This window comes from Panicum virgatum, chromosome 5K (genome assembly GCF_016808335.1).
Source record: "Panicum virgatum strain AP13 chromosome 5K, P.virgatum_v5, whole genome shotgun sequence".
NCBI classification, from domain to species: domain Eukaryota; kingdom Viridiplantae; phylum Streptophyta; class Magnoliopsida; order Poales; family Poaceae; genus Panicum; species Panicum virgatum.
In genome coordinates, this window is record NC_053140.1 from 11,964,158 (window position 1) to 12,083,004 (window position 118,847).

Consider the following 118,847-nt stretch of genomic DNA (forward strand, 5'->3'; position numbering starts at 1 on the left):
CGTGATGCTGGAACCCCACGGCGGGGTCATCGGCACCATCCCCGCCGGGGCGACTCCGTACCCGCACCGGAGCGGTGTGTTGTACATCATCCAGTACATCGCTCCCTGGCCGGCCGGCGACGATGGCTCGACTGCGAGAAACTGGGTCAGAGACTTCTACAACTTCATGGGGCAGTACGTGACCAAGAGCCCCAGAGAGGCGTACATTAACTTCCGGGACCTAGATATCGGCGAGAACAAAGTGGTGAATGACGTCAGCGTGTTCGGTAGCAGTAAGGTGTGGGGTAAAAAGTACTTTGGTGGCAACTTCAAAAGGCTCGCGAAGGTGAAGGGGATGGTGGATCCAACTGATTACTTCAGGAATGAGCAGAGCATCCCGCCACTGCTCCAAGGCTATTGAATCTAGTGAAGTTGTGTTTCCCGTGTGCGTTGTACTATTAGTGGCGCGAGTGCTTACCTTGGTATTTCTGTCTTGTGATTGTTTTCAATGAATCCGCACCAAACACGGCCTGAAGCTCAAGCTGTTCAAGATATTGACATAGTACATTCAAGATTGAATACACTTTCATACATTTAATATCCATCTACCAATGCTCTGCTCAAAGGAATTTCACAATACACTATCACAAGTGCAGGCGACGGTTCTGCAGAATAGACAAGTGTTTCACACAAGATTACTGGAGCAAAGCAATTTGATATAGAACAACAATAGACCATATTGTTGTATTTACATGCCCATTTACATAAATGGCTACCTAGTGGCAGGCAACCATTTTGTCAAGCAGGAACAACTTCACATTGATAAGTCAAGAAAATATATTCTCGTAAAAAAAGAATACAGATTAGTAGTATATCACATTTTCTGAAGTTTACCTTGGGTACCCTATAAAACAACCAGCTTTAAGCCTTGAAGTGTCTTTTATGGATGGAGGCCAATGCTGATTTTTGAAGGCCCTGATACACCACTCCACACTCTGGACTGCATGCTACTTGACACGCCTTTCCCCAACTTGGTACATCAACTCCTCCTGTTTGACTGGATGCTACTTGACACACCTTTCCCCAACTTGGGCACAACAACACATCCAGAAATCCGGCTTGCATAACCAATGACATCCCTGACCAAACCTCTGACAATAGTCATCGTGTAATACCTTGCCGATTCAAGGGTCATATTGCTCGGAAAACCTATTATGACGAACAAGGCAGTTAGGCAAATATGTTATCAAGTACTAGTATATTTCAGTTCATAAACCAAAGCGTCAATTACAGCAAGAGTTGAGGGCATGAGAACAGAGCACCGCTTTGGTCGTTGCTCCTAACGAGGACGTGCTGCGGCAGGCCGATGCCGACGCCGGCGAGCGTGAAACCGACGCTGAACCCCACGCCGCAGCCGGCGCCGACGTACCCAATCACCTCGGGGCCGAACCCGGGGCCCCAGTCGACTCCGCAACCGAGGCCGAGCCCCATGCCCCAGAACGCGCCGGCCGTCGGGTGGACGGGGTCCCACCGCTCGTACCGCCCAAAAACCACTAATGATCAGCGAAGTGTTACGGTGTGGGAGGAACCTCCCTCTAAAATAATCTAAGCCGTTGATCTTTAGAATCTATCTTTTTGTCTAATGAGGGGTACTTTAGTAACATACTCCCTCCTTCCCTGTTTATAAGGCATACACGTATATCAAGATTCAAACCTTGTCATCTTTGACCAATAATTTGACTATTAAATTTTTATTTTTATAATGCAAATTTCATATGATTGGATTCATAATCAAATATATTTTACAATGATTATAAGTTTATAATCAAAAGTGATATAATATATGATAAATAAATAGTCAAAGTGTTGTTTAGAAGACCGTGTCATGTTCCACCATGCCTTATAAACGGGGAAGGAGGGAGTATTAACAGCAAATAAATCGGCTTGCCCCTTCCTTTTCCCCAGACGCCGGCGCACCCGTGCCGGCTCTTCTGCACGGCTGCACCTCGATCCCGAGCAAATATGGCTCACATTTTTTTTTGAAACGCTAAGTGTGGCTCACATATTAAGCTCAGTATTGTTGCAATTGCTTCAGTCGTGACTAAGCTCACATATTGAGCTTTCTTCTTATTTCACCAATGAGTCAATTAAGGAATCAGGTAAAGAACGGAAGCAAGCAAACTTTGGTAACCAACAAACGTGATGGATTATTAACACGTCAGTGAGGCAATTTTCGTAGTTTTCGTATACAGAGCTCCTTGACGGCGGCATCTGACCTTGCCTCCGAACTCCGAAGAACCATGATGCTTGGGATATTAATAGGGAGGAATACATGATCTTGTGTCTGATCCTACTGCATCCCAACTCTGTCCATGAGCTCGTATCTGTTTCCAACCAGCTGCGACCCACCATTGGAATTGAAACAGCAGTGGACGCGGCGTCGAAGTCCGGTGCAGACTCGAGGGCGGCACGATGGAGGCTGTGTACGGTGCGGCGGACACGGCGGCAAATTCCAGTGCGGACTCGGGGACCACGTGGTGGAGGTTGTGGACGGCGCGTCGAACTTGGAGAGGCTGCGTGGAGGCGGAATCGAAATCAGATTGAAGGAGGCGAGGGACACTGATAAAATCATGGTACTTTGCTCATCGCTAATTGGGTCCATCTGTCAATCACTAACGACGTACCAAAAGTCAAATCAGATTGAAGGAGGCGAGGGACACTGATAAAATCATGGTACTTTGCTCATCGCTAACTGATAAAATCATGGTACTTTGCTCATCGCTAATTGGGTCCATCTGTCAATCACTAACGACGTACCAAAAGTCAAAGTACCGCAAAATCGGTCTGCTCTTTAGAAATAAGTAAAGATAATGATAGCACTCCGGCAGCTGACTGGAATTGGCAAACTGGGCCATACGGACCAGCACGCACAAGAGGTGTAAACCCCGATTACGTAAACAAACGTGGTAACAATGCCTAATAACTACTACTGAAGTGTCAGTGTCACTCCGCCTGGTCCGCTCCTTGTCCTGAATAGCCACCAAAGTTCTAAATAGATGGCTATAGCATGCTATAGCCGTTGGGAGAGAATAAAGCTAAGATATCCATTTCTTAGCTCTGAAAGGCTAAATCCGCTAATAGCCAGCTACATCCCACTATAGCCGCTAAATTAAGAATTATTTAGCCTGCTAAACTATATAATTAGTCCTTTATTTATTTTTAGTTTAGTATTAAACTTCATCATCTATAAAATTTGGTATTTTTTTATTGATGTAACAAGGAATGAAACCCAAGGCGTACTTCAGTACATGATATTTTCTTGATTTTATTTTATGCAACATTGCTCATAGATTTATGCATGGTGTTCAAGTAGAAATGCATAATTATGAGAATGTTTTAGAAGATTAGAGAGTATGCATAAACCATGGTTACTATGCTTTATGGTGAAATATAGAATACTCTAAAAATTAGATATTTGTATGGTTAGATAAGTACTAGAAAAATTATGGAGTTAGATATTTTGTAAAGAAGTATGTAGAAGATGGACATATGACAAAATTATATGAGCAATGGATTACTATAAATAGGGGTGCTCCTCTCCCCTTTTGTCATACTATGGCATAAGAGGTCTTAAGGAGATGACAAGGTTGCCATATAGTATTAGATATTTGTATGGTTAAATAAGTACGAGAAAAATTATGGAGTTAGATATTTTGTAAAGAAGTATGTAGAAGATGGACATATGACAAAATCGTATGAGCAATGGATTACTATAAATAGGGGTGCTCCTCTCCTCTTTTGTCATACCATGGCATAAGAGGTCTTAAGGAGATGACAAGGTTGCCATGTAGTATAGTAGTGTCGTGGTAGGGTAGCCACATAAAAAGTGCAAGATTATTGTAATAAGTTACGGTGAATAAAGAGTTGAGTTTCCATATAGAGTTGGTCTCTCATATTATTATTTAGGTAAAGGTCTTCTTGTTGTACTATGGATATAGTTTTCACAGAAGAAGTTGGTGCCAAGGTTAGGGGGTCGACGCAGGTATTTATAAAATCGCTTAATAAGTTAGCTAGGTTGTAGTCTGCTATAGCCTTTTTCTAAGCCTCTATAAACACCAATTGCTAAATGTCTAGGCCGTTATTTTAAATACTGATATCCTCACGATCCGCTGCTGGATGACTGATGGGGCACCCGTCCAACCCTCCTGCGTCCTGCTCTCAAACCCACGGCCGCGGTGCTTGCGGATCATGAAAACTTAAAACAAGAGATCATGAAAATTGAATTTACGATGAGTCCAACAGTACTAATTTGATCTTCTAAAATTTTGTGTATTTTCTTGTAAACTTAATCAAATTTGAGGTAGATTGACTTTGACTGAACCTGTAACACCCCGGGTGTTTACGCAGTATTTTAAGTAGGTGCCTGCACAGTAATGGTGTAGGTTTGCTATGCATCTTGTGCTTGATTTACTTAAAAAGGATCTTTTTGTAATTATGAAAGGTTATATGTGTAATTATGATTTTATGCAAGGTCCTTTATATAGTTAATTGTGTTTATAGCTTTTATGGAGGGTGTTTGTGCAAAATTTCAGTGCATTTATTGCATGGCAACCAATTTTGCTTGTAAGTCTATGTTTGTAGTGAATTTACGTTGAAAAAGACAAATTTCCTAGATTTCAAAATCCCTTCAATGATTTTAATTTTAGCTCTTGAATCTTTGGTCAAATAAATTTTTGCACAACATCAAAGTTGTAGATCTTGAAATTTTGAACAACTTTCATGTTGGGCACTTTTCCATTTGAGCTTTGGTTTAAAAGTTATCACTGGTTTACAATTTAGTCCCTGGAACTTTTGGAAATTGCAAAATCACCCTTATCCCCTTCTTCCCCACCCCTGCTCTGTTTCGCCGCCGCCCACCGACGGCGCCGACGCCGGCGCCGTGGAGAGGCTTCCCGGCCGCCTTTTTCTGTCGCGCTGGCGCCCACGCGTCGCCCCGGAGCCGCTCCACCGCCCTTGCCATCGCGCTGTGCCTCTCCCGGCCGTGCCACGCGCGCTGCCGCGTCCAGAAGCACCCGCGCCGGCCGCCACCGCGACGCCGCCGTGGCGAGCTCGCCGCAGAGCCCCAGGACCCCTTCCAGCGCGCGCATGAGCACCTCAAAGACCCCAGCGACCTATTCCTCCCTTTCTTTTGCTCTCTCCGCGCCCCCAGACCCAGGAACACCACCGCCGCCATCCGCCGAACGCCGGTGAGCCCAGGCCGCCGTTGAACTCACCCCTCCGCCCTTCCCCGCCCCAAATTAACCCCTCCAGTAGCTCCTACGTGGTCCCGCGCGGCTCACCCACCCTTTTTTCCTCGCCAATCCTTCACCGGAGCGTCGCCTCCGCTGACGCCGACCGCCGCCGACCGCCTGGTTACGCGGAGCCGTCGCCACAAGCCGCCATAAGCCGCCCCGAAGCCACCTAGAGGTGCTCCTGGACCCCCTATTTCTTTCCCACCCCGATCCCCTCGCCGCCGGTGCTCGCCGTCGCCGGTAAAGGCCGGTCAAACGCCGCCTCCCCTCTCTGACCCGGCCGAGGACCTCGGGTTGGAATTCAAAGAAGCCCAGGGGGCTGTCTGCAAACCCCAAGACTCATTTGAATAGTGCCACTAAGGACTGCTTTGTAATATTTTTCAGTGAACTTTGAAATTCTAGATCAATTCGTAGAAAATTCGTAAAATAGCAAATCTTGATGTTTTGGAATCCTCTTGAAGAGCTCTATGCAGTAGAACCAGAATATGTTAGGCCTTAGTTGCAAGTTTTTGCTGTAAATGTTGTTTTGTGTTACTAGGTGTATAACTACTTGTTCTTTAATCTTTTTCTTATCTGATGCTTGAAAGCTTGTATTGCTCTAAAATTTTGGTGGTAGTTTACCCTTGTTACACTAGCTTTACTATAAAAATTTCATGATCAGTTCTTTGTTGTAGCTATTTATTTGATTTAATCTTTGTTTAATAGACTTTATTCATGGTAAATAGTTTCTATTCTTAATAAATCATGAAAATATTCCTGAGTGTTCTTCTGGAGTATGTTAGCTTGTCCAGGAAGTTTGAGCCTTAGTTCATGGCTAGATCAGGGGCTAAAATATAAATCTTGCTAATCTGTTGTCTGTTTTATTTATTTTCTCAGATTTATTTCGGTGTAGATAAAATCATGAAAAATTCACAGTAGATAGATCTTACCTGTGTAGATCTCCTGTTAATTTTTGAGCTTCTACTTTGCTATATTTTAGTCTGTATAATTCAAGCTTGTGCTAGGTATTGCCTGCATAAATGATTTATTGTGGTTAAATGGTTACATATCTTCATATGATTTTTTAGGGTAGATTACTTTGTTCATGTTCTGTTTAGTGTAATTTTGGTAGATTTTATTACTATTTGTACTTTGAGTTGTTGATTTATTTACAAACCATGACTTAATTGTATAGGAAATCACCACCACTCATTTTATGAAGTTAGTTAACTTCTTTTGTGCTGTTGATCATGATGCCTTGTGTAGTTAAATTTGTTATTTAACTACTCTATAAATGATTGCCCATGTTTGTTTATAATGTTGTTCCTGCATTACATATAGATACGACTACTTTGTCAGACGGGACGTACGAGTTGATTCCGGAGTCTGACGGAGGTGATCTCGAAGCTCAAGTGAACACTGCGGAACTAACTGAAGCCCCGAACCAAAGTTCGGAAGAGCCTAGCGCTGAAATAGTTAGCAATTACCGAGAAGGCAAGCCCCGGACATAACCTATATTTCAAATTATTATCATTTACTGTTGTTACTTACTTGTGCATTTACAGTTCTTAGGTTTTGAATTGAAACCCTAGATGCATGATCCTAGGAACCTATGTACTGAACACTAGACCTGAGTTCGACTATCTGCTACGCTAATAGGAACGGTAAAAGTCGAGTGATTGCCTGTCACTCGCGAGCTTTATAGGAATTGCTTGTTTACTTCTGTTATCAATATAAGGACGACGGACGGGGTTGTGTTCGATATTATGTCCTATGTGAGACCCCGTCTGTGTTGATGAACTTGCTAAGGTCGCGGTGTGTGGTAGTGCTGGTTAAGTTTTTGAAAGTACTAGTCACATGCCGTAAATATGGTACGCGGCAAGCCTAGTAGCCGATTGGACCGGGGAGTGGATATACCTCCCACTCTCTCAGTAGGGATAGGTTTTATTTTATGTTGCGCAATACTACGACTTCTAGGGACAAGGTTCGGCCTTGGAGCCCTGTAGTCGGGGAGAGTGGCACTATCCACAAGCCGGAAAGAAAGGTTAACGGTTGTTTGGGAATGACCCGACGGTATTCCAGACGTGTGTGCTAGGTTACCCTTGCAAGGTTGAATTTCGATTCAGAATCGTCCGCCTCTCACGATGAAATGAGACTGCTTGATCTCTTTGCCACACAGAGTAATAAGAGCAACAATATTCTTATTAATCTTGATGCTTGCTTAGAAGTTCCACCATGTTTGATTAGTAGATGCTTACATAGAATGGTTAATCAACTAGAATCTTGCAGCTAAAATTTGAAAGTAAGGACCTACTCTTTATTGCTTTTCAGCAAAGGAAAACCAGAGACTTACAAAGCCTTGCATAGTCTAGCTAAGGTGGGCTACTTATACCCGTTGTCGGTTAAGTCTTGCTGAGTATTAGAATACTCAGCCTTGCTGTTGAAACCCTTTTTCAGGTATGAGTTTTGAGGATCAGATCGCTAGCTTAACCTATCCTTGCTCGTTGCCTCCTGGCTGGTCCGTAGAATGGGATACGTCTTCGGCCGGCAATGACTATGACGAGTGATACCATGCCTGGGCTAGCCTGGTATCCTTCTTGCGACGTGTTGTAGCCGTCGTGTTTTATCTTCCGCTGTTTTAAACTCTGATTCTACACTTATGTTTTGTATAACTGTTTTACTTAAGTTGGTTTTGTAATAATCTTTTGAACTGGTTTGTAATCTTTAATATGCCTGTGTTGTAAAATTGTGGTTGTAATATCTCTGGACTCGCCTTCGTGCGAGGTATGCTTGTTCGATCCGAGAATCGGTGGTTGTATCGGGACGTTACCCGACAGACCAAAAATTGTTCCGTTTGAAGTGCGTTTAAGCTAATGTTGCCTTTATGGTGATGGTTTACGCACTTGAGCCGGGATAATTTAGGCGGTTCTGCCACAGCTGGCATCAGAGCTGCAAGCATACATCGGAGGTGTTGGAACCTTAAAAATCGCTTTCCATATAAAATTGGAACCATAAAGAATTTCGGAAAACTACGTTGGATTCGTTAAGAGTTGTGTTTAGAACGTAAAGTCCTAGGGAATTTATGGGAATTACTAGGTGGTTATTTTTGTATGGTTTATGTTATCTGACTTCCAGCACTTTATATTTTGTCAAACCATACTCACAAGCAACTCTTAATTCTTGTAACGACGCACCTACGTGAGGTAAGATGGTAAGGATCCTCAGTCAGCTGAGGGAGTCTGACCTTCCCGTCGGTGATGCGAGCCGAACGCTGCCCTCAAGCAGTGGCTTACTTGAGGTGCTTCCAATATACCGACTAATAGTTGACTATATTGGGAGTAAAGTGTACTCAGTCAGCTGAGGGAGTCTGACCTTCCCGTCGGCGATGCGAACCGAACGCTGCGCTCAAGCAGTGACTTACTTGAGCTGCTGCCAATATACCGATCTCGGTCGACTATATTGGGAGTAAAGGGACTCGTGAATACGCCACTAAGTAGCGTATGTTAACGTTGGCCATACGGCGGAAATTGTATGGCTGCCGCTTCTATAGTGAGCGGTAATGTTTGAGAACGCTTTCATGAGTGCTGGCATGAAAGGTTCATTGGATATATATATGTTTTGTCAATTTTCTGCAGGTACGCTAACCACGATTCGATAAGATAAGAACGGTTAGAATGTATCGACTAGCTATATAGGGAGAGCCGTATTTATGTATGCCACCATGCTAACCATGTAAGCCCAACGATAGTTGGCAATTGTTTATCTTGTGAGGAACGAACAGGACGTGCATGCATATCTAGTTGATGTTTGATTTGTTCCTAGTACTTGAAGTTGCTACATGAGCTTGTTAAGGAATTTCTAGTATGAATCCTTATAAGATAAGTGTTAGTGTGCTTAAAACATGAGTGAGTGAAACTCTGATGTTAGTAGCATATTAGTAAAATGCTTAGGTTTCCTTAGATGAAAAATATGGTTTCGAGTCATGCCTTCCTCCTAAGCCCCATCTTGTTGTTATAAGGATCTTTTCATTCCTTAGAATCTCAAATGATGAACCAGTACCAATTGTGGTTTATTATTCTGTGAGTTGGAATCATATCATCTTGTGAATTAGAATCACATTTGTTTTACCGCAGTCTTCTTAAAGCTTTATTTGAGAAGTCTTGAGATAATTATATTACTCACATTTGAATCCTTTTTGATTCAGATGGCGACTTGTTCCCAGATCTTTTGGGATGAGGAGGGAAATGCTCATACCGATTGTCTGTACTGGGAGGGTTTTCCGAGGATTCTTTGGGATTCACTTCGTATCTTCCACTACCCAGATCCACCCCAGTACACGGGACGCCAGTTTTCGGAGGATGGAATTAAGAAGAACAGAGTTAAGATGACCATTCCTCAGCACCCCACCTTGGAGTGGCCATCGATTGAGATCGAGGTGATTGGGTATCGTCTTGTGGATGCGTTTGAGAAAGCAGCTCTCAATGCTATCACCACTTTTTGTGAGCACCATCCCGAGGAGGTAGCAGCATATCCTATTGGTTTGTTTCCAGCAGTCAGTGCGGGCAATGCAGAGTGGCTGTTCAGGGTCACACACTTTGGGCACTTGATTGGTGATGTAGCGGATGAGACTATCGAGGCAGTAGTCAGATATATGAATGCCCAGTCTCACTACCAGATACTTCAGCAGCGACACATGGACCAGGTGATAGACTTGGCCCAGAGTTTTCGGCGAGGCCTTCGTCTGAAGGATATTCAGATTGGGGGACTTCAGGATGCCGTTGCTGGGAGGGACACTGCTATTGCACAGTTTGAGCATCAGGCTATGGAGTATGGTGCTGAGATAGAGCAGCGTAACACAGTTATCGGTTTTCTTCAGGCGCAGGTGAATGAGCTGCAAGCAGATTGGGCTGATGCTTTAGCACATGTTGGTATGCTCCAGGAGCAACTAGATGCCCCAGCTGAGCCGGCAGCAGCAGAGGAGGACCCAGAGGAGATTGAGGGAGTATCTGACTTAGATTCAGAGCACGCACTTGCTGAGCCTAACCCTCAGCCGGACGACTCTTCTTCCGGCAGCGCCTCTTCTGTGGGCAACCTCGACGACTTCTAGGCGACTTAGACTTGTCCTAGCTAGTTGTGTTCTCTTGTTGTAGCATATGTATATAGGGAAGATGTTATTGTAAAATAGCCTTAGGGAGGAGTACCACTTGTTGTATTATACGTGGTAAGGTTAAGCGATGTTAGGTTGTAAGAACAAGGCTGCTTTGGATGTAATATAAGTAGCGACTACCAGTTTAGAAATCATAATCTTTCTACTTAGCAAATCTCTTTATTTGTGCATCTTCACGCCGTTTGATGAATACAAGAGGTTGCAAATTTTTGTGGCATATGTGCTCATCAAATGTTAGCATGTTGAATCTATGAGACTAAATTTTAGTCCAACCCCTTCTATGATCTCTGTTGTTTAGCAACATAGCACATGGCGCTGAAGAGTGAATTGCTAGATTATTTTCTTTACCCTTGCTCTTAGCATTGAGTATCAATACGATGGAGCATGAAGCTATCTAACAGCTGGCCTGTTCTGAGTTTGGTGGGTTGCGCAGTTATGTATTGTGCATATTGTGCTACACCGCATCTAGTTACATTTTTGCTGATTTTGTTTTATCCAAATGTATGATCATTGCATGTACCATTGATTTTGGAAGCGAGAAATATGTATCTAATGGATGTCTTCCATGATTACAGATGGTTGGTCATATACGCGGAACGCCTGATGGCTTTGGTTGTGAAACTGGCAGTGGGTCTCAGCAACCACCGCCACCCCCGTCAAATCTGGCCGAGTTAATGGCCATGCAAACAGAGCTGCTTCGCCAGCTAGTCCATGGGCAACAAAATCAGCCACGCCAACAGTATGGAGGAAGGGAGGCGCAACCAGCGGGTTACCAGGAATTCTTTGGTACCCAACCTCCACTTTTCAGCAAAGCTGATGACCCATTGGATGCCGATGCTTGGCTTCGTACAATCAATTCCAAGTTTGCTTTGTTAGCGGTACCATGTATTGATGCAAACAAGGCCCCCTTTGCCGCCCAACAGCTTCGCGGTCCTGCACGTATATGGTGGGATAATTATTGTGAAATGCAGCCTGCTGAACATATCATATCTTGGGAGGAATTCAGAACTGCATTCAGATCACATCATATTCCGGATGGACTGATGGAGAGAAAGTTGAATGAATTCTTGGCTCTAGATCAGGGAACCCGCACTGTTCTTCAATATGCACAGACCTTCAATCATCTGTGCCAATATGCGGGCCATCATGCTGATACTGATGCCAAGAAACGTGATCGTTTCCGTCGTGGCCTCAATACTAAGCTCAAGGAACGTTTAAACTTGGTTCAGCCCCATACCTATAATGAGCTGGTGAATATGGCCATTACACAGGAAGATTGTATTGCTGCACATCGTGCTGAGAAAAAGCGGAAGGCACCAACGGGACCCTCGAGTGCCCAGCCACCAAGGTATCGCCTGGTGCAAAATACTCCACCTAGGCCTCCACAAAGAAATGCCCCAGTGGGTAGGTTTGTCTTTAGGCCGCCTCAGCAACAAGGAGGATTCAGACCTCCAGTACCTCAGCAACAGCAACAGTAGCAGTTTAGCCCAAGGTCGAATGCCCCACAGTTCAATAGTGGGAATAGTAATAATCGATGTTTCAACTGTGGCAGTGCTTCTCATTTTGCCAAGAATTGTCCACAACCCAGAAGAAACAATCCAGGGCAAAACTCTAATCAGAACAACAACAACAACAACAACAACAACAAGGGCAAGGGCAAGAGGCAAATGGTGCAAGTCCGGCAAGGGCGAGTTAATTTCACTACTCTTGCAGACCTTCCAGCAGGAGCACCAGTAATGACGGGTACTTTCTCTATCCACAATAAACCCGCAGTCATATTATTTGATTCTGGTGCAACGCATAGTTTTATAAGTGCCAAATTTGGAGCAAGATTAGGATTGGATTTTTGTCATACTAAGGGATCGTTTATGATAACAACCCCTGGTGGGAAGATAGCTTCCAATCAAATCACTAGATGTGTGCCAATTAAGCTGGGTAGCAAATTGATAAAGACAGACTTGATCTTGCTAAATTTAGAAGGCATGGATGTTATTCTAGGTGTGAATTGGATGACTACACATAAAGTACTACTAGATATCTCTTCCCGAGCTATCGAGATAGATTCACCACATCAAGGAGCCACCATACTCTATCTACCACAACGAGAGTACATTAACTCTTGTGCCTATGTCGCAAAAGAAATTAAACTTGAAGATATCCCTATTGTGTGGGAGTATGCGGATGTGTTTCCAAATGATTTACCTGGAATGCCTCCTGATAGGGACATCGAGTTTGTTATCGAACTTCAACCCGGTACCGCCCCTATTTCTAAGAGGTCGTACCGAATGCCTCCAAATGAATTAGCAGAATTGAAAGTCCAACTCCAAGACCTTCTTGACAAAGGTTTTATACGTCCAAGTTCTTCACCCTGGGGATGTCCAGCCCTGTTTGTGAAGAAGAAAGACGATAGTTTGAGGCTATGTGTTGATTATCGACCACTCAATGCGGTCACTATTAAAAACAAGTATCCTCTTCCCCGCATTGATATTCTGTTTGATCAGTTAGCTGGAGCTAAGGTTTTCTCTAAGATTGATCTTCGTTCTGGCTACCATCAAATAAAGATCAAGCCTTGTGATATTCCAAAGACTGCTTTCTCTACCAGATATGGACTATATGAATATTTGGTTATGTCTTTTGGTCTTACCAACGCCCCAGCATATTTTATGTACTTGATGAATTCAGTCTTCATGCCGGAGCTGGATAAATTCGTCGTGGTTTTCATTGACGATATCTTAATCTACTCCAAGAATGAAGAAGATCATGCTGAACATTTGCGTATCGTTCTCCAACGATTACGAGATCATCATCTTTATGCCAAATTCTCCAAGTGTGAATTTTGGTTGGACAGTGTGAAATTCTTAGGTCACACTATCTCCAGTGACGGTATATCTGTTGATCCAACTAAAGTACAAGAAGTGATGGATTGGGAATCTCCTATTTCAGTTCATCAAATTCGCAGTTTTCTTGGTTTAGCTGGATATTATCGTCGATTCATTACTGATTTCTCCAGAATAGCCAAGCCTATGACGGAGTTATTGAAGAAGGGAGTGAAGTTTGTTTGGAATGATAAGTGTGAAGAAGCTTTCCAAACTCTCAAAGCAAGATTAACTACCGCTCCAGTATTGTCTACACCGGACAGTACTAAACCTTTTGATGTCTATTGTGATGCGTCGGGTACGGGACTTGGTTGTGTGCTTATGCAGGACAACCGGGTTATCTCTTATGCATCAAGAGCTCTCCGGGATCATGAGAAGAATTATCCAACCCATGATCTGGAGTTAGCAGCTGTCATTCACGCTCTTAAGATGTGGAGACATCATCTTATGGGAACTCACTGTAATATTTACACTGACCATAAGAGTCTCAAATATATCTTCACTCAAGCGGATCTCAACATGAGACAGAGACGCTGGCTGGAGTTGATAAAGGATTATGATCTAGAAGTGCATTATCATCCAGGAAAGGCTAATGTGGTTGCGGATGCACTCAGCCGCAAGTCACAATGCCATTGTCTATCTGTAGAACCATTCAATGAAACTCTATGCCAGGAAATGATGAAGTTAAACCTAGAAATGGTACCTCAAGGAAGTTTGAACCATATATCCCTTGAGCCTACACTTCATGATAGCATCATCATGGGACAATTACATGATGAGGGTATCAAGGTTATCAAGGAAAAGTTATCACAGGGAGAAGCAAAGTATAAATGTTTCAGAGTGGATCATAGGGGAGTTCTATGGTTCGAATCCCAACTGGTGGTACCTAAGGATCATCAGCTTAGAAAGCAAATCCTTGATGAAGCACATCTATCGAAGTTTTCGATTCATCCCGGTGGTACCAAGATGTACCATGATCTCAAACAAAATTTCTGGTGGACTCGAATGAAAAGAGAGATCGCCAGATATGTTTCTGAGTGTGATGTCTGTCAAAGAGTTAAAGCTAGTCATTTGAAAGTAGCTGGTACTCTCCAACCTTTATCTATTCCATCCTGGAAATGGGAGGACATCAGTATGGATTTTATCGTTGGTTTACCCACTACTCCTCATAAGCATGATTCTGTTTGGGTAATAGTTGATAGACTCACCAAGACCGCTCATTTTATTCCAGTACACACCACTTACTCTGCCAAGAAGTACGCAGAGATTTATCTCGATCAGATTGTTCGTTTACATGGTATTCCAAAGACGATTATTTCTGATCGTGGGCCTCAGTTTATAGCACGTTTCTGGGAGCAAATGCAGGAATCCCTTGGAACAAAATTGATTCGTAGTTCAGCTTATCATCCACAAACAGATGGGCAAACTGAACGAATCAATCAAATCCTTGAAGACATGTTGAGGGCATGTGTTATTCAATATGGCAAGAATTGGGTTAAGTGCCTAGCACTGGCAGAGTTTTCTTACAATAACAGTTATCAATCCAGCTTGCAAATGGCACCATTTGAAGCATTATATGGTCGAAGGTGTCGAACTCCTTTGAATTGGTCCCAAGCTGGAGAACGCAAAATTTTTGGGCCAGATTTAGTCTCTGAGGCAGAGGAGCAAGTCAGAATTATTCAGGTTAATCTTAAAGCAGCTCAATCAAGACAGAAAAGTTATGCAGACAAAAGAAGAGATCCTTTGCAATTCGAGGTAGGAGACTTTGTATATTTGCGAGTATCTCCTACTAAAGGTGTTCAACGCTTTGGCTTAAAAGGGAAATTAGCACCCCGATATATCGGACCATTTGAAATTATCGAAACTTGTGGACCCGTTGCCTACCGACTTCGTCTTTCATCTCAGTTGGCCGCCGTTCATGATGTCTTCCATGTATCACAACTTCGGAAGTGCACCAGGGTACCTACCGAAATCCTTGAACCACAAGATATCGAAATTGAATCCGATCTATCTTATACGGAGTATCCAATCAAGATTCTTGACACAAAAGAAAGAAGTACTAGAAGGGAGAAAGTTAAAATGTACAAAATCCAGTGGAATCAGCATACTGTAGAAGAAGCTACTTGGGAGACTGAAAATTTTCTCCAACGGAACTTTCCCGACTTTCTTAGAACCAATCCAGGTACCAAGTCGTTGCACCCTTTTCTTTCTGTAATCTCGGGACGAGATTCCTTTTAGGGGGGAAGGCTGTAACACCCCGGGTGTTTACGCAGTATTTTAAGTAGGTGCCTGCACAGTAATGGTGTAGGTTTGCTATGCATCTTGTGCTTGATTTACTTAAAAAGGATCTTTTTGTAATTATGAAAGGTTATATGTGTAATTATGATTTTATGCAAGGTCCTTTATATAGTTAATTGTGTTTATAGCTTTTATGGAGGGTGTTTGTGCAAAATTTCAGTGCATTTATTGCATGGCAACCAATTTTGCTTGTAAGTCTATGTTTGTAGTGAATTTACGTTGAAAAAGACAAATTTCCTAGATTTCAAAATCCCTTCAATGATTTTAATTTTAGCTCTTGAATCTTTGGTCAAATAAATTTTTGCACAACATCAAAGTTGTAGATCTTGAAAATTTGAACAACTTTCATGTTGGGCACTTTTCCATTTGAGCTTTGGTTTAAAAGTTATCACTGGTTTACAATTTAGTCCCTGGAACTTTTGGAAATTGCAAAATCGCCCTTATCCCCTTCTTCCCCACCCCTGCTCTGTTTCGCCGCCGCCCACCGACGGCGCCGACGCCGGCGCCGTGGAGAGGCTTCCCGGCCGCCTTTTTCTGTCGCGCTGGCGCCCACGCGTCGCCCCGGAGCCGCTCCACCGCCCTTGCCATCGCGCTGTGCCTCTCCCGGCCGTGCCACGCGCGCTGCCGCGTCCAGAAGCACCCGCGCCGGCCGCCACCGCGACGCCGCCGTGGCGAGCTCGCCGCAGAGCCCCAGGACCCCTTCCAGCGCGCGCATGAGCACCTCAAAGACCCCAGCGACCTATTCCTCCCTTTCTTTTGCTCTCTCCGCGCCCCCAGACCCAGGAACACCACCGCCGCCATCCGCCGAACGCCGGTGAGCCCAGGCCGCCATTGAACTCACCCCTCCGCCCTTCCCCGCCCCAAATTAACCCCTCCAGTAGCTCCTACGTGGTCCCGCGCGGCTCACCCACCCTTTTTTCCTCGCCAATCCTTCACCGGAGCGTCGCCTCCGCTGACGCCGACCGCCGCCGACCGCCTGGTTACGCGGAGCCGTCGCCACAAGCCGCCATAAGCCGCCCCGAAGCCACCTAGAGGTGCTCCTGGACCCCCTATTTCTTTCCCACCCCGAACCCCTCGCCGCCGGTGCTCGCCGTCGCCAGTAAAGGCCGGTCAAACGCCGCCTCCCCTCTCTGACCCGGCCGAGGACCTCGGGTTGGAATTCAAAGAAGCCCAGGGGGCTGTCTGCAAACCCCAAGACTCATTTGAATAGTGCCACTAAGGACTGCTTTGTAATATTTTTCAGTGAACTTTGAAATTCTAGATCAATTCGTAGAAAATTCGTAAAATAGCAAATCTTGATGTTTTGGAATCCTCTTGAAGAGCTCTATGCAGTAGAATCAGAATATGTTAGGCCTTAGTTGCAAGTTTTTGCTGTAAATGTTGTTTTGTGTTACTAGGTGTATAACTACTTGTTCTTTAATCTTTTTCTTATCTGATGCTTGAAAGCTTGTATTGCTCTGAAATTTTGGTGGTAGTTTACCATTGTTACACTAGATTTACTATAAAAATTTCATGATCAGTTCTTTGTTGTAGCTATTTATTTGATTTAATCTTTGTTTAATAGACTTTATTCATGGTAAATAGTTTCTGTTCTTAATAAATCATGAAAATATTCCTGAGTGTTCTTCTGGAGTATGTTAGCTTGTCCAGGAAGTTTGAGCCTTAGTTCATGGCTAGATCAGGGGCTAAAATATAAATCTTGCTAATCTGTTGTCTGTTTTATTTATTTTCTCAGATTTATTTCGGTGTAGATAAAATCATGAAAAATTCACAGTAGATAGATCTTACATGTGTAGATCTCCTGTTAATTTTTGAGCTTCTACTTTGCTATATTTTAGTCTGTATAATTCAAGCTTGTGCTAGGTATTGCCTGCATAAATGATTTATTGTGGTTAAATGGTTACATATCTTCATATGATTTTTGTAGGGTAGATTAATTTGTTCATGTTCTGTTTAGTGTAATTTTGGTAGATTTTATTACTATTTGTACTTTGAGTTGTTGATTTATTTACAAACCATGACTTAATTGTATAGGAAATCACCACCACTCATTTTATGAAGTTAGTTAACTTCTTTTGTGCTGTTGATCATGATGCCTTGTGTAGTTAAATTTGTTATTTAACTACTCTATAAACGATTGCCCATGTTTGTTTATAATGTTGTTCCTGCATTACATATAGATACGACTACTTTGTCAGACGGGACGTACGAGTTGATTCCGGAGTCTGACGGAGGTGATCTCGAAGCTCAAGTGAACACTGCGGAACTAACTGAAGCCCCGAACCAAAGTTCGGAAGAGCCTAGCGCTGAAATAGTTAGCAATTACCGAGAAGGCAAGCCCCGGACATAACCTATATTTCAAATTATTATCATTTACTGTTGTTACTTACTTGTGCATTTACAGTTCTTAGGTTTTGAATTGAAACCCTAGATGCATGATCCTAGGAACCTATGTACTGAACACTAGACCTGAGTTCGACTATCTGCTACGCTAATAGGAACGGTAAAAGTCGAGTGATTGCCTGTCACTCGCGAGCTTTATAGGAATTGTTTGTTTACTTCTGTTATCAATATAAGGACGATGGACGGGGTTGTGTTCGATATTATGTCCTATGTGAGACCCCGTCTGTGTTGATGAACTTGCTAAGGTCGCGGTGTGTGGTAGTGCTGGTTAAGTTTTTGAAAGTACTAGTCACATGCCGTAAATATGGTACGCGGCAAGCCTAGTAGCCGATTGGACCGGGGAGTGGATATACCTCCCACTCTCTCAGTAGGGATAGGTTTTATTTTATGTTGCGCAACACTACGACTTCTAGGGACAAGGTTCGGCCTTGGAGCCCTGTAGTCGGGGAGAGTGGCACTATCCACAAGCCGGAAAGAAAGGTTAACGGTTGTTTGGGAATGACCCGACGGTATTCCAGACGTGTGTGCTAGGTTACCCTTGCAAGGTTGAATTTCGATTCAGAATCGTCCGCCTCTCACGATGAAATGAGACTGCTTGATCTCTTTGCCACACAGAGTAATAAGAGCAACAATATTCTTATTAATCTTGATGCTTGCTTAGAAGTTCCACCATGTTTGATTAGTAGATGCTTACATAGAATGGTTAATCAACTAGAATCTTGCAGCTAAAATTTGAAAGTAAGGACCTACTCTTTATTGCTTTTCAGCAAAGGAAAACCAGAGACTTACAAAGCCTTGCATAGTCTAGCTAAGGTGGGCTACTTATACCCGTTGTCGGTTAAGTCTTGCTGAGTATTAGAATACTCAGCCTTGCTGTTGAAACCCTTTTTCAGGTATGAGTTTTGAGGATCAGATCGCTAGCTTAACCTATCCTTGCTCGTTGCCTCCTGGCTGGTCCGTAGAATGGGATACGTCTTCGGCCGGCAATGACTATGACGAGTGATACCATGCCTGGGCTAGCCTGGTATCCTTCTTGCGACGTGTTGTAGCCGTCGTGTTTTATCTTCCGCTGTTTTAAACTCTGATTCTACACTTATGTTTTGTATAACTGTTTTACTTAAGTTGGTTTTGTAATAATCTTTTGAACTGGTTTGTAATCTTTAATATGCCTGTGTTGTAAAATTGTGGTTGTAATATCTCTGGACTCGCCTTCGTGCGAGGTATGCTTGTTCGATCCGAGAATCGGTGGTTGTATCGGGACGTTACCCGACAGACCAAAAATTGTTCCGTTTGAAGTGTGTTTAAGCTAATGTTGCCTTTATGGTGATGGTTTACGCACTTGAGCCGGGATAATTTAGGCGGTTCTGCCACAGAACCTAAAGCGACACTTATTCTGGGACGAAGTGAGTAATAATAAAGACATCATTCCTTGATAAATAAGCTATTTCTCTTGCTCAATAAATAAATAAATGATAAGCTATTTCTGAAAAATATTTTACTATATATAAAAAAGAAAATCTATAAGGAAGCATCTAAAGAAAATGGGATATCCTGATACAACCGCTATCCCGCTACAAACAGCCCTACAGCGTAAGGATATGATGATGATGAAGTGGCAGTTGTGCGCGTGCCATTCCAGCCCCTCCCCTGTTGCGGAATGGCTTCCTCTGCCCTGGCACCTTCTAGAATCTTTCACCTCCATTCGCTGCCCTCGTATGCTCTGCTCCACCGTTCCAGAGAGACCTGCGCCCAATGCTGCCTCCCCAGAGCCGTCTCCCGGTGACGGGCGGCGGCACAGTTCCTTTTCGCCGGCTTCCTGACCGCTGCCGCCGCTTTTGCTCGCCGCGCGGAGGGGACGCACGGTAGTACCTTCGGAGGATTACGTCTCTGGACATAAGTCAGTGTTTCTCCTTGCTTGAGCCGATGGTTTCGTGATATTTGCATATGAGATTTAGATTATTGCTAAAGTTGCCTCCTTTGGACTTAGTTGCTGCTAATTACAGTTGTTTGTTGTACAATCACACGATTTTATAATGCAAATGCAGTTTCCAAAAGTTGAATGTGCTTATTATGCTTTGCTGAATTGTTCACTTAATTAATTAAATGTGACTCCATTCGAGTAATCTGATCTGAAACCTTTTGGAAGCAGATGATGGACTGAGGTACTATGATATTGTTGAAGGCAAGGGCCCAACTGCTGAAAAGGGCTCCACTGTTCTGGTGAAATGATCTCATCCAAACACCACCCTTCCTTCTTTACTGAGACTAATGGCTATCTTCTCAACTCTTGACGGTTCATTTTGACTGCATATACTGTGGCATCACTGCAGTGTCGAGCTGTGAATCCAAGCTCCTAGCAGGGAACCGAAGTATCGCACAGGTTAAGTAAAGACCTGCTCCTAATCCTTGTCACTGATATTAATATTATATTCTTGCTCTAGGATAAAGTGGATTAAGATATTTGCATATCTTCTTCTAGTAGCGTTATGAGTTCGCTGTCGGGTCACTGCCTGGTAAAGAACGAAAGCGGGACTTTGCAGACAATGTCAATGGACTATACTCAGCACAACAAGCCGCACCAAAGCCTCCGGCTGCCATGTACACGATAACTGAAGGGATGAAAGTAGGGGGAAAGGTACAACAAGCACTACTCAATAAAAACAATTCGGTCTTCCAGCGTACTCCCTCCGTTCTTAAATTGTTGTCATCAGGACGACAACTTTAGTTCACTTTTGAACTAGTCCTAACGACAACAATTTAAAGACGGAGAGGGTATGTTGTTTTATTGACTTGATCTTTGTCATGCTGAAGAGACTCATTGTACCTCCGGAGCTTGGATATGGGAAAAGGGGGATGAGTGAGATACCTGTGAGTGTTTGTTAAATTGTTCTTCATGCTGGTTAGTTTAGCTAACTCGTGTCTTAGGTTATCTCATGGCTTGGATATGGGAAAAAGGGGTAGGACTTTATGTACCAAATGTAAAATACCCCTACTCCCTACATTCTTAATTTGTTGTCACCGTTGACCTTTTTGTTTATGTTTGATCGCTCGTTTTATTCAAATTATTTGCTCAAATATGTATAAGTTATGTTAAAATTTATTTTAATGATGAAACAAATGATAATAAAATAGGGGACATATCATGTGCAAACCAACCTCTCCGTACAAACTATGGAAACTCCAATCTTGGCCATCAGATCAACATCCAAGAAGAGGTGCGCAGAGAGGTGGGTGGGGGATTTGCAAAAGTGTGATTACCCAATCCAAGGGCGCGTCCAGATTGTAAAATTACCCAATCTCACATACCCCTTGGATGTTGATCCAACGACTCAGATTGAAGTTTTCATAGTTTGCATGAGAGGTTAGTTTGCACCTGATACATTCCCAACAAAATATATAATAACTTTTTTAATAAGACGAATGGTCAAACATAACAAAAGAAAAGTCAATGGCTACAACAATTTAAGAATGGGGAAGTATCTTAGACAAGAAGCTGAACTGAAATATAAAAATTACATTTAATTAAATGTTTTGTTGATTATATTGAAACAAAATTGGGCAGTGAATATTCTCCTCAACATTATGGAGCATGTTTGCATCTACAAGAAAATTTAAAAAAATGTTCTGCCACCAAGTAAGCAGAGTGCTCTGACGCTCATTTAGGGGTCTCCGTCCTCAGGGCTGTTGATACCCTCAATCAAATAAAAGAAAATAGCTTTGCTCCAATACTCATTCTTGTTGATATACCAAAATTTTACATTTTAAATGACACACTTCTCAAAGAGAAAAATTCAATTTCAGCTTAGAGAAAATAATGGACTTCCCTCTGAAATAAAAATCCGGGAATGCTTCGTCCCTGTGGATTTCGTAGTACTGGATATGGATGTCGACAAGGAGACACCCCTCATTCTTGGGCACCCATTTCTAAGCACCGCTGATAATCTACTTCCATATCAATGGAAACGAAGAGAAGTTTCACTAATATTGAAACGGTACACCACCAGAAATGTTGAACTGGTACATTGAAATATTGGAATCATAAAATAAAAATAAATAATAATATATTGCATCTTATTTTGTTGCATTAATTGAAACGAAGCGTGGTTCATGTGCATCTAAAATTGGATGCCTCGTTTAAAAGAAAAGATCGGTTGAAGTTTTAATCTGAATTAAGCTTTCCTTCCCGCTTCTTGCACTCATGTTCTGACACGTGTTCACCATAAGCTGTTGTCCGCCCGCGCTGCATGCTCGGCATTGCACACCTCTTAGGGCAGCCGCAATAATATCGACGGTGTGCTCTCTATATATTACTGCACACGTAGGATATAGTCAGTATGTGTAGAGTACCTATTCAATGGTTAATAAATTGTATAAATTTTTTAATTTATATGGAGCCCACGTGACAACATTTATTTAATACTCCATCTCTTCCTTTGGACGCCGGATGCTCTCACGTTGTGGGGCCACCAGCTTCGAACGGCGCGCTGTAGAGCGTCGCCAGATGCAGCGACACTTTCTTCCTCTCCCGCCCTTCTCTCTCCGACGTGGACTGCTATAGAGCCCTTCTCTCTCCAACGTGGACTGCTATAGAGAGTTGTTATCGGCCCGTTGGTCATGGTCTTATTATGATTATGGTGGGCTAAAAACAGTCTGAATGATAAGGTAGAGGAGAGAGAAGAGCAGAGAGTGGGAGTGAGAATAGATAAGTGAGCCATACATCAATGGTGGGGAGCTAAGCCACTATATAAGTGGGCTGAGAGATGAACTGCAAAGAGTCTTGCAGCCAACAATGGGCTAAATTATTAGCCTTGTGTGATAGCCCAGGTAATTAAAATGCTAATCAAGAGAAATTAAATCTGTCATCGTGCATCATTAACCAAAAATAATTAAAGATAGTTGCATGTATGTATGTATGTGCATGTAAAATGCATCTTTTATATGTTGCTAAGCATGCTTTTCACACTCACCATGAGATGACAAATAAAATGCATCAAAATGCATCCTATCTGATGTTGGAAATTTTGCCACAAGAATTGGATTTCAAATTAATAGCAGTCACACGAAATGACGATTTTATTCAAAAACTCGTAAATAGGTGTTGAAAATAACTTTTAAAATATTGCTCGAATGAACTTTTGCCTAAAATCAAAGTTGTAGGTTTTCAAGTGTCGAACAACTTTCATGTTCCAAGTTTTTTAAGTTGCCACACAAAAATAGAATTAAAATTTGAATCACGAAGCGTATAGGACATTTTCAAACACATGCGAGTTTCAAATTTTAACTTTCAAACGAAGCTTAAACTGAAAAGTGTCTGAAACTAAAGTCGTAGGATTTTGAATTTCTAATAACTTTTGTGTTCAAACTTTTTCGAATTCCAATGCAAATTTTTGGAAAAAATTCAAGTCAAACACAGTTTGACTTCTCTCTTTTCGTTCTTCCTTCTCTCTCCCTCCTCTCCCCTGCTTCTGCCGACGGCTCTGCTCGCGCGACACGCGGCTGGCGATTCCTACCGGCGAGCCGCGCCAAGGACGACACCCCGACCAGCTGCGCCATCACCCGCCCTGTCCCGTCGCCGCGGCCACGCGGACGCCATGCGCACGCGCCTCCGGCGCGCCGCGCGCGCGGTGGTCCCACCACGGCCGAGCAGCGCCCTCACCCCGCGCCCTACCCTGCGAATCCCCGTTGCAGCGCCTCCTCCTCCTCATTTGCTTCCCAGTAGCGCCCTCTCCTCACCCTCTCCACTCCACGCTCCCAGAGCCCCAAGCCGAGCTCGCCTATGCCCAGGAACGGCGCCGCCGCCCACCATGGCCGCCGCCGCCTCTTAGGCCGCCGCCGAGCTCCCTCCTCCGACCTCCCTCAGCCCAAATAGACCCCGAGAATAGGTTTCCCATGGACCGCTGAAGCTCCTCGGCCTCTCCTCCGCCGCCACGGCCACCGGAGTTCACCGGAATGCCACCAACAGCCGCCGCTGGAGCTCCTGCTCCGTGGAGGAGCCGCCTCCGGTCATCCCGAGCCTAGAAAAGCCCACCACAAGGTAGCTCTCGATCTCCTGAAGCCACTCCCCCCTTCCTCGCCGCACGCGAGCCTCGCCCTCACCGGATTTCGGCCGGGACGGCCGCCCCATCTTCAACCTCCGACCAGGGACCTTATTGTTTTGATTGCAAAAGTTCCAAGGGCCTAGATGCAAGATCTTGTATTCTTTTCTTTTCGTTTTCCAAAAGCAGCGAATTTGTAAAATCGATATAAATTAGCAAAAAAATCGAAAAAATGAAAACTCAACTGTTCTGATTTCCTTGTGACTATATCTACAATGTTTGTTATATTCACTTTTTCTTTTGCTCAATAGTTTGAATACAAAATAAAGATAGCATTTATTGTCTCTCAAGTTGTATCCACGGAATATCTACCATTTTTGATTAGTATGTTTAATGCTGTGGGAGTAGACTTGTGTGAAAATTTGGTGGCCAGTTGACACTTCTAGCTATAGGTTTTATTTAGGTCTTGATGTATGCCTAGGATAAATAATTTTATTTATCCAAGTTGTTCTGATATGATTCATGAGCTCAAACTTTTAAAGTTGCTCTATGGTGATGCATGTATTCTTCAGAAAAATTTTGGCAATTTTTAGTTAAGTCAAACTGGTCCAAATAATTTATGCTAGGACGAAATGTACTAAATAAATAAAAATAGTTTATCTATATATAAAAATCTCATATTTTTACTAGAGCTTATATTAGAGTACCAAGTCAGTCTGGTAAAGTTTGAGTCTCTAGACCTTGGTGTAACAGTCAGTAGAAATTAGTTTTGATCCATACAGCTATATGTTTCTTTATTGTTCATGCCTGGTATATTGGTCTTTTAAATATGAAACTTTTACAGTAGCTTCATAGTCGTATGATAAACACTCAGTTAAATTTTAAGTACTAGTACTTGCATACTTTGACAGGTACAAATTACTTTTTTTTTCGAGCAGTGGTTGCTTACTCTATTTTTCATTATTAATCTGCTTCATAAAATGAGCTGGAATTTTTACAGTAGATCACTGATTAAGTATTACGTCTTGTGTAAAAATTTCATGACCAGAGAAGCTGAGAAACATTACTTTGTTATATAATGTTAACTAATACATGTTATATGGCGATGAGTGAATTAGTAAAGTGTGAAAAACCACTCCTAGTTTATTTATGACTAAATCAGGTTGAATGATACTCTATAAACGATTGCCCATTATTTTGTAGATGAGTTGCTTCACAACTTAACTTGAGTTATGTTGGGCTACAACTCTATAGTGAATTAATACAAGTTTTGTACCAGGGCAACAACTCATACATATGCATTCATGTAGATTCGACTACTCTCGCTGACGGTACGTACGAGCTGGTGCCGGAGTTCGAGAGTGAGCAGCGTGAAGCTCAAGTTAATTTAACTGAAGCTGCACAAGATTCGAACCAAAGTTCGGAAGAGGCCAAGGCTAACTACGCTCAGGAAGACAAGCCCCGGAGCATGACTTATCTATTTACAATTTATGCAATTTATTATTCCTATCTACTTATGCATTTAAGTTGAAAGGAGTTGTTTGGAACTTTAGTTGCATGATCCTAGGTACCTATGTTTGAACACTAGTATGTGTGGGTCGCTATACAGCTATGCTAATGAATCGGTAGAAGTCGAGTGATTTCCTATCACTCGGGAGTTTATAGGAGTTGAATGTTTACTACACGCTGCAACCATAAGGTCCATGGGCGGGGCTATGGTACTTGTTGATGCCCCGTCTGTTTAGTGAAAAATGTTAAGGCCGCAGTGTGTGGTAGTAGTGGTTAAACGTTTGAACGTACTAACTGTAACACCCCAGGTGTTAATCACCTGTAGTTAAGGTTAATCACATGCTTGACATGATAATTAGCACTAATTCATTCTTGTATAAAGATACTAAATAATTTTGGTTAGTTTTTTTTTCATTTTTGTAATGTTGATTTACTTTAAATAATTTTGAATTCTTCTCTCTTTAGAATTTCAAATTTTATAAGGTTTCAACTTTCAAATCTAGGTGGAATGGGTTCCCGGAGCTATTCTCTACTTCTGTACAAAATATCAAGATTTTTGCATCTCTCCAACAACTTCGTTTGAGTGAGTAAAGAGAGAGGAAAGAAAATTTTATGAAAATATCAGCTTTTACTGTAGCGCCGAGAGCTTCTCCTTCGTAAATTCGCTGTTGTTCGTCAACATGCCATGCCACCTCACCTCCACGCGTTTGCAGTCGAGAGGCCTCTGGTGCTTTCCCCTTCTTCTATACGCTTCTGCTGCAGCTCGACCACTGCCCCTCTCTCTCTCCATCGTCTCTCTCTCACGCGCGAGCGCCGCTCGCATGCGCTACTGCTGCTGCCTGTGCTGCTGCTGCGGCGCCGAGCCGCGCGCGCGGCCACCTGCCCGCGTACCCTGCGCCGTCGCCCGCTATGGCCGCGCGGCCACGAGCCGAGCCGACGTGTGCCACTTTGCCCCGCTCGCCGCCCGCTTGCGCGCCGCGGGCCTAGCCCGCGTGGCACCGGGCCATGCCTCCGCGAGCCACGGCGTGCCGCAGACGCGCCCAGCTCCACCTGGCCTCGTGCCATCTCGCCTCGCCGCCGCGCCGTTTCGCGGCGCCACCACTCGCCATAGTCGCCGCCGCCTCAACTCACCGCGGAGTCCCCTCATCCGTGCCCCCACTGCCCAAATCGAGCACGCCATCACCCTCCACTCCATCTCCTGAAGCTCATGCACCCCACCATCGCCGCCCTCGCCTGCCGGAGCGCCGCCGCCGCCTCCATGAACGCCGGCGAGCCCCTGCTCGCCGTGGCGCCGCCCGTCCACTCTCCCTTGGCTCAAATCGAGTACTCCACCACCTTCCTAGCCTCTCCGTGAAGCTCATAGACCCGGCCATCACCTTCTAGCGCTGCCGGACTGCCGGCGGCGGCGAGCAGAGCCGCCGCCGACCGCCTGCCGCTGCGGCCCCGCCTCTCCGACCGCCCCCAATCCCGTCCAAGGATACCCCAAGGTAGAGCGCGATCTCCTCTAGCCCCTCCCCCTACTCTCCCTCGCCGCCGGTGACAGCCGTCGCCGGAAACATGGCCGCCGCCGCCTCCTCTGTTACCAAATCCGGCCAAGGGCCTAGGTGCAAAGAAATAAAAGATTCCAGGGACCCCAGTGTAAAAACCAGGGTCATAATTGCAATAATTGGTTTTGATTTTACCTTTTTGTAGTGAACTTTAAAAATTTATAGTAATTAGTAGAAAAATCCTAAAATAGTAAATAAATACTTTCTAGAATCCTTGTCTAAATTTCTATCTTTTGGAACAAAGTTATGACATGTTTTAGTTAAACATTTTTGCTACAAAAATAGAATTATGTTTATTAGTATTTTTAAAACTAGTGGTTCTTATCTTTTAAATAAATAATGTTTGGAGCCATGTCATGCTATGAAAATTTTATGGTAGCAAGTACATATGATGCTAGTAGTAAGGTAAAAATTTTAGCCCCATTACTTGACTTTTGCTTGTTATTTCATGTGCTTTGCTAAAAATGTTAAGAAATGCATATTTTATTTATATCTCATGCTTCAATGATGTGTTGCTCGTGATTTTGAGCCAAATGTTGTTCCTGTTATGAGTAGCCCTATGTAAATTTTGGTAGGACCAATACTAGTCTTTAGCTTGAGTTCTCAAATATTTTGATATTTAATGCTTGATCCATGTTTACTTTGTAAAGTATTATAACTACTCAATTAATGTTTGTTAAAATTTAAGTTAGTCCTATATAAGTTATGTTAACCTCTTGAGAACTAGTTTGTGAGTTGCTTTTGTTTACTTTACTTTTATGCCTTGCTGGTTATATATTTTTGTCCTAATTGTTCTTTCTTGCTTTGTATCATTGCTTAGCCTTTTCTAAGCAAGCTAGTAATGCTTCTTAGTAGGAAACACTTCAGGCTAAAAATACTTGAATAAGCTCCCGTGTTGTAGCACCAACCCAGTTTACCTTTTGAGTGTGTATGCGGTGCTTGCTCGATAAATGATTGCCCAGTCATATCTTTGTTCCTAATCGTATCGCATTGCATTGCATCGTGTTTGTGCCCATCCAAGCGTGGCTTTGTATCTGCCCTACTTGTTTTTTTTGCGGTATCGTCTATTGTACTTCCATGCATTCAAACATCTGCCTTGGTGCATCTCATTTAGGTACGCTAAATGTACCACGTGTGGACGTGGAGCACGTGCTGACGGAACTGAACCACAAGACGGTGTTGGGTGGACGCGTCCTGAAGAGTGAAAGACCCACTAGAGCAATCGAAGATCCGACTCAAAGTCGGAAGGGCCCAAGGCCTTGTTAATACTAACACTAGCTTAGTGTTACTCCCAGGCAAGCCCCGGAGCATAATCCTTAACTTCAGTATTCAATGTTTATTTATATAATTATTGTGCATTTACGTTCTAGGAGTTGATTGGAACCGTAGATGCATGATCCCTAGGTTTCCTCAGTTACTCCACTAGTGTGCAGGTCGTTAGTATTGCAATGCTTAATTAGGGCTTGGTAGAAGTCGAGTGATTCCTGTCACTCGCGAGCTATAGGTCCTGGTTACTTATGGAAAAGTGGTTTGAGAATGAATCTGTGAGGAAAGAAAAATGGAGACCGGGCGGAGAGGAATTGGATTATAGATATGGAATGTTTGGAAAGTGGACCTCCGCCTGTGTCGATTGAGGACCGTTCCGTTGTTGGCAGTGCTGATCGAGGATTGAACAGTACTAACCACATACCGGAAGTAGGAGGTAGTCGAAACCGGTAAGCTGTGTACCACCTTACAGCGGTGATTTGAATTCCGCCATGCTACGCTGGGCGTGGGAGTTGGCGGGTGTTGGATAGGATGCCGCCTCCGGGTTCTCCGGGAGTTCACTGCGAGGGGCCCATCACCTGGGTTTTAGCAGGCGTAGTTTAGATGCCGTGGTAATGTGGAAACAGTTGACGCGCGTGGCCCGACAGGGCTTGCATGTGTCGTGTGAGTTAGGTCCACCTTGCAAGGTTAAATCGGATCGATTCGCCGTGACTCGCGGTTATGAGAGCCTTGATCTCTTTGTCACATCGTAGTAAGAAAGTGGAATGAAAGAGGAATGGAAAAGATTGGTTTGTGAGTTACTGAAGAATAATCTGCTCCACCATGTGTGCTCTAGATGTTTAGGCGAAGTTAGTTAATACTCGCTGTACTAAATGGAGCTAAAATATTGAAAGTAAGGATTCATTCCTAGCAGCATTTCAGCAAAAGAACTCCAGAGCCAAAAAGCTTGGCATGTCTAGATAATGGGCTAAGTATACCCAAAGTCGGGTAAGCCTTGCTGAGTATTAGTATACTCAGGGTTTGTTGTCACCCTGTTTTCAGGTAACTGCTGCTGGTTGGAGCTAACCAGGATTCACATCGGTGGGCTCGATGTGACGTCCTCACGTCATCGTAGTAATCGTTGTTTTTCTAAACTCAACTTCTAATTAGTTTCCGCTGCATTTTGAACTCTGATATTTTACGTAAACTTGTGTGTAAAACTCCACTTTGTAAATTAACTTTGAGAAATTTTGTCTGCTTGTAATCATCTGTGCTCGTCTTCGTGCGAGACTTCCAGTGTTTTTCGATCCTTAAACCGACAGACGTCCGGATTACACCATTTTAAGTGCACAGTAACTTGATTAAACATTAAGATGATAGTTAGCGCACTTAAGCCGGTTTAATTTGGGCGGTCCTGTTACACTAACCACATGCTGAGGAATATAGTAATCGGTAAGCTTAAGTACCTAATCGGACCGGGGATTGGACTTTTCCCTCACCCTCTTTGAACTTGTTCTCATGCGTGCACATGCGGGTGCAGAGTCTGCGTACTCTGTAGTCGAGGATGGTGACCCTGATCCACGAGCCGGAAAGAAAGGGGAAATGTTGTATGTGTGACTCCGGTAGTAATCACGTGACGTGTGTGTTAAGTTTGCCTTGCAAGATTAAGAAACTCGATTCGAATCGTCCGCTTCTCGCGGTCAATGAGACTGCTTGACCCTTTTACCACATAGAGTAAGAAGTGAAATATGATGATGATCAATATTGTTGGATGATGATGAAAAATAATTATTCTACCTTGTTAGTTATTGGATAGTTGCTCACTTAGAATGGTTAATTGTATTTGAATTCTGAGGCGAAAATATGAAAATAAGGACCTACTCATAGTTGCTTTTCGGCAAAACAAACCCCTCAAGCCAAAAGCCTTGCATGTCTAGATAGTGGGCTAAGTATACCCATAGTCGGGTAAGTCTTGCTGAGTATTAGTATACTCAGCCTTGCTTGTGTCTCAACTTTGTTTCATGTGAAACTTTTAAGGACATGATTGCTAGTTTGACTTGGCCACGCACTCTTCCTCCTGGTTGGTTGGTGGAGTGGGATCCGACTCCGGCCAATGATGATAATGCCGAGTGATGTCATGTACGGACTTCATCATGACATCTTGTATTATCATTTAGAACTCATTTTATTTCCGCTGTATTTTGAACTCTGAACCAGTTTACTGTTTTTGAACTTGAAGTACTTTTATGATTTCGAACTTGGTATGTAATAATTTGAGTCAAGACTCTGTGATGTAAGAAATTGTGAATTGTTGTAATCTCTGGTCCCGCCTTCGTGTGGGCTATGTTTGCTTTGCTGATCCCAGAAGTTAAGTGGTGTTTTTTGGACTTTACCCGAGAGACTGCCGTGTTTTTCCGGTTGAGGTGCGAGTTATACCTAATTGCCTTTGTAATGATGGTTAGCACACTTAAGTCGGATTTCTTTGGGCGGTTCTGCCACACCTTGCTCTTAGTAGGATGCAATCTCAGCCATCCAATGATGCTGCACGGATCTCAATGGAAGGTTAATTGACTCAAATCTTGTGGAAAATGGATAGAAATGGCCAGCTTGCTCGCTCGGTCTAGTTGCGGGCCGGCCCACTAAGAAAAATCACACGAGGTGCTTTCGGCCAACAGAAAACGGAGAGCGGTTCATTTCATGGGCCCAGCTCCAACTTCACTTCACCCGTTCAAAATCATTTTGAAGCTTCTTTCTGACCATGACAAAGCTCCAGAAATCAGAATGGCGCAGGCGCGCTTCCTTGAGAAGCCCAAACATTTGCATGCCTCCTTCATTTTTAGTTTATTCTTTTTTGGTTGACTATAAGGTGACTCAAAATGTACACGCTATCACATGAACACATGCACATCAAAAAAACAACCCAAAGTAGTACCCACCTCTGTACTGCCACTCTCACAGTTGATTTCCTTTATTGCGTCGCACGTCTCCGTAGCCAAGCTTCACGAGTCGCGTATTAAATCGTTGAAAATTCTAGTATTACCGGAACATGCAGAGAAACCCACCGAGTACCCATCTAACGTTTTACTCCAAATACTCTTACTTCTATCCGCCGTGGGGAGGAAGGGCTGTGAGCAGCTGGCTGCTCCACGAGCGTTCCTGCGGTGACATGTGTCCCAGAGAGAATAGCTTGACGCAGACCGTCCGATCAGTCGCGGGAGGTTGATCCATGCCGTTCTTTGATCTTTTTGCAAATAGGCCCTTCAATTTTTTTATTCAAACCCGCCGTCCACATTTTTTTGCAAACACCCCCCTGCCGTGTCACCCTGCTAGCTTCCTCATCCCCTACCCCCTCCCCCGCGACCCTCCCCTGTTGTCCCCCGCCCCTCCCCTAACCCCAACCCTAGCATGCCTCGACGCCGCCCCGCTACCCTCCGCTCCTGCCGGTGGTCGCCGTCCTCTACCCCTCGCCCTTCTCCCCCGCCACCGGTCGCTGCCCTTGGCCATCGCCCCTTCCCGGGCTCCCACCTCTCGACCCCCGCCGTTTGCTCCGCCCCGCCGCTCCCACCGCTGGTCGCCGTCTGTTGGCGCTCCTTAAGTACCTATTTTATCCCTTATTTATCCTTGATAATGGCATGAATTTAATATCAAAATCACTAACCGTTCTAACCCCGGCCTAATTATTGGTCATTTTCATATTTGCACATATATTTTGGAGAAACTTCGTTTCTGCAGGTTTTTGGCCTATTTTGGAGCATGAAATGACGAGGCCCATGATCGAGCGCTAACACGAAGAAAGACGAAGGCCAAAGCCCAAATGAAGGACCAAAGCCCATGTTGATTCGAAGACCATTCATGCACATCCATCCTCCAAGAGAGCCCAAAGGACCAAGCCTACGAAGATGAGATCAAGATACTTCGGGATTAAGCAAAGCAAATGAAGATTTAAGGAAGGATTTCCTATCCTATCCTTTCCTCAAAGATATCTCCAAGATAACGACGTCCAAACGGGTGCAATCGTGAAGGACATAAACTCTAGAAGATGCGAGGAGTCTACACGCGAAAGATGAGACCGAGGCGGGCCAGAAAGAGGTTAGGCCGGCCGGCCTAGGCCCATGAGCCGGCCGGCCTAGCCCGTTTCCGAGGCGGTTCGGCCTCCCCTTCGACCGGTGGTTTCCTCGGCTCATAAATAGCTCGCACCTTATTCAACTCGCGGCATCCATGCACCCAGAACTCGACGAAAACCTAGGGCCAAGACCGGAGGGAGACGACAGCCGCCGCAAGTCTTTGAAGTTGTCTAGGAGACGGCTTAGGCCGCCCCTAGCCGCCATGGCCTCCCTGCGTGGTTGTGCCATGGCGGAGTTCATGAGCTAGTTGAATTCATCGATGGTGTGCACACGGCGGTGATGATCCAAACACATCTATTATGTGAGTAATGATAATCATGTCTTCCAAATCTATTAGCGATCATGTCTCTCCTTTTTGATTTTGTTCTTGCCTTGGGTGTGCTTATTCCTAGATCTATTCTCGAGATAGATTGCATGGGGTGTTCTTGTAGCTATGGTGGCTAGAAGTTCATACCGGATCTACCCAAGGGAGTTCGACACGTCTAGCGTGCTTCGGGGTGCTTTTGTCCAAAGGGAGCGTTGTGACAGGGCGTGGCCTGAGTAGGGGGGGGGGTTCCCGAGGGGTTGGATTGGAGGTTTTGATTTAAGGATGCTATTGATTGAGATGCATGATTTGTTTTCTCGTTAGCTTGAACTACAACTAAATGACGATAGGTCTAGTCATGTCTTTGGTTTTGCTATGGTTACGCCTATGTTCATGGATGAGATCAATATTTACACAACACTCATATCTATTAAAGGTTTACTCTATATGTGCAATTCATGCTTCATGTTAGGATAGATCCGTTAGATTAGATGGAAAACCTTATGTAGTTCTTTGTCGATCCACGGATTGATAAACTTTGGGGAATACTCTAAGAGAAAATCTACCACAATTCGTACGCTTGCGGTAAATAAATTGGGGCGCTAAGGAGTGTCAACACCGTCCTCTGCCCCTCACCCTCCTCCCCCGCCACCAGTCGCTGCGCTCGGCCGCCGCCCTGAAGCGTCCCCTCATGAGAGAAGACTTAAATGTGATACAAACATCAGTCCCAGGAGGCTGATGACACATTTATTACATCAGATGGTTCATCACTGTACAACTCTTCGCGGTAATGGGCAGAGGAGCGCCACTATCACGAGGATTACAACCCATACCCACACAACGATATTAATTATAAAAAGAGGGTCATCAGAGTCTTGCGCCATACGGTATCTCCTGCGGGTGACCCTAATCCACAGGCAAGGCTAGGTGTAGGACGGTACCCTACTCGACGTCTTCTGGAACAAAGGCTGGATCTTCCTCTGAAAAATTAAGAAATAGAGTGAGTACAAACGTACCCAGCAAGTCCAACCACACCCACGGAGGGGGTATAAACAGAATATAATGCACAGGGTAAATCAAGGATAAGGCTAGGGTTTGTTTTACGGAAAGCAATATTTTATGCAGGGGTTCATTTGAAAGAAAGTATTTTCCAAAACCCATTTTCTTGTACCGAGTAACACGAGGGGTTGATCCACACAGGATCCAAGTTTTAAACTGCTACCGGACTCCTCATCCGCCGTAGCACACGGCACAGCTGCCGGACACATACCCAAAACAACTCACGCCAACCCATCCCACAATAAACACTAGTTATATGACCACACCGTAACTCGCCCAGTACCGTGGGCACGGCTATTCGAATAGATTCTTAACTCTGCAGAGGTGTGCAACTTTACCCACAAGCGGGGTACCGCAACTCGATCACCTTAGTGTCAGTGCAGATCCCAACAAAGCCATTACCCACCTTAGCTAGACCTGACTAGCCATCACAGGATGCACCAAGGGGTCATCAACCTTTCACCTAGGTTTAACCGGGGCATAAGCATAAGTCACAAAGAGCTTATCCCTTCTCCTTAGTCAACCGTTGCTCTCAGCTCTCCTGATGGCTATCAGACTAACTAGTGGGATTTATGCTAAGTTGTTGCCCATACAACGGTCGAGTGGTTTGCACGATAGTGGAGTTAGGTGAGATGTCACACCAACTCGGTCCTTAGTTGTGACAAGATGGATATCTCCCCTTCCTTACCCTGCCACACAGGCACGAGCACACCAAACGGCAATTCACACAGAAATGCCAACTCATCTTTCGAAAATCCACTTTTATCCCTTCCCACACACGCACACCTTTTTTTTAATAAAAACAAGGTGTATTGTGTATAAGATCATAAGCGTTCTAACAGCGATTAACGTCCAAACAAAATCAGACGTTAATCTAGGTGGTCAATGAATGGTTATAACAAATCAAGGGGTGGCTATCCAACCGTGTTTTCAGCAAGCAAAACATATGCAATTTTGTAAAACAGACCAATAGGTTGTGTTTATAAAAACTAGGACAAAAGCATGCATCAAAGGATGGGATTGAACTTGCCGTCTTCAAAGCCTTCCAGGAAGTCCTGATCGAGGTGCTGTCCTTCGGGCTCGGGGTCGCGGAACTGGTCCTCATTCACCTGGTCGCAATACTGCTCGTCGACGGGTTCTCCCTCGTTCGCACCGTGATCTACGACGCGTACAAACATGCACACAATCAAGAAATAGAAATAAAAGTTTTATCGTTGAGCTCGAATCGGAAATAATTAGGATATGGAGTTTGAAGTAATTATTTTTGGGTGGTTTCCTAATGGCATGGTCAAAACTATGTTATGAGAGGCGTGGTAAAGTTTCAGATCGATCTGAGATTATTTGACGCATGAAATGATAGGTTATATAGAGGTTTAGGGGTTAAATAAAGAGTTAGGTACCTATTTGTAATTAATCTCGAGAAGGCAGGGGCCTGTTTATAATTTTTGGAAACATCTAGATCATTCTGGAAAGGTCAGGGGTCTATTTAGAATTAAGTTTATATGAGGGAAGGGTCTATTTTGAAATAGAATTGTTGAAAGGGTTTCTTTTGGAAAAATGCCAATAGGGTGGAGGGGCTCTTTAACAAATAGCAGAAAGGGGAGGGGGCTATGGGCAAATATGCCCCTTTCTTCCTCCTCCCTCCACGGGAAATAGAGGAGGGAGGCGCAGGGCGCCGGCGGCCTTGGGCCGGCGGCCCTGGGGCTTGCGGCGGCCGGAAACAAGGGGAAAAGGGGGAGGGCTCCACGGGGAGTTGATCCCCCCTCCTTGATTTGAGGGATGGTGATCCGTAGAGGCGGCTCCACGGCGGCGGGAGGCGGCCGGCCCTGGTCGGTGCGGCAACGGCGCTACAGGGCTCGACGGCGGCCCGGACTTGGAGGAAAAGGGAGGAGGGGACCTCGGGATTCTAATGCCTACCTTGGCTCGGGCTGGGGCGCAGCGAGGAAGGGGCTCCGCGGGAGCTGGCGGCGGTGAGCAGAGCAGCTGGCGGCGGCACTGGAAGCTTTGGGGAGGAGCTAGGGGCGGCGGTGGAGCTGGTGGGGGCAAAGGGTGACGCGGCGGGGCCTCTTTATAGCCCGAGTAAGGCAGTGAGGATGGGTGCGAGGGGGTGACGGGTCGGTGCCGACCGGCGAGCATCGCGGAGCGCCATTAATGGTGCTCCGGCCGCTTGCTCGTGTCATGGCGCGGCGGCGCTGGGTGATGGGATGTCTCGGGCAGGCGGTGGCGTGGTTGAGCGGCGCGGCGCGCGGCACACGTGGGTGCAGTGCGAGGGCGCTGTGCGACCGGCGGTGATGGCAGCCGCGTGGAGCGCGTGGGCGTGCGCGCACGGGGCAGGCTCGGGGCGTGCGCGGGGCGAGCAGGTGCGGCGTGCGTGGCTCGAGCGCGAGCAGAGGGAGGCCACAGCGTCGCGGCGTGCGCGTGCACGCGAGCGGAGGGGCAGTGGTGGTGCGCGGCGCGTGTCGGTGTGCGTGGACCGAGCGTGGGGACAGCGGCGGGGCAGGGCGCCAGCGGCGTGCGCGTGGGCAGGCGACGAGCCGAGGCTATGCGCGTGGCTGCCGCGCAAGCAGGGAAGGCGGTGGCCGGGCTGGGCGGAGACGGCCGGGGGTGAGCGCGCGGGCGTGTGCGTGGGCTCTGCTCGCGGGGCTGGGTGAGCGAGACCGGGGCGGCCGGTGAGCGGCGCGCGGGAGAGGGGAGGGTGAGCCAGGCCGTGCGTGCGCGGGGGCCGAGCGCGGCACTCGGAGGCGTGCCAGAGCGGGGCAGAGGAGGGAGAAAGAGAAGGGAGGAGGGGGAGAAAAGAAAAAGAAAGAAAAAGGAAAAAAAATAGAAAAAGGAAAAGGAAAGAAAATTGGAAAAAGGGAAAAGGAGGGAAAAAGAAAAAGAGGAGGAGAGCAAGAGAGAGAGAGAGAGAGAGAGAGAGAGAGGGAGCGAGTGCGCCGGCGAAATCCGCGGCGGTGACCGCGGGCTGGTCGGCCACGCGTGCGTTGTCGGGCGACACGCAGCGAGTCGCGCGGAGAGGAAAAAAATGATGGGACATTGGGTGATCGAGACACGGAAAAGTTTCTGGAATCTAGGGTTTAGGCTTTAGGAGGATCTCGAGCTCAACGATGAAAAACTTTTGAAAAAGAATTTTAGCGCGTGATTTATTTCTGTGGATTTTGGGATGTTACACGCCCCTCCCGGGCTCCCCACCTCTCGACCCCCACTGTTTGCTCCGCCCCGTCACCCGCGGGGGATCCGACCGGCTCCGCCCTTCGGTGCCGTCATCCGCCGAGGTCCTGGGCCCCTTCCCCCTCCTGCTCCATCCCAATTGCCGCCAGCCTCCGCCCTGGCAGATCGCGGCGTGCAGGCGGGGGATGCGATCGGTGGCGGATCTGGCCGCTGGCTTGGAGGAGGAGGCGCGCGGGTGACGGATCCGGCCGTTAGCAATGGTGTCCGGTGTACCTGTGCTGGTTTTTTTCTTCTTTTTTTTGTCCCTGGAGTTGGTGGATTCTTATGGCGGCGGCGAGGTGGAGCACGGGGCGCCGTCGCGGAGGAGGAGGTGTGTTGGCGGTCATTTTCAGTGATTTCTACCACCAACATTCCTTCGGATTTCAGGCTCTCAGGACCAATAATACATCAAATTTCACTAACATTAATGAGTTCCACGAGTTTTGGTGATTTTTGATTTTAGGAACACAACATATGAATTTGAGCCAAAATGGGAGAAAACCTAGGCCGGCCGGCCTAGGTCAGGCCGGCCGGGCTACACCTGTGCCATTTCATCGTGCAACTCCTCAGAAGTGGTCCTGAGCACATTATCAAGCAAAGCTCAAGTGCTTGACACAAGTACAATCAATCAAGATCGAAAGGCATGTACCAAGTCCATTCGGGTCCACAATCAGTGACAAATCATTCAACCAAGGCTCGAGCCGACTTGAGGAGCACCACAAGACCATGGATCAATGTGACATGGCAACGAAGGGCCGAGACGTGCCAGAGCCAGGCCGACCAGCCTAGGTGAGGTCGGCCGGCCTAGGAAGCATGTGAAAAATGCCAAGCAGCTCACAACCGACTCTAGGATACGATCTAAGCCATCCAGAAAAGGTCGGCGCCAGATGGCGCAATCCCCAGGCCGGCCGGCCTAGGGGAGGCTGGCCGGCCCCACCTGTCAACCTCTAGAGCCCCCCCTTGGTGTGGAAGTTAAGCTCAACCGCCTTACCATCTTACAACCGATGACAACCTCTGAACTGACCCTAAAGCACGATAAATAGAGCTCACTCTCTCACTTGTAACACACACCATCCATTAGATAGAAGTGTTCACTCTTGAGCTCTCTTTGTATTAGAATAGGGAGAGAGTGAGGTGAGAAGTTTTGGTGCAAACCAAGCTTAAAGGAGCGGGCTCGAGTTCTCTCGGGTCTTACTCCATCTTTTGTACCCACCTCGGAGGAATATATCGTTGAGTAAGTTCCTCGTCTCAACTTTAATTTCTCGCTAGCTTTACTTTCTGCATTAGTTACTTGTTTAATTATTTTTTTTGATCTGCGGGATCCTGAGTCTGCGTAAGTAGCAAGTTCTACTTATCTGAGGTTGCTTTTTATCGAAGTACACGGTAGGAGCAAGTAGTTCGATAGTTGTGAGCGTGGTGCCCAGGCTTGGTTAGCTATCTCAGGTTGTGTTCCACCCCACGGTACCTTTGTGGTAGACGGCAGGTGGTGACAGACCTGTCCGTCCCTCGTAGTCCACCACGTTTGGGTGTTTTCATAGCAGTAGTGCCGACTGCCGTTTAACTCCCTTCTCACCCTAGTCTGAGTCCTTCCCTAAGGCCGCCGAAGCAGATCGAGTCAGTAGTTAGCCTGTCACTAGGTAGAGTAGTAAGTTATCTGGAGTTAGGCCCTTTTCCGTCTTCCCTTTTCTCTTTTGATGTGTCCGGTTGAGTAGTTCTAGATTTGGTCAAAGCTTTACCGTTCCTTGGATTCGATATACCAGGTATACTCTCTGGTGAAGACTACATCGGTCTCTGTACGCTTGCAGAGTAATTCGTTTAGACTAAGGAGTGCCAACAAGGTGCTGGGCGGTGGGTTTGGACTGCGGACTCCTCTGTGCCCGATGGAGCAGCAGCATGGGGGCGAGCAGTGCAGTGGAGAAGAAGATGGTTTCTATGGGGATTGAGCTAGGGGCAATTTTTTCTTTTTTATTTTCTCTTTTCATTTTTTTCTTTTGTTCTATCTTTATTTCAACTAGTCTATCAACTCATGCTCCTGCATGAGCTAGTTAGAGATATCTAATAATTATCTATCTGAGGCTCTTTTTAACCAATTAAATATTCTAACTCAAGATACATATTTATCATTATGTCATTGTAAAAAATGTAATATGTTTAGCTTTTTTTTTGCGGATAGTGATAGGTTTAGTTACTAACGATTGTTTCACTTTGCATCACACCTCCATATATGTTTGATATATATTTAATTGAACACTTTGTTTGAGCTATGTGAGCAACATGAAAATTGGTATTCTTATCTCTTCTCTTATAAATAAATATATAGTGACATACACGTTACAGTTAGTGTTTATATAAAGAATATATTAATAATGATAGAAATAGTAATCTAAAATTTATATTGATGCACTTTAAGATGTTATTATAATAATATAATTTTGATTCATATTTGGGGTTTATTTTAAGTTTTATTATGACATAATTGGATAATGTATATGAAATTTAGGGGGTTATTTGATATTATTTTATAATGGCATAAGTGGGTAATTTATATGAAGATTAGAGGGTTACTTTAGATTATTTTTTTTAATCACAAAGGTGGGTAATTTAGACACATATTTAGGAGGTTACTTTAGTCTATTTTTATAATGGCAAATGTGAGTAATTTATTAAAAAAACATAACATATCCAATGGCTATTATAATTAGATTTGACGAATTGATGGCTGGATGTTTCTGATTTTTGTGAGAATTTATAGGATTTCTCTATTTTTTTAGATTATCCACCTAGAATCCTAAGTAGCTTCATCTGGAGGCTTTAAAAAAGTCTCTAATTAGTAATAGTAAGATGCGATGGAACCCACGCAGCGTAGCACGTGTATTGTCCCAGTCTTAACTGAGCACTGCTCTCCGTGCTCTGCATTCCTTCATTCTGATGTGAGACTGACCCTCTGTCTGAGTTCTGTTTCGATATTTTTAAGGATTGATAGCGATGAGCTTGAGTTGGTTGCGACGAGCAGCTATTTTATCCTCTGAGCTTCTATTTTTTTTCTTTGCGAATGTTTGTCCTCTCTGAACTATATATAGCCCACACCAATCGATTGATTAGCTTGGGGAGGACGTGTGCATCACTATACCAGCAGTTGCCCGTAGACTCCTGGATGTGAGAGGCTGAGAGCAGGTCGCAACCAAATCTAATAACCCTGACCTCCAACAACCACCTTATCATAATCATGCACATTCAGCGTTCACATAGTTTTATTCGTTCCGTTATTCTTCTTTACATAAAAAATATATGGCTCTACTTTTATATTTTACAAAAATCTCTTTCATATAAAAAATGTTCTACTTTACAATAAAGATTCTTTCTCAAGAACACGCAGGAACTGCGGCGTTTAGGATTATATACATAAACTGAAAAGTCAAGGAGAAAGATGAAGAAGAATAAAACGAGAACAATCACCAGGAAATAGCAAAGGAAACACGGAACCATAAACTGGTGAGCTAATTAGCAGTGGTTTGGATTCCCTGCTCGGAGATTAGGGGACGATTTGTATATGCTTGATCAGCAGGCGGCCGCTAAACAAGCCGACAGGGCCCGAGATCATCGAGCTAGCCACCGTCGTCTCCTGTCGTGCAAATCTAAACGGGCTTTGTTCGTGGATTCGTAATCCGTTTTCTTTTCTTGAAGCGAAACCCGACGAGGCATGGCATGCAGGAGCCTTTTTTCGGACTTGCAATCCAAGGAGTGTTTTGTGTACTTTTGGCACAGATATAATTATAGAATTCCAAATGGGCGGCACGGCACTAGCCCGGCCCGAGCACGAGAAAGCACGGCACGATGAGGCACGGCCCTATCAGGCCCGATGTCTTTCTCGTGCCGTGCCGTGCCGTCGTGCCTGCCCCGCGGCCCAAGCACGGCACTAAGGGGCATATTTGGTGCCGTGCCTGCACGAAGCACTATCCAGGCACGCCGGGCTGCCGCCGGGCTAGTGCCGTGCCAGGCACTATGAGCATATCACAAGTCATTCTCATCACCAAGTCACATGCAAGAATTATATGATAACAGAAATAAGAAAAGAGACACAAACATTTTCAAAAGTTTGAGCTGGTGCAATGGCTGCCTCATTAAAAACCTATCTAGGTAAAATTCACACCTCGTGAGAAACTCTAGATAGGAAAAAAAGAGTACAACCCAGCTCAATCAATTCAAATATAGTTCAAAGTTATTACAGACCATGTTCAGTTACAAGAATTAGGTTCAGCAGGCCCATCTAGATACAACTCAGAGTAACATTCTTCTTCAAGGGACTTGTCCTCTACCTGTTGCTGAAGCCTTGCATCTGCAGCCTCCCAATCCTTGGTGCAGGTAAGGATCTCCACCATCTCCGGGCTTAATCGTCGCCTCCGCTCCTCAATGATCCTGCCAGTAGTACTAAAAATAGATTCTGAAGATATGGTTGAAACAGGGACAGTCAAAACATCTCTAGCTAAAATTGAAAGGACAGGATAAGTAAGTTTGTGTTCATGCCACCAGTTGATGATGCTGAAGCTATCATCAAACTGAGAGACAGTGTCACTATCCAAGTAGTTAGTGAGTTCATTACCAACACCCAAGGAAGCTCCAGCTGATGCACTAGTGCTTGCTGCTTGCAGCAAGGCAGAAGCACTAGTTCTTCTAGACATAGAGAGAGAGGAGGGGTACAATAAGAGTTACCATGTCCAGGAGTTGAAAAAATATCAGATGGATTATCATCATCATCATCTACATAAATGTCATCCCAGGCACTCTTTTTCTTACCAGCAGTGGGGGGTTGTGTAGGTGTTTTCCTCTTAGCTGCACCAAACTTGTCATCATATCGCTTATAGATGATATTAAGTTGAGCTCTTACCTCAGTTAAGTAAGAAGAATAATCAACACTAAGAAACTTACCTAACAACCTGAGAAGCTTATTAAAACCCTTCAATTTAGCTCTAGGATCCAAGACGAAAGCAAAAGAGTAAAGCATAGGAATGTCCTTCCAGTACTTAATGTAGACATCTTTCATGCGAGTAACCACAGGCCTAAGCAATGCATCATTCTCATAGCAGTTGAAGTGCTTGCATATCAAAACCATATGATGCAACATAAGTGGAGAAGTAGGATAATAAACACCAGAAAGTGCAATAGTAGCATCATAAAACAGTTCAAGGAATTCAAATATTCTCGCAGCAACAGTCCAATGATCATCGGTTAAAAGTCAAGGCTCATCCTCACCTCTAGGATAGTTGCTGTTAATGAAGACAGAAAAATTATTCTTGTAAGGGAGCAAATGCTTAAGCATGAAATATGTAGAGTTCCATCTCACATCCATATCCAAACCAAACTTTCTTGGACGAACATCAACAGCAATGCAATATCTCCTAAAGTTTGCAATGCGCTGGTTAGAAGAATTCAAAAAATAAACAGCAGAGCGAATGTCCTCAAGGTAGTGCTTGATCACATCCAAAGCACTTTTAACCATAAGGCTGATTATGTGACAAGCGCAACGCTGATGCAAGAAAAGAGTCCCAACATAACCAGAAAGTCTAGGAGTTAGAGATTCAATGGTCCCAACATAAGATGAAAGTTCAGGAGCTAATGTTGCAATGGCTTTAGTATTAGAAGAAGCATTGGCTAAAGTGATAGAAAAAACCTTAGCCGTTAAACCATAATCATCTAAGACAGCAGAAACACGATCAGCAATGTTATCACCAGAATGAGATTCATCAATTAGCCTAAACCCAATGATTCTCTTTACCAATTGCCAGTCAAATGACATAGCTGAGTACGAGCATTCTCAGCACTGTACTCCCAGTGACGAACACTACCATCAGAACTGAACGAAAGCAAAGACTGAGACGAGTGCATGTTTGCCTTTCTCTTATCGCAAGCCTTAATATGCCGCCAATGATGGCCAGTGCCGATAGTAGAACGACCAGCATAAACATGGCCACAATGCATGCACTTGGCACTGGTTCTTACCCTCTTACCATTGATGGTCTCGTAGATCCTCTCGAAGTTGAGCTAGGCGTCAGATGTAAGCTTTCGCTTCTTCTGGCCGCCGGCATCAGCAGAGGCGGCTCCATCACCAGCAGCAGCGGCGTCATCACCATCACCAGCAGCAGCATCATCGCCATCAGCGACCTCGATAGGTTCAGCAGCACTACCAAAAAACTCTTCCCGATCGGCATCGAGGTCACTCTCATCATCCCCATGCATGCCGGCCATACGAAGGTCCTCGTTGATGGAGTTACCCAGGTCCTCATCGTCGCTGGCCATCGCCGGAGCTCTGGTCCCTCAACGGCTTTGCGGTGGCCAGAGACCTGCAAGAGACAGAGGTGAAGGTGAGCGTGTGAGACAGGCCAAAGAGGTGAAGCCGTGAAGGTGAGAGAGCAGAAATCGAGCTGAGAGAGACTTACCTCCTGCGAATCCAGAGCACCAGAGGTTCCTCGACGGCTTCGCGGTGGCCGGCGACTTACCTGCGAATCCGGAGCACCAGAGTGGACGGCGAGGTCAACAAGCAACAGAGGAGACTAGAGCGGCCGGCGACGACCACGAACAGAGGCCGAGGCTGGAGGGCAGAGGCCCCGGCCCCCCAAGTCCAGCGTGGAGGAGGAAGGGACAAACGAGGAGGACGAGCCGTGGCGGGCAATCCAACGGTCGGGGGAGGAGCGGATCCGCGGAGGGCCGCTCATCGCCGCCGTCGCGGCGTCACCGGAGAGAGGCGATGCGAGGATGAGGAGAGCAAAGACGAGCGGCCGACGCGGGTGAGAGAGAAGGGGGAGGGGCGCTAGGGTTGCGAGAGGGGGAGGGCGTGCCGGCCGCTTTATATACACCCCGCCCCCAACGGGCGAATCCAACGGTCGGGAGGCGGGGGCATCCAACGGTCAGGGAGCGGGGTGAGGGGGGCAGGCGGGTGGGGGGGTGGGTGTTAGGATGATGGGCCGGGACTGGCAGGCCGGGCCGCTATCGGGCTGGGCCGGCACTATGGGCCGGGGTAGCGGCCCAAGCACTATTCCTCTACCGGGCCGGGCCGGGCCGGGCCGAGGCACTATGGATTGGGCCTAGGGTTGGGCTCGTGCCGTGTTTTTTAGGGCCGTGCCTTGGGCCGCCCATTGGGCCCGGCCCATTTGGAAATCTATAGATATAATTGGGGTTTCAAGGTCTCCCGGAAAGCTGAAAGAGGCTAACAACAACTTTTATCTTGCCGACAAACAACGAATGGACAGGCCGGTGTAGAAAGAAGCGCGCCGGGAAAAAAAATTACAAAATGGAACAAGACTTTAACGGTCGGCATCATTAACGAAGGCTAGTACCATCAGGCAGTGCATACAGTAGTAGGCAGGAGAGATAATTGTTTATTACCCCTCCATTCCAAATTATAATTTGTTTGATCTCGGATACCATGATTAGGGGCACCCTAATCAGGGGACTAAAATCGCCCTAAAAACACAAACGCATGCTGGGCAACCGGGCCCGCGAAGGCCTGCAGCCTCCTTCCAATCTGGAAGAAAGGAAAGGACTCAAAGAAGCCCAACACACGGCCCACGTACTCAGTGCGGCCCGTCCGCACCCCCCTCGAACCCGCGGGGTGATCTCAGCCTCGCTCGAGGGCTCCCCGCCGAAGCCCTCGACCGTGCCCTGCGCCTCCGCCTCGCTCGAGGGTAGCGAGCCTGCCCTCGAGAAAGCGGATCGTCTACGCCCTAAGGAGCTGAGCAGCCGGACCCTTGGGGTCCGATTCCATCTCACCGGACCAACGGTCCCGGACCCGCTTTCCGCTCGGGGAAATGCTCAGCACCTATGGCCACGAACCCGGACCCCCGCAGATGGGTCCGGGACCTCCACATGCCACCCGGACCCCCGTAGATGGGTCCGGGACCTCCACGTGCCTATCCGGACCCCCATGAGCTCTCGACTCAGCTAGCTGCTCGGGAGGGGTCTGGAACCGCCATGTGTCCGCTGGGCAAGGCCACCCCTCGACAGAAAGGACAAATCGTCCTTCCTCCCACCGCCCACCGTACGAAGACATTAAATGCCAACCACTCCTCCACAACGCCCGGGTCAGACGATGTCAGGCCGCCATTCCCCACAGTGGCTGTGACCGGAGTCCCGTCCGCCAACTTCGGTCACTGCTCCCCGGCGCTGTGGCGACACAGTGGGAACCTGCGACGCAGTGCAAGACTCCAGCTACTATACTGCCAACTCCCCATACCTCCTTCGTACTTTCCCTTCCGCGGAGCCCCCGAACGGCATGGGCACGACCCTCGGAAGTGGCTCCGGCCTTGACCAGGACAAGACCCTGGCCTGCAGGACCTTCGGAACGCCGCCACGCCACGCTTGGAGGACGGTACCACCCACAGCAACGACCACGCCGCCCGCTGGAGCCGCCAGGACGCCGGCGCGATCCCCGCAAGACCAAGAACGATTGCCACGCCCGGCGCCATACCCCACATTGTACTTCCCACAGTGCTCGACCACTGCACCCCCGTGATTCGGGGGAAGACGACGACTTCCACGCTCGCCTGTGCATGTACGCCGTCCCTACTTGTGTCTATAAAAGGAGGAGGCGGGCGTCCCTTAAAGGGGTCGGCCCATTCGGTAGAACACAACGCTCAGCATTACTAGCAGAGCACATACACTCATCTGAACCCTAATATTGGCACTCACCTCAATCAACTTCTCCTCTAGTGGAGACTTGGGAGCTTCCCTCCGTGTCTCGCCTCGCTTGTACCCCCTACTACAGGCACCCCCGGTGTAAGATAGTACAGTGCTCTCGCACACCACTTTGCTGGACGTACGGCCCCACGGCCGGAACCAGGATAAACCCGTGCGTTACTGTGTTACCTCTTGCATCAACATCTGGGATGAGGAATACGCAGCATCATTACTGGTTGGGTCCGGACCGCCAGGTCAGGACACCGACATTTGACTTTTTAAAATCTAAGTTTGATCACTTATTTTATTTAAAAAATTTATACAAATATAGTCAAATTTAAGTTACTGTTCAAGAATTTTTATTAATAGAACAAGCCACAACCAAAGAAGTGATATTTTGTATAAATCTTTTAATAAGACGAGAGCAGTAATCTTGCAGGAAATCAAAAACATGCCGAATAAATTTGACGTGAGAATCCTCCGTTCCAAACAATCCTTAATATAAAATAGATCAAATTATGTTAGCTCCGTTGCTCATAACAAGAAGAAAATTGAAAAGCCTCCCAATGAGTTTAAGTTACTGCAGAGGCCGTGCTGATCAGTCACCTTTCTTGCAGTCTTGCTAGTCTCGTCCCCGCTCCCCAGTGCTCTCTCCAACCAGACGAGCCATCCGCGCGCGCGTGCTGGTGCTCCTCACGTCCGCCATCCGAAGCCGAACGGCCCGACGAACAAACAATTAAGATCCTGTTTGATTTCTCTTAAGTCACCTATTTATAAGTTTATAAGCTGAAAAGTGAAATAAGTGACTTATTTTACTAAACAACATTAGCTTATTAAGTCATGGGACTTATAAGCCATAAGTTGGCACACTCTTACTTAAGACTAATTAGTCACCAACTTTCCCTCCTTTTTGCGTGGGACCCACACTTAAAGCCATAAGGGAAGGAGGAGATTCTCATACCCTTTCACACACACAAAAAAGAAAAGTCAACAGTGCTCCCGCAAGCTCCAGCTAGCCGCGGTCGGGGCTCGCGGCCCCCCGCCGCCAGAGCTCGCCACCCTCGCAGTCACCCGAGCTCGCCGTCGTTCCTTGCTCCCGCCGCCGGGGCTCGCCCCCACCCCCCGACCCCCGCGCCGCCCAAGCTCGCCGCCGTGCCGTGGTCCTGCCACCTGCTGCCGGGGCTCACAGCCCCCTGCTGCCTGGGCTCGCGGCGCCCCCACCGCGTGGGATTTGCGGCCCCCAGCCGCCGCGTCTCGCCCCCCAGCGGGATCTGCGGCCCCCAGTCGTCGGGTCTCGCGGCCCCTGCCGCCGCCGGGGCTCGCGGCGCCCAACCGCATGGGGTCCGTGGCTCCCGGGCTCGCAGCCGCCCGCCCCGGGGCTCGCCAGCGCGTGGAGCATGGGAGAGATGAAGGTAGAAGACAACCTAACAAGCGGGGTCCATGTTCTCGGTGGAAACGTGAAAACCCATTCAAAAATAAATTATAGCTGCAAGTATCTAAAAAGTTTCAAATGATGCACATCCATAGTGCATCATTAGATGTATTTTATATCAAAATTTGAGATGCAAACTCATTTTAAAAAAAAATTCAAACGAAAATGACAAATTCCATATGCAAGTGCACTACAAGACAAAATTGTCTTCTAGTGCTCTATGCACTTTGAGTTTAGTCATTTTTGTTTGAATTTTTTTAGATTGAGTTTGGGTCTGAAATTTTGACACAAAGTACATCTAATGATGCACTATGAATGTGGGTCGTTTGAATTTTTTTGGATACGTGCAACTATAACTTTAAAAGGGTTTTCATGTTTCCACCGAGAAAGTGGTTTGTAGTAGATATTTTCCCTACTTTTTTCGTGCAGCGCCCGTGCTTGTTGCGGCGCCCTGTGCACAATGTCCCACGGTGGTTTCCCGTGCTCGTTGCGATTGCTCATCCCACCACGTCAATCAGCGAGCGTGGCCTATTGATTTCGTCTATCTCCACCACGCTATGCTATTGCTTGCCATGGTGGCTTTACATCGGCTGATTTTGGGGAAAAATAAAAAATTTAAAAATTAGTATCTCAAAAGTGTTTATTTTTATTTTGAAAAATGTTCAATCCGTTATACCCGTATGCGGCATATAAAATGTATTCATTATACTACTTACTATAAAGTATTAGTATATATTTTTAATGTTGATTATGTTATTTTTGAATGTTAGTATGATTTTCTAAGTTGTTGAATTTATTATATTATTAAAATAATAATTTATTTTAGATTACAGAGTCTCTCTGTTTTGTAACGTCCCACGATCCTACGAAATCGGTCGAATCGGCCCGTGTGACGATCCATCTCGCTCTTCCACTCCCGCTATCTCTCAGCCGCTCGTTCTCTCCTCTCTCTCTCCACGCCGTGTGCTCGCCCTCCCCTCTCTTCTTCCTCCGACGTCCTCCCTGCGCTCCCTCGCCGGCCACGGCAAGCTCCCTGCCTCTTTCTCCATGCTGCGCGCTTGCCCTTCCCTCTCTCCTCTTCCTCCGCCGCCCTCCCAACTTCATCGTCAGCCATGGCGTCGATGAGCCTCGGGGTGGCCGGATCCGAGCCGCCGCCGCCTTCCTCCCCGGCCATGGCGGCCACCGGCCCGGGGCGGCCGGATCCGGGCCACCACGGTGAGGCGGCGCTGCCACGGCGGCCACCGGCCCGGGGCAGTCAGATCCGGGGCGCCGCCATGCTTTCCTCCCCAGCCATGGCCGCCGGCGGCCTCGGGGCGGCCAGATCCGGGCCACCACCACCTTCCTCGCCGGCCATGGCGGCCATCGGCTTCAGGGCGACCGGATCCGGGCCACCGCGGTCCTTGGTGGTGGCGGTGCAAGCCATGGCGGCCGGATCTGGCCGCCGCCGCCGGCGCGCTCCTCCTGGGCGCGTGCTACCTCGCTGGCCTCGACGAGCCTCCTCTCCCCCTCCCCTCCATCACCTATTAGGCAAATTTATAGTTTTCATTAGGCAAAAATGTTGGTCTTCGTCAGGCAAAAAAAACTATTTCATTAGACAAAAATACTATTACATTCTTGCCTAAGATACTAGTATTTTTGCCTATTGATACTAACATTTTTGCCTAACGAATTCACTATTTTTGCCTGATGAAGTAGTTTTATTTTTGCCTATTCGAGATTCTGTTTTGTGTAAATAATATACATTCTTGCCTAATGATACTAGTTTTTTTGCCTATTGACACAAGCATTTTTGTTTAACGAAATAACCGTTTTGGCTGATGATGTAGTTTTATTTTTGCCTATTCGGATTCTGATTTGTGTATCTTTTATCCCTCCTTTTTCTTTTTGGATGATGGATCTGTTAAAATAGGAAAAAAAATGAGTAGTAGACGAATTCATTTTTTTCCATAAATGGAACGGCCGTACCAAACCTCAAATTACGGCCGTCCGTAGGTTAGTCGCTCCCATTAATTTAAGCCGTATCATTAAACCTCTCAATACATATTTGGATAGGTTACCCAAATATGTATTCTTATCGGATACGGAAAAAATTCAAAGGTTTCTATGCAGTAACCAACCTATGGACCCCACCGGCCTCAGGCCCACGTGATGCAACATAGGAGTAGGTTTTTCTTCCTCCCCGAGATTCCATCTCCTCCCTTTGCTATCTCCTCCCTTTGCTACCCCAGCCGCCGCTCTCGACGCTGTCGGCCCGTGCGGCGCCCTCCAGTCCTCCACGCTCCCCTGCCCAACTGCAGCTCGAGTCCAGCTGGTGGGGCAGCACCCTCCCTTCCCACGACTTCTCTGTTCGTTCTCTCGGCCTCGGTCTTCCTTTCCTAGCGGCGATGACAGGGCGAGTTGCGCTGCCCGTTGTTCATCGAGCGATGGGGGCTTCGCCGGCGACGAACATCCGACAAGGGTATGCCTGCCTATTCCCTTCCCTTCCCATCCCGCTGCACGAAACCAAACACCCAAATCCCTAACGTAAGGTATTTGTTTTCGGATCTGACCATGATTTTACCTACTAAATTCGATCTTTTTGCAACAGTGGTGTTTGTTTTCGGATCTGACCATGATTTTACATGCTAAATTCGATCTTTTTGCAACAGTTAGGGATCTGCCTAATACTGGGTCCGCCCCTGGCCTGGATCTGCCGGCATCCATAAACCATTTGTCCATTTTATTTATGATGAACCTGATCTTCTTTTTTCATCACATAATCCTGTAGTCTGTGTTCGAATCCATCAATTTCTTTTTCCTGTTACCGACTCTAGCTAGATCCGTAGTGTATTTCGGTCGGTTCTCTTATCTACTTACTGTTTGTACGTATCGGTTTCGAGTACCAGATCCGAGTCTGCTTACTGAGCTTCTGACTATTTCTATATATTCATCAGACAGAATACGCAGGAGAGGAGCATCGGCAGGCAAGACTCCAGGCAACCGGCGCCAATGTTGGGCCCTTCTGAACGCCAGCTCCCGAAGCGACGCCGACGGATGGCTTCCGTTGGCAGTGGGCTTCCTGAGGATATACTCTCCTTCGAAATTCTGGTACTACTTCCGGTAAAGTGCCTTGTGCGCCTCCAATTGGTGTGCAAGCTGTGGCGTGCAACCATAACCAGCACTCATTTTGCCCACCGTCACCTCGAGCGTTCGAGATCCAAATTCTCTTTTCTCCTGATGCCCCGGAGGGATAACGAGGACTACAGCTATGGCATTAAGGGTGTGTCTATCTTCAGCTTTGAGCCGGAGCAGCTCCCTACCAAGATCGCCCCGTTCCTAATGCACAAGGGATTGAGGATGCCGATGTTCACCTTGCCTTTGCACTGCGACGGGCTCATTCTGATCCCTTGCTTGTTCGGAAGGATATTTGTGTGCAATCCTGCAACAAGGGAGTTTGTCCAGCTTCCACCGGGAAGCGGCCATATATCACTCCAGTGTAGGGTCGCCTTTGGGTTCGACCCCTCAAGTGGCAAGTATAAGGTGGCCAGGCATTTCTTTCGCTCATGTAGCGAAACCATTGACGCCGCTGGAAAGAGCACAGTTGTGGAGCACGACGCCGGGCATGAGGTCTTAACCCTAGGTGGTGATGATCAAGAGAGTTTGAGTTGGAGGGCCACTGTGGACCCACCTTACCCCATCATTGCTAGGACTCCTGCTTGTCTACCAGGGTTCTTCTACTGGAGTGCTCTTCACTCCTTGACCGGCCATGGTGATGACAAGGTCAGGTCACATGTTATCCTCAGATTTAATTTGCGCGATGAAACCTTCACCGTGCACCCCAATCCACCATGCAGGGGCTTTCGAAGCACATATGACATGCTATGCGAGATTGGTGGAAAGTTAGGCTATATCTACTCAAACTCACAGCGGGATGCAGAAATTTGGTTGGCGGAGGATGATGGAAAAGATCTCGCATGGTCACTGCGCTGTCGCATCTGCTTGCCCGTGCCAAGGCAGATTAGGCTTCATTGTTGCCCTTCGGCTGACCAGGACAAGGTATTCCTCTCGGTTGATACATCTCATCTTTTCAAGTGCAACTTGCGTGATGGAACTCTAGAAGAAATTGTTGATATGGCACGCAAGATGAAGTATGCGGACCATGAAGGAAAGCTATTTACTAGCGGTGAGCTCCTTGTTTCTCACTATATGCTCCGGTGTGTAGAATCGCTGTTGCGTATCAGCCCGTCAGAAAATGAACAATTAGCATGTACTTCGTAAACGAGCAGTTTGGTTGTGTGTGATCAAATGTACTATATTCCCCAACTTAGGGTTGCTGTCTCAGTTGAACACTACTATCAGTTGTGCTTTATTTATGTTATCAAATCTTTTACTGTTATTGTACTTTTCTACTGCATTATACGTAAGATTATGTTTCGTGGATTTGCTGCACTCGGCATTGAAAATATCGAAAATGTTATAATCTACAAAAAAAAGTTAGTAAAACGTGACCTCGGAAAAAGTCATCTTGCTGACTGCCGCTACCGTGGTCAATTGGAAATATGACAGCAGTGTTGAAGCCATTTCAGCTTAACAAACACATCACCATAACTTCATTTCTCTCTTTGTATTTGGGCGGTACCCGTAGTGCACTGGTTGGGTTTCTACCCGAGTACGGTGAAAAATCGGTAGCATGTAGGGCGCCCTTAGAATTCCACTCCACAATTTGCTTGCTCTGCCAACTGTCACCCTCGCATAAAACGTAGTATTGTGCGTGAATTGAACGCAGGAGGTCGAGACCACCAATTAGGGCTCCTTTGGATGGCTGGGGAGCAAAATCATAAGGGATTAGACCTCTAAGGCCTTGTTCGGTTGGGCTGGAAATGGGCAAGATTGGCCCAATTCCTGCGGGAATCCCGCCCCCCGGAGTGAATTCTGGAGTGGGTCGGAATCGGCGTTCGGTTAGGCTGACGCTGAATTGCCGCCTGGCCCATTCCGGCGGGGTTCCTCGACCCCAACCCCAACCCCCGTGCGAGTGGTGGCGCGAGGTTTTTTTTTTACATATTTACCATTATAACGGATGATACTTATTTATTTAGTATTCTTAAAATGACATCTATATATTTAAAATGACGTCTACATATTTATCACTCTTGTTTCGCGACTCTTATATTTTTACCACATTTGCCTACAAAGCAGGCCACGCGGTGTAACATGCTGGCGCACAATTAGCAAGGGCATGCGAAATATCCATCCTGCCCCTGATATCCTCCTCTCTTCCCCTTCTCCGACAGCTGGGTCCCGCAGCTCCTCTCACCGCTAGGCGGGACCCACTCGTCAACTTCGTCTTCTACCTTCGGTGCTTTGCCCATGAACACAGCTAGCTCTGCTTCCTCGCGGCGTTGCCGCCGCGGAGGCGGCCACGGCCACGGCCGACCCGGATGCGCCGCCAGAGAAATCCTCCTTGGATGAGGAAGTCATGCAGCCGCTGTGGCTTCCTCCTGCCGTTAGCTGCGGTGGCGGCTGCCGTCAGCAGACCTCGTCGACGGCGGGAACGCGCTGTTTTTGCCAGAGGGGAAGGCGAAGGCGCTGGTGGAGCCAAGGTCCATGCTGGACTGCACGCGGAGCCCGAGCCCCAACAACTCCACATTGACGCTGTCGTCGTCCCTTGGCGGCGGTGGCGCGAATTCGACCGGCATGGCGGCGGTCTCGAACAGCAGCACTGTCGCCGCCGCCGAAGCCACCAAATGGGGAGAACCTGGCGAGCATGGCGGCGGTGGGAAGGAGGACTGGGCTGCCGGCTATGAGCTGCCGCCGATCCCCGCTGATCTCGACATGAGGCTCGTTGGCGGCGACAACTGGGACATCGTGCTAGGTGATGCCGCCGCCGCGGGGCAGGACCAGACCTTCCTCAACTGGAGGTGGAAGAAGAAGCTGGCGAGTGGGGCCCGCCTGGCGGTGAGAGGAGCTGCGGGACCCAGTTGTCGGAGACGGGGAAGTGAGGAGGAGATTAGAGGTAGGATGGACATTTCGCATGCTCTTGCTGACTGTACACCAGTGTGTTACACCGCGTGGCCTGCCACATAGGCAAATGTGGTAAAAATGTAAGAGCCGCGAGACAGAAGTTGTAAATATGTAGATGTAATTTTTAAGAGTGCTAAATGGACGGGTGCTATCCATTATCCATTATAATAGTAAATATGTAAAAACCCCGGCGCGAGGAGAGGAGCAAGTAGGGTCGACCGAGGCGACCCAAAGTGAGGAGAGGCGAGGCGAGGGCGCGGGCAATCGAGGCGAGCCGGTGGCGGCGCGGCACGGCACGCTACGGGCGACGGCCGGCGCGGCGCGGTGCGGCCTCACTGGCGTCTCGGTGCATCTCCACCACCGACCTTCCTCCTTCTCGCCGGTACGACCTCATCCTCCGGTCCGATCTTCCTGTGTTCTCGCGGTTTGATTGATAGTGCCGCTCTTCATGCGTGGCCTGCTGTCTCTAGTGTCGTCTGAGGGCCGTTTTGCCATCCCTGTAGTACAATCTTTGGCTAGGATTTTAGAGTGGCCGCGCATCAGATCTCCACTACAATACGCTATTTTTGTTCTATTTTTCTTACCATTTCTCCGGTTCCTATATGCAATGCTGAGTTTATGAGCGTATAAAGTATTCGTGGTAACTTTGAGCATTAGTTGCGAGAAAAGAGGACGGGATGTGCAATGTAAAGCCAAGCCGTTTCTCCTTTCTTTAGAATCTTTTGAGCATAGCTTAGCAGTTAGCACACCTACATCAAAGTTTGAAAGTGATCGGGTGCTCTAACCTAAGAGGGGGAGGGGGTGAATTAGGCACTAATAAAAATTTAGACCTATAGCTCCAACTAGTTTGCACAAAATTTAAACTAAAACAAACTATCTAGATGTGCAACTAGGTTGTTCTAGTGTGAAGCCCCTATCCCAAAAAGAGTTATGCACCCTATAGCCTTTCCTAACAAGAAACTACTCTATGAAAGTAAAGGCACAAAGGTTACAAGTAATAAATGCGGAAGCTTAAAGAGCGGGATAGGAGATAGCAAACTCTTGACGCGGGTGTTTATCCCGTGGTTCGGTTAGCCACAAAGGCACACCTACATCCACGTTGTTGTAGCACTCACTAAGAGTATTGCTACTCGGCCACCAAGTCTCTTCCGTGAACACAATCACGGTCACCTTGGCCCCGGGTTCCACTAAGGAGCTTCTCCACAAAGGATGGGGGTCTCCACGTCCCCCGCACAAAGTGTCGTCGCCGCTCCACACCAAGTCGGAGGGTCGATGACGTTGCCGGCAAGCTTCACGCTCCAAGGTGACAGCGCACCAAACTCTTGTTTTGGTTCACTAATGAACCACAACACAAAGGCTCGAAGCCTTGCAAACTCACTCACTAAGAGCTATCCTTTACACAACATTCTCAAAGTGTGCTAAGGGCTAAAGATATGATCTTGATGCTTTTGTAGGGCTTGGAGATGTTCTTGGGTGTGTGTGGGATGTCCAGCAACTCCCGCAATCTTCAAATGGCCGGGGTGAGGCGTATATATAGGCTACCAAGTCTTGTAGCCGTTACTCCAACGGCCAGCTGAAAATCTGCGTATCACCGGAAGAACCGATGCCTCTGGCAGGGGTAGCGTCGGTTCTTCCTGTCACTCATAAACCGAAGTAGCCGTTGAAGTCCTGACAGCTGATGCAGTGACCACCAGTTGAACCGATGCTTTGTTCCGATGCATCACCGGTTCATCCGGTGCTTAAGAATCTCCTCTTGGGCGCTGACGTCATTACACCGATGGTATGCACCGATGCCTCACCGGTTCAACCGGTGCTGAAGAATCTTCTACTGGGCGCTTGACATCGTCTCTGGAACATAGGACGCCCAATGCACCGATGCCCCTTTTTGACCCGTCGGTTCAACCGGTGCCTATAGGCTGACTTGGCTTCGATTCCCTTATGCACTAGAATTTCATAGCGTCGGTTCTTCCGACTACCATCGGATGCACCAATGCCCTTGGCGTCGGTTCTTCCGGTGCTCCTGATCCGAAGAGCTTTCAGGGCGGCTCCCCCTCGACCCCCGTCCGCTAACCGGGTAGCGGAACCCCCATAGGGGCGGCCCTTCGGGCCTTGCTACGCCTATCTTCTCTTTCTTTTTGTCATCACTTGAACCTAAAAGCCTGAGAGTGATCATCTTAACAATCATATTATTCCAAGTGTTGTGTTGTCATTCGATCACCAAAATCACTCGAAATGGCATAAATGGTGCAATGTTCCTTACAAAGTTAGAATCCTTGTTGGTTGGCAAGATCAACAGTTTAGCTTCGAAATGCTGTGCAGCCAAGCCACATTTGTTCAGAGTTCATAGGAAAAACGTGATGCCCATGTCCTTAGCTGTAAAGATTTCTCCGAGACCTGTTGCTTGTGGTCAACCTGTTTGAATGCCAAAACGAACTTTTCTGTCTCCGTGTTTGATCCAGCATTTCTTTCCACTGCTATACTGCGTGAGCTTGTTATTATGATGCAGCTCGTGCTAGTGCAGTATCTTCACTTTAGGTAGTCTCAGATTTGCAGTTTTTCTTAATGGATGTGTGCATGGGGCGCTTTCTTTGTGTTACTCCTAGTGTTTTGCTGCAGAGTCAAGATACAGAGGTGCGGAAGCTGGGTTTGAAACAGCTCGATGACCAGATGATAGGTCCGGCTGCCTGCACGTTAATATATAAGAGAGTTTACAATAGGATCTCAACCATAACCGTGTTCTATCTCCTACATTTACAACAGATTGTAGATAGGTCTGGTTGAGATCGAGATTACAATCACGTGTACCCCGCTTTGGGAATATCAAAACCGAAACTAGAGCTTTCTTCTAGAACATATTCTATCTCTGATAATCTTCCTATCTCTAATATAGAGGACTGCTGAATTCGGCCATGCAGTGAGTTTTTATCTTCTATATTTTTTACTTTCTTCGAGTCTATGCTTGTCCGGTTCACCTTTTATATTTCCATTTTGGCTTTGTGCCACATGTATGCACCGAATAGAATCAACAAAACACCAACATCTGTATTGATGTATTTACTTTAAAAGTGTCATGCCCTTGGTCTGGTTGTATTTGTAATTATTCATAGTAGTTGACATTCCTTGTAAGTACCTAAGTAATAAATTGAGACTTATCATGATCAGACTTACGGTTGGGTTCTTATTTTAGATGAGTTTTTCGAGCACCTGTACCAATGATACAATAACTAATATGATTTATGGATTAGCATTTGAAGTGAAAAATTCTGCAGAATTAGCTTTTATGTTTGCTCCTAATTGCCTATGAACCTTCATCTCCCGGTTTACTTCTGCATTTTATATACACAATGGGATATATTAAAACGATCAAGGAAAGTTAACTTCTAATGGATTTCAGTACACTGAATCCGACTGTAAATGTTATATTGAATGTTGATGTAAGTTTAAAAAGATGTTGTCCTATAAGTTTGTGGTGCGTGTGTTGCAGTGGCGGTTTCTAATGAATCATTATGTTGCCTCTATGTCTATTTGCTCTGAACCTTAATACTTGCAATGATCAATGTAGGACTGACACAGTTTGCTTAATGCTATATTTCAACGTTTGTTTGTAGGTGCTCATGGCCAAGGTTTGAAGGAGTGAGAAACAAGTTGAAGTTATGATCATCATCATCTCTACTTAGGACTAAATTATATGTAGTACTCCCTCTGTTTTTCTTTTCTTGACGTTAAGACATCATCCCTTAGTTCATTTTTAGTTCATTTCAAATGTCTGATAACATTTTATGACCGGAGGGAGTAATTTGTACTGTACTTTGTTTGGGAGCCCAGAAATGGTTTAGAATTCTGGTTTCGATACAAAACCATTCGGCTATTGTATATTATTCTGGTTCTGGGAGTCCAGAAATGCATATTATTTTATTCTATTGTTTGAAATGTAATTAGGCTATTACATATTGTTAGCCTATTGATTTTATTTTGGACTGTGTACCGTTCGTTGCTTGTCGTGGATGGTAGTTCATGATAAGAAAGGGACATGCAGTGCTAGCAAACCAGCACTTTCATTCCTGTACAACTGAACAAAGTTTTTTTTTATACAATGGAACCAATTCTGGGACAGGAATCGTAAAGTCCTGGACGGAGTGAAACAGTAGGATTCACTAGATCCCAGCCCTGGAACCATTCACTGTAGGAAACAGGCCACAGAAACCGAACAACGCCTAAGGGGGATTTCTACCTTGCCATGCCATTCCCTCCCCGCTCGAGATAGAAACCCCGATTCCCAGGCTTTGTTTGGTTGACATAGGAAAAATAATCTCAACTGATAATAAATATTTAAAAAACTCATAAAAAATCAAATAACTTGAAATCCTCATCGCCGCCCCACCCCGACACAGCCCTGTCCTCATCGCCGCCCGAACCTGCCCCCACCCCGGCCCGCACCACACGGTTACCCCAACCCCCCAACGCTGCCCCACCCTGACACCGCCCCGACACTGCACCCCATCCCCGCCCCCACCCCCCAACGCTACTCCACCCGTCGCTGCACCCCCCATGCCGACGCCCCTCACCCCAACGCCACTCCACCCCATCGTCGTCCCACCCCGACGCCGCCCTGCCCCATCGTCGCGCCACACCACAACGCCACCCCCGCCGTCCCACCCCACAATGCCACACCATCCCATCACCGTACCGCCCCCACCCTTCGTCCCACACCCCACAGTACCCCGCCCCATCCCCGACGCCTCCCTGCACCCCAACGCAGCCCCACCCCATCGCCGCCCCACCCTTGACGCCACCCTGCTGTTGACGGTCACTAACGACCCATTTTGACTGTCAACTATCGTGCAAAAGTCGAACATCAGAAGGAATAAATGTTAGCATAGGATAATTATTTGACGAATTCCACAGATGCTGGTCTGAGAATGTGTGCAGGTGAATTTGGGTCAAAACTGCATGTAAGAAGCATATTATCCAAGGCCTAAATTCTTAGGCCAAGCACAAGCGAGCCCAGGGGACAAAACGGGCCTGTTTGGCAGCTCACACAAGAAGGAGACTCAGCCCACACGCGTGACACATCATCGATCCGAAGTAATTCCACCTCGACCAATCAGACGCGAGTAAGAAGATCCATGGACCCACCAGGGCATGCAACTGACATAGTTTCGCGCCAAATCACCAAGAACCGACCTAAGGGCCCACTCATCAGTCACGTGTCCAAATTTGGGGGCAAAAGATGGTGGGCAGAGGTTGGCCGACCTCCTTGGTCGGCCGACCTGGCACTGGGCCCGCTCGCCTCCAGCTTCCACGTGTCACTTCCCTATTGGCTTTAGAAGGCGGTTTGAGGAGGATTGGCTGCACTCCCGGGGTGGCTCCCTCCTATAAATACAAGGGGAGATGGTGAGAATAGGAACACACCACACACCACACACAACACCATTCACTCTCCTCTTGAGTTCTTACTTTAGTTGAGAGTTTTCTTAGGGAGTTAGGAGTAGAGGTACTCAGGAGGGGTGCCGGTAATGAAGCTCTTCTCCAAATTGTACCTCTATGAGAGTGAGGGAGATAGTCGGGGGATGTGCCGGGCTTGTCGGCGCTCTTCTCCGCTTGTCCCTCGACGGATGCTTATTCGGTTGCATGTGTTCGAGACTTTCTTTGTTTATTTAAAATTAGAGTTTAGATCGCAAGTTATCATCTCTACCTTATATTAGTTGATGTGTATGCTTAGCGAGTAGCATTTGACTCTAGAGTTGGGCTCCGGATAGAAAAGGATAACCCTGATCGCCTCTAGAGTTAGTAGGGAAAGGCGTAGATGTGGTGTCTAGGCTGGACTATACCACTCAGTTGTCCGATAGTCCCACAGTTTGTAGAGGTGGTGACAGCCCTGTTCGAGCCCTAGTAATCCTCCATGTTTGGATATCGGATATAGCATTATTACTGGAGCTATCGGCTTGTATAAGCCGGTCGAAACCGGTAGCTCGAAGTATAACGGCGACGTGATCTCTTCTTCTAAACATAGATTCTAGATCTTAGAAAGTCCTCTCTTTCCTATCCTCCTACACCAGTGTGTGTGTCCTTGGACTGTCTGAACCCGTAGATAGTGCACTCACGTTCCCCAGTGGATACGATACTTTAGAATACTCTTGGGTGAAAGCTACAACAGTATCCGTGCGCTTGCGGATTTTATTCGTGACGTTACAAAGTACCAACACCTGCCCACCATCGCCCATCACCCCCCGCCCCCACCACCCCATACCGAATGCCACGCCACCACATTGCCGCCCCACCCTTGCCGCCACCCTGCCCCCCCCCCCGCCCCCATCGCTCCCCCCGCCGCCCACCTCCCAATGCCATCCCACCCCATTGCCACACCACCCCAACGTCGGCCCGCACGCCAACCCCCCGCCCCCACTTCCCTGCCCGCCAACGCCGCTCACCACATCGCCGCCCAGCTCCCCATCACCCCCACCGCTACCCTGCCCGCCGTCAACCCCCAATGCCGCCCCATTCCCCAATGCCACCCCACCCCGACCCCGGCCCCGCCCATCATCAACTGCCTTTGCGCAATCACCGTCCCCTATCCCGCGCCCCATCACCATCCCCCTACCACCCTGCAGCCCAACGCCGCCCACCACTAGCGTTCCTCCCATTGTCGCCCCGCCACCCCTTCGCTGCATCGGTATGATGTTGGCTGAGTTATGCATGAATCTGGTGGTTTTTGGCCAAGTGATGTCGGGCTGTAATAAATGTTTTGTGAAGTGACGTGATGTTTGTTTTGAAATATGTTGTTCTGAAGTGATATCAGCCTAAATCAAATAACAAGATTGAAAAAATGTGTTGAATTTGATAATTTGAATATTTTATGATGAATCAAATCGTCATAATGGAGGTGCCACAACATATCCTAGTCATAGCCACATCGCATGATGTAAAAATTTTACGACATTTTCGATCCTACATGGCGTATGTACAGTCATCCAAGTACACAATTTTGTGACGTTACTTGGTATTGATTATGACAAAAAATGAGCGTCACAAATTAGTGACAATAGAGTAATCGTCATAAGATTTATGATGAAAAAATATATTTTTGTCGCAGAAGACCTTTTATGACATGGTATAGGCGACAAATCGATTTTTGTCATGCAAATGTCACATATTTTGAAAGATGATAAAAATACCACTTTCAATGACATAAATAAAACGTCGTAGAAGCCCATATATGTTGTAGTGGTAGTGCTGCCACCCCGTTGTTGCACAACCCCTCAAGGCCACCCCACCCCATTGTGTCGCACTAACACCCCCTGGGTCGCCACTACAATCCTGACACCGCTACCCCATCACCGCCCCACCGTCGCATCACAGCAGGAGGGAGGGTCGGGGCGGCGACGGGGGGTGGAGTGGTGTTCGGGTGCGGGTGGGGGGGGGAGGGGCGGTGATGGGGTGGGTGGTGTTGGGGGGCGGGGTAGTGGGGGTGTTGTTTGGGTGCGGCGCGGCGATGGGGTGGGTGGTGTTGGGGTGCGAGGCGGCCGGAGGGGGTATGGTGATGGTGTGGGTGGTGTTGGGGTGCGGGGCTGTGGGCGGGGTGGCGATGGGGACAAGGCGGCGTCGGGGTGGGGCGACGTTGGGGTGGGGCGGCAATGGGGTGGGGTGGCGTTGGGGTGCGGGGCAGTGGCGGGACCCAGGGGGGACGAGGCAGCGTCAGGGTGTGGCGGTGATGGGGTGGTGCGTCTATGGCTGGCGGGCGGCATCAGTTTAAGGTGGCGTTTGGGTGCGGCGGCGAGGGGTGGGGGCGATGGGGACGCAGGGTGGCACCAAGGTAGGGCAACACACTATGTAAGAAAAGGTCAATAGTGACGGGCATCATCTCCCTAAGGTGACGGGCATCACGCCCGTCACTTGTACATCGTCACTGATTAGAACAGAAAAGTGACGAGCAAAAGTCTGTCACCTATGTTCATTTTGGTGACGGACATCAGTACGAGCCGTCACCTATGGTATTCTTAGCCCGTCACCTATGTCAACACATAGGTGACGAGCATCATTCTTTTGCGTGCAAAAATAAATATTTGCAGCTTGAATAAAAATCAAATATATTTTTGCGCAAATATGCGCGCGTGCGGATTTTCCAGCGTTACTAGGATTCGAACCCACAACCTCAGCCTCGTGTGTACCCTTCTCTGCTACTGGGCTACACCATCACATGTTACAAACAATGAGATATTTTCCTTTTATCATCACTTTTTAATGTCTTATATGACCTATTTCACAGCTATAACGATCTCAAATGAAAAACTTTTCAACTACAAAGTTGTAGATCTGGTGGCGAGCTACAACTTTCGTATATACTTTTTCCATCTGAGGTCATTTGAAAATTTTGAAAATTTGAAATTCAAAATTGAAACTATATATTTGGGTGCCAAAACAATCTCAACTAAAAAAATTTTGAACTACAAAGTTGTATATCTGGTTGATACCTACAACTTTGGTATAGACCAATTTTTTATTTGAGACAATTTGAATTTTTCAAAAATTGCATGTTCAAACATTAATAAAAGTCACAAAGGTAACATGCCTTGATGTTGTACGTCACGTATGTCATCACAAAGGTGACGTGCTTTGATGTTGCCCATCACCTTTTACTTATCAAAGTCCATCACCTATACTAATCTTATAGGTGACATGCTTTAATGTTGCACGTCACCTATATCAAACTTATAGGTGACGGGCCATAAATGTAGCCCATCACCTATAACAAAAGTGACATGCTTTGATGTTGCACGTCACCTATGTCATAACAAAGGTGACGAGCAATGTTTTAGAGAGGCCACCGAGAGGTAAAAGGTGACGTGCATCATCTTCGCGTGTCACCCAGATAACAAAGGTGACGTACAACAGCATGTCACCATTGTGCACGTCACTATAGGTCAATTTTTTTATATAGTGACGATGGCGTGGAGTGACGTTGGGGTGTGGGGCGGCGGCATGGGGCTGGTGCGGTAACGAGGTGGCGTGGCGTTGGGTGGTGGGGGTGGCGTTGCAGTGCGGCATGGTGATTGGGTGGGTGGCGTTGGCGTGCGGGCGGTGGGAGGAGGGTACGGTGATGGGTGGGGTGGCATTGGGGGGGGGCGGTGGGGGAGGGTGGCGTTCGGGGGGGGGGGGGTGAGGCAGCATTGTGGGTGAGTGTTGACGTGACTTGTTCACACGCTTTATATTTTAATGATGTACCGCAAGCGCACAGGTCAATTGTAGCTTTTTCCTTGGAGTATTCCAAGGTTTTATAAAATCCACAAGAAACAAACGGGACTTTAACTAAACTAATCTACTAAAGAATAATTAAGTTGGATGAAAATAGAGAATGAATAATAAAAGACAAATAAATAAAGAACAAGATGATTAAGATAGGTTGTAGGTAAGATAAAGAGCACGCTCTCTCCGATGGGTCAGGTTCACCTAGTTTATCTATCTATATCTATAATATAAGGATTCATAGAAATTGAAACTTTTTTTATTAAGATTAACTTACCCATATCTCTCACAATCCACCACTTGGTGGCCCACCTGTAAGAAACAATGTTCGACGAAAGGCGGTGGCAGACAGATTTTCGTCGCCTTTTCGTCGCCTGCGCCTTACAATTCCGCAGGGTCATCAAAATTTTTGTCACCGCGCCAACCTTTACCCGCCTCCTGGTACCCGCATCCTCATTGGTCGCCTAGCAAATCAGCATGAATCACGCGCCGCGGGATGCCCCGTCAATCACGCGCTGCTCCCCTTCCTTCCCCTTCCCGGAGCCCTTCCTTCCCCTCCCCTCCCTGGCGTTCTCCCCAGTCCCCTCCCCTTCCCCGCAGCTGCTCCCCAGTCCCCTCCCCTCCCTCGGGCGCCCATACCCTCCCCCCGGCGCTCCTCCCCCGCCGGCGCCGCTGCGGCCGCGCGGAGGCCAACGATGGGCGGTGGCACGCCGCGCGGGGAGAAGAGGTGTGAGGGGACACGGGATCACGGCGCGAGGGGCCGGGGGGTCGCGGCGCGAGGAGGCCAGCGACGGGCGGCGGCATGCCGCATGGGGAGAAGCGGCGCGAGGGGGCGCGGGATCATGGCGCGAGGGGCCGGGGGTCGCAGCGCGAGGTGCGGTGGTGAGCTGCGCGAGGGAAGGTGGGGTGCCCATGGCGCCGGCGGCGGCAAGCGGCGAGGCCGCTGCGTGAGGAGAGGCGTGAGGCCGCGGCGTGTGTGGCACGAGGAGAGGTGACATGGTGGCGAGCGAGGGGCCGCTGCATGAGGAGGGCGTCCAAGGTCCTTTCCTTCCACGCGCCGCCACCGACGTCCGCTCCTGCCAATGGGTGCCTGTCCTCCGGCCCCGGGAAGCCGGTGCGGGTGTTCCTCGATAGCGGGTGCTGGCCATCGACGGCTCTGCCGCAACGCTTACGAGGCTCGAGCTTGGGCGGTAGCAAGCTTGGACCCCGTTGCACGCGTCGCCGTCTTCTTCGACTTGACCGCGAGCGCGGGTGGCGTGCTGGCTGTGATGCTGTTCCTCAGAGGCCCCATGGGCATCCGCGGTATTCGGCCCATGAGGCGCTCGCGTTCGTTGCCGCGAGCATCGGGATAAAGTGTAACGACTCGACCCGGGGTAACAGCTAAGATATACTCTGCACGTTGAGTAAATCACACCTGCTAAATAACTCTCTTGTGCTTTCGTCCTCGCTTTGCGCAAAAAGTTGCAACCAGAGTTATTCAACTACCCTGGGCCTGGTATTTAAGCTGGTCTGGGTTTCCTTCTCTTTTCAGTATGGGACTAAACCTCCGCCGATACAGTATTTTTCGGCGCTACAGTAAACGAGCTACAGTTACCCCGGGATTCGGCCCGGCCCATCTGGCTCGTGGGCTGTTACAATCACCCCCCTTAGGACTCGACGTCCCCGTCGAGTACCAGACCAACCTAAATACCACCAGGATCTCCTCTCTTGGCCACGTCCCATACATCTAGTGCTAACGGTCCCATGTACCACGTCCGTGCGTCCAGTGCTAACGGTCCCTGTGCCACGTCCGTGCGTCCAGTGCCGGCGCATCCTCGATGCCCGCGCATCTGTGCCCGCACGCGCCCGCCCACATGCCGGTGGCATCTGCGACCACGCGCCCGTGCTCATGTCCGCGCACTTATGCCCGTATGTGGCGTGAAACCGCGAGAGTCGGCTCTGATACCAGCTGCGACGGAACCGCCAAATTAAAACTCTAATTAAGCGTAATGGCCGTCATTTGAACACATCGGGCGCATTAGCTTAACGGCTTAATTTGGCGATCCTTTCTCAACCCACGGCCCGATCGAAACAACACCGGTAGTCCCACGCGATGGTGGACGCAGATGGTACAAGCACGACAAGAATACTTGAAAATATACAAGGATGAAGGAATCGATAAATAAGAGTTTTAACAAACCGAGTTCAAATTTACACAAGAGAGTATAATTTACAAAATTTACAATATAGGTAACCGAAGTCCAGAATGAAAAGAAATCTATTACTACATTAACCTTCACCAGTTCTGAATTTTTCATGACCGGTCAGACCGGTTTTTCCAACCGGTCGGACCGGTCTCCACTCCTCTAAAGCCTCCACCGGTCAGACCGGTCCCACGGACCGGTCAGACCGGTCTGCGCAAAACAGAAAGGCTGAACACTCTGCCCTCAAGTGTTCAACCCGACAAAGCCCTAGCCTAAGGGTCTCTCTCCACCACTTCCCACCCCTCTGCATCTCTGCGGATGAATTTAACGCAGCAGGGGCAGAAATCGACGTCCGGGTGTCCTAAAATAATAATTGTGGCAACAAACCCTGAGTATACTAATACTCAGCAAGGCTTACCCGACCAGTGGGTATAACTTAGCCCACATATCTAGACATGCAAGGCTTTCTGGTTGGTGGTTAATTTGCATGAAAAGCTTCTACAATAAGTCTTTATTTTTCCACTTTTAGCTCCAAATTTAGTATACCTAACATCATTAACTAGTATTTGCACCTGCTAAGCAAATCATGACAAACATGGGATAATAATTCATGATAGTCATTTCCAAGCATCACTTAAAATTCCATATAGCATTACTACGATGCGGTGCTGTGATCAAGGTGCTCATATCCGAGAGCGACTGATGGCGAATCGATCCAATTTCACCTTGCAAGGTGGATCTAACCAACACGGCACGTATTTGCCCCGTCGGACTATACATGCCAACCCTTCCCCTCCCCACCTCGAACTACAGGACCGCCCCACCATCATATGGTCAGCCGAGCTCAACGTGAGACCACCAAAAGTAAACATGCATCCCCATTTCTCCGGACTACTCGACTACCCCAGGAGGTGAGTTGAAGTCCTGTACTTTTGAAGCAAAGCAGTACTAGGCTTACCAGTTTCGACTACCTCCTACTCCCGGCATGCGGTTAGTACAATTCAAACTCGATCACAGGGCCAGACAACGAACGGTCCTTAACCGACACAGGCGGGGCTAACTTTTTTCCCTCCCGGTCTCCAAGTTCTTTTCCTTTCTTCCTTAATTCAATATTCCATATATTACAAATAACTAAAAACCCTATATCTCGCGAGTGACCCGAAATCACTCGTCTTCTACCGAGTTCTATTAAGCATAGCATTTCTATCGTCCTCCACATACTAGTATAACTCTAGGAAACCTAGGGATCATGCAACTAGGGTTCCAAACAATTCCTGAACCTAATTCACAAGTAATAGAAACATAATTATAGGTGTCATAATTTGAAATAAAAGGATGTGCACCGGGGCTTGCCTTGCGCCTGCTGCTCAATACTGGGGTGAGTGGGGCCTTAGGCCGACTCCCCACTATCCTCCTGCTGCGGGGCTTGCCCCTGGGGCTCCTGTGGCTCCGCAACCACCTCGTACACGACCTCCTCCGCCGCGGCTGCTACACGTGTGCATATGCATATGGCATGAAAATGCATGCATGAGTTATAAAAATTATAAGTAACTAATAGCCAAAATAATTTCTAACCAATTTTACCAACTATCCCGACTTTCACCTTCTCAGCCAACACCCCACCGGTCAGACCGGTCCATCAAACTGGTCAGACCGGTCTACCCAATCCTACCGTGACACAAATCAGACCGGTCACTCCGACCGGTCAGACCGGTCCTAACCAGACCAGAACCTAAGACCCTTGTTGTGGTGAAATCCGGCCACCAGTCCTAAGACCCTTCTAGGAACTAACTCAGGGATACCGAACTAAATCAGGGATACCTTTGGACGTTTCTAACCGGAGGGAATCACCTGAAACCACCTAGAACTAGAGATCGACCATCAAAAGCAAAATACCTTGAATGAGCTCCTATCCGCGCGAAGGACTTGAATCCCAGGCTTCCCAGGGGAGAATCAAGGGGATGAAGCTTCCCCACGTCGGTTTGATCCGTTCTAGTCCTTGGGATCAAATGGAGGGGAGGTTTTTGGGCTCTAGGGTTTGGGGTGAGAGTGAGAGGGGAGAGCTCGGGCATGAGCCGACCTGGGCACGAGGAGGTGAGGGAGTGGTTGAGAGAAGGAGAGGAGAGTGATTTAAAGGATGTGGACCCAAAAACGATTTGCTCAGGTTAGACCGGTCAGACCGGTTGCCTGTACCGGTCAGACCGGTCCGGCCCAGGCTGACAGGAGGTGTTTTGGTTTTGCGTTTTGTCGTGTGAGTTTAAAACTAATGACTTTAATTAACTTAATTACCAAGGATTAACACCTGGGTGTTACATAAAGTGCTGAGGCAGCCGGCGTGGGTGGTGGGCGGAGCTGCTCCGCGGCGAGCGGCGAGCGGACGCTCCGGTGCGTGTTCAACGACGCGATGCTCAGGGACACCATGACGTCATTGCTCGTGCCCTGCTATGACCTCGCCACGGCCGTGCCCTCCGACGCAGCATTGGCCAGGCGTCACGGTGCCCATATCTCAGGTCCGCCCCTGCCCCCTACTTATTGTGCTGGATTAGCTCATGAAATTGCCCCAAAATTAATAGTTGTATGTTCGCTTGTTGTTTAATTTTACTTTGCAAATACTCCATTCTTGACTTCACTTATCTATCTTTGTGCTTCTCCAACTGTGATTATGAGTTTTTGTGATCAGATTAGGAGAGGTTCTTCAATTCCAAGGTGTGCTTGCCAAGTGGACAGCCACTGCCACCGTTGTTTGACTTTTCAGCAGCTGGTAATTTCTCGATACACTTAACGATGTTGTTGTTTCGTTGTACTCTTGTCTCAAAGTACATTTGGAAAGATAATTAATCTGTGGCTTTCCTGCAGCAACGTCAATTCCACCACTGCACCACAATGTTACTTCCTCTTCTGAAACTGTGAAGGTAGCAATCGGATACTTTGCTTTGTAGTATGCAGTTTGTGAATGCTGGGAGCATGATTATATAATTTGTGTTTCATCTTGCTGCAAATATTAGATGATTTAATGTTTTCATCTACTAAAGTTTACGGAAATACATGTATTAAAGTGTATGGCAATTCATTGAGGATTCATAAACTGACCTGCCATGTTTGACTGGCTCTGCAGGTTATGGCTACTCGGTTCTAAGTTCGTTGCCTTTCTAGTTTTGGTTTACATAGCTAATGGTTCGTTAGTTGGTTGCCTTCGTAATTTGCGTTGTTTAATATGCCCGAGTGGAGTTTAAGGCACCAGTGGTCATGGTTGGGTGCAAGGTGAACCTGCTAGACAGGCAGGAGTTTAACCTTGAACATATCGTGGTACCCCTCAGGCAGAGATTGAAACCTGAATTGGCTGGATAATTATAGCCTCAAATACTTACTATTGATGATATCAGAACCTGAGCTCGATATTCTGTTTTACCCAATATCTAGGCATTTTACAAAAAGGCTCTCTTTCTAAATTGGTGACAGTTAGGTGGTTTCAACAAGTACTAAATCAATTCGTTATCTAAAAGATGATCTCTCCACTGCTACTTCAACTTGGGGCTGCAGAAGTAAGCTATTCTTCCATCTTTATTCTGCACTTTATTGTATTACCCGTATTTAGAGCTTTTATATGCCTTGTATTGAGTGAGCCTGAGATCGTAACCATTTTCCAGCTTAGAAATTGTTCAAATTATGTATACATGGTATGCTTCTCTGTACTTTAACCTAAAATAGGCCATAGAGATCAGCCATGACCTGTATGGTAGAACTCTTGGATTTGTGTATAGGAAAAAAATGTTCTTGCAGTGTCTTTTATCTTTCGATTTTAAAGCTTTAACTCATGCAGTATCTGAATTGGTAGTATCATAGCCACCTTTATGAATTAGAGAAGGAGAATTTGCCTTTGCAGCTTGCCCTTTGATTTGATGCAGTAACTGTACCGTGAAATTTATTGTTTTGTCCTTGCATTGGAAGAATATAGTAATGATATTTGTCTTTTATTTTATTTGGATTTCTAGGATTTTAGTAGTACATATTTTGCAACAATAGCTTCTTTTGTTCTTTGCAGACCATAGATGTTTCACAATGATCTGTCAGTGAAAAGATTTGTGGCCTTCGGTATTGCTAATTAAGGACAGTATGTCTGAGAAACAAGTAAAAATAACAAGGCTCAGAAGCATGATTATCCTTTATTTAGCTTATTTCTCTGCTAAAAATGTTCACTTGCATTTACTAAGTTCTTGGCGATCAGGAATAACCATGAAGAAAAACCAGACCACCTTATTGACAAGCTGATCAGCAGCCACAGGTATTATTGTTAACAATAGATACATATTTATAAATTGTATTCTGAATGGATTTATTACATAACATGCAGCCTTTTATTTTCTGTAAAGAATCTGTTTCACTGTTTCATGCCTGGACATAGTTTACAGTTGATGCTTATGCATTACTTTCTTCAGCAGTGCTTTTCTAAATAACATCTAAAGTCTACAGGAAAGTACTTGTGCTTTCTTTGAGCATCTAAAAATGTGCATTCCAAATAGCCTCAAGAAGTGAAAGTGTTCCTCATGTCAGTTTTCTAGGATTTAATAGAATCTAGCAGAAATATCATATTGTTTGTGCCATGTTGCATCTCTCTACTACCTGCAATGTGTTAAAAAAAGTTAAAACACCGTGCATTTATCAGTAAATTATTGGTTCAGGAAAGGATAAGATACATTTATTGGGTTCTGGGTATAATGTTTCTTTAACCATGATTACTTGCAAGTTAAATTTGATCACTTATAAAATGAATCTTGACTCCAAGATCATGATGTTCTTGCTGCTATTATTCCATGATGTGTGTGTTAACTTAATACGATAATTATTAGTCCATTGTCTCCCATTGTCTCGGCTTGATGGTCTGATTTGTACATTGGGTCTTGAGGCATGGAAGGGACTATCAGACCATCAAGCCGACTCAGAACAGCTTGAACAGCTTGGCTTTGCTTGTAGGTCAGATTTGGATATCACTTCTAAATTTAGATTTTATCACTTCACTTCTGAATTTGTATTTCTCTTTCAGTTAAGTACAGTACGGGCAGAAACACATTTGATCTTAAATCGCTGATGGAAACCATTTCTACTCCAAATCAATTGGACACTACGCATTGGTGATGGAAGCCTCTAGGTAAATTCTATTGCCTAATTAAATATGGTTTGCTCTCTGCTACAATTTGATGGATGATGGCTTGATTCTGATGTATGCCTGGGAATTGATGCATGATGGCTTCATTCTAATGTGATGCCCGACTGAATCGCAGCAAACATCATTGCCCAGCACCAGTTGCTTCGCTGTTCTGTGGTGGTTTGAAGGATGTTTGCCGGTTATCTCTGCCCGAGGGCCCTGCACTAACATTGCTAATCATGCCGCGATGTCAACTCCACCTAACACAAGGTTGGTGATCTGCTAATCATGCACAGTTGCACACCAACCATCGTTAATTTATTGTAGTGATTACTGATTACCATTCTGATTTTCTCTGCTCACTGTTATTTCAAGATATGCATATTCTTCCTTCCGGTTTTCAAGGGAAAGACATTTTGTTACTAAAATTAAGATTCTAAATGTCTGGGTGCATCCAATAGGTGTGTTGCCATGATCTTTTAGTAGAATCTGACATAGTTGCCTTTTACCGAGCCTTGGAGTATCTATACAGCATGATATCACAAGTTCATCTAGCGCCATCTGTTCTGGAGCCATCTGGCCTATCTTCCACTTATGTTGGGATCCCTGTGATTTCTTGTTCAGATGTTGCTCGTCTAGGGCTGCATCGGCCACAATGCCTGAGAAGCACCTCTAGGATATGATTGCATCAGCCACAAGGTACCATTCTCCTGTTAATGTTACTGTGTGAACGTGTCCCAATGGGCTGAATTGAATGTTAGTTTCATTCTTTAATTGCATGGTTTTTGTTCTAAAAGGAATGCAGTTAAGAATAAGCAAATTTGAGCTATCTGTGATTCAGATTGAGATTTATGTCTTTGAACCTACCTTTTGGAACAGAATGTGTGAAAGTTTGTTTAAGAGAATTGTTGATATTCATACTTCCCTGTCTCCTTTTTGTTAGTAGTACAAATTAGTCCAACTGCTCTCGGATAATTACTTGAAAAAATATTTCATTAATTGTATGTGACATTAATGGGAGTTTTTTTAGCTATTTATAGTGATTCCTGACATTCAAGTCACTCCGATGTTGATTTGTAGAGAACAGCTTAACGTGAAGGTCCATCCTAGGAAATCAATTTTACATTAGCTTTCTGATTCATAGACTGCCTTGGTTTTCTTTGATTTGCAGTGTTGACACAAAATCGCCTAATTGAGGACACTGACCATGAGGGGCTCACGGCTGAGGTATTTGGTTGGAGCAGACATTATCGTCTTGGAACAAATGGCCTGTCTAGCATTGTACCCAAATCATAAAATCTGGAAACTATTTTTTCTTCTGAAACAAATTTTTTATTCCCGAACAAATTTTTTGTATTGCTGGAACAATTAAAAAATTATTTCGAAACAATTTTTTTGTTCTGAAACAAATTTGACTGAATTATATGTGTGGGCTAGTTTGTTGGGCCAGTTTAGGCCCAAATCATAAAGTCTAGAAACTAATAAATATACTAAATTTTTAGTAGGTGTTTGATACAATTCAGTTATTTTTAGATAATTGTTTTTTAAAACACGTGCCCAAATCATAAAATCTGGAAACTAATAAATATATTAAATTTTTAGTAGATACAATTCAGTTATTTTTAGATTGTTCTGTAAAACACATGCCTGAGGCACGCGCACCCTACTAGTAATCTCAATGAAACCTCCTATGTTAGTTGGTAGCTTGAGTGGTAGTCCCAGGTTATGCCAGGCTGCGCTCGGTTCAGCACCTGTCACGTGCCGCACTCCTAATCTCTCACCTGTTGGTTTCCCCATACGAATACAATGCATCCACATAGATTCAACAATAAAGTATCATCTATCCTAGTTGTAATAACTTGATCAGAGTTGTAACATAAAGCTCGCATTGTATAAGACCCAATTACCGATAACATGGAGTTCAATTATGAGAATTACATAGATTCCCCCTCACCACAGGAGAGAACGAAGGGAACTATATGCTGTAGATTGACATCAGAGATTGGGTAGAGCTATGGATCGAGATCCACACAGTGCCGATCGGCAGCAACAGTATGCCGATTGTTGACGCTAATCTGGTCAACACACCGGAGCGCTAGTACGCGCGGATCGCAACGATCGTCACAAGCGGGCTTCAGACGGCGACCGGTCAGACCGGCCGCTCCAACCGGTCAGACCGGCCGCTCCAACCGGTCAGACCGGTTGAAGGCAGAAACACACGAAGACCTAGAACCTCGAGCTCGGGAGGGACCCCGTCGGAGCTTGAAGAACTAGGGTTGCCTTGAGGTCGGCAGACCACTCAAGACGCCCTTGAACGCCGTAGAGACGAGCAAAGAACAGCAAAGGGTTAGAAAAGATTAGGGTTTGAGTAAAAGGGTAAGAGAGATTGTATTGATTCGATTGTGGTTAGAAAACCCTCAATCGGCCATAGCCTTTATATTTATAAGGCGGGGAGGACGTACCCCTTCCAAATCAGGTTACAATAGGACTCTTAACATAAAACTCTAACCCTACTCGGATTACAAGCCCAGACCGGTCTGACCGGTCGGCCCAACCGGTCGGTTATTGCCAATTTTGGCCTCCAACATATGCCCCCCTGTCTTTTTGGTGAGCTATGCAAGCCAAAAAGCAAGTACCTAAACATGCTCTAAGCCAAAAAGCAAACACTTGGGTAGTATTTCTTCAAGTATCTTCCATTCAGTGCCCTGGGTAGACGTTCTCCTTGCAGCGTCTCCACCATATAAGAATTTCCGAAGATAACCTTGACAATCTTGTTGGACCTTCCCAACATGGCGACCACTTGCCAAACTTATTGCTCTTTGTCCCAAGAGGCAGAATCATCTTCCAAACCAACTCACCAACTTGAAAAGATTTAGCCCTTACCTTCTTGTTGTAAGCTCTAGCCACCCGAAGCTTGTCCTTCTCAATTTCCTTCAAAGCTTGCAACCGCTTGTCGCTTACTTCATCAATATTATCCATCAAGTCATGATAATCAACAGCGGAAAGGTCATTTTGTTTAGCCAATCTATAAGCGTTCAGATTTAACTCAACGGGTAAAACGGCCTCTTGACCATAAACAAGCTCAAAAGGAGTAACTTTAGTAGCACCATGTCTAAATATTCTATGAGCCCATAATGCTTCGGATAAAACCTCATGCCACCTCCTAGGATTCTCTTCTATCTTTTCTTGATGAGCCTTATCAAAATTTTGTTACTAGACTCGACTTGACCATTGGCCTGAGCATAATATGGAGATAAATTGAGTATCTTAATTTTGTAAGATTCGGCAAATTCTCGTACCTCCTTTGAAATAAATGACGAACCTCGATCCGTTGTCAAAGTTTAAGGAATGCTGAATCTATGAATAATATGCTCTATAATGAACTCAATTACCTATCTATGTGTCATATTCTTCAAAGGTACCGCTTCGGTCCATTTAGTAAAATAATCCGTCGCCACCAACATGAAGCGATGCCCCTTTGAAAAAGGAGGGTTAATTTGACCAATGAAATCCAAACCCCATCCTCTGAATGGCCAAGGCTTAATGAAAGGATGCAATAATGCAGTGGGCACCAACTAAATATCACCAAACCGCTGACATTCTTCACATCCTTTATAATATCTAAAGCAATCAGAAATTATACTTGGCCAATAAAAACCGGCTCTCCTAAGCAACCACTTCATTTTAGGTGCCGATTGATGTGTACCGCAGATGCCTTCATGCACTTCTCCCATAGCAACATGGGTCTGATCAGTCCCCAAACATTTGAGAAGAATATCATCAGCAATCCGACGATAAAGCTCATCGTCAACCAGAATATATTTAAATGCTAAACGCCGAATATTTCTTTCTGCACCACGACCATAATCCTTTAAATATGATATGATAGGCACCCTCCAATCTTGCACTTCTGCCTCAATCTTTTGAGTAGAAACTCCAGCCGAACTGCTACTCATGCCGCCCTCAGCGGTCAGACTGGTCGGAGCGGTCAGACCAGTCTCAGCAACCGGTCGGATCGGTTCGCCCTGGACCAGTGACTCGGCTTTAATTCACATCGGTTTTCTAATGTTGAAATATTTCTTCGTCACATTATAGCCTGATGCTTGTTGCACCAGAGCATTAGCCTCTTCATTATCTTCTCTTGGAATATGTCGAATTACAAATTCATCAAAGCAAGAGATAATATCAAGACATTTATCAAGATATGCATTTAATGCTTCATTGTAACATTGACATACCTTGGATACTTGCTGCACCACCAGAAGTGAATCTCCAAAGGCTTCAACATATGCTTCACGCCCATGGATTGCAAAAACTCCAAGCCAAATAGAAGTGCTTCATATTCAACTTGATTGTTTGTGCAAAATTCTTCCAATCGGTTTGATAACTCAAAAACAACACCACTTGGAGAGATAAGAACATTACCAATGCCAACTCCTCTCCCATCATCACAAACTGATCCATCAAAATATAATTTTCATGGTGTGCAAGTAACATAGCCGACTTCCAAATCATGCTCATCATTAATCCGATGTTCAACAATAAAGTCCGCTACAATTTGGCCCTTTACGGATTTCAAAGATTCATAGGCCAAATCATACTCTACAAGTGCATAAGCCCACTTGTCGATTCTCCCACTCAAAATCGGCTTTTGCAATATATGCTTAATAACATCGGCTTGACAAGTAACTATGCATGTGCTAGATAATAAATAATGTCTCAACTTGGTACAAACATAATGATAAGCACAACTTTTCAATAAATATATACCTTGTTTCCGCATCAATGAGCCGTCGGCTTAAATAGGTGATGATATACTCCTTTCCTTTGTTCTCTTGAGTCAAAACAGGAACCCCTCTCCTAGGCGCCTTAAGCATCGGCGGCGAAGACAAGTAATTCTTAATCTTCTCAAATGAATCTTGCTGTTCTGCCCCCAAGTAAATTCGGCTTCATCTTTTAACCTAAGAATAGGAGTAAAAGATTCAATCTTCCCGGACAAGTTAAATATAAATCTCCTCATGTTATTCACCTTGCCCAAGAATTTCTGCAAATCTTTCTTACAAATTGGAGTCTCAACACGCTTCATGGTTTCAACTCGCTTTGGATCAATCTCTATGCCTTTCTCATGAATAATAAAGCCCAAGAACTTCCCAGCCGATACTCCAAAAGCACATTTAAGTGGATTCATCTTCAAACCATACCGACACATCCTCTCAAGAGCTAACCACAAATCAGCCAAATGATTTCCCAAATCGGTCGATTTAATCACAATATCATCAATATAAACCTCCAATATAACACCAAGTAAATCATGGAAGATCAAATTCATAGCCCTTTGATAAGTAGCACCGGCATTTTTCAAACCATAAGTCATAACCCATTCAAACAAACCAATAAATCTAAAGGCCGTTTTAGACATATCTTCTTCGGCCATAAAAATTTGATTGTAACCGGCGTTACCATCAAGAAAACTAATGACACGATGTCCGAAAGCTTCATTAATCAACATATCAACAATAGGCATAGGATATTCATCTTTGGGAGTAGCTTTACTAAGATTTCTGAAATCGATGCACACTCTAATCTTGCCCGAATCTTTCTTCTCAATGGGCACAATATTAGAGATCCACTCCGCATATCGACAAGACCGAATAAACCCAGCTTCTGACAAGCGATTAATTTTTTCTTTAATTCGGTCATTCATAGTAGGATTAAATCGCCTAGCAGGTTGTTTATAAGGTCTAAAACCGGCCTTAATCGGCAGCCGATGCTCAACCAAATCACGACTCAAATCAGGCATTTCAGAATAGCTCCATGCAAAACAATCCACATACTCTTTCAATAACTTTATTAAGTCAACTTTATATTCAGCTGATAAGTTTGCATTTACAAAAGTCGGCCGAGGAACACTACCATCTCCAATATCTACCTTTTCTAAAGGACCAGCCAACGTAAACCCCTGACCTAGCTTATCCATGTCTTCAATATCTTCAATGGCCTCGCACATATCGTTCATCTGCGACTGATAGTGCTCAATCCTCTCCATCAACCAGTCTGCGTTAGACCGGTCTGACTGGTTAGACTGACCGGTCTGACCGGCCTGCTCTGCGTGCCGATCTGATGACTGGTCTGGACATATGGTCTGACCGGTCTCACCCGAGTTGCTTGCTGCACACATTTTATTTGTAATAATGCAGCCGATTCTCCTTCAGCTTTAGATTAGCAGGCACGAACCCATCCTTGGTGCAACTGATCAGCTCGAAATCAGACAAATCCAACCCCGAGAGACACTTGATATCATCATGCACACCAAGAGTGTTTGAATCGGTAGTTGCAATGTAAGATGAAGTGTCACCATGGACTACCTCAATCTCATCGCCAATCCACTGAATAAGAATTTGATGCAGGGTAGAAGGCACACATTGATTGGCATGAATCCAATCACGTCCAAGTATCAAGATGAAATTACCTTGCACCTCGGAGACGAAGAAGGTTGTTGCTAGCGTCTTGCTCCCCACGGTCAACTCCATGGAAGCCACCCCTTTAGCACCAATAGGGTCGCCTCCACCCACGCCGCTGACCGTCATGTTCGTCTTGATCAGCTCTTCGTCCGTCCCTCCAAGCTTCTTGTATAATGAATAGGGCATCAAATTTACAATTGCCCCTCCATCAACATACATATGTGTAGCGAAAATGGCCTCTCATGCCATATTTCAATATAATGTTTTGGCGATTGATGACACACACAACACTTGGACTAATATATGATTGTTAAGATGACCATTCTCAGGCTTTTAGGTTCAAGTGATGACAAAGAGAAGATAGGCATAGCTAGGCCCGAAGGGACAAGAATTGAAGAGACCGTGAAGAAATCCAAGTCAAAAAGATCAAGACGAAGACAATTTGCTATCACCGGTTAAACCGATGATGAGCAAATAGCACTCACCGGTGCAATGAACTTGGCACCGGATTAACCGACGTTGGGTGTTTTACACTCACCGGTGTAATGGACTTGGAGGCCGAAGAAACAGCAGGAGTTCTACAAGCACCGGTTAAACCGACGATCAAGGCAAAGTGAGCGTCGGTGCAGTTGTCCAGAGACTCCATTTTTCGGGGGGTTTCTAAACTTGCACTCACTGGTTAAACTGACGAAGAATTCAAGAGCATCGGTGCAATTGATCAAGTAGCCGTTGGAGCATTAACGGCTAGTTGCTGGGAAAATGCATTCACCGGTTAAACCGGTGATGGCAACACTGGAGCGTCGGTTTAACCGGCGTTAAAGGATTTTGTCAGTCTTTTCCCAATGGCTAGTTTTGGATGTGTGGCTATATATACCCCCAAGGCCGGGTCATTTATGGTTGCTGGAGTCTATGGAAGCATAAAAGAGTTAAAGATCATCTCCAACCATCTTAAAGCTTCATTGTATATCATATAGGCTTAAGCACACTTGTGAGAGTGCTTAGTGCTTGTAATAGGGATTAGTTCTTGCGAGATCTCCCTTGAGAGAAGTCTTGCTGCGGCAAGCATCTTGTGTACTCGTCGTGTGACCCTCCGACTTGGTGTGGAGCGGCAATGACACTTTGTGCGGGGAAGGAGACCCCTCTTGGTGAGAAGCTCCAATAGTGAAGACGGTGTCGTGGTGACGCTTCGAGAGAGGCGGTGGCGGTGGCCTTGTCTTGGTGACTTGGGGTCACTTAGCCTTTGCTTGCCGGGAGCCTTGGTGGCGAGCGCAAAATGGTGATCAAGCGAAGAGACTTGGCATCACACTTGTTCTTGTTGGACAAGTGGCCGTGGACGTAGGGAGGGACTTGGTGTCCTAACCGAACCACGTTAAATTGTGTGTCTTGGTGTCTTCACGGGAGTTTGCATATTCTCTCCCTTACCTCTTTACTTACGTATTACGTTTCCACATTTACTCTATCTTGCGTGCCTTTACTTTCCTAGTTAGTTTGATTAGGATTGGCTATAGGTTACAAGTCTTTTAGGGGTAAGTAGAGAGTAGCATAGATAAACCTTAGTTATAACGTGTTAGGTTTATCTCATGCAAATAGATCAAGCCCTAGGATAGAAAGTGATTAGCGACCCTATTCACCCCCACCCCCTCTAGGGTCGGACACCCCGGTGATCCTTACAATACGGGAAATCGGCCTTCCATTGATATGACCCCTCATATAAAGGGCCTTCAAGTGATTGTCCGATTCTTTGGGTTTCTAGAATACAGCCTCCCGTGGTCCGAAATCCAAATGAGCTACCTCCTCCTCCTTCGAAACAGCATAGTATTCTTCGAAGAAATGCACAACATTTATCTCCATGTTGCTATGCTCTGGGGAAGCCTCATAATCCACCAACTCCTCATCACCCAAAGGTGTAAGAACTGCTGGAACTTCATCACGTGAAGCCGAAGTAGCTGCTTCGGCCTTTTGCTCAACAACAGGCTCAACCGGTCTGACCGGTTGCGCCTGGCGGTCAGACCGGTCCTCTGCACCGGTCAGACCGGTCACCTGGGGCAGTTCGACCGGTCCTGTTGACTGCGCAGCGGGCTTGGCTCGCCACTCTTTTCTTTGTAGAAGCATTGGCCGATACTTAATGAAGTGCTCACCCCTGAGCTTTTCGGCCTCTTGTTCCTTCTGCTCCTAGCGCCTCAAGCGCTGCAACCTCCTCTTTTGTGAGTGGCTTAAACTCGGCAGGCACCACCTAGTTTGATGATACTTGCTCGCCGAGCCGCTGCTGCTGGCCTCATGATCATTGGCCAACACACGCTTCTGGGAATCAATTTGAGCCGACTTGCCAAACACCATCGACTTCTTTCCAACATCTTTGACCACCACATTCACATCACCGATTTTCACGACATCATCAGCAGTGGTCTTCCCGGAATCCACTTGCATGGGCTGCACATCCTCATCCTTCTTTTTGATACGATATTCTTGCCTTGGAGGATGAAATTGGACCAGTCTCTGTTGAGACCGGTATGACCGATCAGGCTTGACCGGTCTGACCGGTGGAGCATGTGGCTGCTGACCAGATTGGCATGGGCCCAATCGGTCATGCACCGGAGTTTTGGATCCTTCCCGTGATAATGTGGCTGATATGGCATGGGGAAGCACTACATCAACACCCCCTCGTGTTCCCACACCGGATTTGTAGCATTGGACGCCAGAGGCATCCATGGCATAGTAGCATATGCCTTTTGGGGTGGGAACAACGTGACAACATCACCTCTGCGTTTGTTAGGCCCTTCCCTCATTGGAGAACCACTTCGACGCGGGGGTGACCAAGATCTCTTTTTTAGTTGCCGATCTTGTTGAACGGCCTTAGTATACTTATTCAAAAGCTGGCCAAAGGTTGGTTTCTAAGCAACAATCCTTCCTTGGACCTTTGGCACATTCTGCTTCCAAGTACCCCCTTCCGGGCGCTTGGGCTTGAAAGTTCTTGGTCGGCCTGGGGCTGACCGGTCCACCGGTCGGTGAAACCGGTTTGACCGGTCGATCGTGGACAACAGGCCGACTTGCAGTAGCAGAAGAACTTTCTTGCCCCCCGGGCACATAGCTTTGATAGTAATTTTTATTAGCTCCTTGCCATCAGAAACCTTTTCCAGAACCACTTCCCTGGCCAGAATCATGTCATCGATATTCTTCGGCCTTGTTTCACCAATCACCACACTCTTGCCTTTCGCCCCTTCGGCTTGTTCCGGCCGAAGCAGCACCTTTGCATTGCTCAGATCAATGGTATGTGTGTTGGTGTGAACAGGGAATAGTGTCTTATCAATCTTCATCTCAGAAAAAATTAATCATCCTTCATTCATGGCCGATTGAACCTGGCGACGGAACACATTGCAATCATTAGTTGCATGAGAATGAGAATTATGAAATTTACAATATGCTCGCCGCTTAAACTCTCCAAGCGGCGGTATAACATGATTAATCTTAATATGCCCCAAGTGCAACAGCTCATCAAATATACGATCGCATTTGGAAACATCAAATGTAAATTGCATCTCTTCTTTTCGACCCTTTTGAGTCAGCTTAAGCGATGCACAAGGTTTGGCCGAAGATGGCCAAACAAACTCAGCAGTGTAAACCTCATTATCTTCATCGTTCGAAAAATCAGAATCATACTCAACAACATGAGTGTTAGAACGATGTGCTTTATATGCATCTTTTGAATTCTTAATTTTATACTCTTGATTCATTGCCCGAAGTTGCAAAGATTAATATTAAAATAATCAAATCCTTTGAGCTTCTCTTTCAAGTATGAGCGCAAACCATTAAGAACAACATCTACCAAATCCTTATCAGAAATTGACAAATTGAAGCATCGGTTTTTAACTTCTTTAAACCTCTTGAAGTAATCGGATACCGATTCATCTCTAGTTTGTTTAACCGATGTCAAATCTGTCAATTTTGCTTCATTATCCCCACTATAAAAGTGATCATGAAATTTTTGTTCTAATTCATTCCAAGAGCGGACCGAATTTGGGGGTAGAGCAGAAAACTAAGAAAAAACAGTTCCAGTTAGTGATAAAAAAAATAAACGCACCCGCAAAGAGTTACTAGAGCTAGCTTCACCCAATTAAGCAACATTTTGACTTATGTGCTCCCAAGTTGACCGATTATCGTCCCCACTGAATTTAATAAAATTGGGAACGCGCCACCCCGTAGGATAAGGAACCAAATCGTAAGCATCAGGGTACAGTCTTTGATACAACCGATTTCTACCCGGATTTATGCCCAACTAACTAAGTTTAGTACCAAGCAAAGTATTTAAATCTGCTCTCATCCTGGCAAGATCGGCCTCATAGTTCCCGCTACTAGATGTTTGAGCATTGGTTGCTAGACGATTAGTTGCTGGCTCAGTAGTACTCATCTTCTGTGTAGCATGATGGGGATTATTTCTTGTCAAGTCATCCCAAACATCTTGTGGCATATCGGGTGGGAAAGGAGGTTGTTGGCGCCTACCAACGTCACCACCGGGAAGCAGCGATGACGCCCGCAGATGCCAATTTGGGGTGGCAGTATTTCATAAACCACGAATAAATCCGCAAGCGCACGGAATACCGCTGTAGCATTTTACCCGGGAGTATACCGGGGTGTCATTTATATTTCCGCAGGGAAGGCGGTGAGTGAAGGGATATAGGCTAGTTGATGAACTTTATCTAGATTGGATATTCTCATGCATAAACAGGGGTAAGATAATAACATGGTAGGAGGTAGTGTGAAACACATACAAACTACCCTCTTGGATAAATAAATAAAAGAAAGATAAAAGATGCTCTAGGCCGGGAGCAAGGTAGAAGTCAGAGCTCGAGTCAACTGTGCTAGGCTAGCTATATCTACACTTTCTCATTGGTTAGCTCATCAGAGATTAAACTACACAATAGGGAGATCGCTATCGAAGCAACAGGACGAGCCCGTACACCCCGGCGACTTTATGTACCTCCTACCCCCAATACCGAACATGGAGGATTACTCGGGCTCGGACAGGACTGTCACCACCTGCCAGCTACCTCTACAAACCATGGGTATAGTTGACATCCGGCAACACTTAGCTAATCTAGACACCATGTCTACACTAGTAAGGGATACTCTAGTGTCCCGTGCGGAGCCCCCATCCTCCGGATGGACAGACATCACACTAGAGCAATGATACGAATACTGGAGTAGTTGATAGAGTTCTAAGAACAAAAGACTAACTTTTGGTATTTTGTAACATCACGAATAAAATCCGCAAGCGCACGGATACCGCTGTAGCTTTCACCCAAGAGTATTCCAGGGTATCATATCCACTGGGGAACGTGAGTACACTATCTACGGGTTCAGACAGTCCAATGACACACACACTGGTGTCGGAGGATAGGAAAGAGAGGACTTCTAAGATCTAGAATCTATGCCTAGAAGAAGAGATCACGTCGCCGTTATACTTCGAGCTAAAGGTATCGACCGGCTTATACAAGCCGATAGCTCCAATATTATACTCTATCCAATATCCGAACGTAGAGGATTACTAGGGCTCGAATAGGGCTGTCACCACCTGACGGCTACCTCTACAAACCGTGGGACTATAAGATAACTGAGTGGTATAGTCCAGCCTAGACACCATGTCTACGCCTTTCCCTACTAACTCTAGAGGCGTACATGGTTATCCTTTTCTATCCAGAGCCCACTCTAGAGTCAGATGCTACTCGCTAGCATACACATCAACTAATATAAGGCAGAGATGATAACTTATGATCTAGACTCTAATTCTAAATAAACAAAAAAAGTCTCGAACACTTACAACTGAATAAGCATCCGTCGAGGCACAAGCGGAGAAGAGCGCCGACAAGCCCGGCACTTCCCCCGACTATCTCCCTCACTCTCGTAGAGGTACAATTTGGAGAAGAGCGCCGTTGCCGGCGCCCCTCCTGAGTACCTCTACTCCTAACTCCCTAAGACAACTCTCAACTCAAGTAAGAACTCAAGAGGAGAGTGAATGGTGTGGTGTGTAGTGTGTCTCATTCTCACCCCCTCCCCTTGTATTTATAGGAGGGAGCCACCCCGGGAATGAAGCCAAACCGCTATAAGTAGCCAACCACGTGACGCCATGTGTCACTTAGAGGCGGTGGGGCCCGTGGGCCGCCACCACTGGTTCGGCCGACCTAGCTGGTCGGCCGACCGTGGGCTGGCTCCGTTTGCCCCGGTTCTTGGTCAGAAGACTGCTAGGTGGGCCCCCATGTCATGTATATGGGTAAGGGCCTGTCTTGAGTCGGTTTTGGTGCTCTGGTGGGCCCGTAGATCCTCGTGAACGTGTCTGATTCGTCGAGAAGTTATTGCCTCGGATCAACGACATGTCACCTTGCTTTTGGGATGCATTCTTCTCTCATTTCCAAGCATAAGCAACCTGCATATAAATGTACACCAACACTTTGTGGAACTTGTTAGTAATAACTCCTACCACTAGTGTTGACGCTCGTCTTTCATACGCTCATGCAGGGGCTGGTGGCTTGCTCTGATGGTCAGGTTTGTATCTTGATGCTTGAATCCTGTTTTACCTGCATTTCTGCCTGAATTCCAATGTAGTAATATTTCTAAGAGGAAACGTGGAATTGGCTCTTTCTGGATAACATATGCAATGAGGCTTGATTTGAGCTTGAAGTTCACGTCCCCAATGTTGATGTTGGGGCCAGTGGCCACATTGTCGGTGGAGGGGACGGAGAACTCACGAAGAGTCTTTTCAGCCATAGCCTCAAGAACGAGTGGTGCTTCCTGAATGGGTTCCTGTGCCGGGAGGATAGCGAGAGGAGGAACGACGCGAGGTCATGCCCTTCTCATGAGCCTCTCTGGATTGTCTGTGTAGTTTTCCGGCAGGGAGAAACCAGTCATACACTACCCCTATCTTCTTTCAAATAAAAAAAAGACATAAAGTGACATTAGCCTGAAAGAGTAAAGACTATATCCTGAGTACAAAGCCTAAGTTAATATCAGCACAATATCTTTGTTCACATGCCGTCCCCGGCAACGGCGCCAGAAATGCTTGTTAGCATTTCTTAAGTTGATACTAGGTTTGCGATGACCTTGGTAACAACTGCAGAATTGCCTGTTGGCGGTCCTTGGTGCAATCACTAGAAATGAGGGCGCCGAACCCATTCTAGCAACTGCACCCAAGGGGTGCCACTCTCGTGGTATAATCAATACGATTACAGATGGATTCGCAAGCGCATGGATATACCGTTGTAGCATTTCACCCTGAGAGTAAGGGTATCGTCATTTATTTGTGTCCCAAAGGACGGCAACAACAAAGGTATTGTACTTAACATTAACCATGACATTGTGCCCCAAGCAATAGGCAATACTCTAATAGGGGTAAGTCCAGGTAAAGAACAAGCAAGGGTAATGCGACACAGCACACATCCACACTCCAAGAGGAAGGAATAAAAGAGTGAAACGATAAAACAAAAGTCTACTTTATCCTACATTAAGTCAGCTGGAGCTTAGGCTAGGTTAGGTGTCCAAGTGCTTCTATCCAAAGCTGGGGTTATGTTAGGACATGGTTAGGACTACAGGTGCCAGGAAAATGGGATAGCGGGGAGAAGGTCCCGCACCGGAGTACATCCAGTCCCGTTACCTCTTTGCATGAACTCCTACACCGAACCCGAATGTCGGGGAGTATGCTAAACGCATCACAGCTATTACGCCGGACGGACAGGGCTGTCTACCCCAGTCACACCATGGAGCACGGTCATATCCGAAGGATCCCGCATACCCGAGCACCATGCTCGTGTATGAAGTCACTACTCTAGTGCCCCCAGGTCTCCCACCCTTCGGATGGACGAGTAAAACACTTGAGTAAGCCCGAAAACACAACGAACCTCTATCCGTACCTGGATCATCTGGCCTAACCAAGACTGTAGCATAACTCATGAATGAACTAAGCATGGATTGATAAACTATCAAGATAGTAAAGCAACCATGGCATAACTCTATATTAAGAATAGAAGTTTGACAAATCGGATACAAAGCCATACCAGGAGCCGAGGATTGCTCAACGACCCCGAGGACGACTTGCTCGCTAAAGAGAAACTAGCCTAGCTCCATTACCTAGCTAAGAGAGCAAGAGAGAGGAGAGCCTTCTTGGAATGGTGGAATGAGAGTGTGTGTAGTGTGTGTTGAGATGGGGGGGGGGGAGATGCCCTATTTATACTACTTGGAGGTCGGTTTCCCGCCAACGCACATATGGAAGGTGATTAGGTGCTGTTGGCGCTCCTTAAGTACCCCTTTTATCCCTTGTTTATCCTTGATAATGGCATGAATTCAATATCAAAATCACTAACCGTCCTAACCCCGGCCTAATTATTGGTCATTTTCACATATGCACATATATTTTGGAGGAACTTCGTTTTTGTAGGTTTTTGGCCTATTTTGGAGCATGAAATGACGAGGCCCGTGATCGAGCGCTAACACGGAGAAAGGCGAAGCCCAAAGCCCAAAGGATGGACCAAAGCCCATGTTGATTCGAAGCACATTCATGCACATCCATCCTCCAAGAGAGCCCAAAGGAGCAAGCCCACGAAGATGAGATCAAGATACTTCGGGATTAAGCAAAGCAAATGAAGATTTAAGGAAGGATTCCCTATCCTATCCTTTCCTCGAAGATATCTCCAAGATAACAACGTCCAAAGGGGTGCAATCGTGAAGGACAGAAACTCTAGAAGATGCGAGGAGTCTACACGCCAAAGATGAGACCGAGGCGAGCCCGAAAAGGGGTAGGTCGGCCGGCCGGCCCAGCCCTTTTCTGAGGCGGTTTGGCCTCCCGTTCGACCGGTGGCTTCCTTGGCTTATAAATAGCTCGCACCTTATTCAACTCGAGGCATCCATCCACCCAGAACTCGACGAAAACCTAGGGTCAAGACCGGAGGGAGACGACGGCCGCCGCAAGTCTTCGAAGTTGTCTAGGAGATGGCTTAGGCCGACCCTAGCCGCCGTGGCCTCCCTGCGTGGTTGTGCCATGGTGGAGTTCAAGAGCTAGTTGGATTCATCGATGGTGTGCACATGGCGGTGATGATCCAAACGAATCTATTATGTGAGTAATGATAATCATGTCTTCCGAATCTATTAGCGATCATGTTCTCCTCTTTCGATTTCGTTCTTCTCTTTGGGTTTGCTTCATCTTAGATCTATTATCGAGATAGATCGCTTAGCGTAATCTTGTAGTCATGGTGGCTAGAGGTTCATGGCGGAACTACCAAATGGGGTTCGACTTGCTTCAGGGTATCCCGTTGAAAGGGGTGGCGTCGTGACAGGCCGTTGCCACTTAGTAGGTTGGGTATCGAGGGATCGGATTGGAGATTTTGAGTTTAAAGATGCTTTTGATTGAGATGCATGATTTGTCCGCTCGTTAGCTTGAACTACAACTAGATGACGATAGGCTTAGTCATATCTTTGGTTTTGCTATGATTAAGCCTATATTCATGGATGAGATCAACCTTTACATATCACTCATATCTATTAAAGGTTTACCCTTTATATGCAATCAATGCTTCATGTTAGGATAGATCCATTAGATTAGATGGAAAACCTTAGGTAGTTCTTTGTCGATCCACGGATTGATAAACCTTGGGGGGAATACTCTGAGGGAAAAGCTACGCGAAACCGTGCGCTTGCGGTATACAAATCGGGGCGCTAAGGAGCGTCAACAAGTGCCTTGGCCACGACTCCTCCTCGAAGTGCACCTGGACGGGAGCCAGGCCAGGTTTGGCCGACCCTAGGGGTCGGCCGACCCCACCTGTCAGCCAATCGTTGTGATCTTCTGCTGGATGGTATATTCTTTGATTCTTATCCTTATCCTTTGGTGCATCTTGCGTGGAGGCCAAGTTTTCTCTGACATGTGGGCCCTCTTTGTAAGGGTGTGATGTCGGATACGATATTCTGCGTAATTGTATGGCGTCTGCTGCGTGTTTTCGTCTTATTCCGCTCTTGCTCATCTGAAATGTACAAAACTCGAAAACAACTATGGATCGAGGTTAGTGAAACAAATATGTGAGTAAGGCATGTAGTTTTTCTTTATTATTGAGTATAGTTGACGGGTGAAAATGGCACTTAAGCACCGTCAACACTAGGTCCTGTCTTGGGCATGTTGCTTGGAGCTGGTCTGTCGGTGTCGTGCGTGATGTTGGGGGAGAGATCTCAAGTGAGTTTGCTCCTTGTGCTTTTGAGAGATCTCCCCCACACTTATTCCTGTACTTGTTTTATTCAACAAAACAAAGGTGGAAACAAGCATGGACTCTACCGGTTGTAAATACTGGGAAGTCTAAACTTTTATTGAACAAGCAATTGAAAAGCCTAATTTTCTTTATTTTATTTTTACTTTTTATTTTACTTTATTATTTTATGTTTTTTTATCATGGCAAGCTAGGTGTGATGGGTAGCTTAGCAGGATGGAAGCATGACATGAGGTTACTTACCTGACAGAACTTACCAAGCATGAACGATAATGCAATAGCTAAGCTTCGTGAAGCAAACCTTTACATTTTGTTATGTTTAGTTCCTCGTGCACCTGACCTCCATGGAACCGAGGAGCATTGTATGAGTGTTGGGTTGTTGCATGTTGCTCCTTGGTTGTTTTCGTTGTATTCCCTGCAGAAGATTAGTAGACAACAAATACTAGAGGCATGTTTAAAGAAGTTTTTGAATGGATTTCATCTTTGCCTTGATATTAGTTGTTCACATCCATGCTCTAAGGAAAATCAGATTTGGGGGTTCAAAAGCCATGGATCCCAGATTGTTGCCATTATTTTATTTCATCATTACTTTCAAGAGAGAGATATATATAAATTCTTTTAAAGGGTATTTATTGTTCACCAAATTTTGATCTTTTTAGCAAAACTCAAACAAGGCTGGGATAAAGCTGCATGAACGTAAAGGGGCATTTTGGCAAAATACTCACAGTGCAGCTTGAAAGGTGATTTGTGCCTCCTTGAACGTTGTGTTGTTTTTTTTCTTTTGAAGTGCATTGTTGGCATTTCTTAGTGCAATCACTAGGAATGGTTAGTTCCCAGCAACAGCACCAAGAAATGCCAGGACGGCCGCCCCATAGCAGTGACGCCATGAGACGGCATGTAGTATGTCTTAACGATTACAGAAGGATCCGCAAGCGTACGGATATACCGTTGGAGCATTTCACCCGGAAGTATTCAGGGTATCATTATTTATATTTACCCAAGGGATGGCTATGGTGTGTAAAGATGTTTACTAGATGCATAACCATAACAATTATGAGATAAGGTGTAAGCTGCTGATCATACGGGGGTAAGTGATAATAAAGATAATCGAGGGTAATGTGACGCACACAAGATCAGCCAGCTCTCATGAATAAAGAATAAACAAATACACCTAAGGTTAGTGGGAGCATAGGCAAACAAGATCCTAGTATACTATTCATGTCAGCAGAGAAGCTATGTTAGTCACATGCTTAGAGCTGCAGGTGCCGGGAAATTAGGGACATCGGAGAGAATGACCCTTTCTAGAGAACGTCCAGACCATTTCATCTGTGCATGAACTCCTATACGAATACCCGAACGTCGGGTAGTACGCTAACCGAGAAGCAGCTTCCCGGCGGTCCGACAGGGCTTTCACCACCTGCGGTCTACCCCAGTCACACCATGGAGCATCGTCATATCCGAAGGATCCCGCGTATCCGAGCCCCATGCCCACATACGAGGTCACTACCCTAGCACCCCCGGGTCCCCCACCCATCGGATGGACAGGTAAGACGCTAAGGCAAGCTCGAAAGCACAACAAACCGATATCCTTACCCAAATCATCTGGTCTAAGCAGGCAACTAAGACAACTTGAATAAGAATAGAACTTGGCTAGGCAGGCTAAGAACATAGCAAGATAACCAAGAACGAACTCTTTATGAATAGCATAATGATAGTCGGAATACAAAACCATACCAAAGGCCGAGGATTGCTCGCCGACCCCGAGACGATTGGATTCGCTAAGGAATTGAATTACTAGCCTAGCTCCACTACCCTAAAGAGTACAAGTCACAATGAGAGAGAGAGAGGCTTCTCCAAGTGGTGTGTGTTTGAGAGAGTGGTGGGAGGCCCCTCTTATAGTGTTGGAGGTTGGTTCCCGCCATCTCTTTACATGGAAACATCTACAACCGACCTCTAGAGGATCAGAGCTAATCTCCAGCCAAAATGCACCTGGACGGGACTCAGGGGGGTTCGGCCAAACCCTTGGTTCGGCCGGCCCCACCCTGCCGCCTCTCGCCACCGCCTTCGTCTGGGAGACTGCCCAGTGGGTCCTCTTGTCAGGTTGTCGGTGCTGAGGCTTGGATGGTCGATTTGGTCTGTCTAGTGGGCCTCTTTTGCTTGTGTTATGTAGGACGCGATCTTCTGTGGTTTCTTCTGAGTATTCTTCGTGTTTTCTTCTTATTCCGGACTTGTGCTCCTGAAAACATAAATTCTCCAAAACAACTATGGAGCTAGGTTAGGGATACAAATATGTTAGTAAGAGGCATGGTTTTCCTTCTCTTGTGAGTATAGTTGACGGTTATATTTTGCACTTAACGACCGTCAACAACACCCCCAAGCTAGCCTTTTGCTCGTCCCGAGCAAAACATTGCTGATGTTTGTTGATCAGGAGTTGCTGCAATGTTGCATTTTCAACTTATACTTTAGGCACAACTGAATGCTTCTTATCTTGATTTTGAATAAGTTGGCCTTTTGTCCTTACCTTTTACCTTTACTCCTGTGGGACTTTTAGCTTCACCTCATCTTTGGCGGTTGAGAGTCAGAATGTGTTGGCGCTCCTTAAGTACCCCTTTTATTCCTTGTTTATCCTTGATAATGGCATGAATTTAATATTAAAATCACTAACCGTCCTAACCCCGGCCTAATTATTGGTCATTTTCACACTTGCACATATATTTTGGAGGAACTTTGTTTTTGCAGGTTTTTGGCCTATTTTGGTGCATGTAATGATGAGGCCCATGATCGAGCGCTAACACGGAGAAAGACGAAGCCCAAAGCCCAAAGGAAGGACCAAAGCCCATGTTGATTCGAAGCCCATTCATGCACATCCATCCTCCAAGAGAGCCCAAAGGACCAAGCCCACAAAGATGAGATCAAGATACTTCGGGATTAAGCAAAGCAAATGAAGATTTAAGGAAGGATTCCCTATCCTATCCTTTCCTCGAAGATATCTCCAAGATAACGACGTCAAAAGGGGTGCAATCGTGAAGGACATAAACTCTAGAAGATGCAAGGAGTCTGCACGCGAAAAATGAGACCGAGGCGAGCCCGAAAGGGGGTAGGCCGGCCGGACTAGGCCCATGGGGCCGGCCGGCCTAGCCCGTTTCTGAGGCGGTTCGGCCTCCCCTTCGACCGGTGGCTTCCTCGGCTTATAAATAGCTCGCACCTTATTCATCTCGAAGCATCCATCCACCCAGAACTCGACGCAAACCTAGGGCCAAGACCGGAGGGAGACGACGGCCGCCGCAATTCTTCAAAGTTATCTAGGAGATGGCTTAGGCCACCCCTAGCTGCCATGGCCTCCCTGCGTGGTTGTGTCATGGTGGAGTTCATGAGCTAGTTGGAGTCGTCAATGGTGTATACGCGGTGGTGACGATCCAAACGAATCTATTATGTGAGTAATGTCTTCATGTCATCCGATCTATTTAGCGATCATGTCTCTCCTCTTTGATTTCGTTCTTGCCTTGGGTGTGCTTATTCCTAGATCTATTCTCGAGATAGATTGCATGGGGTGTTCTTGTAGCTATGGTGGCTAGGAGTTCATACCGGATCTACCCAGGGGGGGTTCGACACTAGCGTGCTTGTGGGTGCCCTTGTCCAAAGGGAGTGTCGTGACAGGGCGTGGCCTGAGTAGGGGGGTTCCCGAGGGGTTGGATTGGAGGTTTTGGTTTAAAGAGGCTTTGGATGAGATGCATGTTGTGCTTACTCGTTTAGCTAGAACTACAACTAGAATGCGAGCGATCGGTTCAGTCATGCCTTCGGTCATGCTTTATCCTTACTGATATTCATGGATGAGATCAACCTTTGTACATCACTCATATCTATCAAAGGTTTACCCTTTATATGCAATCAATGCTTCATGTTAGGATGGATCCGTTAGATTAGATGGAAAACCTTAGGTAGTTCATTGTCGATCCACGGATTGAGAAACCTTGGGGGAATACTCTAAGGGAAAAGCTACCACGATCCGTGTGCTTGCGGTATATAAATTGGGGCGCTAAGGAGCGTCAACAGAATGGTATCATAGAGTGCTTGTATTTCTCCCCTTAGTTCAACCGTCAATCCGGAGTTTTTGTTAAGTTTTTTTAAAAGAATTTTATAAAGTTCCTCGGATGATCTCTTGGATCGCTCGATGTGTATAATTCCTTACCAAGGCTTTTTATTGAGCCTTTCTTCCTCACCCTATCTCTAATGGCTGTTTTTGGTGGAGTTGTAGGTATGGAGGATTTGGAGGCATACTTGCTTCTCATATTTTGCTAAGTCAAAGATCAGATCCAAAGGAGAAACAAGTCATAAACCTTAATCAAGATGTGCAAGTGTGTGGCTAGTTTTGGTGGATGGTGTATGAACTCCTTAGTATGAACCATCTCTCTTTCTTTCTTTTGGATAGGGGCTATCTCTCCTCTTTTTTTTGACATGCCGAAGCATGTGGCATACCTTCTTTGGGTATGCTTCTTTTATTTTCTCCTTCTTCTTTTTTGACATGCCGAGGCATGTGGCATACCTTCTTTGGGTATGCATCTTTTATTTCTTTTTTCTTTTTACATAGCCCCATATCCTTGATGCAATTTTCAGAGATAGGTGTCATACATAAGCATGGAGTTTTTATTCTGTGGATGAATAAGCGGAATGCTTGCTCTTTAGTGTAGAAGCATAGCATATGGTGTGAATGTGTACGTGATCTTGATCATGGGAGTATGAAATGAATCTCACAAAGGGTCACAACAATTTGACAAAGCTCAATGAGATAACAAGTTGCATTTGTGGATGGTTTGCAATGAGATCAACATATGGCTTTGGATAGGAATTTTAAACCATCGAGGAACTTTATTGTATTTTTGTGTTTTCAAAATTAAATACTCCGGATATCAAGCATCACATAGGAAAAGATCATAGCAACTCTATTTAACTATATCATCGCTCACAGCAACTTAGATTTGGATCATGCTTTTGCTACCCACAGGTTTCAAGATTTAAGGTTCGAACTTAAAGCCAACAAACCCAAAACTAGGTAGAGCACAAAGTTGTAACTAAGCATATGAAGAAAATTAACAAAGCAACTATTTATCATTTCAACAAGGAAAACTCACACCATGCTTACTACACATATTAAAGCAGGGAAAATATTTTTGGTTTTTCTAAGGTTTTGCAGATTTTTATTTGATTTTAGTTATGCAAGTTTTTATTTGGTTTCATGAAAATTTTTGAAAGCGGTAAAGGATAGAGATTGATACAAGTTACCACTCGTGGGGGTCCTCCCCCAAGTTAGCTTCAGGCTCACTGCTGTTGGTTGTGGTTGAACCTAGTCCAATACTAGTAGGCCCTCCACTCCTCCTGGGTCTGCTGCTGTTGTCGCTCCAAGTTGTGGATCCTCTCTCCTGTGTGTCGCTGCCAGTTCGGAGTTGCCTCAATGTGCTGGCCCAGTGACTCATCGATGTTGGTGGTGCGCACGTTCAGCTTGCCCATTTGTCGAGTCAGAGTGGCGAAACCTCTGGACGAGGCTGAACATCTAGCAGAGATCAGGGGTCCACTGGAGCTGGAACTAGTGGACCGGCGCCCTTGGACCTGCCGTGCCCACTCCTCTGTACTTGCGTTGTGCCATGACGAACCACCCGCCTCATTGTGGTATGAGGTTTGAGTATGTTGAGATGGTGTAGCCGTTTCATCCCTTCTAGTCCTGCTCCTTGTCATCTTGCCAGGTAAATCAGAAACACTATGCCTACGGCCCCCTTCTCGTTGAACGAGAGGGATGGTTAGCGAACAGCAATTATACAAATGGAAGTCCGCATTGGGCAGCAAAATCTCATTTGTATAGCCCATGAAGTAGAAAATCAAAGAGTCATTCGGGCCTTTCTTAAGTGTGTGACCTTGAATCAAATAAGACTCGTCGATATATGTGCGGTCACCTTCAATGAAGGGAATGGAATTCACCTCTAAGGCACCGACACGTGTAGCGATACGAGTAATCAATGAAGTGCACTCAATAGGACCCATCATCTTGAAATTCGAAAACCATTGCTTAACCAAAGCTTGTGCGGGGGAGATTTTAATCTTGTTGACCGTGGCATATAGAATGAGCAACTCATCGCTGCGCACGGGTCGGTGTTGAAACTCACTAACGATAATTTCCAGGCACCAACTTGATCAGAAAATCTTGAGAGTTTGCATTTCTTACACGCATCCTTATTCAATAAAGTCCCTAAACCACACTTTACCTTTTAGAAAATACAAGTTGTATTTTGGAGCTAATATGCAGGTTACAAGCACACTTTGGCTCGATATAAAATCACAGAAATTATCAGAGCACCTATTCAGGCTCAGATAGACCAAAAGTGATGCAAGAACCAATCCAAATGAAGTCAAGACAGGCCAACCCCAACGTGGATCAGACAAAGAGGCCCAAGACAGCCTGCTAGAAGAAGTTGGGGGTGGTTGGTGCCCCGGGCAGCCCGATCGAACTACCTGGTCGGCCGAACTGGCCCGTGGGCCCCACCGCCTCAACCAGGGCATGTGGCGTCTCCCCATTGGTCCCCTACGTCAGTTGTGAAGGCTCTCACCTGAGGCTCCCTGCTATAGATACAAAGGGGGGTAGAGAATGAGAACACACACACCACACACCTCTCCTCTCTTGCTCATCTTGCATAGTCTTTAGACTTAGTGGAGTTTAGGAGAAGTCTAGGAGTCGTCGAGTCGCCGGATCTGCTCAAGAGTCTGGTATGGGTTCATCTCTAACTCTCTCTTATAATATTCGGTCGTTTGTAATATTATTAGACTATAGTTACCGATATCTGCTTGAAGTACGTTCTGAGTTATCGGATATATGCTTCTTGATATGGTTGTGTTATTATTCAATGCTTGCATTGTATGATCGCCCTGTGCTAGAGATGGTTAGTCTATTGTTCTTATAACTCTATCAACTGCTCCAGTATTCGTATGATTGCTCTAGTGTGATGTATGTCCATCCGGAGGGTGGGGGCTCCATGCGGGATGCTAGAGTATCCCTTACTAGTGTAGACATGGTGTCTAGATTAGCTAAGAGTTGCTGGATGTCAACTATACCCATGGTTTGTAGAGGTAGCCGGCAGGTGGTGACTGCCTTGTCTGAGCCCGAGTAATCCTCCACATTCGATATGGGGGCTAGGAGGTACATAAAGTCGCTGGGGTGCACGGGCTCCTCCCATTGCTTCGATAGCGATCTCCCTGTTGTGTAGTTTAATCTCTGACGAGCTAACCAATGAGAAAGTTTAGATATAGCTAGCTAGCACAGTTGACTTGAGCTCTGACTTCTATCTTGCTCCCGGCCTAGAGCATTTTTTATCTTTTCTTTTTTTATTTATCCAAGAGGGTAGTTTGTGTGTGTCACACTACCTCCTACCATGTTATATATCTTACCCCTGTTTATGCATGAGAATATACAATCTAGATAAAGTTCATCAACTAGTCTATATCTCTTCACTCACCGCCTTCCCTGCGGAAATATAAATGACACCCCGGTATACTCCCGGGTAAAATGCTACAGCGGTATTCTGTGCGCTTGCGGATCTATTCGTGGTTCATGAAATACTGTCACCCCAAATTGGCGTCTGCGGGCGTCATCGCTGCTTCCCGGTGGTGACATTGGTAGGCTCCAACAAGCATTTTTGGCGCCGTTGCCTGGGAAGGCACAGATTGAAGTATATAGACAAAGTTGTGAACAAAATCGAAATTGGCATTCGCTTGCTAAACAGGCTAACTTGGCTTTGTTTTCTTATCTTTGTTGATATGAAAACAGGGTAGTGTATGACCAGTTTCGACTTGCCGCAGAACTTTCATTCCAATCCAGAGTCACTTTTGAGAAGAGTTCGACCTCATATCGTACCTCCTCAGATCTCACTCTCGGCAGCCGAACCAGTCATCATATCATCATCAGCTCCTAGAGCTATGGCCCAAAAGACACTCCATGATTACTCTGCTCCGTCTGCTAACCAGGTCCCTACCGGGCTCGAGGTTAACACCGGAGGAGAAAATTTCGAGATCAAGACAGGTCTTATTACAATGGTGCAGGCCAGCCCTTTCTGTGGCAAGGCCAATGAGGATGCCAGCGCTCATCTCCAGCAGTTCCTGGAGCTCTGCAGTACTTTTGTTATCAAGGGTGTGTCGCAAGATGCAATCCGGCTCCGTCTGTTCCCGTTCTCTCTCTTGGGGAGAGCGAAGCAATGGTTTTATGCTAACAAGGCTGCTGTGGATACTTGGGACAAATGTTCCAAGGCGTTCCTCTCGAAGTTCTTTCCGACGGGCAAAACTAATGCACTTTGTGGACGGATTTCGAACTTCCAGCAGGCATCAAATGAGGCAATTCCTGAAGCTTGGGAGAGGCTTCAGGAGTACATTCTGGCGTGTCCGCACCACGGAATGGATAGTTGGCTCTTTCTACAGAACTTCTACAACGGGTTGACACAGTCATCCCGTGATCATGTGGATGCCGCTATGGGCGGAGCTTTCTTCTCGCTGACCATTGAAAGAGCTATATCTTTGATCGAGATGATGGTTTCCAACTAAGGTTGGAGCGATGATCGTCTCCAACCGCGCCAGCGAGGTATGCACTCCGTCAAGGAGACCGACATGCTCGCTATGAAGATTGATCTCCTCCTCAAGAAATTTAAGGATTATTCCCAAGATAAGGCTCAGATACAAACATTTCAAGCCTTGGAGACTCGCATGACATGCGAGGTCTGTGAGAATGTTGGACATTCGGGCGACAATTGCCCAGAAACCCAAGAGGAAGCACTATTCCTCAATGGCAACAACAATGGGTTTCGTCCACAAGGAGGTCAGGGGTGGAATCAACCACTCCCATACTGCCAAGGAGGTAATGGGAATTCGAATTCATTCAATTCTAACCAGCCTACCTTGAGAAATCTTGTATACGGCCAAGCGAAGATCAATGAGTCCCTTTAGAAGAAGTCGGCCGCTATAGACAAATCTATGGAGACCATCCATGCCAAGATGGACGGATTCTCCATGGCTATGAATTACCAGCTGAGTTTCAATAAGGCGCTAGAAACTCAATTGGCTCAATTAGCTGCTGCTACACCTGCTGCTGAACTAGGAAAGATTCTGGGGCAACCCGAATCAACTCTAGAGAGTGTAAATGTCATCAATGCTATGTGGAAAGAGCCACTTAGCAGGACACCCCTCGGCTATGCAGAGAAGCTCACACGCCCAAGAAGAGGTGCGTGGGGCGAGTTAGCAGCCACAATAAGAGAAGATCCCGGAACCCCAGTGATCAGCTGCTCAATCTTCGATTGTGAATTTGATCATGCCCTTTGTGACCTTGGAGCCAGTGTCAACATCATGCCCAAGGTAACATTTGAGAAGCTAGGCTATCCATCAATTTCCCCTACTACTATTTGTGTTCAGCTGGCGGACTTCACGATAAGATATCCAGAAGGAGTTGTGGAAAGGTTAATTGTAAAGGTCAAGAATACCTACATATTACTGGACTTCATAGTCCTTGATATAGAAGGAGATCTTGGGATTCCGCTCATACTTGGGCGACCATTCCTCAAGGATACAAACACCAGTATCGATGTGGGGACAGGAAGAATTAGCCTCCGTATCATGGAAAAGACCATGAAATTTAAGTTCCAGAACAAGAGGGAGATATTCCTGATTCATGAGGATAGTGAGAAACAAGGGCTATGGGCAGAGCCCGGTTGGGATGATCAAGACTACCATCCTCCTTCCAAGACAGCTTGGGACGATTGGGAGATTCATACTCCACCAACCGAGCCAGTGGAAGACGACCAGAAGATCTCTGATTTCATCACCAATACAGTATGGGAAGATCTGAAAATCGTTTATCCAACATCCGAGGATCATGTTCCTGCGCCGACTACGCCAACAAAGAAGACCAAGAAGGTATGGCTTAAGAAGAATAAGACGTCATCAACCGCTACTACTTCTCCAGGTACGGACGAAATGACCTCAACCTGATCAGGTATGGAGAAAGGTCCTGCTTTTTGGACCCTAAACCAAGAGCTAGCTTGGGGGAGGTTCCCTCCCCTAAGTCAACTATATCTCTTTATTTGCTTTCAATAAAATATGATAAAAACTTTCAAAAACAAAATAAAAATTTACTGCTTTATTTCCCTTTTCCATGATGCGCGGAAAGAATGTTTTAACTCCTTATGATAAGTTGAAAAGATGAGTTTTGCTTTGCTCTATCACGTCTGTTGTGCCTAGTTTGAAAATAAGAGTTCGCTTGAGTTTAAATCTGTTGGTTATGTAAATATCTTGCCAAAGAACCTGAAAGTTCTGTGGGTTGCACATGCTTGATCCAAGTCTAAGTTGTTGAGAGTTCAAATATGGTAAATAAGGTTGTGTAAGTTTGCTCTAGTGATGCTTGAAGTCTGGAGTTGTTTTCAAAAATTTAAAAAGGCAAGTTTCCCAGTAATATGCAATGTCCTACCAGAGCCATATGTCTTATTCCATGAAAAACTTTACACATATGCTGCTTGATGTTCTGTTGAGTTTTGTCAAATTGTGTGACCCTAGTGAGATGTTTTTCATGCTTTCTCGATCATAAGCACGTACACGTCCCATCCATTTGCTACATTTCTACACTGGGAATTAGCACCGCCATCTATCCACATTAATAAATGCTCCATATCTTGGTGATCTCTCTCGTAGAACATCCCTGAAATAAAGTAACATTAGATTATGGTTGCCCCAAAAAGAGAAAAGATGGCATGCCAAAGAAGCATGGCCTAAAAAAAGAGAGAAAAAGGGGTAACCAAGTCTCAAAAAAAAGACAGGGATGACTCGAGAGAGAAAAGCCATTACCTCAAGGAGTAAGCCACATCCATCCATCCATCCACTCATACACTTGCACCTTTTGATCGAGATTGCAAGACTTGTTTCTCCATGGATCATCTCTTTGACTTTACAACATATAGAATACAAGTGTGCCTGTTCTTATCCTACCTTGAGCTCCACAAAGGCTTGTAGTAGTAGGAAAGATCAAAGGCAGATACTACCCTGGTAAGGAATACAAGTTGAGTGCCTCGAGAGAGTTATCCTGGGAACTTTGCCCTGCTTTCAAAAAAAATCTTTCAAAAAGTATCTCCAGATGGATTGCGGATCTATGAGCAAGTAAGTACTACTCTATGCACCGTTCTAACTCTCAACAGCCCAAGACAAGGAGACGGCTAAAAAGCCCCATGAAGGAGTAAGGTAATTGTGCAAAGGTATGGTAACCAACTTGTTTAAGCTTATAGATGAATCTCTTTGCTTCAGACCATGACATGACAGGTAAGGTACGAGTTAAAGTGATTTTCTGATCAACAACCTGATTTGTCCTACTTTGCTCGGGACGAGCAAAGGACAGCTTGGGGGATCTTGTTGACGCTCAGTAATGATCATTTTCAGGCATCAACTTGATCAAAAAATCATGAGAATTTGCATTTCTTACACGCATCCTTATTTAATAAAGTCCCTAAACCACAGTTTACCTTTTAGAAAATGCAAGTTGTATTTTGGAGCTAATATGCAGGTTATAAGCACACTTTGGCCCAACATAAAATCATAGAAATTATCAGAGCACCGATTCAGGCTCAGATGGACCAAAAGTGATGCAAGAACCAATCCAAATGAAGTCAAGATAGGCCAACCCAAACGTGGATCAGACAAGGAGGCCCAAGATAGCCTGCCAGAAAAAGTTGGGGCGGTTGGTGGCCCGGGCAGCCCGACCGACCTATCTGGTTGGCCGAACTGGCCAGTGGGCCCCACCGCCTCAACCAGGGCATGTGGCGTCTCCCCATTGGTCCCCTACGTCGGTTGTGAAGGCTCCCACCCGTGGCTCCCTGCTATAAATACAAAGGGGGGTAGAGAATGAGAACACACACACCACACACCTCTCCTCTCTTGCTCATCTTGCATAGTCTTTAGGCTTAGTGGAGTTTAGAAGAAGTCTAGGAGTCATCGAGTCGCCGGATTTGCTCGAGAGTCTGGTATGGGTTCATCTCTAGCTCTCTTGTAATATTCGGTCGTTTGTAATAGAATTAGACTATGGTTATCGATATCTACTTGAAGTATGTTCTGAGTTATCGGATATATGCTTCTTGATATGGTTGAGTTATTATTCAATGCATGCATTGTATGATTGCCCTGTGCTGGAGATGGTTAGTCTTTTGTTTTTAGAATTCTATCAACTGCTCCAGTATTCGTATGATTGCTCTAGTGTGATGTTTGTCCATCCGGAGGGTGGGGGCTCCGCGCGGGATGCTAGAGTATCCCTTACTAGTGTAGACATGGTGTTTAGATTAGCTAAGAGTTGCTGGAAGTCAACTATACTCACGGTTTGAAGAGGTAGCCGGCAGGTGGTGACAGCCATGTCCGAGCCCGAGTAATCCTCCACGTTCGGTATGGGGGGTCGGAGGTACATAAAGTCGCTGGGGTGTACGGGCTCCTCCTGTTGCTTCGATAGCGATCTCCCTGTTGTGTAGTTTAATCTCTGACGAGCTAACCAATGAGAAAGTATAGATATAGCTAGCCTAGCATAGTTGACTCGAGCTCTGACTCCTACCTTGCTCCCGGCCTAGAGCATCTTTTATCATTTCCTTTATTTATTTATTTATGCAAGAGGGTAGTTTGTGTGTGTGTCACACTACCTCCTACCATGTTATATATCTTACCCATGTTTATGCATGAGAATATCCAATCTAGATAAAGTTCATCAACTAGTCTATATCTTTTCACTTACCGCCTTCCCTGCGGAAATATAAATGAAACCCCGGTATAGTCCCGGGTAAAATGCTACAGCGATATTCCGTGTGCTTGCAGATTTATTCGTGGTTCACGAAATACTGCCACCCCAAATTGGCGTTTGCGGGCGTCATCGCTGCTTCCCGGTGGTGACGTTGGTAGGCGCCAACAGTCAGACATCATCTCTTGAAAAGAGAGTGATGGCTAAGCACTTGTGCATCAAGCGAAGAGTTGGATTATGAATGTCATTGCACCGGGGTGCAAATTTTCCTTGGACAACTTGACCCAAAATCTGATGTTGGCATTTCTTAACGCAATCACTAGGAATGGTTAGTGCCTAGTAACGGCGCAAAGAAATGCCAGGACGGCCGCTGCATAGCAGTGACGCCATGGGACGGCGTGCAGTATGTCTTAACAATTACAGAAAGATCCGCAAGTGCACGGATATACCGTTGTAGCATTTCACCTGGAAGTATTAAAGGTATCGTTATTTATATTTTCCCAAGGGATGACTATGGTGTGTAAAGATGTTTACTGGATACATAACCATAATAATTATGAGATAAGGTGTGAACTGTTGATCATACAGGGGTAAGTGATAATAGAGATAATCGAGGGCAATGTGACACACACAAGATCTGCCAACTCTCATGAATAAAGAATAAACAAATACACCTAAGGTTAGTGGGAGCAGAGGCAAACAAGATCCTAGTATACTATTCATGTCAGCAGAGAAGCTATGTTAGTCACATGCTTAGAGCTGCAGGTGCCGGGAAATTAGGGACATCAGGGAGAATGACCCGTTCTGGAGAACGTTCATACCATTTCATCTTGCATGAACTCCTATACGAATACCTGAACGTCGGGAAGTACACTAACCGAGAAGCAGCTAACCATTATGAGATAAGGTGTAAACTACTAATCATGCAGGGGTAAGTGATAATAAAGATAATTGAGGGTAATGTGACACACACAAGATCAGCCAACTCTCATGAATAAAGAATAAACAAATACACCTAAGGTTAGTGGGAGCATAGGCAAACAAGATCCTAGTATACTATTCATGTCAGCAGAGAAGCTATGTTAGTCACATGCTTAGAGCTGCAGGTACCGGGAAATTAGAGACATCGGGGAGAATGACCCGTACTGGAGAACGTCCAGTACATTTCATCTTTTCATGAACTCCTACACGAACACCCGAACGTCGGGGAGTATGCTAACCGAGAAGCAGCTTCCCGGCGGGCCGACAGGGCTATTAGCACCTGCGGTCTACCACAGTCACACCATGGAGCACCATCATATCTGAAGGATCCCACGTACCCGAGCCCCATGCCTGCATACGAGGTCACTACCCTAGCGCCCCCGAGTCCCCCACCCTTCGGATGGACAGGTAAGACACTAAGGCAAGTCTGAAAGCACAACGAACCGATATCCTTACCCATATCATCTGGTCTAAGCAGGCAACTAATACAACTTGAATAAGAACAGAACTTGACTAGGCAGGTTAAGAATATAGCAAGATAACCAAGAATGAACTCTTTATGAATAGCATAACGATAGTCGGAATACAAAGCCATACCAGAGGCCGAGAATTGCTCGCCGACCCCGAGATGACTGGATTCGCTAAGGAATTGAAGTACTAGCCTAGCTCCACTACCCTATGGAGTACAAGTCACAATGAGAGACAGAGAGGCTTCTCCAAGTAGTGTGTGTGGTGAGAGTGGTGGGAGGCCCCTTATATAGCTTGGAGAGGTCGGTTCCCGCCATCTCCTTGTATGGAAATGTAGCAAACCGACTTTTAGAGGATCAGATCAGTCTTCCTGCCAAAATGCACCTGGACGGGACTCAGGGGGGTTCGGCCGAACCACTGGTTCGGCCGGCCCCACCTTGCTGCCTCTGGTCACCGTCCTTCTCTGGGAGACTACCTGGTGGGCCCTGATGTCAGATGGTCGGTGCCAGGGCTTGGTTGGTTGGTTTGGACTATCAGGTGGGCCTCTTTTGCTCTAGCTGCGCAGGACGCGATATTCTGTGACTTAGCCTGCGTATTCTTTGTGTTTTCTTCTTATTCCGGACTTGTGCTCCTGAAATCAATAATTCTCCAAAATAACTATAAAGCTTGATTAGTGATACAAAATGTGAGTAAGAGGCATGGTTTTCCTTCTCTTGCGAGTATAGTTGACGGTCATATTTTGCACTTAACGACCATCAACACCTCCTACACAAACATCTACACGAAAGGGCGGAATTCAAAGAGCACATGAACAACTATGCCCAAGCCATGAACTCGTACTTAATGTGCGAGGTTTGTGGTAATGGTGGACACTGGGGAAATGACTGCCCTGAGACCCGTGAAGATGCAGCCTACATCAACAACAACAACAACGGGTTCCGTCCACAAGGAGGCTAAGGGTGGGGTCAAGTACGCCCACCATTCCAAGGAGGAGGTAATAATTTCAAGTCCAATTTCAATTCGAATTTTAATTCGAACCAACTCTCCTTGAGAGATCTTGTCTTTGGCCAAGCTAAAATTAATGAATCTTTAAATAAAAAGCTTGCTGCCAATGATAAAATTTTAGAAAATATAAATACAAAAGTTGAAACTCTTTCTTCTACCTTGAAAAATCAGTCAAGTTTCAACAAAATGATAGAAACACAACTGGCTCCAATTGCTGCCGCCATACCTCCTGCTGAGTCTTGGAAGATCCCGGGGCAACCCGAATCTCCTGTTGAAACCGCAAATGTGGTGTCTACCGGGTGGGGCAACCTTCCCCGGCGGGCTCCCCGTACTAACCATGCCGGTAGGTACACCCCACCAAGGATGAATGCACAGGGAGGACTGACAGCGAAGCTAAGTGGAGATTCAGGGGTGCCCATGATCAGCTGCTCCATCTTTGATCAATTCTACAGACGGGCCCTCTGCGACCTTGGATCTAGCATAAACATTATGCCAAGCTAATTTTTGAACAATTACACTATCATGCTTTCTCCCAGACCCGCATGATCGTATAGCTTGCAGATTCCACAGTTCGACACCCCGAGGGGATAGTCAAAAACATATACGTACGAATCAAGAACTGCTTCGTCCTCGCCGACTTCGTCGTCCTCGACATGGAAGGGGACCTGGGCTTAATCTCATTCTTGGACGACCCTTCCTAAATGACGTCAAGGCTAGGATTGATGTTTGGGCTGGAGAAATCCAGTTCCGCATCAGGGTCGACAACATATTTTCAAATTTCTCCACAGGGAAGAGCAAAGATTTGTGATCCAGCAGGCTCACAATAGGGAATAGTTACTCTGGAGTTCACTCGAACCCCAGCCTGAAGTACCTACGGCCACCCAAACCAAAAGAAGACGATCAAAGAAGGTGTGGCGTAAGGTTGAGAGTTCGTCCTCATCCACTTCTCCAGGATGAGCCGAACAATGGTAAGTCAAATCAGGAGAAAAGGTCCCGCTCGTTAGACTCAAAACGACGAGCCCTTGCCGAAGGTAAATCGGTACTTATCTCATATTTAATTTTCCATCAAAATTGCTTTTTTGACTTTTGAAATTTTTCCACTACATATTTGAATTTTCAAAACACCATTGCATGCTAGAATCTTCTTTAGCACCTTTTCTATTTTTTAAAAAATCCACCATTCAAATCCTTTGAAAAATCCTTTGAAAAATATTTTTGAAAATCTTTCAAGGCAAAGTTTGGCTGGGCATTCAAATGTTCAAAGTTTTTAGCCGTTAGGGAGCACCTGGGCCCTGGCTGTCAGCTAGGGGGGCCGGCCGAACCCCTGGGTCGGCCGAACCCCTGGGTCGGCCGACCCCACCTGTCAGCAAGTCCCTGCCATCTTTTTCCAAAGGCTAGTAGTCGTTGTCTCCAGCTCCTAGCCGTTGTGCCCGGCCATTCTCCCTTTAAATAGAGACCGAGGGGTGGGTGTTGAGCTCTCACACTCAACTCTCATTCACTTACTCCCTCTCAAACTCTCTCAAACTTTGCTCTCGGGTTTTCATTGGATTTTTGCTCAAGTTTGATTTCAAGAAATCTCTCTCTTATTTCTTTGCTGTAAGAAAGGTGCACACCCAAGGACTACAACTCGCGGGTAAGAACATTCATTTCGGTTTCACTAACGTAACCCATTTCGAGTTGTACGTGTTTTTGTCCAACCATGAAGGGCATAGGGCGAAAGGTCTCTGGCACATTCAAGAAGATGACGGGTGGAAGTTCACCCTGTTCTTGGGGTGGCTCAAGCTCGCACACTCCCAAACCTACGCCAAGCCCGAGCATGATGGACTACGAAGAGGAAGAACAATATGAAGAGGTGCAAGCCGAGGCCATGGAAATTGATGAAGATGACGCTCCCTACCTCGACTTGCGCGACGCTCATGAACGACAAGGCTACGCCATCATCAATAACTGAAGCTACGTCCACACCCGAGCCTTCGATCCGGAACTCCTCATGAAAATAGGTATGTATGAAGACTTCGCTAATGTTTGGCGCGCAATTGAATGGGACAACTTCGTTCCCGTTGAGGAGTATGGTTCTCGACTCCTCACCATCCAATTTCTTTGCACTCTTCGGGAGGTGGAAAATGGGGTTTATTTTTGACTTTTTGGGAAGGATTATTTGCTTTTTTGGAAAACTTTTGCTAGCCATCTCGATTTCAACAAATGCTAGCCGATTTCTCTTGAGCAAGCTTGCCGCGGTTTTAATCGTCATGAATTTTGGAGGCAGATTTCGGGTCAAGTTGTCCATGGCAGATTTGCACCTCGGTGCAATGACATTCATAATCCAACTCTTCGTTCGATGCACAAGTGGTTAGCCATCACTCTCTTTCCAAGAGATAATGTCCGGCCCGTGCGCAACGATGAGTTGCTCATTTTATATGCCATGATCAACAAGATCAAAATCTCCCCCACACAAGCTTTGGTTAAGCAATGACTTTCAAATTTCAAGATGACGGGTCCTATTGAGTGTACTTCATTGATTACTCATATCGCTACACATGTCGGTGCCTTAGTGGGGAATTCCATTCCCTTCATTGAGAGTGACCGCACGTATATCAACGAGTCTTATTTGATTTAAGGTCACACACTCAAGAGAGGCCCGTATGACTATTTGATTTTCTTCTTCGTGGGCTATACAACTGAGATTTCACTGCCCAATATGGAATTCCATTTGTATAATTGCCGATCGCTAACCATCCCTCTCGTTCGATGAGAAGGGGGCCGTAGGCATGGTACTTCTGGTTTACCTGTCAGGATGACAAGGAGCAGGACTAGAAGGGAAGCAGAAACAATATCACCACCTCAGCATACTCAGACCTCATAGCACCATGAGGCGAGTGGTTTGTCATGGCACAGCTCAAGTACAGAGGAGTGGGCACGGCAAGCCCCAAGGCGCCAGTCCACTAGTTCCAGCTCCAGTCGACCTCCAATCTCCGCCAGACATTCAGCTTCGTCTAGAGGTTTTGCCACTCTGACTCAGCAGATGGGCGAGCTGAACGTGCGCGCCAACGACATGGAAGAGTCGCTGACCCAGCACATCCAGTCAACCCAAGACTGGCAGCGATTCACCGGACAGAGGATCTACAACATGGAGTAGCAATAGTCACAGATCCAGGAGGAGTGGAGGGCATTCTACTGTTGGGCTGGGTTCAATCTCAACCAACAACAGTAAGCCTGAAGCTAACTTGGGGGAGGACCCCACGAGAGGTAACTTGTATCAAACTTTATCCTTTACCGCTTTCAAAATCTTGCATGAAACCAAATAAAAATTTGCAAAACTAAAAATCCATAAAAATTTGCATAACTAAAACCAAATAAAAATTTGCAAAACTTAGAAAAACTAAAAATATTTTTCCTTGCTTTAATATGTGTAGTAAGCATGGTGTGAGTTTTCCTTATTGAAATGATGAATAGTTACTCTGTTAATTTCCTTCATGTGCTTAGTTACAACTTTGTGCTCTACCTAGTTTTGAGTTTGTTGGCTATAAGTTCAAACCTTAAACTTGTGGGTAGCAAAAGCATGATCCGAATCTAAATTACTGTGAGCTATGATATGGTTAAATAGAGTTGCTATGATATTTTCCTATGTGATGCTTGATATCAAGATTATTTAATTTTGAAAACACCAAAAAATAATAAAGTTTCTCGATGATTTGAAATTCCTATCCAAAGCCATATGTTGATCTCTTTGCAAACCATCCACATATGCAACCTGCTATCTCATTGAGCTTTGTCAAATTGTTGTGATCCTTAGTGAGATTCATTTCATACTCCCATGATCAAGATCACATACACGTTCACACCATATGCTATGCTTCTACACTAAGAGCAAGCACTCCACTTACCCATCCACAAAATAAAAACTCCATGCTTATGTATGACACCTATCTCCAAAAAATTGCATCAAGGATATGGGGCTATGCAAAAAGAAAAGAAATAAAAGATGCATACCCAAAGAAGGTATGCCACATGCCTCGGCATGTCAAAAAAAAAGAAGAGAAGAAAATAAAATAAGCATACCCAAAGAAGATATGCCACATGCTTCGGCATGTCAAAAAAAAAGAGAAGAGATAGCCCCTATCCAAAAGAAACAAAGAGAGATGGTTCATACTAAGGAGTTCATACACCTTCCAAAAAAAAATATATCCACACACTTGCACATCTTGATCAAGGATTATGACTTGTTTCTCTTTTGGATCCGGTATTTGACTTAGAAAAATATGAGAAGCAAGTATGCCTTCAAATCCTCCATACCTACAGCTCCACCAAAAATAATCATTAGAGAGAGGGTGAGGAAGAAAGGCTCAATAAAAAGCCTTGGTAAGGAATTATACACATCGTGTGATCAGAGATCATCCGAGGAACTTTATAAAATTATTTTGAAAAACTTAACAAAAACTCCGGATTGACGGTAGAACTAAGGGAAGAAATACAAGCACTCTATGATGCCATTCTGACTCTCAACCGCCAAAGATGAGGTGAAGCTAAAAGCCCCACAGGAGTAAAGGTAAGAGGTAAGGACAAAAGGCCAACTTATTCAAAATTAAGGTAAGAAGCATTCAGTTGTGCCTAAAGTATAAGTTGGAAATGCAACATTGTAGCAACTCCTGATCAACAAACATCAGCCAAGTTTTGCTCGGGGTGAACAAAAGGCTAGCTTGGGGGTGTTGTTGACGGTTGTCAAGTGCAAAATATGATCATCAACTATACTCACAAGAGAAGGAAAACCATGCCTCTTACTCACATATTTGTATCACTAACCTAGCTCCATAGTTGTCTTGGAGAATTATTGATTTCAAGAGCACAAGTCCGGAATAAGAAGAAAACACGAAGAATACGCAGATGAAGTCACAAAATATCGTGTCCTGCGTAACAAGAGCAAAAGAGGCCCTCCTGACAGACCAAACCGACCAACCAAGCCCCGGCACCGACCATCTAACATCAGGACCCACCAGGCAATGTACCAGAGAAGGACGGTGGCCAAAGGCGGTGAAGTGGGGCCAGCCGAACCAGTGGTTCGGCCGAACCTGCCCTGCTTCCCGTTCAGATGCATTTTGGCGGGAAGCTTGATCTGATCCTCCTGAAGGCGGTTTGGCATGTTTCCACACAAGGAGATGGCGGGAACCGACCTCTCCAAGCTATATAAGGGGCCTCCCACCACCCTCACCACACACACCACTTGGAGAAGCACCTCTCTCTCACTCTCATTGTGACTTGTACTCCTTAGGGTAGTGGAGCTAGGCTAGTACTTCAATTCCTTAGCGAATCCAGTCGTCTCGGGGTAGGCGAGCAATCCTCGACCTTTGGTATGGCTTTGTATTCCGACTCTCGTTATGCTATTCATAAAGAGCTCGTTCTTGGTTATCTTGCTATGTTCTTAGCCTGCCTAGCCAAGTTATGTTCTTATTCAAGTTGTATTAGTTGCCTGCTTAGACCAGATGATCTGGGTAAGGATATCGGTTCGTTGTGCTTTCGGGCTTGCCTTAGCGTCTTATCTGTCCATCCGAAGGGTGGGGGACCCGGGGGCATTAGGGTAGTGACCTCGTATGCAGGCATGGTGCCCGGGTATGCGGGATTCCTCAGATATGATGGTGCTCCATGGTGTGACTGGGGTAGACCGCAGGTGGTGACAGCCCTGTCGGTCCGCCGTGAAGCTACTTCTCGGTTAGCGTACTCCCTGACGTTCGGGTATCGTGTAGGAGTTCATGCAAAGATGAAACGTACTGGACATTCTCCAGTACGGGTCATTCTCCCCGATGTCCCTAATTTCCCGCCACCTGCAGCTCTAAGCATGTGACTAACATAACTTCTCTGCTAACATGAATAGTATACTAGGATGTTGTTTGCCTATGCTCCCACTAACTTTAGGTGTATTTGTTTATTCTTTATTTATGAGAGTTGGCTGATCTTGTGTGTGTCACATTACACTCGATTATCTTTGTTATCACTTACCCCTATATGATCAGTAGTTTACATCTTATCTCATAATTGTTATGGTTATGTATCTAGTAAACATCTTTACACACCATAGCCATTCCTTAGGAAAATATAAATAATGATACCCTGAATACTTCCAGGTGAAATGCTACAACAGTATATCTGTGCGCTTGCGGATCCTTCTATAACCGTTAAGACATACCACACACCGTCCCATGGCGTCACCGCTATGGGGCAGCCGTCCTGGCGTTTTTTGGCACCATTGCTGGGAACTAACCATTCCTAGTGATTGCGCTAAGAAATGCCAACAGCCATCTTTTCTCTTTTTGGGGCAACCATAATCTAATCATCTTATTTTATTTCAGGGATGTTCTAAGAGAGAGTCTACCAAAGCATGGAGTATAATTGAATGGATGGTGGTGGTGCTAATTCCCAATGTAGGAATGTCGCCAGTGGATGGGAATGTGAACGTGCTTATGATCGAGAAAGCATGAAAAGATTCTCACTAGGGTCATACAATTTGATAAAACTCAATAGAACATCAAACAGCATATGTGTAAGGTTTTCTTATGGTCAATGATATATGGCTCTGGTGGGACTTGCTTATCACCGAGGAACTTGCGTTTTTGATCTTTTCGAAAACAAAAGAACTCCAGATTTCAAGCATCACTGGAATAAGATTGTACGACTTTATTTACCATATCTATGCTCACAATAACTTAGACTTGGAACAAGCATATGCAGAAATTTCAGGTTCATTGGCAAAGCATTTACATAGCCAACAGACTTAAACTTACGAGAACTTTTATTGCCCAACTAGACATAACAGATAAGGTAGAACAAAACAAAACTCATCATTTTAACTTTCATGAAAAGTTAAAACATTCTTACCGCGCATGATGAAGGGAAATAAAGCAGTAAATGTTTGTTTTGTATAAAAGATTTTTATCAAATTTTATTCAAAAGCAAATAAAGGATACAGTTGACTTAGGGGAGGGGACATCCCCCAAGCTAACTCTTGGTTTAGGGTCTGAAAAGCAGGACCTTTCTCCATACCTGATCAGGTCGAAATCGTTTCATCCGTACCTGTAGAAGTAGTAGCGGGCGATGACATCTTCTTCTTCTTGCGCCATACCTTCTTGGTCTTCTTTGGTGGAGTAGACGGCGCAGGAGCAGGAGCAGGACCCTCGGTCTCTGTGACCTTTGATTTACACTTCTTCTTACACCTTTTTGAGCTTGTTGGATCATCCTTCATGAATGTTTTCATGAAGGACATGAGACTGTCTTTCTGAGAAGGTGTGACTTTGACTTCTTTGATCTTCCGATGATTTGGCAGAAATTTGACCCAGATCATTAGGCATTGCTCCCTTTTAGGTCGGAAGTCAAATTTCTCCTCTCTACCATTGATGTGGAGCCAGATTTCTCCGGCCCCAACATCAATATGTGCATCTGTTGTATTGAGAAATGACTGTCCCAGGATGAGAGTGGTTTCCTTCTGATTATCCATGCCAAGTACCACAAAGTCAACTGGGATAAAACAGTCTCGTACTCTCACCGGGACATCCTCAGCGATTCCCTCTGGGTGTCGTACTGAAGAGTCGGCCAACTGCAACTGTATAGGTGTTGCAATCAACACTGAGTAGTTGAGCTAATCAAACACTGCCGTAGGCATCACACTGAAACTGGCACCCAGATCACATAAGGCTTTGTTGAAGCTCTATGCCCCTATTGAACAAATGATAGTAGGGCACCCTAGATCCTTTTTCTTCTCGAGCAATTATTGAAGTTGTTGACACCGAATTTTGGTAAATTCGATGTACTCTGAATTTTGAAGCAATCGGTTGTTGGCGTATTTAGATAGAGTATCAACATGGAAGCCGGTATGCATTGGCAGCTGCCGATAGAGCCAGAAGCATGCAGACGTGTGGAGAGTTAGTGCCTTGTATAGATTCCACCTGGTATTAAAGGGCAGCACATGGCTGGTCACGTGGAGGCAGAGCTGATCAGAATAAAGAAAGATAATCTAAAGGGAAGAAGCTTGCGTGCTGGACCAGGAGAACCATCTGCATGCAAACTGAGTTTTGTACACGTTCAATCAAAGGTATATTATTTTGGAGACGTGGCAAGGCTGGATATGTGGTGCACGTGCATGATTGGTGGGCATGAGGGCCGATGGTGTGTCCATAGAGAAGCCAATCAAGATCGATCTTTTCTGGAGAAATAGGAAAGAAGCTTAATTAGCAAGGACTCTACGTAAGGAAAGTTAGAATCTATTTATCTTAGTATTTCCTTTTAATTTAGATTTTGCTTGTCGGACAAGTTAGTTCATGTTATAAATATATACCCCCGTCCATTGTGAAAAGTTTATCACACGATCAAACAAACACCTTTATTTTCTCAAGTACCTTTACCTTTTTGCCTTAGGAGTAGGAGTAATGTAGCTTTTCGATGAGTTCTTCAGCAAGCCTGCATCGCCTCGATCTCCAGTTCGCCGTAGTTTTCGTCTAACGGGTATCCCAGATCTCAACTTCCGGGCGCATCGCTGTCGTTGAATCTAGTTCTTATCCACCAGTTATCAAGTACCTTGGATCTTCGCCCGACAACACATTCGCTCCTGTCTGGATCTATGGTATTCACCAGTTATTGATTTTGCCCTATCTTGTGAGTGTTATCTCTTGCTAGATGTGGTAGAATCACAATTATCTTAGTCTCGAGTAAGATCGCATAGGCTAATTTATCTTTGATCTATCGTCTTGTTGTTCAGATTGCTCTAATTAGCTTTATCTTGATAAAAAAGGACGATAGATTATTCAATAGACTGTTGCATCTTAATCTTGGATACTTCTCAAGTGCCATTGAAACCGAGTTCCACCATGAATAGATCTATCAGCTAGCGAAGTGTAGAATAACCTCTTGCCGGCAGTATTTCTAAATTGTAACTTCCGGGTGCATCGCTATCGTTTCATCTAGAAAATACTGATGGTAATGTTAGTTAAAGCTTTATTGGTTTATGGTTCTATTTATAATGGATCAAGATCTCAACTGTGCTTTGTTTTCTATCGCTTTGCTAGCCGTAGTCTTCATGTTCTATTGTTGTCAATCTTATGGATTTAATTCAGATAGCCAGTGAGTTGCTCATGCACATTAGGATGCTAAAATCGGCTTTATGAATGATTATTTATTTATCATACTTTATTCGGCTACATCATCATGTTACTGGTGCCAAGATAAAATAAGCCTGATCCGCTGATCGCCTTTGACTTAAGAAGAATCATCTTTACCTTGTCAGTTGAATGGTCAAACTGACTGGCACGCCTTGGTTTAAAGGTTTACAGTCTGAGCTTGGCGAACAAGACTCTCGGGCTCTTATGTGCTGATTTTTACGTCAACATATTTTGGCACGCCTAGTGGGACCAGATTAAATTGAATATAGCTGTGGATCCAGCTGGTGGTATTTGAGCCCACATATCTTAGAAAAAGTCATAATGGAGATTTCAACCGAAGAAGTTGATGTCTATGCTAATTACCCCTGATGGTCAGATCTACGTGTCTTGAAGAGGTATGTGCAATCCATTATTCATCGGCTTATATTTCATCAATATACTTAGCCGATGTCCTTCCAGTGAGTGATTGTGCAGATATATCCCTCTGGCCATCGGTTCCAATATATCTTGCCATATGGAAAAGAGAATGACCAAGTTAGATCATTTATTCCATCATCATATCGTCTTGATCAGCGTGTTCTGTGATGGGTTTATCGACTTCAGGAAACAAAGGCAAGATAGTACAAGATCAGCAGGTCTTGGAACCGATTTGTGTTCCGTGTCCCCTCCAATAACTTATTTTGATCAGATCATTTAAAATGTGCCCTCCAAATATTTTGTGGAGCCGATTTTACTCTATTGATCGGCTAGTTAGAGGAAGTGCATATGTGATTGCGGACCTGGAGATTGGAGTATAATATGGAATAAATATTGATTCAATGGCAAGAAGAAAATAAAATATGGTTGCATATCAGCAGACAGGGAAAGGTGTGCCGACAGCTACAGAATAGTTGGTGCACCTATCGGCTCCATGATGGGACACGAAAGAAGTAATTCAAACTTATTTCAATAGTTCATATTATAATATTGACATTGAAAGCCCATGAAGACGGGTCTATCAGCTACATGTTGTTCAGATGAGTTCGATATCAGATTAATTGTGGAAAAGATGGACACGCAATGATGAGTTGCATGCAAACTTGTTTGTTTAACGTAGAATCAATGTTCGTCCTGACATGACATGTGCATGCGTGTATTGGTGGTCTATGATACGATGGATAATGATGGGATTTATTTGAGATGATCTGGTGGTAGAGTGTCAACTCAGCTCGGTGCATCGGCTGTCTCTGGTTCAGAGATTATTGCCTTTAGGTTCGAATGTATCCCTCGGAATTGCCGATGTGGCCGTGTTTGCAGGAGTGTTGGCCAATGCATTCAAAATAATAGTTGGACATTCAGGTCAGTGTGAAGTGTGGAAGATTAATTAATAATTGGAGACCATACGACCAGAATAATTAATGAAGATAATGAAGCCGATAGCTTAAAATGTTGTGTACATCGGCTGGGAGAATCGTTGATGTATTTATGGTGGCTTTCCCTTCCACATATTGGCCGATGCATCCAGTTATTCAGTTTTGACTATCTTGGGGGTATCGGAAAATCAAAGCAATTGATTGATGAGATATTTAGCCTCCGGACCACAACACCACGCGTCAGCTCGTCGGCGCCATTACGCTGGGATCGGCATGGTGCATAAATGCGTGGTGCAGATCGGCATCGGCGAGACCACGCATCGGCGAGGCTGACTTATCGGCGCGCCGCTAGTGTTGGAGGCCAGCACATGCGCCTCTAACTATTTCTTGACCGATGCATTCAGGTACTCAGTTTCAAATATGAAGGTAGTTTCTCCAGTATGAATTGCAGCTGCGACCAATCAGCAAGCATGAACCCTCCTATTCATGCAACGGAGATCGTCGATCAGCAAGGCCGAGTGGATCCTTTCGGCCAGCAGCAAGCCAACACAAGCTTATCAGCACCATTTGGTTCTTTCCACCCGGCGCAAGGGCCAATCGGCCCATGGAATTAAACATGCTAGCCGATAGCTCGCACAATATGGAAAAGCATAGGCTAATGGAGCTTTAAGAAAATTCAGAGGCATGTAATTCTTTGTCAGCAATAAAGGAGAGCCAATATATTATTAATCGGCTGATGATCTCTCGAAGTTATCTGGGCAGACCTGCTGCTGTCGGCCGCATGCAAATACGTGGGCCACAATTGGTTGCCTGAAAGGAAAAAGCCCAGGCATCGGCCTATCAGGAGGAGTCGATCGAACTTCTTTGCTGCTGCTCGGGTAAGCCAATGGGAACACTAGAAGGAAGAAGCCAATACAAGTCCAGTAAGCGTATGCGGTATGTCCTAGTTGATCAAGGGCCAAGGCCATGAATAAGATAAGCAGACGGCCGCATATTGGATATATATCTCTATCGGCTATTGGATAGCCGATCAGGAAGTCAGCTGCCGATTTGAGTCTACCCCAAAGATCCAGACATTCGAAATGGCTCATCGGCTGTCAGTTTGTCCTGAATATTTGCGCCCGGCAATCAACGACACTGCAAGTTGCTGCAAGAGAAGGACGCCAGGCTGGACAACAAGATGGTGCTGTCGCCGAGATCGATGCCACCACCATGACGCCAGGCTGGACAACAAGATGGTGCTGTCGCCGAGATCGATGCCACCACCATTGCCGGCTGCCAAGAAGATGACGATGCCGGAAGCAATGTGATGCAACTACATTGGTGTCGTGCCGTTGTGCGAACCATACACACCGATGGCCGCGCTCAACATGCAAGCAAGGAGAGAACTCCGTCCTCCAGCATGCATACAAGAGGATTCATATGGCCATGCATGTACGCACATATGGACTACCTAGAGGTGACCAGGAGTCTAGCAAGAAGATATCGGCTATATAGAATCTTCGCTACTGTGAAGAACCGGCGACCGATAAAAGTTCTATACTGGCGCAATCTCAACAATGGCGGACGGCTCGCCAATATATGGCTCTCTCGTCAAAAGATCCGGAATATTTCATCGATGATGATCAGTAGGGTCAACGGCAGAAATAAGATGACAGTCTAGTTTAATTGTACTGGAGCCGATGCCAAGATTAGCCGGTTCAGACTCTTTCAGAAGAACCGATCATACAAAGAATCGACTAGCAGCGACTCTCTCATACATGATGAGGTCACGAAGGTGCGTATTGGTGGACATCCAGACGGTGCCGCACGGGGAGAAATATGCATCACGTATGACGAGCTGCTATAGCAGGAGTATGAGCTCACAGGAATACCAGGATCAGATGGTCAGCTGATGGTCCTGTTACAGTGAAGACAATGATCAGCCAATGATCTAGTTATGTTGCAGCCGATGATTATTGAGCAGCAAGGAACGAAAGCCATAGAGCTACGATGTTGCCGTCCCGTTGCCGATGCTGGAGGAATACAATCAACTTGATTCTTTGCATCGGCTCAAAAAATTGTGATAAAAGGCCTGAAGAGGATCTTCGGCTACAAAAGGGTTGTGCCAGAAAAGTTTATCATGGTCTCCAGTTTGCTACGGTCTTCATCTGTTAGGTGTTCTAGGCTTTAACTTCCGGGCGCATCGTTGTTATTTCGTCTAGATTCATCTGTCAGTTATTGAAGTATCAAAGTTGTTATACTGGAGGCATTAGTTAGATTCTGGCAAACAACTTGAAGAAAGACATCGGTTGATAGCTCGTCGACTGATGACTATGTCCCAATCAGTTGAAGGCTTGGGGATATAGATATGACCAATGGCTATATCTCTAGAGCCAATGGATGATTGGCCTAATCGGCTGTGTCCGGCATACATATCTGGTCAAGAAGGCTGTCGTATTCTCATTTCGGTTTCGCAGAGTTTGGCGCATCGAGCTCAGAATTGGCGCATCGAGCTCAGAATTGGCACATCACCACCCGTCTTGTTCATGCTCATGGTCACCGAGGCACCGAAAGGGGCTGTAGAGCGCATGGCTGACACCAGCCGCAGTGGCATCTGCAGACTGCAAGCGCATGTCAGTGGAACACGATTTAGTTGAAGCAACATTAATTTGATGAGTTGATGACACCTTGATCAATCGGGATAAATGATATTCAAAGATAAGGAGCCGACTTAGTTCAGATGATGCTTGCACCAGGCGCTGGACACATCCCTGTTCACCGGCTTATTGGTTTTTGTTTCTGAGATGGTCAGATGGCCGATGATGCTGTTGGTCTCATGAAATGCGCCTCACCTCGGCTAGCGCGTCATGTTCGGTACCAACACCGACGCCGCGCCGTATATCCTGCTCGTGCTCATTATCGCCAAGTCACCGAGCACTTGTCTAGCCGCAGGATCAATGACGGATTTCCCAAGAACGTTGGGATGAGAATATTAAAAGGAAATTAATCAAGTGCAAATACCATTTATCATTGGGCTGTTAGTTGCTGCCAATTCAGGTATATGCAGCCGATCGGGTCATATATGTTAAGAATGAAAGTAGGAAGAGAGAAAGGATTGAGGGAATGAATGAACTGTTGTGTATTAATTGATGGTTTAGACCACACTATTTATAGGTACAAGTGGGAAAAGGGTGTCTATTCATGAAGGGACAGGCCCCTTCGTGATGTTTGTAACTGCCTAGTGACATCACAATGATATCACTAATCTAATTATTGAATATGGAAATTGATCGCTAAGCCTATTTTCGTTCGTAACACTCCCCCTTGATCAATTTGTGTTTCTTGTAGTCTTGTAATCAATTTGATCTTCTTATGGTCTTGTAATCAATCAAAAAGGCTCCTTGAAAACCCTGTGGAAAAAATCAGGAGATGTATGTATGTATATGTCATGGAAAACCTCCTTAAACCCTTTTGGAAAAATAGGAGAAAATTTTGATATGACATATATGAGTTGGTATTCCATTAAAAACTCCTTTAAAACTCAGTGGGAAAAATATAAGGAGAAAATGATATGAAATATCATTAATTGCAAACTTATATGAGAAAAACCTAGAAAGGAAAACTCATAAGTAAGTTTGAATGTATTACGATCTGCTGATCATATTTGAATTTATTCTCCCCCCAAAACCCGATGGGAAAAATATGAGGAGAAATTATATCTTGAATATCTTCTTAAAAACTCTGGTGAGAAAACAGAAGATATGACATATGTAATATGTCTCGAATATCCCTTTAAAAATCTCGGTGGGGAAAATTAGGATATGACATAAATATTGCCTCATTAAAAACCTATGTATGAGAAAAATCTTGATAGGAAAAACTCATTGGGAAAATAGTACAATCATATAATCTGATGATTATAGTTGGTTGTATTGGTTACAATTCAGAGAGAGTCTCCCCCTGATCCTTGCAAATCTCATGATTTGGTTTGCAAGGTTTCTATTTCCCCATAAAATAGTTTAGGAGCAATGTATTTAGTGATATTGCCATTTATATAGCTTGCTTTCTATTGCATAAATACAAGCAAATTATCTTCATAAACAATTGTTGGTTTCATGATTGAACCAATGCCACATGACTGTTGTATGTGGTTGATCATTCTGTGAAGCCATATGATTTCACGTGAAGCTTCATATAATGTAATTATTTCAGAATGATTAGTGGATATAGCTACAAGAGTCAGCTTTGATGACTTCCAAGATGTAGTTATTCCACCATGTAAAATTACAAACCTGTTTAAGGTCTAACTTTGTGGGGATCATACATATAGTGTAACCAACTATGGTCTTGTCTTGGTTAAATCCAAGATCAATTGTGTCTTTGGAAATATCTGAAGATATTCTTAATTCAGGTCCAATGGCATTTTGTTGGAGCTATGCTATGTCTAGCAAGTAAATTTATAAGCTCTATTACCATTATAGATAATGTTCAATGATTCGAAAGAATCATAATTTAATCATTCAGAGAAGCCATATATTGATGATTGATGTAATGCTTCAGAATGATAGACCAAAGTTTTTCATTAGAATCTGTTTTGATGATTCATATGAAACTTTAGTACTTTGATATCAGTTTATATTCTGGCATAATAAGGATTAGTTGGCCAGTATCTCGATATCCCACTTTTTGTCGTGTTCTGATTTGATAGTAACAAATCAATATATATTGTGCCTTCTAGATATCTGTGGATATCTTATTTAACTCCTACCTGTATGGCATTGTTGGAGTTGCGCTAATTTGAGCTAGCAAGGTATCTACAAAAGCAATATCAGGCCTATTGCAATTTGTATGATACAGTAGCGCTTTTGGCACTCAGTTTCTATCCCAGGGTCGAAATGGGTATTGATCCATTTTTAGGGATTGAATGAACACAAGTGTTTATGGATACGATTGTCCAATATTAATTGAATATTGGCAAACTGATATATGTACTTAAGTTGAAACTTAAACATCTTTTGGTCTTGCCAACTTTCATCTCGAATTTCTTCAATGAATGTGTGTTTTTTGTTTGTTGAGATGATGCGAATTCCATTTGGAATTTATTTATGAACACACATATGCATTTAGAGTAATCTTTTTATGAGAAATACTCATCTAGTCAGTCGTACCACAATCAACTTGACTATCTCAAGTCATAGAGTGACTTGTATGTAATTATATGTTGTGATTTTTCATTTTGGATTAGAATACAAAATCCTCTAGGGATATATAAATCCAAATTCAATTGATCTGCCAATATTTGAATATGGGAACATAATTCTCACTTATACCTTGAGTGGTATGTTGTTCGGTCTCTGCGTGAAATCATGTGATACAAGCTCTCGCTGTTTCACCACCTTGCTTTTTTGGAGAAAAGCATTATAAGAAGTAGATGATACTTCCTTATGTGAAAATGAGAGCACTTCTCCTTAATTGCCACCTTTTGATTTGACCCAATTTGAGTGTTTGTTAACACTCTGCCTAGGACTTTTTGGTCTAGATCCAGTTAAAGGTGTATAGCAATTTTCAATAGGAGTATATGTCGACAAATTTGTAGTCTTTAATATGATTGATTGATCAGAATCAATATATATGTTGTGAGAAATTAAACCTTTTAAATTCTATGTCATTTCCCACGACCATAGAATTAGGGTGTTCCACGACCCAGTGCCTAAATTACGTGCACATATTCTGGGCTTTTGAATGCAGAGTATTCATAGGCTTTGGATTCGAATAAATCCATAATAAAGTGTCTTAACAACATTTGTTGATTTGCATAAACTGTCTTGGAGGATGTCTCCCCCTATTCCCGCTGATGCTTGTAATAAGCTGTATTCCTAACCATACTTCTCCCCCCTCTTATGGGAGTTGAGTGACATTTCACTCTTTCTGGCACATTAAATTGTAGAAATATTATTTGATGACACTTTTGATTAGTAAATGCATTTGGCAGGCTATTTGCAATGTGTTGCAAATATAATATGTTCTGAACTATTGATTCAGATATTATTTGTGTATACGTGGATATGAGGATCGAATGTGATAACACTCTTTATAATTTATAATTCTGGGCATTCCCTATGTGTGGTACAATCTCCCCCTAATGCCTGGAATTTTCCTCAAAATGTAATCAGCATACGAGCTTCTAAATGAATGAATAAATCCCTTGTGAGTGATCCAAGATATTTTATGAATGACGGATAAATATCTTGTATGGATTCTCAATGCCCATGGATGCATGCTGCGGTGGTGATATCGGTATTTGTGAAACATAACCGACGCGCAGATGGGAAATATTTGGCTGAGGCCAAGATTCTATGTAATTACTGCAACGGGGGGTGCCGTTATGACTGCAGTAAGATGAATTTGAATTAAATTTACGGTTTGTAAGACCGCATGATGCCAACATGATGTTGGTGATTTGCAATTCTTTGATAATGGTCTGTCAATTAATCTCTTGATAAGATATTTGGCTAATCCATTTTGTGTACGTATATATGATATAAAAACATTCCACATTAATGCCTAGAGCCATACAATAATAATTGAAGACTTTTGAGGAGAATTTTAACGGCATTATCGATTCTGATGGATTTTGTTAGGTGTTCCGGATAATGTGCTCTTATTTTGATAATTTGATCAATGAATCATGCAGTGGCATGATTTTTATGTGGATAACAAACACATATGGGACCGTCTAGTTGAT

At 45.5% G+C, this 118,847-nt stretch overlaps 3 protein-coding genes and 2 long non-coding RNA genes across 16 annotated transcripts in view; all 5 read left to right on the top strand.

The window, feature by feature from the left end:
- Positions 1-581, top strand: part of LOC120706366 (berberine bridge enzyme-like Cyn d 4) — a 1,948-nt gene extending 1,367 nt beyond the window's left edge. Inside the window, exon 1 of the mRNA XM_039990996.1 lies at positions 1-581. This exon is cut by the window's left edge and continues 1,367 nt beyond it. Within this exon, the coding sequence (XP_039846930.1) occupies positions 1-400 (400 nt within the window). The 3' untranslated portion in view covers positions 401-581.
- A 1,870-nt stretch (positions 582-2,451) lies between these two features.
- Positions 2,452-38,966, top strand: LOC120709695 (peptidyl-prolyl cis-trans isomerase FKBP18, chloroplastic-like). Its single transcript, XM_039995365.1, has 7 exons — positions 2,452-2,522; positions 19,846-19,884; positions 20,141-20,208; positions 20,282-20,373; positions 20,476-20,628; positions 20,805-20,861; positions 38,829-38,966. Exons 1-7 carry the CDS (start codon positions 2,452-2,454, stop codon positions 38,964-38,966), a joined length of 618 nt encoding a protein of 205 aa, XP_039851299.1.
- A 10,338-nt stretch (positions 38,967-49,304) lies between these two features.
- LOC120706367 (putative F-box/kelch-repeat protein At1g12870) lies at positions 49,305-51,505 on the top strand. 3 transcript variants are annotated; one of them, XM_039990999.1, is made up of 3 exons: positions 49,306-49,583; positions 50,059-50,884; positions 50,959-51,498. In XM_039990999.1, exons 1-3 carry the CDS (start codon positions 49,510-49,512, stop codon positions 50,977-50,979), a joined length of 921 nt encoding a protein of 306 aa, XP_039846933.1. In that variant the 5' UTR covers positions 49,306-49,509; the 3' UTR covers positions 50,980-51,498. The 3 variants fall into 3 exon arrangements, with proteins under 3 accessions (XP_039846932.1, XP_039846933.1, XP_039846931.1); XM_039990998.1 differs by having other exon boundaries at positions 49,305-49,583; positions 50,063-51,505; XM_039990997.1 differs by having other exon boundaries at positions 50,059-51,505.
- Positions 51,506-53,379: 1,874 nt separating this feature from the next.
- On the top strand, positions 53,380-57,095 carry LOC120710520. Its single transcript, XR_005689917.1, has 2 exons — positions 53,380-53,507; positions 56,734-57,095. It is a non-coding gene; the product is annotated as an uncharacterized LOC120710520 (long non-coding RNA).
- Positions 57,096-66,864: 9,769 nt separating this feature from the next.
- LOC120706368 lies at positions 66,865-71,104 on the top strand. Of its 10 annotated transcripts, none has more exons than XR_005688270.1 (9): positions 66,871-67,061; positions 67,232-67,312; positions 67,408-68,093; positions 68,594-68,679; positions 68,777-68,833; positions 69,593-69,697; positions 69,831-69,964; positions 70,319-70,393; positions 70,866-71,104. It is a non-coding gene; the product is annotated as an uncharacterized LOC120706368 (long non-coding RNA). The 10 variants fall into 10 exon arrangements; XR_005688273.1 differs by having other exon boundaries at positions 67,408-67,463; positions 68,011-68,093; positions 68,594-68,833; XR_005688265.1 differs by having other exon boundaries at positions 66,865-67,061; positions 67,408-67,463; positions 67,667-68,833.
- The last annotated feature ends 47,743 nt before the right edge of the window (positions 71,105-118,847 follow it).

What these genes read in the sequence shown, in the direction of transcription:
- LOC120709695 (XM_039995365.1), top strand. Translation starts at nt 2,452, where the DNA reads ATGGAGGCTGTGTACGGTGCGGCGGACACGGCGGCAAATTCCAGTGCG. An exon ending in TCGGAGGATTACGTCTCTGG is followed by an intron (nt 19,885 to 20,140) that starts ACATAAGTCAGT and finishes CCTTTTGGAAGC; the next exon opens with AGATGATGGACTGAGGTACT. An exon ending in GGGGGATGAGTGAGATACCT is followed by an intron (nt 20,862 to 38,828) that starts GTGAGTGTTTGT and finishes GTACGCTTGCAG; the next exon opens with AGTAATTCGTTTAGACTAAG.
- LOC120706367 (XM_039990997.1), top strand. Translation starts at nt 49,510, where the DNA reads ATGACAGGGCGAGTTGCGCTGCCCGTTGTTCATCGAGCGATGGGGGCT. An exon ending in GCGACGAACATCCGACAAGG is followed by an intron (nt 49,584 to 50,058) that starts GTATGCCTGCCT and finishes TATATTCATCAG; the next exon opens with ACAGAATACGCAGGAGAGGA.